This window comes from Triticum urartu, chromosome 2 (assembly GCF_003073215.2).
Source record: "Triticum urartu cultivar G1812 chromosome 2, Tu2.1, whole genome shotgun sequence".
Lineage (NCBI taxonomy): Eukaryota > Viridiplantae > Streptophyta > Magnoliopsida > Poales > Poaceae > Triticum > Triticum urartu.
This window is the reverse complement of record NC_053023.1, coordinates 21,777,324-21,908,002: the sequence shown is the minus strand read 5'-3', so window position 1 is coordinate 21,908,002 and position 130,679 is coordinate 21,777,324. Positions and strand designations below refer to the sequence as shown.

The 130,679-nt window shown below is 46.3% G+C and overlaps 2 protein-coding genes and 3 pseudogenes across 2 annotated transcripts; 2 read left to right on the top strand and 3 right to left on the bottom strand.

Annotated features, from left to right (window-relative positions):
• The window catches only part of LOC125534800, a 19,210-nt pseudogene extending 16,730 nt beyond the window's left edge, over positions 1–2,480 (bottom strand).
• Positions 2,481–25,181: 22,701 nt separating this feature from the next.
• LOC125540755 lies at positions 25,182–26,571 on the top strand (annotated as a pseudogene).
• Positions 26,572–37,928: 11,357 nt separating this feature from the next.
• LOC125540754 lies at positions 37,929–38,979 on the bottom strand. Its single transcript, XM_048704324.1, has 4 exons — positions 38,597–38,979; positions 38,308–38,473; positions 38,109–38,195; positions 37,929–38,000 (listed from the first exon to the last, which is right to left on the bottom strand). Exons 1-4 carry the CDS (start codon positions 38,977–38,979, stop codon positions 37,929–37,931), a joined length of 708 nt encoding a protein of 235 aa, XP_048560281.1.
• A 12,782-nt stretch (positions 38,980–51,761) lies between these two features.
• On the bottom strand, positions 51,762–94,526 carry LOC125534799 (annotated as a pseudogene).
• A 9,822-nt stretch (positions 94,527–104,348) lies between these two features.
• On the top strand, positions 104,349–105,599 carry LOC125540753 (mucin-2-like). The gene has a single exon (XM_048704323.1). It carries the CDS (start codon positions 104,433–104,435, stop codon positions 105,063–105,065), a length of 633 nt encoding a protein of 210 aa, XP_048560280.1. The 5' UTR covers positions 104,349–104,432; the 3' UTR covers positions 105,066–105,599.
• The last annotated feature ends 25,080 nt before the right edge of the window (positions 105,600–130,679 follow it).

Here is a 130,679-nt window from a genome sequence, read left to right as displayed (position 1 = left end):
AGCCACCTAGGTAGGCGATGTGCGACCCCACCTCCCGTTTTAGGCGACTTTGTTTTGGGTGGTCGAGGGTTTTTAGGCGACTTGGTTCAACCGGTGAGGCGATCCTAGCCACCTAGGTAGGCGATGTGCGGCCCCACCTCCCGTGTTTGGCGACTTTGTTTTGGGTGCTCAATGGTTTTTAGGCGACTTGGTTCGACCGGTGAGGCGATGTTAGCCACCTAGGTAGGCGATGTGCGGCCCCACCTCCCGTGTTAGGCGACTTTGTTTTGGGTGCTCAATGGTTTTTAGGCGACTTGGTTCGACCGGTGAGGTGATCCTAGCCACCTAGGTAGGCGATGTGCGGCCCCACCTCCCGTGTTAGGCGACTTTGATTTGGGTGGTCGAGGGTTTTTAGGCGACTTGGTTCGACTGGTGAGGCGATCCTAGCCACCTAGGTAGGTGATGTGCGGCCCCACCTCCCGTGTTAGGCGGTTTTGTTTGGGTGGTCGAGGGTTTTTAGGCGACTTGGTTCGACCGGTGAGGCGACGCTAGGCCGCCGAGGTAGGCAATGTGCACCCTACCTCTCATGTTAGGCGACTTGTGTGGGTGGTCGAGGGTGTTTAGGCAACTTGGTTTAACCGGTGAGGCGACGCTAGGCCTCCTAGGTAGGCGATGTGCGCCCAGCTCCCGTGTTGGGCAACCTTGTGTGGGTGGCTCGAGGGTTTTTAGGCGACTTGGTTCGACCCTTTAGGCGACGCTAGCCACCTAGGTAGGCGATGCGCGCCCCACCTCCCATGTTAGGCGACTTTGTGTGGGTGGTCGAGGGTGTTTAGGCAACTTGGTCTGACCGGTGAGGCGACGTTAGGCCTCCGAGGTAAGCGATGTGTGCCCCAGCTCCCATGTTAGGCGACTTTGTGTGGGTGGTCGAGGGTTTTTAGGCGACTTGGTTCGACCCGTGAGGCGATGCTAGCCACCTAGGTAGGCGATGTGCGCCCCACCTCCCGTGTTTGGCGACTTTGGGAGGGTGGTTGAGGGTTTTTTAGACTACTTGGTTTGACTGGTGAGGCGGCACTAGGCCGTCTAGGTAGGCAATTTTTGGTTGGGTGGTCGATTTGTATTAGGCTCGGATAAGAAAAAAATGATAAAACGAAAAAGAAAAAATGCGGAAAAAACAAAATAAAAATACGGGATAGGGGGGCCCTTGCCTGTTATCCTGCTTTGGGCACTTGATTTCATGGAGTTTCCAATCTGCAATCTGCACACTTGACTTGCTGTAGTGCCTCTCCCAGTTTATTTTGATGCCCTTCATGATTTTGTTCGCAGTTTCTACTAATGCCTTGTCCTTGAACGTCCTTGCCGAGTCCAGTACCTCAAATCGCATGTCCCTGATGTTCAGCACCATTAGCCAATAATGCCCTGTCTCCTTTGGATTCTCCTTGTCCAGAATCTCGAGTGTAGGACATGATACCTGCTTGATGAGAGAGTGGGTTGAGATGGGACAAAAAAACGATAGAGGGAAGCATGAAGAAAACTGCATTGTCATTTTTTTTCTTACTGATTCACATCTGCTTAGCCTCCTGGTTTTGTTGTCAAAATGTTTGTCTATGTCGTTCCTTGCGAAACTATTGTTCGGGAAGAATGTCTAGCAACGGATGGTGATGTAAAAAAAGAGAAGTGGTAACATATTAGTTGTTGTGCTTCTATGATAAAAAACTAAAAGAAGATAAAAAAGGGATAAAGGGGGGAATTCTTACAGCTACTCGTAGTGGCATTAATCTCTTCTTTGGCCTCAACCCTGCTTCCCTCAATGCAATGATTTCCATCTCGGCCAGCATGCTGTCCATCTTCTGTCCAGGTGCCATTGATTGTGCAAGTTCATTGCAGCTGATGTAGAGCGCGTCATAGTTTATGATAGGCTTGCTGTTTTGAAATTTGGCACATAGAAATAGAAACAGAAAAAAGATGTTAGTCTCATGTATTGAAACGAAGCAATTAATAAAGAAAGCCCAAAAACCAGACCTAAGAAATATTTGATTTCCTTACCTATTGTCGGCTTGCCTTGTGTGGGTCACACTATACTGTCACACAGCATCGTAGATGTCGCGAACTTGCTTTGAGCAGTAGAATGGATCCGTGTTCTCCAGGCGTATGTATGGCGACCTGAGTTGTGTTGGTGCCCTTACAACTCTCCGCTTGTGCCCAACCGCTGCTGGAGTCCTTGACGAGCTAGCGACATTTTCTACGGTTGTGGTTGCTATGACTGGTGCTTTTGAATTTTGATCGTTGATTTGCCTTCCATTTCTTAGCCTCTCCTCCATCTCTAGCCTCTCCTTTTCTTTCTTCAATGCAAATGCCTTTTCAGCCTCATAGCACACTTTTTGTAGCTCCTCCGGGTCCAATCCCCATTCATCTCTGCTTTCTGACATACATGCATCTAGGTTGCGTGGCTTCAGTTCTATGGATTGGCCTCTGTTGGTGCCCTCATCTTCATGAAAACTCATGTTAAGGTCGAAAGATGGACAACCTTGTGTTGCTCCGACTGGGTGGTTGGTCTAGCTTGATGGTGTGAAGCCAGGGTTTGATGAGCCAACTTGTGCCTGTTGCATTGCTTGCTGTTGCGCAAGTGGCCCCAATCGTAGCTTCTCCCTGATTGTAGCCATTGCCAACTGTGTTGCATGAGCTTCCCTGATTTGCGCTGATGTGGGTGTTCCCCCTTTCTTTTGGCTGCTAGGGGCTAGGCACGACTTCCTTGTTGTAGGAGTGCTGGAGCTGACCATATATGGAACACCAGTGGATGGACTTGGTGTGTGTACAGATGCTTTATGATGCACAAAACGGTTGAGAGGTGGGGCTGATGATATTGGGGTGACATCAAGTATTGTGATTTTTTCACTGCCCAGAGGTGTGTTGCCTTTGTGCCCATTTTCTACTGGTCCATCTGTATTTGCTGTTGTGTGAGTTTGCATTCCAAACCCATTGGTTGTTGTGTGACCCCGCTGGTTTACATTGCTTGCAAGATTTGCATGGCTGCACTCTAGGGACTTGCCTGCTTTTGCACCCTCCCTAGCCGGCTCCATCTCGGGTTCTGACTTCTGTTTCATAGTCGCATTTCCACTGTTCCTTGATGGCAAAATTTTGGATCTGAGTTCGTTTTGCTTTGAAGCTGCGGTCCATGGGGAGACAAAATCATCAGAGTTGTTTCCACTGCACCTTGCTTGTCCATCTTCCCCTGACTCTGAGCCTGGCATAAACTTCGTGTTGTCCTCCGGGATGCCCCCATGATGCTCGGACTCTTTGATTCTTATGCCTGGAATGCGTGCTGCCCTACGACGCTTTGTCCTGTGTGAATTTCTCTTAGAGTCCCTGCCATCCTCCCTATCCAGATTGCTGATCTCTTCAATGAAAATACCCATTCTATCCGACTATTCTGAGCACAATGAGCTAACCGTTGCAACGATCTTCCTCTTCTTCTGCATTAAGATGCATTTTCATAGGAAAAAACACACGAAAAAAATTGTTAGGGAAAAAATGAATCAAAAAAATAAAAGTCGGGTGGTTTTAAAATTGAAGAAGTATTATATAGGAAAAAGTACTAAAAGAAAATCTGAGACTTCACTGTAAAAAACAACTGAAAAGAAAAAATGGAAAGCTAGTGAAATTGTAAAATAAGAAGCTGGAGAACATACACTTATTTTGAATGTGGGTGGCAACTTTGAGAAAACAAACTTCTCGGTCTCCTCATACCCAACAAAAATACTATTCATACGCCCGTTGCTTGTGTATCTTGGCTTCATCTGGTGGGGTGAGTGAAAAAAAAGCACATTAGGCTAGTGTTGTTAAGCAGAAAAAAAACTGCAGCAATTAGGCTAGTGTGTTGCACCTGCCTGAACTAGTTGGGTAACATTGTAAACAGGACAAAAGAAACACAACAAACCTGCTTTTAAAAAGGATGGATGAAAAACAAACTCACCCTAAGCTTGCCGTATCCTCCTTGGGGGTTTTTGTCTGCCTTTGTGACTAGCCATATACGTTTGTTGTCCCATGCCTCTACACGGACTGGGAAATCTGGTACTGCAATGTCTACTACCAGAGAATTTACATATAACACCTGTTTTGCAGACACAAAACAAAAGAAAACACCGGTAAAAAATAAGTTGGGAATTAGTATGGGACAGCCTTTCTCTTTTTTGGTATACTATACAACCAAGCATAAGTAGGAAAAAAAGAAAAAGAAAGAAAAAATAACGAAAAAGAGCCTAGCAGGTGGTACGTACGACCATATGGTGCACGCAACAGTTTACAGACTTCTTCTTGTTGCTACCCCCTAATGAAGCTTTTATCTGATTCACTATAAATGCACAGAAGTTGAGCCTCTTTACTTTCTCTAGGTCGGCGACTATTGGGTAGCATCGAGCGCTGACATGTAAGCTTGTTGTAGGGCACATGAAAGTACAACTACCACAATCAGCCAGGCCCTCATGAAGTCATCGTCTGCTCTCCCATTCATCTCTTTAATCATGGTGCAGACGGTTGTTATCTCGGGGGCGCACCCATTCTGAAAACCAAACCTGCTGTTTATGAAAGATATTGCCTCTGCATCCCACCCGTAGAACACTTCCTCCCCTGAATTGCGAAGACCCAAGGTGTGGTGGACACTTTCGGCTGTTACGGGGATCTCGCCCCTGCCTGGGACAACGATGCACTCGCTATCTGGGTCGTAGGTCTGCATTACCCACCTGCTGAGGTCTGCGGGCATTGTTGTTGCTTCGATCTTCAATATGCCTCCCAGATGGTAAGTTTCTATCAGATCCTTCTGCCGTTGGTCCAAGCTCTTGTTTAACTTTACTAGCCTTGTTGGCGATGCTCTGTTTCTACCTTCCTGAACTTGCTTCTTCCTAGGACGCCTATGGCCTTGTATTACTCTTGCTGCACCCTGTTAGAAGCGGACATGAAAACACAAAATAAAAAGGGTGATTCTCTCTGACCCAATGCCGAAAGTCATTTTGAAAAAAATGTTCGGTGGGGAGTGGGCAAGTACCTCGCCAGTCTGTTCATCTGTGGAGCCCTCCATTTTTTTGCTTGCATTTGAAAAACATTGAGTTAGAAGAAACTGTTGTTGAAAAACCCTTGCAGACTACTGGAGGCAAAAACTTGCCTACACAAAAAACACTAAAAAAATAATAAATATTTGGGATGCATATGGGATCCGCTTCAGTTTTGGAAATCGCGCCCTACGACCGCACAGAATTTTTGTGCAAAACACAAAGTAGTGATTGGTTACTTACAAAAAAATATGTACCTGAGATTTATAAATATTAAAGAAGGGCTACCTGCAACTTCATCAGTTCATGTTTTCTCTCCAGGAGTACAACTTATTAGTTTCCCTTGGAGAAGTTCACTGTATAATCATATTGTTGCTTCTAGATGTACAGTCACACTGATGTGTACAATGAAATTACTGATATACTTCCATGATTTCGTTTCAGTATGAACGGCGAAGTGCTTGCCTGAGAAAAATGTAGGCATCATTTTGCCTTACAGAAAAAAATAAGATGTGTTGCAGCTATCTGGTAAACCTAACAGTTCATCTGTTCTTGCTAATTGCCGTAATAAGTATTAGTATAAAAAGATAACCAGATAACAGACCAAAATGTCATCATAATGCACTGAGAACACTCCTATTCAACACTCATATGTACAAGTTTCTTCAGTTTCAAAAACGTAATGCAGTTGCCAACGAAAATCATGCAAGGCGATGAGCAAAAAATCAAAAAAAGTGAACGTTTGCTGGCTGCAACGGAGATGGACATTACTGGCGAAACAAGCACATTAATACACTTCCATGTTCCTGCAAAGTGTGTTTCAGGCGATCAAACGAGACCTACGGCGAACCCGGCGTGAATGGCTAGCTGTTCAAAACAATGTTGAAAAAAAAACCTGGGCGCATCTCAGCCTTTCCTTGCCTGATTCTCCGCCTCGCTCGAGTGGGCAGGCGGTGGCACGAAACCCAAATATTGTCTCACCTAGCCTAATTCTGGAGGAAACAAAATGCTAAAAATGCCCTCTCTTCATGTGAAAGCAAACTTGCCTACTCAAAAATGCTTTCCTATATACAAATTTGCCTACTGCTTCTACCCTAGGACTAAAGCAAATACTACAGTATTGCCTACTGAAACACAAATGTATTGCCTACTGAACCACGCACCGGCTGCCAAAAATTGCCTACTGAAAAAATTGTTCAGGTTCAGCGCCTCTCCTTCCTCATCTCACCTGCGTCGCCCCCTACCCCTCGTCGCTTGTGCCTCGTCGCCCGGCCCTCGCGCGCACTCCGGCGGGCCCCCCACCCCCCACCCCCGGCTGCTCCCACCTCCAGCAGGATCCCCTCGCGCAAGCCCTCGCCTCTTCAAAATTCCTCCCCTCTCTCCCTCCTCTCCGGGAGCCTCTTCTTTTTGATCTACCCTTGATTCCTCTTCCGGTCGTTGATAACGACAAGGCCATCGGCGACGAACCCCCAAACAGCCATGAGATGTGTGAGCGAGGGGGGAAACATGGGATGAACTCACCTAGGTCGCTCGAAGCAAGCGAATCTCACTCTTCGGGTGCTCGTCGCCGCCTCGCGCTGGACCACCAGCTCCACCCCCTCCCCGTCGCCGCTGCCTTCTCCTCCTTGTACGGCACACGCGCGCCGCCCTCGCCTTGTCGAACTGCTACGGGATCCTTCGCCGGCGGGCCGTCGCCGCGCACGTTGAACTAGACTCCCCGCCGGCTCTCTCGTCGCCTGCGCTCGCGGCGAAGCTAGGGATTTCGTGCCGGATTTGGCTGGTCGCCGGGAAAAGGGTGTGAGGTGGGGAACGGGGAAACGGCAGGATAGATGAAGCAGCGCATCTCCCAAAATTTTGAAGCGACTCGACAAAAAGCAATGACCCACCTGGTCGGTCCACCAGCCACGTGTCCGTGCGGGGGTAGCGCGAGATGGACGGTCGTGGTGCGGCCGCTGCATCGCGTCTGATAGCGCGCGCACCGGACAGCGATTGGGTTTAATGATTGTAATATTTTTTCTAAATAATTTTGAGAAATTGCATCGATATTGGATACAATGTCTGGTTGTTTATTCTTCTAAAAATGATACATATATTGATCATCAACATGACAGGCAGGCCGCACGCGTGATCAGGTGCTACACCCGCAACGCAGGATCCGGGTGGCGGAGCGAACCAGACACGACGCAAGCCCCCACGTGCAAGCTGACATATGGGCACTAGGTACGCCCTGCCTGTCGCAACTAGACCAGCCTGGCATGAGGCGAGGACGCCGACAGGCGCGTTCGGGCATGCTTTCGCGTGTGGGGAAACGTGCTACAAGGCGCTCACGGGCGTGCCCACCGCCGCCCAATGACAGTGACAATGGATGTGCCCCCATACCACCCAATCAGGTCACACGGACACGTGCCATCCATTTAGATCAGATGGCATGCAGAGCCCTCGAGAAACCACCATGTCACGCTAGCCGGAAACAAACGACGCGGAGGCTTTGTTTGCCCTCGAAGCGCCCATAGGGAGGCGGGTACGCCAGGATCCTTTAAAGGAGTAATATGTGAAACAGTGTTCTTGAAAGTTCAATGGAAAATGTTTCTTAACACAAATTCGTTCAATCTAAGTGATTATTGCTTTGGGTCGGGGTGCATGGATACTTTTTTACTCTCTCCAAGTAGGCACTTTTGACCGATTTGATGTCACTCATCCTCAGTTGGCCTATATGTTGATTCGTAAATTATTCAGGAGAAATGATTCCCTTCAACCCGCTGATTTCTTGGATCTCATCCGTCGCCTTGCTCGTACAACATGTGTCCCACGTGACATGGAGCTGACTCCTGGTGATTTTTTGGCCACTTCCGCAACATCATCAATGTTGAAGAAGTTTCTTCCGTAATATTAGCTATATTGCAAAAAGATGAAGAAGAAAAGAGAAATTATGCAACAAAGCCTGCTACTACAAAAAAATCCACAACAAAAACTGACTTGCAAAAAAATTGCAAAAAGATGAAGACAATTTTTTTCTGCAACAAAGTCTCTGTTGCAAAAAAGAAACTGCAACAAAACCTTAGTTGCAAAAAAAATGCAACAAGACTTTGTTGCAGAAATTTTCTGCAACAATACTTATGTTGCAATGATGGAGGGCGCTGATGCACCAGATCAGATGGCCCACGAGTCGGTCGATCTTTTGATCAGCTGGCGGACACGTAGCAATCCCAATGATTGGGATCATCTGACAGTAGCGATTCGTTCGTCTGTCGCCTCCGTGGATGTTGGATCTGATTTTAATCAACGCATTATTACCTAGACCAGGTTTCAAAACTGAGCCGTTGTTGCAATTTCCCCCACCTGAACAACTGGTGTGTTCCGGGATCTGGATCCCCACAACAGCAGCGGCCACTCGTGCACCTCCCGAGCTCCCCGTCAAGGTGGGGGCGGAGTCCTTCCCCCGACAGGTGGACGTTGGTCAGATCGGTCGATGGTTTTCCTTGGCAGTTTGGGTAGCGGGGTCCGTTGGACGACGGTCGTGGCATGAGATGGTTCCCCGTGGATCTCTTGTCAGATCTGAAAGCGGACCATCCTAGTGCGTTGTTCTCCCCATCGGCTGTCTAGATCTCCGGCATCCGTGCTCAAAGGTATTGATGGCTGGCCTAGTGGGTGCTGGGGTGATACCTTGTCCAAGGGAGACCTTTGGCCGACGGCGGTAGCCACATAGTCGATGGTGCTTCAGGCGTCATTCCTCTCCTTGGGGTGATGGCGAGGTCAACTCCCCTACTCCCTCCGTCCTCTATGCCCGGGTGAAATCCCTAGTACCTCATGAATGGGCAGCGGTGCCGCCATGGCGTCGTCACCTCCTTGGAGGCCCCATCTTGGGCATTGAGATGGAGGGTCTGCACAGCGGGCGTGGATGGTTCTTTGTGCCAGAGGTGGTGCGGTGTGGAATTGAAAGTGCAACTATTCCGGGGTGGTTTTGGTAATTCCTAACAGCATATAGCTCATTGAGTTAATACTATTTCAAGATAAATATTTCAGGAAAGCTCAATGATTGGCATGACATGGATTAGAAATGTGGACCCCTCAAAATGTTAAGCACAAAAGATTAGCTCAAACTCTAAAGATCAAGACTCTATATTTTACCTTTTAGTGATCCAAGATCACATTGAGTCCATAGGAAAAGTCAATACTATTAAAAGGGGATGAGGTGTTGCTTAATGGGTTACTTGCTCAAAATGCTTAGTGATATGCTCCAAAACCCTCAACCACTTTCTCATATCCATATTTGTCCCAAACCAAAAGTCAAACTCGGCCCAACTGAAACTTTCCATCCGGCGCCACCGAGTTCAGTTGACATAGCCACTGCCACAAAACCCTAGTCACTTCGGTCTCACCGACCGGGATTTCCGTCTCACCGAGATGGGATTGCAAACTCTCTGTTTCCCTTCGTAACGTTTCGGTCTAACCGAGATGAGCGATCGTTCCCACCGAGTTCGCAATGCAAACTCTCTGTTTCCCCTTCGTAACATTTCGGTCCAACCGAGATGGGCGAATCGGTCCCACCAAGTTTGCCTGACCAACTCTCTGGTTAGCTTATCACCAAAATCGGCCCCACCGAGTTTGTGTAATCGGCCTCACCGAGATTACGTTATGCCCTAACCCTAATGAAGTCGGTCCCACCGAGTTGACGTGTCGGTCCCACCAAAAATTCTAACGTTCACATTTTGAACTGAATCGGTCTGATCGAGTTTCAGGATTCGGTCTCACCGAGTTTGGTAATTTGTGTGTAACGGTTAGATTTTGTGTGGAGTCTATATATACCCCTCCATCCACTCTTCATTCATGGAGAGAGCCATCAGAACATGCGTACACTTCCAACATACATTTTCTAAGAGAGAACCACCTACACTTGTGTTGAGATTAAGATATTCCAGTCCAACCACATAAATCTTGATCTCTAGCCATCTCCAAGTTGCTTTCCACTCAAATCATCTTTCCACCAAATCCAAATCAATGAGAGAGAGTTGAGTGTTGGGAGACTATCATTTGAAGCACCAGAGCAAGGAGTTAATCATCAAGACACCATCTATTACCTTTTGGAGAGTGGTGTCTCCTAGATTGGTTAGGTGTCACTTGGGAGCCTCCGTCAAGATTGTGGAGTTGAACCAAGGAGTTTGTACGGGCAAGGAGATCGCCTACTTCGTGAAGATCTACCCTAGTGAGGCAAGTTCTTCATGGGAGATGGCCATGGTGGGATAGACAAGGTTACTTCTTCTTGGACCCTTCGTGGGTGGAGCCCTCCGTGGACTCGCGCAAACGTGGATGTACGATAGCACCACCTATCAGAACCACGCCAAAAATCTCCGTGTCTACATTGAGTTTGCTCTCTCCAAACTCCTCCCTTTACCTTCATGTGCAATGCTTTACATTCCGCTGCTATACTCTTAGACTTGCATGTGTAGGTTGTTTAATTGACTAGTGCTAAGTTGCTAAAATCTGCCAAGACTTAAAATTGGAAAAGGCTAGATTTTTATTTGGTCAAGTAGTCTAATCACCCCCCTCTGGACATACTTTTGATCCTACAAGTGGTATCAGAGCTTTGGTCTCCATTTGCCTTGATTTCCATAGCTTTTGGTGATCATAGCCTTGGTTTGACAACCTTGGAGAGTATGGCGTCTAGCGAGGGAAATTATCACCGTAGAGGTCCTTACTTTGATGGTACAAATTTTGCTAGTTGGAAGCATAAGATGAAAATGCATATTCTTAACCCTGCCGTTTGGGCTATTGTGTGTATTGGCTTGCAAGGTGAATTCTTTGATGGAAGAGAACCGAACCGTGAATACATGCTCCATCGGAACGGGATCGAACGTGGGAGACATTATTCCTACCGACGGGCATCACCACCGCCACACAACTTCCCACCAAGACACGGAACCTAACAAAAACGAGATCGGGGTCCCTCCATGGAGGTGCTGTGGTGACACATTGTCCGGGGGAGACCTTTGGCCGACGGCAGCGGCCACATCGTCGATGGTGCTTCGGGCGCCATTCCCCACCTTGGGGTGACGGCAAGGTCATCTCCCCCTACTCCCTCCGTCCTCTGTACCCGGATGAAAACCCTAGTTCCTCGTGAATGGGCGGCGGTGCTGCCATGGCGTCATCACCTCCTTGGAGGCCCCGTCTTGGGCATTGAGATGGAGGGTGTGCGCGGCGAGTGTGGATGGTTCTTGGTGCCGGACGTCGTGCGCTGTGGCATCTACCACGGCAGGGACATCGAGTCTCAGCGGCGTGACGCAATGAGGTCTCGGCAATGGACGTGTTTTGATGGGCGTGCAAGGTGGTGGCATTATCTGGCATCATGGTGGCATCGACGACTGTTGGGCTTGGCAAGTTCAATGTGTGGATCTCTCATGAAGTTGGGATGACGGAAGATGACAGTGGCGGATCTGGAGCGTACATCATCATGCGTGTTGGTGTGTGTCAAGTGCACATCATCATGCTAGTAGGCGTAGCGACTTAGAGCGCCTGAAAGGTAGCTTTGGGCGGGTCCATCTATTTGTTTTTGTTGCGTCATATAATAAATATGCCTATGTGCATCGCTCTATGCAGAGATCAGGGGTTACCCGCCTTTCCAGAAAAAAACAAGAGCTAGCTCCAGGCTGGAATTGGGCTGGGGCCAGGCTGAGTAATGCTACACATACATAGATTTACGGGTGTTTTACAGGCAGGTGGATTCTCATTAGAGATTAAGGGGGAGGAGGGGCCCACCCCATGAAAATCAGGGGGTAGAGGTTAGTTAGAAAGAAAACAAATCCTAGTCAGCGTGTAATTGCGTGTAACTCTTTGTACGTTTAGCATTATTATACCGGATCTATGACCAGGAAGCTTGGCGCTCCGATAATCTCACCGCAGAGCAACCCCTCGTGGCCCTGCTGCACCCTAAAGATCTGCTTGGTTGCTTCCTATTCTGCTTCCAGCCTCACTCTACCAAACGATTGGATAGGTAATTTCTAATCAGTATCATCTATCTTTTCCCCTATGTGAACTCAATTATTTTGGCGACTTTGACATATATAACTTGAGTCAATTTCATTCTGTTAGCAACATGAAATTTGAAATCCAATATGGAAAGGACTTGGATTTTTTTATTAAACTTTGTCCAAACAATTGGCTTAATCTATGTCCAGTGTCATAATTTTAGTTTTCAATTTTATGTTTACAAATATAGGTCCTTCTACTATTGTTGCTGAAAAAATGAAGGCATCAAATGAAGCTTGTCTTCATTTAATTTGGTGCATTTTGGTAAACTCTTTTTATCGATTATACCCATGATAATAATGAATTCCCATTTCGTTTTTATGTGAATTTGTGATGTATTACTGGCATGGATTGGTATGTGTGGTATTTGACGTTATCTATAGCAGCTTAGTTTTAGCCCTAGGCTTTGAGAAATCCTAGCTCCATTTCTCGCTAGCTCTACCGGCCATAGCCCATAGGGCTTTGATGTTTCTCCAGCGTATCTATAATTTGTTATTGTTTCATGCTACTGTTTTACCAATATTTTATGCTTTATATGTCATTTATATCATTTTTATGGAATAACCTATTAACTTAGGGCCTAGTGTCGGTTTCTGTTTTTTTTTCTATTTCTCCGTTTCACAGAAAATCCATACCAAATGAAGTCCAAACACGATGAAATTCTACAGTGATTTTTTTCTAGACCAAAAGAGACCCTTGAAGCTTCGGAGATGCTCCAGACGATGATCGAGGTAGTCACAAGCTCAGGTGGCACGTCGTGTGAGCTTGTGGGTCCCATGTGGCTCCGTTTGCCCTAATTCTTGGCATATAGATTCCCTAAAATTCAGAAACCACCAGAGCGAGACCCGAAACAATTTTATCGCCATCGCAAGCCTATGTTCTTCTGCAGTCCCATCTGGAGACCTTATCCGGTACTCTGCCAGAGGGAAAAAACCATTGGGGAGGCAATCCTCATCAACCTTGCCGCCTCCATGATGATGTGTGAGTACTTCCCACAGGACCTACGAGTACATAGCAGTAGCTAGATGACTTTCTCTCTCTTTCTTTTTTGTCTTCAATACAATGATCTCTTCGGAGATCTATTCAATTTAATTCTCGCGGTGCGTTTGTTGGGATCAGATGAATTATGGGTTTATGATCAAATTATTCATTGAATGTATTTGATTCTTTTATGAGATTTATATATGTCTGATTTTATAGCCTTATATTTCTCTCCGATCTATTTGTCTTCTTTGGCAAGCTAGATTGATTTACCTTCGATGGGAGTAGTGCTTGGTAGTAGGATCAATCTTGCGGTGTCCTTACTCTGTGACAGGAGGAGTCAAAAGGCACGCATTGTATTGTTGCTACTAAGGATAAAACAACCGGGTTCGAACATATTGATTGGTATTACATTGTCTATATTATGTCATCATGCTCCAAGAATAACTCTGTTTGTTATTAACTTAATAACTTAAGATGCATGTTTGATAGTGGTCGAGGCATGGAGTAATAGTAGTGGATGCAGATGGGTTTCAGTCTACTTATCTCGGACTGTATTGATCATGCCATGAAGAATCATCATAACTATGTCATATCCTATCAATTGCTGAACATTAATTTGTTTACCCACCGTTACCATGCTCATGAGAAAGATGCCTCTAGTGAACCTATGCCCCCAGGGTCCATTCACTTTATATTTACAAAAACCCTCAAAATTCTTTGTTGTTTCATTTTATTTTATTTTATATATCTACCACTGCCGGTGTCAACACCAACGGATCTCGGGTAGGGGGTCCCGAACTGTGCGTCTAGGCCGGATGGTAACAGGAGGCAAGGGACACGAAGTTTTACCCAGGTTCGGGCCCTCTTGATGGAGGTAAAACTCTACGTCCTGCTTGATTAATATTGATGATATGGGTAGTACAAGAGTAGATCTACCACGAGATCGGAGAGGCTAAACCCTAGAAGCTTGCCTATGTTATGATTGTTTTTCTGTATGTTGTCCTACGGACTAAAACCCTCCGGTTTATATAGACACCGGAGAGGGTTAGGGTTACGCAAAGTCGGTTACAATGGTAGGAGATCTACATATCCGTATCGCCAAGCTTGCCTTCCACGCCAAGGAAAGTCCCTTCCGGACACGGGACGAAGTCTTCAATCTCGTATTTTCATAGTCTAGGAGTCTGGCTGAAGGTATAGTCCGGCCATCCGGACACCCCCTAATCCAGGACTCCCTCAGTAGCCCCTGAACCAGGCTTCAATGACGACGAGTCTGGCGCGCAGATTGTCTTCGGCATTGCAAGGCGGGTTCCTCCTCCAAGTTTTTCATAGAAGATTTTGAACACAAAGATAGTGTCCCGCTCTGCAAAATAAGTTTCCACATATTGCCATAGAGAGAATATTATTTACACAAATCTAGTCTGCTGACGTATTCCGTAGTGTGACATCGCACCACGGCCAAGCCTTTATTCGAATCGTTTTATTGTCCCACCTCAGCGTGTCATGCAAGGCGGTTTCCTTGGCACGTCTTGTTAAAGCAGAGATCGTGTCCCCTTATTCCGGGATTCTCATCAATACGGGCGTGGGTAACCCAACCGTTTTTAGGACTCCTAGACTATAGGCAAGTCCAAATGGCCACGGAGAGGACGCCTGATATGCACCCTCTTTATAAAGGGACAAGGCTTTTATTTTTCCCTCCCGTGCTCAATCGAATCCTTCCCCCACCTCAAGCTCAAACGCCCAAAGTCCAGGTCAGGTGCTCCAAACCTTCAATCATGTCCGGATCAAGTCTTCAAGGCCGATGGATGTGACGGAGGAAGACATCAAAAAGTTGAGGGAGGCCAGATATCTGACCGCCGAGGTTTTGCATCGGCTGCCTCCCCGAGGGCAGGCCGTCCCCTCCCCCGAACCCAACGAGAACGTCGTGTTCGTCTCGCACTTCCTCCGAGGTCTAGGCCTTGCTCTGGATCCTTTCGTCAGGGGTTTGATGTTTTATTACGGGCTTGATTTGCATGATCTAGCTTCGGACTCCTTTCTTCATATCACGACATTTATTGTCGTGTGTGAGGCCTTCCTCCAGGTTACCCCTCACTTTGGCATGTGGCTCAAGACCTTTGAAGTAAAGCCCAAGATGATCGAGGGGCAACATGCAGCGTGCGGAGGTGCCTCAATACGCAAGATGACGGGAGCTCCATGGCCCAAAGGTTCCATTCCAGAGGTGTCTGAATCGTGGCAACAGGAGTGGTTCTACATCACGGCTCCTAGAAGTGCGAAGTGGGCGGCCGCCCCTGTTTTCCGCTCGGGCCCTCCACCACAACTGATGTCATGGATCAGCAGAGGTCTGAGCTGGGGTCCAGCCAAGGACGTGCCTATACCACAAAGCCGCATTCGGTATCTCTTAAATGGAGATTTTAGTTTGGTTGCGGTAATACAAGTTATGCTGGTTCGTCAAGTCCAGCCTTGCGAACGCCGGCCCCTTCGCTTGTGGGAGTTCAATCCCGAGGGACCGCGTGTCATTGAAATTTCCTCGGCCTGACGCATGAGGAGATGTACAAGTCATTCTTCAGACCTCAAGTAGAGTGTCCGGAAATCACTGAGGACGTGGGCCTGAGCAGTAACCGCGCCACCGAACAGGTAAGGAATCTTCCGGCCGAACATACTTTCTCTCATTTGTTACGAAGTTATTTCTGAGAGTTCGCTTTTTGACCAGGACTGGATAACAAAGGCGAAGTTGATTCGGTGTTTGGCCCCCCTCCCTGAGGGTTTGGAAAATCCGGTATTGGAAAAGATGCTCCAGGTCGCACCTTGCCCGGAGCCCTTGAAGGAAGATATTGGGGAGGATAATACGGGCGGACGCGGGCCCCCAACGCTGCCCACTCTAACCGAGGGAGCGGGTGTCTCCATGAAGGAAGACGACCGGAGGATGAAAAGGACTGCGCCCGGGGATTCGAAAGACGAAGCTTCCAAACGGGAGAAGAAGTCTCCCACAGAGGGTCCTACCTTGGGGGGTGCTTTTGCCGCACAAAGTCCGCGGGGGGGATCAATTCTCCAGCGAGTCGTGAGTGACCCGAAATACCTTAATAGTACAGGTATGCCCTCTTTTTCTTTTGAGAAAATAACCACCGCATTTATTTTTGCAGTTCGGGCCTTAGCCCCTCTCAAATGAGCTCGTCTTCGGGGGATCTTCTTCCAGAGATGATGGAGAGCGAAACGCCTCCTCCGGACTCCTCCGCTCCGGAAGCGGGTGACGCCGAAGTGTCGTCACGGAGGGCCTCTCCGAGTCCGGTGAGGCCAGAAGACAATCCCATTGACCCCCGAAGCTCCCAGTGTCCGGCTCCCAAAGAGAGCAGACAAAAGGGTCCGACACCATCTGGTGTGCGATCGGATGTTCTGAGGGGGTTGGTGGGGCGAGCGGCCATCTCAGATGAACACCGTATGCTGATGAATACTGTGATGGAGAGAATCTCGTCCGCCGAAAGCGGATTGCATGAAGCTTTTATGAGTCTACTGACAGACTTTGAGGTATGTAAAATAATGTATGATAGTCCTGCACATGCTAGGTGTGCCCTGTGTAGATAGTAGCCCCTGAGACTCTGGTTGTCATCGGAAACGACGACAAACAGAGGATCATATTCCCAGGTAATAACCATACTGCCTCTATGTGCAGGTGATGGAAGCTCCGGTGGCTAGCCGGACTAGTGAGTTTGCCCATTTAAAACGGCAGTTGGATGCGGCAGACGCCGACATCGAGCTTGTTAACAAAAGGCTTGACGAGGCACAGGGTAAGTGTCATTATCTGGTAAACGCCACATAGTAAGAGCAGCATGATGCCAGTATCTTTAATATGTTGTGACTGCAGATGGTAGCACACAAAGTGTTCCTCCGGTAAACGGGAGTTGCATAATCTCATAGTCATAGGAACATGTATAAGTTATGAAGAAAGCAATAGCAACAAACGAAACGATCAAGTGCTAAGCTAACGAAATTGGTCAAGTCAATCACATCATTCTCCTAATGATGTCATCCCGTTAATCAAATGACAACTCATGTCTATGGCTAGGAAACATAACCATCTTTGATCAACGAGCTAGTCAAGTAGAGGCATACTAGTGACACTCTATTTGTCTATGTATTCACACATGTATTATGTTTCCGGTTAATACAATTCTAGCATGAATAATAAACATTTATCATGATATAAGGAAATAAATAATTACTTTATTATTGCCTCTAGGGCATATTTCCTTCACATTTGGGTAAGGCTACGATGATTTTTCATGTGAGAGACTCTGAGGGAGATAGAGGTCTATTTTCCTCCATGAGATCTAGGGCAGCGATGGCAGCGTGGCAGCATGCCTCGCGTAGGGGAATTGGGATGCGCGAGCGCGCCCATTTCTTGAGGCGGGAGCGTGTTTTTTTGAGTGCGGAAACAACGGAAGTGGTAGTGTTGGGGGGTGGCGAGGGCGGAGAGGCCCAAATTTGGTTGATGATTTCGCCACAGGGCCGTGAGGAGGCCTAGCCTGGTTCAAATTTGAAAAAAAATGGAGCGCGGGATGGTGGTGGTGACATGGATGAGTAATGGGACGTGATCGGACGTGAAGCGTGTGCGAGAAGACAGGGAGGTGTTGGGGAAGGCATCTGCCCATGCGAGATTGAAGAAGACCCGATCTAGGCGTTCTAAAGAGGGAGTAGACCGATTATTCGACCAGGTGAACCTGCGGTCGAGTAGGGGCAGTTCAACGAGGGCAAGATCATCCAAGGTCTGATTAAAAGCAGTGGCTTCAGCGTGGTGAAACACCAGGTTGTTTTTCTTAGACGGGAAGCGGATGAGGTTAAAGTCCCCAGCGATAATCCAGGGTGTGTCGTCTGGTTCGAGATGGACGAGAGCTCGTTTAAGAATGCTTGTTTGAGTGATCGTGCTGATGGAGCGTAGATGTTTGTGATAGCAATGGGTTGTGCGCAGGCAGCTGTGCGCAGGAGTAGGGTAGAAAAGTAGGTTAGGTGTGAGAATGAGATGACTTGGAAGAGGGTGGAATTGAGGGCAGAGATGGTGCCACCAGCGAATCCGACGGCTGGCAGTGACAAGGCTTGATTGACCGTGCTAGGCAGAAAAGATTTTAGTTTAGGTGAAGGGAGGTTATCAAGTTTTGATTCTTGCAAGAAGGTTACGTGTGGTTTTGTCGTCATAAGTTCGGAAAGGACGTCAGTGCATTTGCTAGCATCGCCAAGGCCACGTACGTTCCAGGAGCAAATTAGAAAGGTGTCATTACTCATAGGATTTGCTAAAGCACCAGATAGCAATGGTGGGGTACATCAAGCGTACAGTTACAAAAGCCACGTGCGGGGTCCGAAGTGGCAGTGGTACATGCAACAGGGAAATCATAATCCTAAAGTACAAGCAAACGGCAGCGGCGATCGGTGAAGCTAGCGGTGGTGGAGACAGGCAGGACCGCGCCACCGGTCCAGAGATGCAGGAGGTGCAGTTCATGGAGCCTCATCGTCATCAGAGGCAGAGGCCTCGGATCCAAGGACGGCGTCCACCTGGGCATCGTCGGCACCGCAGAGCAGTGCAATGGCAGCGAGATCTTCGGCGGATGCAGGAGGGGCGTCAGACTGGTGGAGCCGGGCTTCCTGGATAGCACGGTCGATGGCCGTGCCAACATCTGAGGTGGAGAGGCGCGCCGCCTTGGCCTTGACGGCATTGGCAAGCATGGGTGAGTACTTGGCCTCCTTGCCGGCCAGCCGCGCGCTCCGCCGCAGCTTATCCTTGGAGGCGGACTGGTCGCAAGCAGATTTGTGGCGCTCCTTGCGAATGATACACTCGTGAGTGTCCAGATCCTGCAGGGGGAGAGCTGCAGCCATGGCGGTCTCAGTCAGTGGCAGAGAAGCAGGGGGCAAAGGGTTGTGTTGATTGAGCGGGGGAGGGGGTAGGTGGATTACCAGCATTACATGAAGATTCGCCTGCCGAGAATGTGAAGGCGGTGGGGCCCGTGTTGGCACCTACAGGTGGTATGACTGCGGCAAATGCGGACGAGCTGGACATCATCAGTGGGCCCACAAGGACCGCAGCGCAGCCGACCCAACACAAGGGCTGGGAGGTGCGACAGAACCCACCTGAGGTGCTGGGCGGGTGACAAGTGGGGCAGGGTCAGCAAGGGAGGGTGCATGCACTAGGTCCAACGAATCGGAGGAAACGGCATGCAAGAGAAGGGCGTGCATGTCCTCCGAGGCAGTAGAGCCGTCATCAAAAATGATGAGAGGCTGCCGCATGTTGCCAGGGGGAGGGAAAGGTGAGGCCAGAGCTGACCCCCCCCCCCCCCCCCCCCCCCCCGCGAACCGCAGAGACGACGGGGGCGAGGGGAGCAGGGGAGGGAGGACGTGGTGAGGCGCGCTGGGAGAGTGGTGCAGAATCTCCGTTAGAGGAGCCACATCCAAAGGGAGTGTCTCCATCTCCGTGGTGCCAGTGAGAAACCTCGACAACTTTGGTGATTTTGATTTCATTGATGGGTGGGAGTTGGATGATGATGCCAGGGGGAGCAGGTTTGCCAGATTGGAGGAGCACAAGGGCGCGGACTGAGGTGTAGTCTATGCCATGGGGACAAAAGTCATCGATGGCACATACTGTTGGAAATATGCCCTAGAGGCAATAATAAAATGGTTATTATTATATTTCTTTGTTCATGATAATTTTCTATTGTTCATGCTATAATTGTGTTATCCGGAAATCGTAATACATATGTGAATACATAGACCACAACACGTCCCTAGTGAGCCTCTAGTTGACTAGCTCCTTGATCAAAAGATAGTCATGGTTTCCTAACTATGGACATTGGATGTCATTTATAACAGGATCATATCATTAGGAGAATGATGTGATGGACAAGACCCAATCCGAAGATTAGCTCAAAGATTGCGTAGTTCATTTGCTGTAGCTTTTCTGAATGTCAAGTATCATTTCCTTAGACCATGAGATTGTGCAACTCCCGGATACCGTAGGAGTGCCTTGGGTGTGCCAAACGTCACAACCTAACTGGGTGACTATAAAGGTACATTACAGGTATCTCCGAAAGTGTCTGTTGGGTTGGCACGAATCGAGACTGGGATTTGTCACTCCGTATGACGGAGAGGTATCTCTAGGCCCACTCGGTAATACATCATCATAATGAGCTCAATGTGATCAAGTGGTTGATCACGGGATCATGCATTACGGTACGAGTAAATTGACTTGCCGGTAACGAGACTGAACAAGGTATTAGGATACCAACGATCGAGTCTCGGGAAAGTAACGTACCGATTGACAAAGGGAATTGTATACGGATTGATTGAATCCTCCACATCGTGGTTCATCCGATGAGATCATCGTGGAGCTTGTGGGAGGCAACATGGGCATCCAGATCCCGCTGTTGGTTATTGACCGGAGAGGCTTCTCGGTCATGTCTGCATGTCTCCCGAACCCGTAGGGTCTACACACTTAAGGTTCGGTGACGCTAGGGTTGTAGAGATATTAGCACACGGTAACCCGAAAGTTGTTTGGAGTCCCGGATGAGATCCCGGACGTCACGAGGAGTTCCGGAATGGTCCGGAGGTAAAGATTCATATATAGGAAGTCCATTTTCGGCCATCGGGAAGGTTTCGGGGGTCACCGGTATTGTACCGGGACCACCGGAAGGGTCCCAGGGGTCCACCGGGTGGGGCCACCTATCCCGGAGGGCCCCATGGGCTGAAGTGGGAGGGGAACCAGCCCCTAGTGGGCTGGTGCGCCCCCCTTGGGCCTCCCCCTGCGCCTAGGGCGGGAAACCCTAGGGGTGGGGGGCGCCACCCTTGCCTTGGGGGGCAAGGCACCCCTTTTGGCCGCCGCCCCCCCTAGGAGATTGGATCTCCTAGGGCCGGCACCCCCCCCCTAGGCACCCTATATATAGTGGGGGGAAGGGAGGGCTGCGCACCCAAGCCCCTGGCCTCTCCCTCTCCCTCCCGTGACACTCCTCCGTCTCCCTGCGCTTGGCGAAGCCCTGCCGAGATCACCGTTGCTTCCACCACCACACCGTCGTGCTGCTGGATCTTCATCAACCTATCCCTCCCCCTTGCTGGATCAAGGAGGAGGAGACGTCTCCCAACCGTACGTGTGTTGAACGCGGAGGTGCTGTCCGTTCGGCACTTGGTCATCGGTGATTTGGATCACGTCGAGTACGACTCCATCAACCCCGTTCTCTTGAATGCTTCCGCGCGCGCGTTCTACAAGGGTATGTAGATGCACTCCTTTCTCCCTCGTTGCTAGATGACTCCATAGATTGATCTTGGTGATGCGTAGAAAATTTTAAAATTCTGCTACGTTCCCCAACACATACATCTTCCATAAAGGCAAGGGCGAAGCGTATGCCGTCCTCGTGCTAGAGTTCATGAGGGAATTCAGAAACCTCGACCACAGCGAGGTCAGTGAAGATGGCGATAGAACGGTCGACGTGCTCGACCGGCTCAATGGTGACTACGTTGTCCTCGAACTCAATAGGACTATGGCTGACCACGTCATTTCGTGCGGCGGGAGTGTGGAAGGTGAGGCAGGCAATCCCCCGCCATGAGCCGCCCATGATAAAGGAGGGGTTGCCGCAGGTGTGTTGAATGGATCTGCGGATGAGAGGGGTGGGATTGGGGTCAGGGTTTTGGAGGTGTGGGAAGACGAAGTGGCGAGGGCAGTGGACTAGGCAGGGAGGGGCAGCGACTAGAGGCATGTCCCTGAAGGGCGGCAGCATGCCAGCCTCATGGAATGGCCGTGGCGGCTCATCCTCGGTGTCGGTGTTGGAAACATGAGAGGGAGACCTAGTGTATTGGGAGGCGAGGAAGACGTCGGAGAGACGCGCTTGTAGTTCATGGGTGTCAAATGGCGACGTGTGCGTGTGAAAGTTGGTTGATGAGGGTGATGTGGGAGTGGGCGGAGGTGCAGAGGCGCGAGGCGGCGAGGGAGGAAGGGGGGCCCGTTGGCATCGACCGGAGTGCCTTTGAGGATGAAGGGCGAGGGGACGCAGAGCGCGGTGAATGGCTCTGAGAGGATGATGGGGACGTCTCCGATCATGAGCGTGTGCGAGGCGCGGGTCGCCGTCGAGGAAGAGCCGGCGGAGTCCATGCTGCGAGTACAGAACGCGGGATTAGGATGAGATGCGAAGGAATCGGGAAGAGGTGGGAAGAAGGGCCAGGTTCGTCTATACCTGAAGTCTCGATTGCGGTGGCCGCACCACCAGCAGCGAGCAAAGCGGATGGGGTCGCGGCAGGTCTCAACGCAATGGTCTAGGGCGAGGCACCGGAAGCAGCGACACTTATTGTGTTTGGGAGAAGGAGAGCGAGAGTCTGGATGAGGGGGGAAGAGGCGGTGAGGGGTTAAATAGGTGAGGTGCGAGGGAGGATGACTGGGGTCGAGAGGGGAGGAGAGGAGAGCATATTTGTAGGATGTCGTCGTGTTGCTGTTGGAGCGCGTGGGTGACAAGGCCGACGCCAGGGCGGCAGGGGCCATTGCGTGTGTCAGAGGGAGAGGGGGCGACGTGCTGGGGCGTGGTGACTGATCAGCCGGAGTAGGCTGGAGAGAGGGATTATGCGTGATGATGAGGCCTAGATGCTGATCAGAGGCGTCGTGGACGAGCTGTGTTGACGAGCAGGCGCGTGCTCTCTCCAGATCGACGGTTCCCAATGCAAGATTCTCCGTTGCCATAGATGATGGGGCTGCGCGTGGGGGGCAGAGGGCGGCGCAGCGGGGTCCGGATTAGACGCGGGGCGGGCAAGCGGTTCGTCCAGAAATGGCACAGACAGAGAGAGCGAGTGAGGTTCCTGGGGGCGCGCAAGAACTACGGTCGCGTGCAGCGACTCCGGCACCGCGTACGGATCTTTTGCAAGATTTGGTGTGTCAGAGAGCGCCGCACAGTCATCATTATGCATGAGGTGGGACCCAGGCGCGTGCAGGGCAGGACGGACATGCGGCGAGCGTGCGACCGCAGGGGCTGCTGTGGCACGTGAGCCTGCGCAAGCTGGTGAGCAAAAGGGCCAAGAATGGACTCCGTTCGAGGGGGCGGAGTAGAGTAAACGAATTTTGTGTAAACATGCAGGAAGCGACTGCAGTGGGCAACGGCCGTTTCGAGTTGGTCAAATAAGAAGAGACGAAACCCTTCAAAATCAAGGGACCATGCATGAGAATTTGAATTTTGGTTGAGCAAGAGAAGATGCCAGTTTTGTAGATATGCTCATGAACTTTGACTGCTAGGAAATCTTGTTTGACCGAAAAACAGTGGTTTAGGTCTGACTCAACTAACAGTTCATTAGGTCTAACGGAGATCGGCAGGAAAGTAACCCAGAACGGGTGTGTATGTTGGGTGTAATGCATGTGTGGCGTAAGCTGGAAGAAGTGATTAACATTAAGCATACGATAAAAGAAGCTAATACCAGGCCGTTGTCGACACTCCTTGGGTAGATCAAGAGTTGTGGACACAGCTGGCCGCAGTGCAGAAACGGCCGCCGGCGGTGAGGAGGATGCGGTTCCAACAGACGATGGCAGTGGCAAGCCGGGAGGCAAGCAGCAGGTGGCACCTCGAGGCAGAGGCCATGGGAAACGGATCAACATGCCCAGCTTCCTGAAGTCGCCCATGGAAGCGATGAACGAGGCAACGTCAGGCGACGCCACAGTGAAGGAGAAGCAAGAGTCTCCATCATCCGTGACGTTGAAGAGATGGTGGATGCCGCCAAAGAGGCAGGCAAGGATGAGGCTCATCAAGAAGGCATCAAGGTCGAAAGGGAATTGGATGACACGCGCGTGCATGCGGCATCCATGCAGCTGTGAGTGTGAGAGGATGGAGACCGATGAGCGGCATTGTGCCCAGGCGACCCGTTCGTAGTGATCACTCAGGTCATCTGGGATTTGGAGAAGCTGAGCAAGCGTCATGCATGTTGCCATAGAGCAAGGAGGGGGTGGGAGCGGTGGCAAGGTCCTAGCGAAGGAGAAGGAGTATTTATGACAGCGGAGCGGTGCTTAGGCAAGGATGAGTTCCGCTACGCGCGCAGAAGCAACATGGAAGTGGAAGATCAGGGGGGAGCATTGCGCAACGTAGAAAACAAACTTTGTATCTGCACCATCATCGGTTTTCTCAGACAATGTCGGCATGTTCTATTATAAGTTTAGAAGAGTTACCATATGTGACTCTATGGTCTAGTAGCACTGTTAGCATACTTAGTAGCTTTCGGGAGTTGTATGCGAATAGGCATAGGCTAATAGCGATGTAGCCAGTGATTAGGAAAGGTTGTTTGGCAACTTGTCATCAGGAGTTAGTGTCCGTGTTATGGTAGGATTAGTTTGAGTCGGTTTGATAGCTTGTTTCGGTCGCGCCGTGTGTCTGTGTGTGTATGAGCACGAGTGCGTCAATAGTAACCGAGGGCGTTGAAAAGAAAATAGAAGTAACGATACGGATACGGGTCCTTGGCTATAAGATTTTTGTGTGTGTGTTTGTTGTTTTTGATGTTATCGAAACTGAGAGCGAAATCCCAACAGTATAATAGTAGAATGGAAACAGTCTAGCGTCTGCCATGCATGTTACATGTTAAGGTGACATGTCTACTAAAATAACATATTTATCATGTCGAGCAAAATAGTTTATGCCAGGTATACAAATGATCTGTCGTATGAAGTGTTCTTTGCCACCTTGTCAAAGGCACGAGCTCCGGCCATGGCTGGCATGTGGACGTGCTAGCGAAAAAGGCAAAAGCGATCTCATGCATTGCCTTAACTGGTTGGAGAGGAACGAAAACAATCTATATCAGTATGCCTTCTAATCTTTGAGGGAATATTCTGCTCCAAATTAAGAAACATCAGTGCATGTGTGTGGCTTTTGAAAGCCCACCTAACATGAGTAGCTGGTGTACGATTACATACTCAAGACTGCTCAATAGCACAAAACCAATAATTGCTTTTGCTTTTTTTGGTATGCTACGTTGGAGGAGCTACCCAACCGACGAATCAATTTGTAAACAAGACTGGTCACTTGGAGTACAAGGGAGATTATCATGTAAGCTAAATTAAGTTACTAAACTCATACTTTCTACCTGCATGCCCCACAGTTCAATGCATGCACATCTATAAATAGCATGCACAAGTCAAGCTCTTAACACGCAACAACAAGAGCTGCATCCTCACTTAGCAGTGCTCTACTACATCACAGCTAGTCGATAGATCCTTCGCAGCTTAGGCTCAGTAATCAGTAGCATCAACAAGAGCTGCATCCTCACTTAGCAGTGCTCTACTACATCACAGCTAGTCGATAGATCCTTCGCAGCTTAGGCTCAGTAATCAGTAGCATCAACAAGAGCTGCATCCTCACTTAGCAGTGCTCTACTACATCACAGCTAGTCGATAGATCCTTCGCAGCTTAGGCTCAGTAATCAGTAGCATCAACAAGAGCTGCATCCTCACTTAGCAGTGCTCTACTACATCACAGCTAGTCGATAGATCCTTCGCAGCTTAGGCTCAGTAATCAGTAGCGTTGTCAACAATGCAAGGCCTCGCAGCAACTTCCAAGCTGTCACTGGCCGTTGTGGTCGCGGTGTTTCTGCTGGGCTCGTCGGCAGCCGCCGCCCACGGCCTGAGGAGGGTCGTCTCCAGCAGCTCCGACGAGCCGTGCAACGAGATGAAATTGACACTAATGTTGCACCAGACATGTGGTGCGCCATTACTATATACTAATGACGCACCATGTGTTGGTGCGTTATTAGTGTTCAAATACTAATGACGCACCACATCCACGGTGCGCCATTATTAAAAAACCTTTTTTTAATTTTTTTTCAAAACTACTAATAGCGCACTGTGGGAGTTGTGCGCCATTACTAGACGCTCTACTACCACGACATCCTCTACAACGGCGTCAACAACACGAAGAACGCGACGTCGCCGGCCACCAAGCCCACGGCGCTCAGCACGACCCACTGGAAGAACAGCACCTACTTCGGCGCGCTCGTGGTGTTCGAACGACCCCATGACGGTGGGGAAGCGCTACCCATGGCGGGGGAGGAGCCGCGGCGCGCGCCCAGGGCTTCTACTTCTACGACAAGCAGGAGTCTTACACCTCCTGGTTTGGCTTCTCCATCGTGTTCAACTCCACGGCGCACAAGGGCACCATCAACCTCGTCGGCGGACCTCATGGACGACAAGACCCGGGACCTCTCCGTCGTCGGCGGCACCGGCGACTTCTTCATGGCGCGCGGCATCGCCACGCTCCGACTCGATGCCTCCGAGGGAACCGTCTACTTCTGTCTGCAGATGGACATCAAGCTCTACGAGTGCTACGTCTGACGATTTATATTAAGGTGACACATCCATTATGGTGTCTGTCAATAAGGATGCTGCTGTTTTCTATGCTCTTCGATTTGTCTTGGTGTGTGAGGGCAGGTTTGTGTGTTATTGTCGCATACGTTGACAAGTATGCGAAATGCACTGCATTTTTATTCGTCTTTACTGTTTTTTTGTAAGTGCTAGTTCAGGGGAGGTAGCTCTTCTATATATATTATCTAAAAGAAGATTTCTAAGTGCTGGTATTCTCCTATTTTTTTTAACACAGTATGGACGCAAACGCTCATACAAACACGCATAAACTCACCCCTATGAGCACCTTCGAGAGACTGTGCCAGCATATCATCCTGAGATTTACGAAGTCACCGTAGGAGCCTCGTCGTCGACTGAAATGTCTCCTCCCACTGAAAGATCGCCGAAAATCCTGAAAATATCCAAGAATACTGCGAGCACCAGAACTTGAAACTGGTGGGCTGGGGATACCACTGTCTCTCTAACCATCCAACCACAAGTTGGTTTGCTCCTATTTTGTTTCTGGAATGCGAGGAAAAGCCCTCCAAAGGCCATCTAACTGTTGAGGAAATACAATAAACGAAAGTACTGCAAACACGACAGGTGTGATGAACGACGTCAGGACGATTGTTTTGCCTTGGACTTGGATGGTGGGATATGTCATATCATGTGCATTTCATCTGGACAGTGTTATGCATGTTGCACTCATCTACAATAAAATTGATGATCTTGTTAGTAAATAAATTAGCACAGCCACCGGCCCAATTGCGCGGGCAATGTATTTAATGATGGACGATGCTACACAGCGTCCGCGCGCTAGGCGGGCGGATCTGGCGGCCGGTAATTAAGGAAAGTGCCTCCCTGTCGGGTCCCCACCATGTGGCAAAAAAGGAAAGTTTCATCCCGCTCCCGTGCCCACGTCTCCCTGCGAGAAGAAAAACGATAAAAGAAACACCCCCCCCCCTCCACCAGGTGATCTCCACACCTACCCACCACAGGGGAAACCCTAAGCCCCAGATTTCAGTAGCGGCAATCTCCTTTCCCCCAGCCGCCGCCCACCATGTCATAGCAGTGGCGAGCTTCTCCCTCCCGCAGCAAAAAAACAGAGTAAAAACAGAGTAAAAAAAGGTTGCGGAAGATCAAAATCACCGTGAAAGAACACAAGCTTGCCTGCAACTCTTCTTGTGTGATCAGGCAACAACCTGAACAAAACATGGGCAAAAGAATTGCCAAGATTGGGCAAATTTCCCCAAGTGAACTACAGCAAAGGTAACAAGGCTGTTCCAATTTTTTTGACCATGAGATCCTTTTTAGTTCTACTAGAACTAGTAGTACTCCCCAGATGTTCCTCCTGTACTCCAGTGTCGCAGCTTTGCCTTCTATACATCAGTGTTTGAATTATGGCCCCAATCTATCCCTTCTTCTTGAATATTTTCTTGCCTGTAGTTATGCACCTTGCTTCTGCAAAAAAAAAAGACAGACTAAGTAATTGCAGAATCTTGCCTGTTTATATTGTAGAAAAAGTTGTTAACAATCAGGGTATGACAAACTATTGTAGTTGCTTACAAAAGGTCCAGTATCTTACGAAACAGGGGTAAAAACTGGGCAAAAAATAATCAGTAAGGGGAGAAGTATAGTTGCTTACAAAAAACAAAAAAGAAAAAGGCAAAAGAAAAAGCCTGATATGCGAACCTAGCAATGATTCAGTGAAAAAATGCTCCATGCTCATTTAGTATATGTATTAATTCCTTCCCCTATTTTGTCTTCTGAAATGTGCAGATGGCCGGCCTTGATCTCAATGAGCTTCCTGACGACTTTGTTGACTGTGATGGTGGTCCCCTGTTCTGTACACAAGCCCCACCTGAAAAAATCCCCATTTCAATCGAGGGGGTGGGCGAGTCGCCAGATTTGTGTTCTGCTCCTGTCCAAGATGTCGTAGGTGTGGGGTTTCGTGTTGTGGCTACTACTGGTGTGTCTGATGCAACGGCAACTGCCGAAACTATCGCGCCCGCACCTGCCATGTTCAGCCCGGCTGCAACTGTGCCTACCAATGGTGGGCAAGGTCGTGCAAGTAGCACTGGCTTGTTAGGTTTTGATGAGAATGAGGTGCGATCTAGCCCACAGGAACCTTATGTTGGCATGGAGTTTGACACAGTTGAAGGTGCTAAGGAGCACTACAAAGCTTACTCTCGCAGAATTGGGTTCTCGATGAAAGCCAACACTTCCAGGAGGTCTTCGTACACTAATGTGCTTGAGAAGCAGACTTTTTGTTGCAACAAGTCGGGGAAGCCTAAAATCAATGATGATGCCCACACACCCGTGTTTGAGAAACTAACCTCAGATTCTGATGACCGTGGCGATGGACAAGATGTTGGGAGTAAGGGCATCTCCAGCCGTTCGGCCCCCCAGGACGCCTAAATAGAGCGGCCTGGGGGCGTGCCGGCGCTAGTTCGGCCCCTGGGGGCGACCTAGCGCCCAGTCACGCCCCCCACGCGCCGGCCCCAGGATGCAGGAAATTTAAACTTGGTCGTTCCTGCTCACAAAAGACGCCGCAAATCCGGCGATCGGACGTAGTCTGGCGTTACAAAAAACAGAGTTCGCGTGCGCAATGATTCACTCGGCGGGGTCGGCTCCAGGCATTGGCGGAGTCGGCGTGCGCGGGCTCGGCGGTGTCGGAGCTACTTCGATGCTGGGCTGTGTCGGCGCGGCTTCGGCACTGCTGGGCGGCGACGTAGAGGCGTCGTTTGGGATTGGCGTCCGGGTGGTCGTGGGCGTCGTCGGCGTCGTCGGCGTTGCCGTCGGCAGCTCGTTTAGGATGAGGCCGCGCTGGAGAGATGCGAGGGAAAAGCGTCAACCGATGAGGAAGACGCCGCCAAGCGCGCCGCGTTGTCGCGGGCCTTCTTGGCGATGGCCCTGTTCCGCCTGTCGGCGGTGACTGCTTCGCGCCGCTGAACTTCCACCCTCCACTCGGCGTTCGACAGGCCCGGCGGCTTCGATGGCGGCGCCTTCGGCTTCCTCTGCTTCGGCTGGACCACGGCGCCAGCCGCGTTTGCCGCCGCGCGCGGCATGGTGTACTTCTTCGGCGGCATGGCGGCGACTGGAAGGCGAGCGGGAGGGGGTTTGGCGGGAGAAAGGGGGAGAATGGTGGGAGGAAGGAGAGCGAGCGGGAGAGATGCGAGGGAAAAGCGTCAACAAACGGCGGGAAAAGGCCCTCGGGTCGCCTCCAGGGCGGGCCCACGCGCCTTTTTCTCTTGCGGCGGCTCCCCAAGCGCCTCCCAGGGCGCCGGGTTCGGCCTGGGTCCGCCGGCACCAGTTTTGGCCCGAGCCGGCGAAAAAGGGCCTTCTGGGGGCGCGACTGGGGCCTTTTTTGTTGGCGCCGGCGCGGCAAAATCGCCTGGGGAGGCCCTGTTGGGGGCGCGGCTGGAGATGCCCTAAGCAAGCAGGGTGTAGCTCTTATAAATCTCCAGGGGGGCTTGTTAAGAAGAGGAGAAGAGAATTTATCAAACGGACGGGCTGTCGAGCAAAAAGAACAGTCAAGCTGACTAATAACAAGTGGGTGGTCACAGGTGTTGTTGCAGACCACAATCATAGACTAATTGACAAGCCATCTCTCACTAAATACCTCCGCTCTCACCAAGGCATCCCGCCGGAAGAGGTTGAGTTCCTGGAAATATTGCATAGGTGCAACATGGAAACAGGTCGCATGATGGCTGTTATGTCTGAATTCTATGGCCAAGCTGCAATTGTGCCGTACACAACGAAAACGATAAGCAACATGAGAACTAACCTTCGCAGTGCTGAGGCAAATGAAGGCGATTTGGCTGAGACAGTTGCCTACTTCGAGCAAAAGCAGGAAGAAGACCCAGGCTTCTTCTTCAAAATCAAAAAGGATGGAATAGGAAGAGCTGAGAATTTGTTTTGGGTTGATGGGAGGGCTCAAGAGGCCTATGTAAAAGCTTACAATGGTTGCATCTCTTTTGACACGACCTACTTGACGAATATCATGCCCTTTGCTCCATTTTATTGGGATGAGCAGGCATGGGCAGTCTTTCATGTTGGGGTGTGGCTTCTTGCGGCAAGAGCTTGAGACTAGCTTTGATTGGTTGTTTGGGGCCTTTCTTGAAGCGATGCATGGCATTGCACCGCTCAACATCATAACTGGCCAAGATCAGGCAATGAAAAACTCTATAGCAAACATTTTCCCATTCGCAGTTCACCGTAGTTGCCGCTGGCATATCATTAAGAAAGCCCAAGAGAAGTTGGGTGCTTACTTGGCTAGGCATCTTGAGCTAGCTAAAGAATTAAATGAGGTGATAGACTTGAGCATGACTCCTGAGGAGTTTGAGGCAAGGTGGGCTGCTATGGTTGAGAAGCATGGTATTGCTGGCGATAAACGCTTTGATGATCTCTATGCGATCAAGCATCTTTGGGTCCCTTGCTACTTTAGGAATTGTTTCTTCTCATTCCTCCAGTCGACTCAACGGAGTGAAGGCTTCAATGCTGTCCTAAAAAGGTACGTGAACCCACAAAATTCTGTGCTCAACTTTGTGAAGCAATATGAGAAGATAAATGACAAGATCTTGGTGAAAGAAGGGGGTAATGATTACCGAACAGATGAGCTTGAGCCAAGGCTTTGGTCCCTGTTCCCAATTGAGAAGCAAGCCTTGTGAGTTTACACAAGGGATATATACTACAGGTTTCAACATGAGTTTTCTTTGATTGGCATGTATAATGTTAGGCCTCAAGGCGGCAACATGTACCTGCTTGAGCCTAACAGAATTTATGCAAGGATTTATGGGCGTAGACTGTACATGGTAACAGCACAGGTTGATCCAGCAAGAGTACGGTTGTGAGCGTTGCAAGTTTTACAGGGATGGGCTACTTTGTGTCCACATCTTGAAAGTGTTCACCCACCTTGGTGTTGATGAGATCCCTGACCGTTACATACTGCCTAGATGGACCCAGAACGCATTTCTTACTGATTTGCCCCCTGACACACAAGTCCCTGATGCCATGCCTCAAGAGTCTCTGCAGCAAATAAGGCACGTTTCCCTGAATACTATGTTTGGCAAAATCTCTAAATTGGGCAGTACGTCCGATGCAGGAGCAGCTTTGTGCAAGTCCTATGGGCGCGCGTTGGAGACTGAACTGAACCAACTTTATAAATCAAGGAGGAAGAAGAAGAAAAGTGCGCCAGCTAAGTCACCAGCCCAATCTGCCCCCACGGAAGCTTCTATTGGAGAGCCTAAAGCAAATCCTTTACGTAACCCCCCAAAATCTTCTACCAAGGGACGCAAGAGAGACAAGAGGTACTATGCGGGCATTGAGTTGCATCCGAAGAAGAAGACAAAATGTGCGTACTGCAAAGAGTTAGGGCACAATTGTGCCACTTGCACGCCTGGTCTAAACCGAAGTGCTTGATGGATCCAGCAGCGAAAAAAAAGAAAAGGGGGGAATTTGTGTGTGGCCAAACATTGAGTGAAAATGAAAAAAGTTGTTCTGGAATATGTTTCATTTGTGTGGAAAAAGACCATGTAATTTATGTTCTGTGCTACTGAAACAAAAAGTGGTTGGTGGTATGCCATTGAAACGGATAACTAAGATTTTTGTACCTTCTTGATGTTGAGCATCTTTGCCCAATTGACATCATTGTGGTCACTCTCCACCATTTTTGCTGTTAGTATCATCATCATGTTGGCTATGTCTTTTGGCCCATACTCCAGGACATGGGTGCCATCCCAGTTGTCAGTGTTGTATAGCATATATATGCTGCAATCATACCTGTTTTTTGGGGGAGAAAGGAAAACATGGTGGATTTCGTTAGTGTGTTCCGGAAAAATACGAAATGATATTGCTATTTACTAAGGAAAAAATGCAGTACATACACAAATGTTGCAGCAATTTCACCTAGTTAAAATGATCACATGAAGCATGATCACAGATAAAAAAAATCAAAAAAAAAGAAAAACCTATCACAAATGATGATGCGAACCAAAAATTCAATAAAACAAAAATATGGAGGTAGGTGACTTTGTTTTGGGTGCTCAATGGTTTTTAGGCGACTTGGTTCGACCGGTCAGGCGATTCTAGCCACCTAGGTTGGCGATGTGCGGCCCCACCTCCCGTGTTAGGCGACTTTGTTTTGGGTGCTCAAGGATTTTTAGGCGACTTGGTTCGACCGGTGAGGCGATGCTAGCCACCTAGGTAGGCGATGTGCGGCCCCACCTCCCTTGTTAGGCAACTTTGTTTTGGGTGGTCGAGGGTTTTTAGGCGACTTGGTTCGACCGGTGAGGCGATGCTAGCCACCTAGGTAGGCGATGAGCGGCCCCACCTCCCGCGTTAGGCGACTTTGTTTTGGTGGTCGAGGGGTTTTAGGCGACTTGGTTCGACCGGTGAGGTGATCCTAGCCACCTAGGTAGGCGATGTGCAGCCCCACCTCCCGTGTTAGGCGACTTTGTTTTGGGTGGTCGAGGGTTTTTAGGCGACTTGGTTCGACCGGTGAGGCGATTCTAGCCACCTAGGTAGGCGATGTGCGGCCCCACCTCCCGGGTTAGGTGACTTTGTTTTGGGTGCTCAATGGTTTTTAGGCGACTTGGTTCGACCGGTGAGGCGATGCTAGCCACCTAGGTAGGCGATGTGTAGCCCCACCTCCCGTGTTAGGCGACTTTGTTTTGGGTGGTCAATGGTTTTTAGGCGACTTGGTTCGACCGGTGAGGCGATGCTAGCCACCTATGTAGGCGATGTGCAGCCCCACCTCCCGTGTTAGGCGACTTTGTTTTGGGTGGTCGAGGGTTTTTAGGCGACTTGGTTCGACCGGTCAGGCGATTCTAGCCACCTAGGTAGGCGATGTGCGGCCCCACCTCCCGTGTTAGGCGACTTTGTTTTGGATGCTCAATGGTTTTTAGGCGACTTGGTTCGACCGGTGAGGTGATTCTAGCCACCTAGGTAGGCGATGTGCGGCCCCACCTCCCGTGTTAGGCGACTTTGTTTTGGGTGCTTAAGGATTTTTAGGCGACTTGGTTCGACCGGTGAGGCGAAGCTAGCCACCTAGGTAGGCGATGTGCGGCCCCACCTCCCGTGTTAGGCGACTTTGTTTTGGATGGTCGAGGGTTTTTAGGCGACTTGGTTCCACCGGTGAGGCGATGCTAGCCACCTAGGTAGGTGATGTGCGGCCCCATTGTTTGACGAGATTTTGTCGCGCGGAAGTATCTATGAGCATGGAAAATGTGATAGTGTTTTGCATGTGCACGTATGAGAGAAACCTTCTCCATGCCTACGTGTATCTAGCAAGGCTTACAAGACGGCCATTCCTGATGCACTATCTATCTAGTGTGGACTAAAGAGCCAGAACCGGATGCATGCATTGCATGCTCGTTAGCATGCTTAATCATGGATATATTAATTAAATATTCTGGCCAACTCTAACCTGACACGATGTTTAAGAGCATTGGCACGTTAAAACCCCTGAGGCCGCATGCACGCACGCATCTGCTTGGGTCCGGGAGCAGCCACGACAAGTTATGAACTAACCGAGTACGGGTTGATGGTAGTTGGATAAGCATACATCTTAAGCTCACGGTTTGGTTGGATTAGCATCAGGTCCGCGTATGTCGCGAGCGACACATTCGTCCCTATATAAAGCCATTGATCTCCTTCACGCCGGGGAGGCACACGAGGCCGTCAGGCCGCTCACACACGCCCAGAGGGCTGGCCGCAAGGCCGCTCTGCAGTACACACACATGCCGCGACCGCCGCAGGGCTGCGCACATAGGGGGACGCACGTGGTTGCCGCCGCCAGGCTGCGTAAGTAATGGTGAGATCAAGAGAAGTCTTCTGTCTCTTCCCCCTTTTCTTGTTGCCTCGGATGAATGATTGGCCGTCCAATCTAATTGTTACCTCGGATTATATGTGATCGATTTATCGGTCTCGATATTGTTACCTCGGATAAAGATTGGGTCATCCAATCATGTTGCCTCGGAAAATAAATTGGTTCATCAAATTATGTTGCCCCAGATATTAGATTGGTTCATCCAATCATGTTGCCTAAAAAAATAGATTGGTTCATCCAATCATGTTGCCTTGGATTATAGGTTGATTTATTCAATCACATGTTGCCTCAGATCAATTTTTTGCCTTCGAAAAAATATAGATTGGTTTGTCAATCTAAAAGCAGGTACAGGTGGCGAACAGATTCCATTAAAAAAAGGTGAACAGGTCCCCTGAAAATTGCATAAGGCAAACATGGCTCACATAAAAAAAAGGGCACACAGGCAATGAGAAATGTTGCCACGGGAAGCTTGCAATGAGTTTCAGGCTAAAACATTTTACAGGTACAGGTTATCAGAAAATAGGTCTTGCTGATCTAGTGTACGGCAAAAAACATGGGTGTTCCGCCAACCCAAATATGGGCACGTGGTCGAGGCGCTTCATAAAATTTGATCGGTTTACACCGATCTAAATACAGGTGCATATGGTCTTTGATCCAAAGAGGGGTTAGTACCGTGATAAATTTTTGCTCCTTTGATTCATGGGAAGTACATGGTTCAGAGGGAGCCGGCCGTGAGGATGCTTGCCTCCATATACAATTTTCACCCACAAGCCACACGCAAAGAGATACACGCAGTCGTTCCACCGCCAGGCTTCACACAGAGAGGGTATACAAACAGGCTGCTAGGATCCCCGAGGCCAACTCGAGCATGGCCGCAAGGCCGTCAACAAGATGTTGTACATGGCCGACTGCCAGGGTGCTCATGCTCACAGTATCAATCAGGGGCAAGACGTTCGTCAGCAGCAACCACACCATACGGCCGCTCGTCCGATGGAACAGAATATAGATAACAAGCATGCAGATGCTATACACTAGGTGATGTAGTCTGAGTAGGACTGAGCTTGCCCTAGAAAAGATGATAGCGGCACACAGTTGACATGCATGGCAGACCTGGTGCAAAGCTTGATGTAAATGTCAGAGATTAACAAGACAGTGAAATAGTACGTTATAGTACTAGGCGGAGATTACATCCTAAACAACACTTTGTGATTTCTCATGGCCAAACCATTGATAGTTTCGGCCTGAAAAATTAAACTATACAAATGGCAGCCCGTCTGGTGTAACAGAAAGCCTCTAATTGCTTGCACAACTCGAGTCAGCATGACGGGCTAATTAGTATAGCCCGCCCTGGAGATAAAATATTCAGATATGGATATCTTTTCATGATTTGTGAACAACGTGGTTACTTCATATCTCATTCGAGACCCTCACGGCTAGGTGTCCATCACAAAGTCTCATGACACGGTCCCTTCCATCGAAGACCGGCAAGGATAGACATACTTCTCCTTGGCTGACGAGGCTAAGAGAACATTTCCCTTTTCCGTGACCGACGGGGCCGGAAATTATTTGTCCTGACCGACGAGGCTGGACGCACTTTCTCCTTGGCCGACGAGGCCAAGAGATCATTTCCCTTTTCCGTGACAGACGAGGCCGGAAATCATTTGTCCTGACCGACGAGGCTGGACGCAGTATCTCCTTGACTGGCGAGGCTTGGAGGCATTACTCCTTTCCGTGACCGACAGGCCGGAAATATTCATAAGTCCTGACCAACGAGGTTGGACGCACTATCTCCTTGACCGACGAGGCTTGGAGGCATTACCCCTTTCCGCGACCGACGAGGCCGGAAATATTCATAAGTCCTGACCGACGAGGCTGGACGCACTATCTCCTTGACCGACGAGGCTTGGAGGCATTACCGATTTCCGCGACCGACGAGGCCGGAAATATTCATATGTCCTGACCGACGAGGTTGGACGCACTATCTCCTTGACCGACGAGGCATGGAGTCATTACCCCTTTCCGTGACCGACGAGGCCGGACTCACTTTGTTCGTGACCGACGAGGCCGAACACTTTTTTGGGACTTCACTATGAACCCGGTGCCGACAAGGCCGGATGTCTCATACCAAATGCCGACAAGGCTTTGGGATATCATTACATGCCACTTTTACTTCTCAACATATCATGAGAATATTTCAGGTTACAAGACGACGAGCATCATCACAGCTTAATCGGAGGTGTTCCGTGGATTGCCCCGCGGATGTAATTAACCGGATCGTCTTACGAGGCTCCGGGACCAGAACCTCCACAATCGCTGGATATTAATCAGATGTACTTATCTATGGCGCAATATATGTAATCATGTGGGAAACCGCACTTTGTAATTCTCGAGAGAATAATAAAGCAGTATTTCCCTATGTGTTTCTCTTTATTTTGTATACAAAAGTATACTGGCATGTCTGCATTTTATTTTATCGCTGTTACGCATTAGGAATTACCCCTGCCCGGGGGATGTTTCTTTTTCGCGAAACACCCACCTCCCGCGTTAGGCGACTTTGTTTGGGTGGTCGAGGGTTTTTAGGCGACTTTGTTCGACCGGTGAGGTGATCCTAGCCACCTAGGTAGGACATGTGCGGCCCCACCTCCCGTGTTAGGCGACTTTGTTTTGGGTGGTCGAGGGTTTTTATGCGACTTCGTTCGACCGGTGAGGCGATTCTAGCCACCTAGGTAGGCGATGTGCGGCCCCACCTCCCATGTTAGGCGACTTTGTTTTGGGTGCTCAATGGTTTTTAGGCGACTTGGTTCGACCGGTGAGGCGATGTTAGCCACCTAGGGAGGCGATGTGCGGCCCCACCTCCCGTGTTAGGCGACTTTGTTTGGGTGGTCGAGGGTTTTTAGGCGACTTGGTTCGACCGGTGAGGCGACGCTAGGCCACCGAGGTAGGCAATGTGCGCCCTACCTCTCATGTTAGGCGACTTGTGTGGGTGGTCGAGGGTGTTTAGGCAACTTGGTTTAACCGGTGAGGTGATGCTAGGCCTCCTAGGTAGGCGATGTGCGCCCAGCTCCCGTGTTGGGCAACTTTGTGTGGGTGGCTCGAGGGTTTTTAGGCGACTTGGTTCGACCCTTTAAGCGACGCTAGCCACCTAGGTAGGCGATGCGCGCCCCACCTCCCATGTTAGGCGACTTTGTGTGGGTGGTCGAGGGTGTTTAGGCGACTTGGTTCGACCCGTGAGGCGATGCTAGCCAGCTAGGTAGGCGATGCGCGCCCCACCTCTCATGTTAGGCGACTTTGTGGGGGTGGTCGAGGGTTTTTAGGCGACTTGGTTCGACCCGTGAGGCGATGCTAGCCAGCTAGGTAGGCGATGCGCACCCCACCTCCCGTGTTTGGCGACTTTGGGAGGGTGGTTGAGGGTTTTTTAGACTACTTGGTTTGACCGGTGAGGCGGCACTAGGCCGTATAGGTAGGCGATTTTTGGTTGGGTGGTCGATTTGTATTAGGCTCGGATAAGAAAAAAATGATAAAACAAAAAAGAAAAAATGCGGAAAAAAGAAAATAAAAATACGGGATAGGGGGGCCCTTGCCTGTTATCCTGCTTTGGGCACTTGATTTCATGGAGTTTCCAATCTGCAATCTGCACACTTGACTTGCTGTAGTGCCTCTCCCAGTTTATTTTGATGCCCTTCATGATTTTGTTCGCAGTTTCTACTAATGCCTTGTCCTTGAACGTCCTTGCCGAGTCCAGTACCTCAAATCACTTGTCCCTGATGTTCAGCACCATTAGCCAATAATGCCCTGTCTCCTTTGGATTCTCCTTGTCCAGAATCTCGAGTGTAGGACATGATACGTGCTTGATGAGAGAGTGGGTTGAGATGGGACAAAAAAACGATAGAGGGAAGCATGAAGAAAACTGCATTGTCATTTTTTTTCTTACTGATTCACATCTGCTTAGCCTCCTGGTTTTGTTGTCAAAATGTTTGTCTATGTCGTTCCTTGTGAAACTATTGTTCGGGAAGAATGTCTAGCAACGGATGGTGATGTAAAAAAAGAGAAGTGGTAACATATTAGTTGTTGTGCTTCTATGATAAAAAACTAAAAGAAGATAAAAAAGGGATAAAGGGGGGAATTCTTACAGCTACTCGTAGTGGCATTAATCTCTTCTTTGGCCTCAACCCTGCTTCCCTCAATGCAATGATTGCCATCTCGGCCAGCATGCTGTCCATCTTCTGTCCAGGTGCCATTGATTGTGCAAGTTCATTGCAGCTGATGTAGAGCGTGTCATAGTTTTTGATAGGCTTGCTGTTTTGAAATTTGGCACATAGAAATAGAAACAGAAAAAAGATGTTAGTCTCATGTATTGAAACGAAGCAATTAAAAAAGAAACCCCAAAAACCAGACCTAAGAAATATTTGATTTCCTTACCTATTGTCGGCTTGCCTTGTGTGGGTCACACTATACTGGCACACAGCATTGTAGATGTCGCGAACTTGCTTTGAGCAGTAAAATGGATCCGTGTTCTCCAGGCATATGTATGGTGACCTGAGTTGTGCTGGTGCCCTTACAACTCTCCGCTCGTGCCCAACCGCTGCTGGAGTCCTTGATGAGCTAGCGACATTTTCTACGGTTGTGGTTGCTGTGACTGGTGTTTTTGAATTTTGATCGTTGATTTGCCTTCCATTTCTTAGCCTCTCCTCCATCTCTAGCCTCTCATTTTCTTTCTTCAATGCAAATGCCTTTTCAGCCTCATAGCACACTTTTTGTAGCTCCTCCAGGTCCAATCCCCATTCATCTCCGCTTTCTGACATACATGCATCTAGGTTGCGTGGCTTCAGTTCTATGGATTGGCCTCTGTTGGTGCCCTCATCTTCATGAAAACTCATGTTAAGGTCGAAAGATGGACAACCTTGTGTTGCTCCGACTGGGTGGTTGGTCTAGCTTGATGGTGTGAAGACAGGGTTTGATGAGCCAACTTGTGCCTGTTGCATTGCTTGCTGTTGCGCAAGTGGCCCCAATCGTAGCTTCTCCCTGATCGTAGCCGTTGCCAACTGTGTTGCATGGGCTTCCCTGAATTGTGCTGATGTGGGTGTTCCCCCTTTCTTTTGGCTGCTAGGGCCTAGGCACGACTTCCTTGTTGTAGGAGTGCTGGAGCTGACCATGTATGGAACACCAGTGGATGGACTTGGTGTGTGTACAGATGCTTTATGATGCACAAAACGGTTGAGAGGTGGGGCTGATGATATTGGGGTGACATCAAGTATTGTGATTTTTTCACTGCCGAGAGGTGTGTTGCCCTTGTGCCCATTTTCTTCTGGTCCATCTGTATTTGCTGTTGTGTGAGTTTGCATTCCAAACCCATTGGTTGCTGTGTGACCCCGCTGGTTTACATTGCTTGCAAGATTTGCATGGCTGCACTCTAGGGACTTGCCTGCTTTTGCACCCTCCCTAGCCGGCTCCATCTCGGGTTCTGACTTCTGTTTCATAGTCACATTTCCACTATTCCTTGAGGGCAAAATTTTGGATCTGAGTTCGTTTTGCTTTGAAGCTGCGGTCCTTGGGGAGATAAAATCATCAGAGATGTTTCCACTACACCTTGCTTGTCCATCTTCCCCTGACTCCGAGCTTGGCATAAACTTCGTTTTCTCCTCCGGGATGCCCCCATGATGCTCGGACTCTTTGATTCTTATGCCTGGAATGCGTGCTGCCCTACGACGCTTTGTCCTGTGTGAATTGCTCCTAGAGTCCCTGTCATCCTCCCTATCCAGATTGCTGATCTCTTCAATGAAAATACCCATTCTATCCGACCATTCTGAGCACAATGAGCTAACCGTTGCAACGATCTTCCTCTTCTTCTGCATTAAGATGCATTTTCATAGGAAAAAACACATGAAAAAAATTGTTAGGGAAAAAATGAATCAAAAAAAATAAAAGCCGGGTGGTTTTAAAATTGAAGAAGTATTATATAGGAAAAAGTACTGAAAGAAAATCTGAACCTTCACTGTAAAAAACAACTGAAAAGAAAAAATGGAAAGCTAGTGAAATTGTAAAATAAGAAGCTGGAGAACATACACTTATTTTGAATGTGGGTGGCAACTTTGAGAAAACAAACTTCTCGGTCTCCTCATACCCAACAAAAAGACTATTCATACGCCCGTTGCTTGTGTATCTTGGCTTCATCTGGTGGGGTGAGTGAAAAAAAAGCACATTAGGCTAGTGTTGTTAAGCAGGAAAAAAACTGCAGCAATTAGGCTAGTGTGTTGCACCTGCCTGAACTAGTTGGGTAACATTGTAAACAGGACAAAAGAAACACAAAAAACCTACTTTTAAAAAGGATGGATGAAAAACAAACTCACCCTAAGCTTGCCGTATCCTCCTTGGGGGTTTTTGTCTGCCTTTGCGACTAGCCATATATGTTTGTTGTCCCATGCCTCTACACGGACTCGGAAATCTGGTACTGCGATGTCTACTACCAGAGAATTTACATATAACACCTGTTTTGCAGACACAAAACAAAAGAAAATGCCGGTAAAAAATAAGTTGGGAATCAGTATGGGACAGCCTTTCTCTTTTCTGGTATAGTATACAACCAAGCATAAGTAGGGAAAAAATAAAAAGAAAGAAAAAATAACGAAAAAGAGCCTAGCAGGTGGTACTTACGACCATATGGTGCACGCAACAGTTTACAGCCTTCTTCCTGTTGCTACCCCCTAATGAAGCTTTTATCTGATTCACTATAAATGCACAGAAGTTGAGCCTCTTTACTTTCTCTAGGTCGGCGACTATTGGGTAGCATCGAGCGCTGACATGTAAGCTTGTTGTAGGGCACATGAAGGTACAAACTACCACAATCAGCCAGGCCCTCATGAAGCCATCGTCTGCTCTCCCATTCATCTCTTTAAACATGGTGCAGACGATTGTTATCTCGGGGGCGCACCCATTCTGAAAACCAAACCTGCTGTTTATGAAAGATATTGCCTCTGCATCCCACTCGTAGAACACTTCCTCCCCTGAATTGCGAAGACCCAAGGTGTGGTGGACACTTTCGGCTGTTACGGGGATCTCGCCCCTGCCTGGGACAACGATGCACTCGCTATCTGGGTCGTGGATCTGCATTACCCACCTGCTGAGGTCTGCGGGCATTGTTGTTGCTTCGATCTTCAATATGCCTCCCAGATGGTAAGTTTCTATCAGATCCTTTTGCCGTTGGTCCAAGCTCTTGTTTAACTTTACTAGCCTTGATGGCGATGCTCTGTTTCTACCTTCCTGAACTTGCTTCTTCCTAGGACGCCTATGGCCTTGTATTACTCTTGCTGCACCCTGTTAGAAGCGGACATGAAAACACTAAAGAAAAAGGGTGATTCTCTCTGATCCTATGTTGAAAGTCATTTTGAAAAAAATGTTCGGTGGGAAGTGGGCAAGTACCTCGCCAGTCTGTTCATCTGTGGAGCCCTCCATTTTTTTGCTTGCAGTTGAAAAACATTGAGTTAGAAGAAACTGTTGTTGAAAAACCCTTGCAGACTACTGGAGGCAAAAACTTGCCTACACAAAAAACACTAAAAAATAATAAATATTTGGGATGCATATGGGATCCGCTTCAGTTTTGGAAATCGCGCCCTACGACCGCACAGAATTTTTGTGCAAAAGACAAAGTAGTGATTGGTTACTTACAAAAAAATATGTACCTGAGATTTATAAATATTAAAGAAGGGCTACCTGCAACTTCATCAGTTCATGTTTTCTCTCCTGGAGTACAACATATTAGTTTCCCTTGGAGAAGTTCACTGTATAATCATATTGTTGCTTCTAGATGTACAGTCACACTGATGTGTACAATCAAATTACTGATATACTTCCATGATTTCGTTTCAGTATGAACGGTGAAGTGCTTGCTTGAGAAAAATGTAGGCATCATTTTGCCTTACAGAAAAAAATAAGATGTGTTGCAGCTATCTGGTAAACCTAACAGTTCATTCTTGCTAATTGCCGTAATAAGTATTAGTATAAAAAGATAACCAGATAACAGACCAAAATGTCATCATAATGCATTGAGAACACTCCTATTCAACACTCATATGTACAAGTTTCTTCAGTTTCAAAAACGTAATGCAGTTGCCAACGAAAATCATGCAAGGCAATGAGCAAAAAATCAAAAAAAAGTGAACGTTTGCTGGCTGCAACGGAGATGGACATTACTGGCGAAACAAGCACATTAATACACTTCCATGTTCCTGAAAAGTGTGTTTCAGGCGATCAAACGAGACCTACAGCGAGCCCGGCGTGAATGGTGGAAAAAAACCTGGGCGCATCTGAGCCTTTCCTCGCCTGATTCTCCGCCTCGCTCGAGTGGGCAGGAGGCGGCACGAAACCCAAATATTGTCTCACCTAGCCTAATTCTGGAGGAAACAAAATGCGAAAAATGCCCTCTCTTCATGTGAAAGCAAACTTGCCTACTCAAAAATGCTTTCCTATATACAAATTTTCCTACTGCTTGTACCCCAGGACTAAAGCAAATACTACAGTGTTGCCTACTGAAACACAAATGTATTGCCTACTGAACCACGCACCGGCTGCCAAAAATTGCCTACTGAAAAAATTGTTCAGGTTGAGCGCCTCTCCTTCCTCATCTCACCCGTGTCGCCCCCTCCCCCTCGTCGCTTGTGCCTCGTCGCCCGGCCCTCGCGCGCTCTCCGGCGAGCCCCCCACCCCCCACCCCCGGCTGCTCCCACCTCCAGCAGGATCCCCTCGCCCAAGCCCTCGCCTCCTCAAAATCCCTCCCCTCTCTCCCTCCTCTCCGGGAGCCTCTTCTTTTTGATTTACCCTTGATTCCTCTTGCAGTCGTTGATAACAACAAGGCCGTCGGCGACGAACCCCCAAACAGCCATGAGATGTGTGAGCCAGGGGGGAAACATGGGATGAACTCACCTAGGTCACTCGAAGCAAGCGAATCTCACTCTCCGGGTGCTCGTCGCCGCCTCGCGCTGGACCACCAGCTCCACCCCCTCCCCGTCGCCGCTGCCTTCTCCTCCTTGTACGGCACGCGCGCGCTGCCCTCGCCTCGTCGAACTGCTACGGGATCCTTCGTCGGGGGGCCGTCGCCGCGCTCGTTGAATTAGACTCCCCGCCGGCACTCTCGTCGCCCGCGCTCGCGGTGAAGCTAGGGATTTCAAGCCGGATTTCGTTTGTCGCCGGGAAAAGGGTGTGAGGTGGGGAACGGGGAAACGGCAGGATAGATGAAGCAGCGCATCTCCCAAAATTTTGAAGCGACCCGACAAAAAACAACGACCCACCTGGTCGGTCCACCAGCCACGTGTCCGTGCGGGGGTAGCACGAGATGGACGGTCGTGGTGCGGCCGCTGCATCGCGTCTGATAGCGCGTGCGCACCGGACAGCGATTGGGTTTAATGATATTAATATTTTTTCTAAATAATTTTGAGAAATTGCATCGATATTGGATACAATGTCTGGTTGTTTATTCTTCTAAAAATGATACATATATTGATCATCAACATGACAGGCAGGCCGCACGCGTGATCAGGTGCTGCACCCGCAACGCAGGATCCGGCTGGCGGAGCGAACCAGACACGACGCAAGCCCCCACGTGCAAGCTGATATATGGGCACTAGGTACGCCCTGCCTGTCGCAACTAGACCAGCCTGGCATGAGGCGAGGACGCCGACAGGCGCGTTCGGGCATGCTTTCGCATGTGGGGAAACGTGCTACAAGGTGCTCACGGGCGTGCCCGCCGCCGCCCAATGACAATGACAATGGATGTGCCCCCATACCACCCAATCAGGTCACACGGACACGTGCCATCCATTCAGATCAGATGGCATGCAGAGCCCTCGAGAAACCACCCTGTCACGCTAGCCGGAAACAAACGACGCGGAGGCTTTGTTTGCCCTCGAAGCGCCCATAGGGAGGCGGGTACGCCAGGAACCTTTAAAGGAGTAATATGTGAAACAGTGTTCTTGAAAGTTTAATGGAAAATGTTTTTAACACAAATTCGTTCAATCTAAGTGATTATTGCTTTGGGTCGGGGTGCATGGATACTTTTTTACTCTCTCCAAGTAGGCACTTTTGACCGATTTGATGTCACTCATCCTCAGTTGGCCTATATGTTGATTCGTAAATTATTCAAGAGAAATGATTCCCTTCAACCCGCTGATTTCTTGGATCTCATCCGTCGCCTTGCTCGCACAACATGTGTCCCATGTGACATGGAGCTGACTCCTGGTGATTTTTTGGCCACTTCTGCAACATCATCAATGTTGAAGAAGTTTCTTCCATAATATTAGCTATATTGCAAAAAGATGAAGAAGAAAAGAGAAATTATGCAACAAAGCCTGCTACTACAAAAAAATCCGCAATAAAAACTGACTTGCAAAAAAATTTGCAAAAAGATGAAGACAATTTTTTTTCTGCAACAAAGTCTCTGTTGCAAAAAAGAAACTGCAACAAAACCTTAGTTGCAAAAAGAATGCAACAAGACTTTGTTGCAGAAATTTTCTGCAACAATACTTATGTTGCAATGATGGAGGGCGCTGATGCACCAGATCAGATGACCCACGAGTCGGCCGATCTTTTGATCAGCTGGGGGACACGTAGCAATCCCAATGATTGGGATCATCCGACAGTAGCGATGCGTTCGTCCATCGCCTCCGTGGACGTTGGATCTGATTTTAATCAACGCATTATTACCTAGACCAGGTTTCAAAACCGAGCCGTTCTTGCAATTTCCCCCACCTGAACAACTGGTGTGTTCCGGGATCTGGATCTAGATCCCACAAGAGCAGTGGCCACTCGTGCACCTCCCGAGCTCCCCGTTAAGGCGACGCCTCCTCGTGCTGCTTCGACCGCTGCCCCCAATGCCTCCTTGTGTCGCTTCGACCGCTGCCACTGACAGTCAGTGCTAGCATAGGCGCCGCCGCTGCCTCCCTCATCCACCATGAACGTCGGCCATTGCGGTGTGCACGAACTCAAGCTGCATCCGCCGTCCTGGGGAAGAATTGGCGTCCGCGTCTACCGCGAGGTGCTGCGTCCATTGTTTCCCTGCCATCCTGAGGGAGTTGGCCTTTCTTTTGGCTGGCGTGGTCGTTGTGTGCTGCTCGCTACAGCGAAGTTCTCCAACAAGGTCTCTGTTGCAAAACAACAAAGTAACAAGACATTTGTTTGCGAAAAAAGGCAGCTCGGTGCATGTAGCTCCCACTTGTGCATGGTCCGGGGGGGTCCGACCACTTTGGGTCTATAGCACACAGCCTTTCCTACATTTCTGTAAGTGGTTGTTTTCAGGACTTGAACCCGTGACCTATGGTAACAAGACCTCTGTTGCAAAACAAATTCAATTGCAACAAGACCTCTGTTGCAAAAAAACACTAGAACAAGACATCTATCGCAAAAATAATCTGCAACTTGACCTATATTGCAAAAATTTCCAGAACATAACACATGTTGCGGAAATTTTCTGCAACACATGTGTGGTAGATGGCCCTGTTAGATGGTGACCCTCGACCGCTCAATCCGTCAGATGCAACAGCTCACGATCCACCGGCCGACGCGTAGCAGTGCGCATCTAGTATTGGTTTAACGTCAAACAAAATCACGTTGTAGGAACTTACATCTCTTCTTCTCTTCCACTTCTTTGTTCTAAATTCCAGTACAACTCTCAATCCTTTGTTGGAAAGGAACGCTTGTTTACCTGCCACGCTATCAAAAAAAGAAAAAAAAAAGTGTCTTGACGTTTTCTAAAAGTAAATAACATAGGATAAGTTACAGCGATGAAAAGAAAAGAAACCTAATTAATACTTCCCATAACGTTTTCGCTCCTAAAACTAGGACTCGCCTCCATCCATTGAATCTTGTTCATATAAAGCTACTTGTGCTGTTCCTCTCGGCCTCACTAAACCGAGGAACCACACCAAAACCCAATGCTCGTCGGAGTGCCTCCTTCACTGAGGTGAGAAGCTTCATGCATGACCGCGACGTCTGGTATGTTTTCTCTATCTCGTCGATCCAACTATTCATTTCGCTAATATCACCCTCTCTCCCTTTCCTTACCCCAGTTTCTTTCCAGATACAATGGAAAATAGTCATGGCACTAGCGGGATGCTACCATAGTTATCTATCTATGCCATCTTCCTCCTCCATATATGTACCATGGTAAATTATCTCGCCTATAAGTGTCCTTTTCCCACCTTTTTACTTGTTTCCTAACAAGTTCATTAACAACGCTGGTGCAGCATAGGTTTTTCAATCCGCCGCTTTGGGAAACACTTCTCAAGTTTTCATATCTTGGTTGGGCCAAATGGGCTAAATTTTACTTATTGTTCATTCATATCTGACCAAAGTTTGAAGAGATTTCAAACTTTTTCAGCTTTACTGAATTAGTTCAGAATACATGTGCCCCTGTAATATTTTCATCAAAGTATAAATATTTTGGTATGTAGTGTAATTTACACAAAAAACATTCTATTCAAAAGAAGAACCCCATTTAGCTACCAAATATTTACTAACCTTTATCGCTTTTTAGTCACAACACTAACAATCAAACACCTTGCAGAACATCTGTAGCATGACCGTCCTCGACGACTTGGCCGAGTCGATCATCATCCAAGAGATACTCGTTAGGTTGCCGGTAGAGGACATCCTCCGGTGTCGTGCTGTCTGCAAGTCATGGCGTCATGCCACCACCACCAAGGACTTCCTCCTGGCGCACCACCACCACCAGCCGTCACTCCCAGTCATTCACCTTATCAAGAGTAATGGCCATGTCTTTGACCACCATCTCTCTGTATTTTGTCACACTAGTCCTGGTGCCGCAAGTCGCAAGCTCAATCATCGGACCGTACTCCGGTATCCCAACACCCGGCCCCACGAAGACAACCTGGTGATCCATGCAGTATGTGATGGCCTCCTTATAATCTCCTTCCATGACCGGGAGGGACATTTTGAAGTTTGCAATCCAAGTACTCGCCAACGTGCTCCTCTACCGCTGCTACATGAACAAGACCTACTAGGTAGAAGGGTTCGCATTGCCGGATTATACCAACATCGTCCATCTGGAGGATACCAGGTGCTTTACTCAATCTGGACAAGGAACGAGGATCTTTTCACTTTCACGGTTGAGTTCTACATCATTGCAGTGGGAGCCAATGAACCGAGGCCTATCAAACAACCGCCATTGCAACAAGTAGTAATGGGTGGACTCACATGTTCTCACAATACAACAGTCATCTACCGCGACAACCTTCATTGGTTATTACGACGGCAATATATTAGCAATGGACCTAGCAACATAATGATATTCAACACCGAGGATGACACATTTCGGTGGTTGTCCCATCCTCCCCGACAGTACCCCTGGATGTCACTGTTGGAGTTGGACGGAGTACTTTCTATTTGCAGTAGTCATGATGGCATCATTATAGATATCTATGTTATGCATGACTACGAAGATGAGGTATGGGCCCTCATTTACAGTATTAACATGATGGCATTGGAGGGATTGCCGCCGCTCAATTTAAGGGCGAGAACTGTATTGAAGATTGTTACACTTAATGAGTGTGAGATGGTGATCGAGTTTCCAGGATGTGTTCTGCATTGTGATATTGGTGGTAAGTTTCTTGGAAAGATGGAGTGGAATGAAGACGAAGACAACCATATGCATATTACTCCATTTCGCTTTCAGGAGAACATTTGTCAACTTCCTTTCTTTGCAACGCGAGATTATGGTGCCTGAGCGATGCTACAAGGAGATGATGAGAGGAATTATTCCATATGGCCATAGACACTGCTTCTTTTCTTTATCATGAGCTGAAGTTCTACTTTGATGTGCCTCGAAGTGTTTGGTGTCTAGTCGTTCTTATTTAGAGTAATGCCGCTGGGGACCGGGTGTGCCTAGTTTGTCTGAGCTTTTTATATGAACTCGATATTTTGGTTCAAGAATTCAATGCATCAGTCATATATGCTATAGTATGTTGCAAACTATGAATAACTTCTACAGAATTATTGCACATTTCATCATTGGCTTTCATCCTAGTATATTTTGCCTTTGCAAGAAGTACATAGTACTTGCATGCAACCTAAAATTTCCATTACGCTCTGGAGTACATGTTCATTTCCATGGTTGAACTAGCACCGGCGATGAGCTAATGCAAATACTTATGTATCTGGTTATTTTAGTTTGCATCACCCAAAAATATAAGGACCGAATTCAACCGGCATGCAAAGAAATGTATTACCTCCGTTGTGAATTATAAGATGTTTTGGATATCTCAATATGGACTACATACAGACTAAAATGAGTGAACAAACACAATAAAATGTGTCTATATATCCGATTTAGAAAAAAGTTAGAACATCTTATAATTAGAAACGGAGGGAGTAGATCCGTTATGAGATTCACATGAGCTGATTTCGAAACGCAACATAATATACGAACTGAAATGCAAGAGATATGAACTACAATAGAGTAATGGATCCATCCAAACTGCCATTCGGACAGTAAATTTGTTGATACACTTCCTTGCGGGGGTGGTAGAACTTAAGGATAGAACAACGAAAATTGTAGCAACAAACCTAAAGAGTTGTAGAGACAAACAGAAATTGCCCCCAAAAACAGAACACAAATTTTATCTGCTACTCAGCACAGCTAAAGTTATCTTCACACATCAGGAATGACATAGGCAAATTAGTAACAGGTTTGAATATTTTAATGAAAAGATGATATAGTTGTGTTTGGAACAAATTAGCCGACGTTCTCCCAGAAAAAAGAAACGTGCGTACTCCATGTGAAAAAAATCGGAATGTATCCACAACAAACTGTAATGGTGGGTTTGAAGTTCCAATGAACACAAATGAGTGTCATGTTGGAATTATGTGTCCTGCAACTATATTCAAATTTCTTGGAATTGTTAATATTCGGAATACCTCATTATGGAATTGTACATGTATTTATACACGGAATTGATTTACATGTTTAGCATGAAATTGTTACTTGCTGGAATGTACTTAAGTAATATATGCTTAAGGAAGCTGGTCGATTATCAGTGGAATACAATATACTATTTATATTGGAAAGACTACCCGGGTACACTGATGATTGGAAGGAGCTAGATCATATAGTTAGATTACTGCCCTAATGTTGGTCTACATAATTAGAGGAATTTACACTCTATTATGGCCCGTTCCTCACAAGCGCGTGCTCCGTTAACAGACAAATATGATCGTGGTTGGTAATTTGATCTGGACTCTATCCTGAAAACTAGTGGAGAAGACTAGAAATCTTATATCTGTATAAGAGGTGGACTTTTTGGAAAGACAGTATAAGAAGGCCCTACCCACTAGCCTCATATATGCGATTTGTAAGCGGCATCACGGATAAGCGCAGAGGAATAGGGAGTAGACCACAAACCCTAAATTTCTAACAGGTCACACTGGGGATATGACTCAACAAGTATGATACAGGCCAGAGGGAAAAAATGAACAAAAAAGAAACATCGTAGAACTCCACGTGCAATATCTTGGGACTAACTCCCTCATATGTTCGATGATATTACAAGGTACTTGTATATGTTTCGTCTAACAAAGTGTCCAACTAAATTATTTTTGTTAGCCACCAGAGAAATAAAATCAGAGCACACCCACCACTGTTATGACATTCGAATCAAGACGAATCAGGGTAACACTAGGGATATGACTCGGTGAGTACGATGTATAAAGATCAAAGGAAACAATTAAACAAAAGAACTGAATCCAGCTTGTGCTCTGAAAGAAAATTATCACTATTACATAACATCATGAGGAACTACAATACCAGATGTACCCAGTTTAAGAGCATGCCATACTATTTTAGCATCATAAAAAATAAATTTATGTTTGTCATGTCCTGTCACTTGTATGAATCAATTGATAAGGTGCACCTGAAAACTTCAAACCACTAGTTAATGTCTACGTGCAATGCACGTTAATTTGGAAGTATATTAAGTGCATGCGGATATTATGTATGATATTATTTGCGTGTTACTATGTGATTAGCACTATATTTGCTATGAAATTAACTGCATGCTAAACGTGTTGAGCGCTCGACATTGAAGCAGACTAGGTCGTTCGATTGCCAGGGTTTTCCCAGTCACGACGTTGTAAAACGACGGCCAGTGAATTGTAATACGACTCACTATAGGGCGAATTCGAGCTCGGTACCCGGGGATCCTCTAGAGTCGACCTGCAGGCATGCAAGCTTAGGAGCAAACTTATTGTCCTATGGAGCTCACCATACTCAGCGAACAGCAACAATCCATTAAGCAGTACACATTGGAGCTGGACGAGCTCCTGTTGAGAGAGGAACTAATGTTGAAAATATGAGCAAATTACTACAAGATTTAACCTGAATAAAGAGAAAATAAATCATGACAGCAATAGTAGAGATTAAACTAATCATGCGAACTAGCATAGTAGATGAACAGATCACATCTAGGGCACATACTAGAAGCATGAATTCTACCAGGATCTCGAACAAGAAGGATAGAATCACATACGGTGCAGCGGGAGCAGCACCGCCGGCGTTGACGTTGTCGCCCATGTCGTCAAGGATGAGGTTGCCGAGGTCGGGGAAGAAGTCGTCGTTGGCGAAGTCGTCGCTGTCAGCAGTCGCGCGAGTGCGCTCCCCAAAAACCTGATCTCCCCTCACCCATACAGGATCACGAGAGGCGGGGTTTCGGAGGCCTACTGTGCCTTCTCGCGGTGCACGCTGAAAGGAGGGATGGAGAAGACTTGCTTGGCGGCGCAATTATCTGGAACAGTGGTGCGAAACCATACGATACAGCGGCAGCTAGGGTAGACGTCTGCCTGACTATATAGTGCGGGCCGGGTAGGTTGTGAGAGTAAACCCCACGTCCGAGTCACGATCCAAAAGAATCGGAAACGGTTCAGAATGCGTCCGACTCATTAATTTTTCCCGAGTAGCAAAAATATAGACAACTTCCATAGCTCTGTCCTCGGCTCGACTCAATCCCGCAACCCGGCGCGGCGCGACGAGGAGGAGCGCACGTGTAGGTCTCCTCTTCTCATGCTCACAAGTGGTAGAAGAGCTCACCTTATAAAGAGGTGCAACTCTCACTCAACTTACGTGGTGGGACTAAACTTTAGTCTCACTCACTCCATTCACATGTGTACATGAATGGGCCAAGAGAATTTCAGAATTTTAGTTGGGATTTGGGTCAAAGGCCTACTAGCAAAATTCCAACAACTAGTGTGGAGACAAAGGTTGAGAGCCACTTATTTGAGAGAGAGAGACTGGAATACAATCCATTAAACTTGATCAAACTGGTATTGCAGTTCCTGGTGTAGTGGAGAAAGAGATAATTTTCTTCTTAAAACACGATCTGTCATTTGTTTCCTCTCCTGATCCTTATTGTACTGGCTGAGTCATATCTCCAATATTGCCTGATCCATGTTGATAGGAACACATACACATTGGGTGCGGTCTGTTGTGGCCTTGTGGATGCATATCAATTTTTTAGGAACTACCTTCCCAAGACCCAGGTTACGACGGGCCATGACTCAAACCTTTACTCACCATGTATCAAATATTGCCTAACATTTGTACACATGCAAATGCAGTTCATTTGAAATTTTGTCAAATCTTGAATTTGTTCTCAGTCTCCATGAATTACATAGGTGTTTTTTTACAGAGGTGTGTTAATTAAGAGGTCACACTTTTGTAGATGCATGAGATAGCTTGCATGCACCTTTTCTACCTAATTACATACAGAATGTGGTAGTAATGTCTGCAATCTTCATTTCCAGCTTGCCCTGCATCCGTCCATCCATGCATTTTTTATAGTTGCTACCGGCCTTCGAGGTTCGTGATGGTCATTTCATTGCTGGATGTGTCCTCCACGTTGAGAAGGTCCGCCCGAGTTCTCACCGGCATACAAACCACTGGCCGAAGTGGCTGCCCTGGCATTTGTTGGCGTGACAACATGGGGATTACGGCGGTGGGGCCGCCGCGCACGGCTGGGTCAAGGAACTCAAGGCTCCTGTTTCCTTCAAACAGATTCCATGCCTGCAAAAATTTATTCTGTTTTGTCAAGGTCATCATGGAATTCAATGTGGCTCCATCAGAATGTGTTTCTTGGTTCAAGCGAACGGGGTTGATATTTGGGCCATGTAGGCACGGAATTTCAAAAAATTATGAATTTTATGAAACCACGCAAATCTCATTTTGATTATTTTGCTTTCTGTTGCAGGAAAGGTAATTGATTGCTTACATGAGCTATGAGATTGAAACTTCGTTGGTTCCTCCTGCCACTGACGATCTCCAGCAACAGCACACCGAAGCTGTACACGTCCTGCATGAATGATACCATGCCGTCCATGGCGTACTCCGGTGACATGTAACCACCGCCATGATGACACAATACAAAAAAACATCAAAAGATCCGGCTATCGAAATAAAAAGTCGAGGCAAATTATAGTACTTGACCATTGGTGTGTTATGCAAAGTTGCAAATCTTACTATGTCCCAACAATCCTTTCCGTGACGGTGGAGTCCTGACTGTTGTCGCCGCTGCTGCTGAACAGCTTCGCGACTCCGAAATCTGATATCTTGGCGACCATATCCTTATTAAGGAGAACGTTGGCCGCCTTGAGATCTCGATGGATCATCGTGTGCCTCGAGTCCCGGTGAAGGTAGAGAAGCCCTCTGGCAACCCCGAGGATAATGTCCATCCTGGTCTTCCAGGTCAAAGTGGCGCGCCTCCTCGGATCTGTTGGTGAATTCGCAGAGTTGAGTGCGGCAATTTCTCGAGAAGAAATGGCAATAGTTTTTGCTACAGTGAGTGAGACGTCATGCTTACCGAAAATAAAGGTGTCCAAGCTCTTGTTGCTCATGTACTCGTACATGAGTATCCTGTCAGAGCAGTGGATGCAGCAGCCGAGCAAGCGTACGAGGTTGCGGTGTTGCAGCTTGGCGATCAGGTCCACCTCATTCTTGAACTCTTTCAGGCATTGCACTCTGTTCTCCGCCGACAGCTTCTTCACTGCAACTTCCTGGCCGTCTGGCATTTGACCCTGAGAAATTCAGTTCAGTTAGTCAGACCCTAATTTTCCATACAAGTACTACAAGACCAGTCGACCACAGTTCTGATTGACATGGTACACGGGTTGTACTATTGCTATGTGCAAAGCATTACTGTATCACCTTGTACACAATGCCGAGGCCACCGCGCCCGATCTCGTTCTCGGGACGGAACCCGTCAGTGGCAGCTCTAATGGTTTCGAGGTGGTACGTTGGACATTCGCCCCTCATGATGTCATCAAACATGGCGACTGGAAATATGGACAAGGAAGCCACATGACATGAGCAATAGGTAGTCTCAGATTATCTTCCTGAAACACATACACGAAGGACCCTCTCTCTGACCTTCCTTGCTCCGCCGCCGGATCTTTCTCTAGATCAGGAAGCCAAGTGACAGCAGAAGCAATGCGAACCCTGTTATCACTGCTGCGATGACGGTGAGAAACTTCTTGCTCTTGGCTGTCTCTGAATTAAGATGCAGGTGCAGTGTCAGCATCGTCCAAAAATTGTGGGATTTACATATGTAGCTAGTAACCCACTATTACTAGGTGCGTCATAATGTGTGATCTTGACATGTTTGTCTTGGTAGGCGATTGACAAGGACACACTGATTGAAAATACTCCGTCCGTCCCAAAATAAGTGACCCAACTTTGTACTAATTTTCCCTCCGTTCCCAAATAAGTGACCAACTTTGTACTAACTGTCACTTATTTTGTCTCTCAAAAAAAAACTGTCACTTATTTTGATACTGGGGGAGTAAAATTCTGTGCATGGACAGAAAGTCTGACTTCGGACGGGGTGTCAAGCTTGGTGAATGAACTATTATGTCTAGTGGGTGGTTGAAGTCAAGCTTGCTGAGGTGGAATAAGAGGACAGGTTTGTTTTATGCGTGCAAGTGGGTGATTTGAATAAGAGAGAAATGCATATGCATAAGAATTTTTTAGATGTGCATTCTTATGTTTATTTCTCCAATTCCACTATTGCAATTGATTGGCAGGGAGAAGAGGCAAAGTCAAACAATGAGCATCGAAGAGTAGGAGTATTTACATGAGCTTAGGACCATGGAGGCGGAGTGGATCTCGCCCCTTGCCGGTGGGAGGGCTCCGTTTTTAGATCTTTTTTCGATTTTTGTTAGGGTTTGCGTCCTATTCAGGAAGGCGAGACGGCGGCGGCTCCCTGAAAATGGAATAAAGGTCTCCCCGCCTAGCCCCCGTTCCGGTGATGTGTTCAGCATCATCGGTGGGCGTGTGGAATTGTGTCTCCGGCTGATCTGTGCTTGGTGGATTTGCTTGGATCTGTTTGTCGTTCGTCTTCGTTCGTGTGTCTTCAGGTTGGATCCTTTTAATCTACACTCTTCATCTGCGGCGGTTGCTGTTCTGGTGCGTTGGTTCTATGGGGCCTTAGAACGACGACTTCCCGACTGCCTACTACAACAAGGTTTGCCCGGCTCCGATGAGGGAGGGGCGATGGCAGCGGCGTGCCTTCGACTCGCTTTAGTGCTTGTAGTCGTCGCTAGGTGTTCTACGGATCTGGATGTAATTTTTATTATTTCTAGTATTCGTTGTACTACCATAATTGAAGATGAATAGATTGAAAGTTTTCCCCGCAAAAAAAAAGAAGAGTAGGAGTATTTTAGAACGTGCGTTGATTTGACATTGTAATCTAGACAGAGAAAATCACGGGTAGTTTGAGTTTGTGACACTAACTCAATTGGAGGCGACTATTGCAAAAGACAAAAAATGTTTTGAATTCAGTTAAATCAGTCACAACCGTTTGATCAACATCAGACGGCTGAGAGCCTTTCTTCTTTCCGAACCCCCTCGGTCGTTGGCCAAACCGCCGGCCACCGCCATCTATGACCGGGAGTGGCGGAGCTAAGACAAGAATTTCTCGAAGGGCCAAAGCAAAAATCTAATAACGGCATAATTATTTATTTTCAGAATTTTGCCTAAGGCCGCGGGGAGGGGAGGGGAGCATGACCCTTACAGACTTGTACTAAGCTCCGTCATTGATGGCCGGTGGCGCTACTGCCCGGACCTCGCTGCCCGTGAACCATACCGCCAACCATACCCAAATTTGTAAAATGTCCAAAATATTTAGGCGCCCGGCAAATACGCAAACATGGATTTACTTGGGACAAATCTTACTTTGGTCAAGCTGTTAGGTTCTATGGCGCGAGGAAATTCAATTCCTATCGAGCATGATTCGAACTTAACTCTCGAACTGAAAAAGCATTGACCCATGCAAAGTAGTACTACCTCCATTCTAAAATAAATGTCTTAATTTTGTATTAATTTTAGTATAAAGTTATACTAAACTTGAGACACTTATTTTAGAATCGAGGGAGTAGCTTTTTCTAAAGTATTTACCTAGGTCAGACATTGCCAGCCTGATGAAGAGATCCTGCCCGCCGTCGACGAACCGCGTGTCCACCAGCTCATCGAACCACTGTATGCACCCGCTCCCGCCACCGCCACCACGGATGTCTGATGCGGCGTACGCAGTGCAGGAGCAATTGGCCAGGCACCTCCGGCCGCACCCCTCAAGCGAGGCGCCGGCGTCCACTGTACTGCCGTGCGTCTCCGGCAGCTTCACACCGCGCAGGACATATAACCCGGCCTCCCCGCCGCCCTCGCACTGCAGCGGCGTGCCGCGTGCGCACCCGCCGGACGCGTCCCGCATGCGCCACTCCGCCGGCGAGCTGGGCCGGAACCCCCGGACGCAGCCGCACACCACGGCGTCCACCACGTTGCAGACGCCGAAGGCGCCGCACAGGCCGTAGCGGTCGCACTGGTCGCGCGGCCCGGACGAGAAAACGTTCCACGTACCCGCCCCTTGGTCCCAGACCATGCGCTGCACCACGCCGGTCTCGTTCAGGACGACGCGGGACACCGGCAAGCCGGCGCGGTCGCGGTACACGTAGGAGACCTCGGCGGCGGTGTGGGTGAACCGGAACTCGAACATGTCCTCGAAGGTCGTCATCTCCGGGATGCCGCTGAACCGTGCCCCGTTCCAGGGTCCCGTCCGGTATGTCTTGCGCCCCTTGCTCCAGACGTGCAGCTCCGGCGAGCCGCTGCTGGTGTCCATCACGTACCGAAAGTCGCCGGGGGACGGGTCGTCGGCGCCGCGCCACGACGAGAGGGCCCACAGCGCGCCGGTCCTCAGGTCCTTCCCGCTCAGGGGGTGTGTTTTGATTTTCGGTTTGAGCTTTTTTTCGCCCTAGGCCGAGATGGCCGAATTTCGGCCATTTTCAAAAAATTCGGCTGAAATTTGACCAAATTTTGACTGTAATTGGACTTAAATTTGACCAATATTTGCCAAATTTGAGCAATTTCGACCTAAATATACTTTTCGCCTCAGGCCGAGATGGCCGAAATTCGGCCAAAATCCACTTTTTACAGCCGAAAATCAAAGCACAGGGTTGGATACGGTCCGGGCCAGTCCGATCCCTGGCCGAGCCACCGTTTGGACCGGCCGGCGGCGGTCCGGACTAGACCGGACCGACCAGCCTCGCGGTCCTGGTTTCAAGGACCGGACCGGCGGCACCGAAGCCCGGGCCGGACCGAGCGGACCGGCCAACCACTACCAGCGACGACGTGCACGGGTGCGCTGGCAAGGTGGGCGACGTGCGCACGACTGTGGCGAGGTGGGCGACATGCGGTAGCGTGGGCGTCGAAGGGCGACTTGCTATGGAAAGTGCTCTAGGTGGCGCGGCTGTTAGGCATTATTTTCTCTGTACCGTGATGTTTCTTCCTTTAGCAGTTTTTCTACTGCATGCAAGCAATATAGCGCCTGCATGAGCCCGTGATTTTCTCTGTCAAGGCCTCACCGTGATTAGAGGATCAAATTGAACGTGGAGTATATAGACGTGTTGGTCGGGTGCATTATTGTAAGATGTTCTAGCATTTTTTCCCCCAATAGGATGTATATAGACGTGTTTATGTATTTATACTTTAGAGAAATATATAGACATGTTTTACTTTTTTTGGGAGAAATTTCTAATATACTCATAATCAATCATGGCAGTATGTACCAAGAATAGTAGAGTAGTAAAATTTACAACTAGGACCATCGACCGCCTAGTGACGCGAGTAGAAGCACTGGTCCGAGTCGAAGACGCGCCGCTTTCATCGCCCCTCCCTCACCCTAGCCGAACAAACCTTGCCGTAGTAGAGAGTGGGTGTTAAGACCCAAAGGACCAGCGCATCAAAGCATGAACTATCGCCGATGAAGTGAGTCGTAGATCGGAAAGATGAAACCTATAACCACATAAACGAAGACAAACGAAAACTAGATCCACATAAATCCAACAAAGACCAACACTGACCGAATCCCACGAGATCCAACAAAGACACACCTTCACATGCCCTCCAACCATGATACACGTGCCATCGAAACGGAATCGAACGTGGGAGACACTATTCCTACCGAGCGGCATCACCACCGCAACACAACTCCCCAACCAAGACACTGAACCAAACAAAAACGAGATCTGGGTCCCTCCCACTGGCGGAGGGCCGAGATTTTCCACACCTCCATGGCCCAAAGGCCATCAAAAGCGGGGTGGACTGGCCTCATTTAAATCCGTATGTAGTCGTTCTTAAAGTATCAAAGAAATCTTATAATAGTGAAAGGAGAGAGTGATTGTCAATTTGTCAGTTTCAGCGTGTGGCTTGATTTGAACTGATCGTTGTATTGACTTTTAGACTTTCATGCTTATGATTATTTTTTTAGAAGCAGGGCATTTCTCATGGCTTACAAATTAAAACCATACTAATAAATAGTAGGTTTCCAAAATTATCGTGTTCCGATATCTACTCGGATGGATCAAACATATATATTTTGTTTTCACCAACTCTCTTGACAATTTCAAATATGTTGATAACAACTATACAGTACCATGATGCTTTTGCCTCCAAAAGGTTGCAGGGAGAGCTCACGGTTATTACAGCACCTGCGCGGTGACCCATGGCCAGGCGTGATCTAAGGCGGAGGCCTTGATTGGTGGGGGCGGCGTCCTTCCCCCGACAGGTGGACGTTCGTCAGATCGGTCGACGGTTTTCCTTGGCAGTTTGGGTAGCGGGGTCCGGTGGACGACGATCGTGGCATGACATGGTTCCCCATGCATCTCTTGTCAGATCTGAAAGCGGACCATCCTAGTGCGTTGTTCTCCCCATCGGCTGTCTAGATCTCCGGCATCCGTGCTCAAAGGTATTGATAGCTGGCCTGGTGGGTGCTGGGGTGATACCTTGTCCAAGGGAGACCTTTGGCCGACGGCGGTAGCCACATAGTCGATGGTGCTTCACGCGTCATTCCTCTCCTTGGGGTGATGGCGAGGTCAACTCCCCTACTCCCTCCGTCCTCTATGCCCGGGTGAAATCCCTAGTACCTCATGAATGGGCAGCGGTGCCGCCATGGCGTCGTCACCTCCTTGGAGGCCCCGTCTTGGGCATTGAGATGGAGGGTCTGCACAGCGGGCGTGGATGGTTCTTTGTGCCGGAGGTGGTGCGGTGTGGAATTAAAAGTGCAACTATTCCGGGGTGGTTTTGGTAATTCCTAACAACATATAGCTCATTGAGCTAATACTATTTCAAGATAAATATTTTAGGAAAGCTCAATGATTGGCATGACATGGATTAGAAATGTGGACCCCTCAAAATGTTAAGGACAAAAGATTGGCTCAAACTCTAAAGATCAAGACTCTATATTTTACCTTTTAGTGATCCAAGATCACATTGAGCCCATAGGAAAAGTCAATACTATTAAAAGGGGATGAGGTGTTGCTTAATGGGTTACTTGCTCAAAATGCTTAGTGATATGCTTCAAAACCCTCAACCACTTTCTCATATCCACATTTGTCCCAAAGCAAAAGTCAAACTCGGCCCAACCGAAACTTTCCATCCGGCGCCACCGAGTTCAGTTGACATAGCCACTGCCACAAAACCCTAGTCACTTCGGTCTCACCGACAGGGATTTCCGTCTCACCGAGATGGGATTGCAAACTCTCTGTTTCCCTTCGTAACGTTTCGGTCTAACCGAGATGAGTGATCATTCCCACCGAGTTCGCAATGCAAACTCTCTGTTTCCCCTTCGTAACATTTCGGTCCAACCGAGATGGGTGAATCGGTCCCACCAAGTTTGCCTGACCAACTCTCTGGTTAGCTTATTACCAAAATCGGCCCCACCGAGTTTGTGTAATCGGCCTCACCGAGATTACGTTATGCCCTAACCCTAATGAATCGGTCCCACCGAGTTGACGTGTCGGTCCCACCGAAAATTCTAACGTTCACATTTTGAACTGAATCGGTCCGATCGAGTTTCAGGATTCGGTCTCACCGAGTTTGGTAATTTGTGTGTAACGGTGAGATTTTGTGTGGAGTCTATATATACCCCTCCATCCACTCTTCATTCATGGAGAGAGCCATCAGAACATGCGTACACTTCCAACATACATTTTCTAAGAGAGAACCACCTACACTTGTGTTGAGATCAAGATATTCCAGTACAACCACATAAATCTTGATCTCTATCCATCTCCAAGTTGCTTTCCACTCAAATCATCTTTTCACCAAATCCAAATCAGTGAGAGAGAGTTGAGTGTTGGGAGACTATCATTTGAAGCACCAGAGCAAGGAGTTCATCATCAAGACACCATCTATTACCTTTTGGAGAGTGGTGTCTCCTAGATTGGTTAGGTGTCACTTGGGAGCCTCCGTCAAGATTGTGGAGTTGAACCAAGGAGTTTGTACTGGCAAGGAGATCGCCTACTTCGTGAAGATCTACCCTAGTGAGGCAAGTTCTTCATGGGAGATGGCCATGGTGGGATAGACAAGGTTACTTCTTCATGGACCCTTCGTGGGTGGAGCCCTCCGTGGACTCGCGCAAACATGGATGTACGATAGCACCACCTATCGGAACCATGCCAAAAATCTCCGTGTCTACATTGCGTTTGCTCTCTCCAAACTCCTCCCTTTACCTTCATGTGCAATGCTTTACATTCCGCTGCTATACTCTTAGACTTGCATGTGTAGGTTGTTTAATTGACTAGTGCTAAGTTGCTAAAATCTGCCAAGACTTAAAATTGGAAAAGGCTAGATTTTTATTTGGTCAAGTAGTCTAATCACCCCCCTCTGGACATACTTTTGATCCTACAAGTGGTATCAGAGCTTTGATCTCCATTTGCCTTGATTTCCATAGCTTTTGGTGATCATAGCCTTGGTTTGACAACCTTGGAGAGTATGGCATCTAGCGAGGGAAATTATCATCATAGAGGTCCTTACTTTGATGGTACAATTTTTGCTAGTTGGAAGCATAAGATGAAAATGCATATTCTTAACCCTGCCGTTTGGGCTATTGTGTGTATTGGCTTGCAAGGTGAATTCTTTGATGGAAGAGAACCGAACCGTGAATACATGCGCCATCGAAACGGGATCGAACGTGGGAGACATTATTCCTACCGACGGGCATCACCACCGCCACATAACTTCCCACCAAGACACTGAACCTAACAAAAACGAGATCGGGGTCCCTCCATGGAGGTGCTGCGGTGATACATTGTCCGGGGGAGACCTTTGGCCGACGGCAGTGGCCACATCGTCGATGGTGCTTCGGGCGCCATTCCCCACCTTGGGGTGACGGCAAGGTCAACTCCCCCTACTCCCTCCGTCCTCTGTACCCGGGTGAAAACACTAGTTCCTCGTGAATGGGCGGCGGTGCTGCCATGGCGTCATCATCTCCTTGGAGGCCCCGTCTTGGGCATTGAGATGGAGGGTGTGCGCGGCGAGTGCGGATGGTTCTTGGTGCCGGACCTCGTGCGATATGGCATCTACCACGGCAGGGACATCGAGGCTCAGCGGCATGACGCAATGAGGTCTCGGCAATGGACGTGTTTTGATGGGCGTGCAAGGTGGTGGCACTATCTGGCATCATGGTAGCATCGACGACTGTTGGGCTTGGCAAGTTCAATGTGTGGGTCTCTCATGAAGTTGGGATGACAGAAGATGACGGTGGCGGATCTGGAGCGTACATCATCATGCGTGTTGGTGTGTGTCAAGTGCACATCATCATGCTAGTAGGCGTAGCGACTTAGAGCGCCTGAAAGGTAGCTTTGGGCGGGTCCATCTATTTGTTTTTGTTGTGTCATATAATAAATATGCCTATGTGCATCGCTCGATGCAGAGATCAGGGGTTACCCGCCTTTCCAGAAAAAAAACAAGAGCTAGCTCCAGGGATGGAATTGGGCTGGGGCCAGGCTGAGTAATGCTACACATACATAGATTTACGGGTGTTTTACAGGCAGGTGGATTCTGATTAGAGATTAAGGGGGAGGAGGGGCCCACCCCATGAAAATCAGGGGGTAGAGGTTAGTTAGAAAGAAAACAAATCCTAGTCAGCGTGTAATTGCGTGTAACTCTTTGTACGTTTAGCATTATTATACCGGATCTATGACCAGGATGCTTGGCACTCCGAGAGCAACCCCTCGTGGCCCTGCTACACCCTAAAGATCTGCTTGGTTGCTTCCTATTCTGCTTCCAGCCTCACTCTACCAAACGATTGGATAGGTAATTTCTAATCAGTATCATCTATCTTTTCCCCTATGTGAACTCAATTATTTTGGCGACTTTGGCATATATAACTTCAGTCAATTTCATTCTGTTAGCAACATGAAATTTGAAGTCCAATATGGAAAGGACTTGGATTTTTTTATTAAATTTTGTCCAAACAATTGGCTTAATCTATGTCCAGTGTCATAATTTTAATTTTCAATTTTATGTTTACAAATATAGGTCCTTCTACTATTGTTGCTGAAGAAGTGAAGGCATCAAATGAAGCTAGTCTTCATTTAATTTGGTGCATTTTGGTAAACTCTTTTTTATCGATTATACCCATGATAATAATGAATTCCTATTTCGTTTTTATGTGAATTTGTGATGTATTACTGGCATGGATTGGTATGTGTGGTATTTGACGTTATCTATAGCAGCTTAGTTTTAGCCCTAGGCTTTGAGAAATCCTAGCTCCATTTCTCGCTAGCTCTACCAGCCATAGCCCATAAGGCTTTGATGTTTCTCCAACGTATCTATAATTTGTTATTGTTTCATGCTACTTTATTACCAATATTTTATGCTTTATATGTCATTTATATCATTTTTATGGAATAACCTATTAACTTAGTGCCTAGTGTCGGTTTCTGTTTTTTTTTCTATTTCTCCGTTTCACAGAAAATCCATACCAAATGAAGTCCAAACACGATGAAATTCTACAGTGATTTTTTTCTAGACCAGAAGAGACCCTAGAAGCTTCGGGGATGCTCCAGACGATGATCGAGGTAGTCAAAAGCTCAGGTGGCACGTCGTGTGAGCTTGTGGGTCCCATGTGGCTCCGTTTGCCCTAATTCTTGGCATATAGATTCCCTAAAATTCAGAAACCACCAAAGCGAGACCCGAAACAATTTTATCGCCATCGCAAGCCTATGTTCTTCTGCAGTCCCATCTGGAGACCTTATCCGGTACTCTGCCAGAGGGAAAAAACCATTGGGGAGGCAATCCTCATCAACCTTGCCGCCTCCATGATGATGTGTGAGTACTTCCCACAGGACCTACGAGTCCATAGCAGTAGCTAGATGACTTTCTCTCTTTCTTTTTGGTCTTCAATACAATGATCTCTTCGGAGATCTATTCAATTTAATTCTCGCGGTGTGTTTGTTGGGATCAAATGAATTATGAGTTTATGATCAGATTATTCATTGAATATATTTGATTCTTTTATGAGATTTATATATGTCTGATTATATAGCCTTATATTTCTCTCCGATCTATTTGTCTTCTTTGGCAAGCTAGATTGATTTACCTTCGATGGGAGTAGTGCTTGGTAGTAGGATCAATCTTGCGGTGTCCTTACTCTGTGACAGGAGGAGTCAAATGGAACGCATTGTATTGTTGCTACTAAGGATAAAACAACCGGGTTCGAACATATTAATTGGTATTACATTGTCTATATCATGTCATCATGCTCCAAGAATAACTCTATTTGTTATTAACTTAATAACTTAAGATGCATGTTTGATAGTGGTCGAGGCATGGAGTAATAGTAGTGGATGCAGATGGGTTTCAGTCTACTTATCTCGGACTGTACTGGTCATGCCATGAAGAATCATCATAACTATGTCATATCCTATCAATTGCTGAACATTAATTTGTTTACCCACCGTTACCATGCTCATGAGAAAGATGCCTCTAGTGAACCTATGCCCCCTGGGTCCATTCACTTTATATTTACTAAAACCCTCAAAATTCTTTGTTGTTTCATTTTATTTTATTTTATATATCTACCACTGTCGGTGTCAAAACTGGCGGATCTCGGGTAGGGGGTCCCGAACTGTGCGTCTAGGCCGGATGGTAACAGGAGGCAAGGGACACGAAGTTTTTACCCAGGTTCGGGCCCTCTTGATGGAGGTAAAACCCTACGTCCTGCTTGATTAATATTGATGATATGGGTAGTACAAGAGTAGATCTACCACGAGATCGGAGAGGCTAAACCCTAGAAGCTTGCCTATGTTATGATTGTTGTTCTGTATGTTGTCCTACGGACTAAAACCCTCCGGTTTATATAGACACCGGAGAGGGTTAGGGTTACACAAAGTCGGTTACAATGGTAGGAGATCTACATATCCGTATCGCCAAGCTTGCCTTGCACGCCAAGGAAAGTCCCTTCCGGACACGGGACGAAGTCTTCAATCTTGTATCTTCATAGTCCAGGAGTCCGGCTGAAGGTATAGTCCGGCCATCCGGACACCCCCTAATCCAGGACTCCCTCAGTAGCCCCTGAACCAGGCTTCAATGACGATGAGTCTGGCGCGCAGATTGTCTTCGGCATTGCAAGGCGGGTTCCTCCTCCAAGTACTTCATAGAAGATTTTGAACACAAAGATAGTGTCCGGTTCTGCAAAATAAGTTTCCACATATTGCCATAGAGAGAATAATATTTACACAAATCTAATCTGCTGACATATTCCGTAGTGTGACATCGCACCATGGCCAAGCCTTTATTTGAATCGTTTTATTGTCCCTCCTCAGCGTGTCATGCGAGGCGGTTTCCTTGGCATGTCTTATTAAAGCAGAGATCATGTCCCCTTATTCCGGGATTCTCATCAATACGGGCGTGGGTAACCCAACCGCTTCTAGGACTCCTAGACTATAGGCAAGTCCAAACGGCCACGGAGAGGACGCCTGATATGCACCCTCTTTATAAAGGGACAAGGCTTTTATTTTTTCCCTCCCATGCTCAATCGAATCCTTCCCCCACCTCAAGCTCAAACGCCCAAAGTTCAGGTCAGGTGCTCCAAACCTTCAATCATGTCCGGATCTAGCCTTCAAGGCCGATGGATGCCTTCCTCCGTCACGGAGGAAGACATCAAAAAGTTGAGGGAGGCCAGATATCTGACCGCCGAGGTTTTGCATCGGCTGCCTGCCCGAGGGCAGGCCGTCCCCTCCCCCGAACCCAACGAGAACGTCGTGTTCGTCTCCCACTTCCTCCGAGGTCTAGGCCTTGCTCTGGATCCTTTCGTCAGGGGTTTGATGTTTTATTACGGGCTAGATTTCCATGATCTAGCTCCGGACTCCTTTCTTCATATCACGACATTTATTGTCGTGTGTGAGGCCTTCCTCCGGGTTACCCCTCACTTTGGCCTGTGGCTCAAGACCTTTGAAGTAAAGCCGAAGATGATCGAGGGGCAACATGCAGCGTGCAGAGGTGCCTCAATACGCAAGATGACGGGAGCTCCATGGCCCAAAGGTTCCATTCCAGAGGTGTCTGAATCGTGGCAACAGGAGTGGTTCTACATCACGGCTCCTAGAAATGCCAAGTGGGCGGCCGCCCCTGTTTTCCGCTCGGGCCCTCCACCACAACTGATGTCATGGATTAGCAAAGGTCTGAGCTGGGGTCCAGCCAAGGACGTGCCTATACTGCAAAGCCGCATTCGAGATCTCTTCAATGGAGATTTTAGTTTGGTTGCGGTAATACAAGTTATGCTGGTTCGTCAAGTCCAGCCTTGCAAACGCCGGCCCCTTCGCTTGTGGGAGTTCAATCCCGAGGGACCGCGTGTCATTCAAAATTTCCTCGGCCTGACGCACGAGGAAATGTACAAGTAATTCTTCGGACCTCAGGTAGAGTGTCCGGAAATCACTGAGGACGTGGGCCTGAGCAGTAACTGCGCCGCCGAACAGGTAAGGAATCTTCCGGCCGAACATACTATCTCACATTTGTTACGAAGTTATTTCTGAGAGTTCGCTTTTTGACCAGGACTCGATAACAAAGGCAAAGTTGAATCGGTGTTCGGCCCCCCTCCTTGAGGGTTTGGACAATCCGGTATTGGAAAAGATGCTCCAGGTCGCACCTTGCCCGGAGCCCTTGAAGGAAGATACCGGGGAGGATAATACGGGCGGACGCGGGCCCCCAATGCTGCCCACTCTAACCGAGGGAGTGAGCGTCTCCATGAAGGAAGACGAACGGAGGAGGAAAAGGACTGCGCCCGGGGATTCGGAAGCCGAAGCTTCCAAACGGGAGAAGAAGTCTCCCATAGAGGGTCCTACCTTGGGGGTGCTTTTGCCGCACAATGTCCGCGGGGGGGATCAATTCTCCAGCGAGTCATAAGTGACCCGAAATACTTTAATAGTACAGGTATGCCCTCTTTTTCTTCTGAGAAAATAACCACCGCATTTATTTTTGCAGTTCGGGCCTTAGCCCCTCTCAAATGAGCTCATCTTCGGGGGATCTTCTTCCAGAGATGACGGAGAGCGAAACGCCTCCTCCGGACTCCTCCGCTCCGGAAGCGGGTGACGCCGAAGTGTCGTCGCGGAGGGCCTCTCCGAGTCCGGTGAGGCCAGAAGATAATCCCATTGACCCCCGAAGCTCCCAGTGTCCGGCTCCCGAAGAGAGCAGACAAAAGGGTCCGGCACCGTCTGGTGTGCGATCGGATGTTCTGAGGGGGTTGGTGGGGCGAGCGGCCATCTCAGATGAACACCGTATGTTGATGAATACGGTGATGGGGAGAATCTCGTCCGCCGAAAGCGGATTGCATGAAGCTTTTATGAGTCTACTAACATGCTTTGAGGTACGTAAAATAATGTATGATAGTCCTGCACATGCTAGGTGTGCCCTGTGTAGATAGTAGCCCCTGAGACTCTAGTTGTCGTCGGAAACGACGATGAACAGAGGATCATATTCCCAGGTAATAACCATACTGCCTCTATGTGCAGGTGATGGAAGCTCCGGTGGCTAGCCGGACTAGCGAGTTTGCCCATTTAAAACGGCAGTTGGATGCGGCAGACGCCGACATCGAGCTTGTTAACAAAAGGCTTGACGAGCCACAGGGTAAGTGTCATTATCTGGTAAACGCCACATAGTAAGAGCAGCATGATGCCAGTATCTTTAATATGTTGTGACTGCAGATGGAGCTGCCACTGTTGAAGCCTTGCGGGCAGAACTTGCCCGAGCCAAGGAACAAGCGAGGTTTAGTAATGCGGCTGCTTTGAAGGCGGCCGAAGAGTTGAAAGCCGAGAAGGCTGCGCATGGCGAGAGCCGAGATAAGATGGCCAAGATGGCCATAGAATTAAAAGCCGCCGCCGACCGTTGCCGGGTTCTTGAAAAGGAAAAGCTAGCGAAGGCATCGGACCTTGAGAAGGCTGCTGCGACGAGAAAAGACATCCGCTCTGCTATGAGGGCGAAGAAGGAGGAGCTGCGGGAAGCCGGGGATATTGTAGCTGGGAAATCCTTTATGTTGCGGAGGAAGTTCGGAGATCCACGGTATGCCTCTCTGGATCGGCTGTGGAGTTCGGAGGATGTGTATATGGATTTGGCGGCGAGCGCTGCCGATGCGGCCAAGTACTTCCAGGGTCAGACGGACCGTGAAGTGGACCAGCTGTTTTGGACACAATTCCATTCTCCCGAGCGTCCGCTTTCATTGACTGACCAACTGGCCGAATGGGCTGAACTGAATAGTTTGTCCGGACTCGCCATGAGGTCTGTTGTGGATCAGCTATGGCCGGAAAGGCCAAAACCGAACATCTATTTCAGCTTGGTGCAGCAGTTCCTTGACGTGGTGCCGCGCATTAATGCGATGAAGAGGTCGGCGTGCATAGAGGGCTCACGGATGGCCTTTGCCCATGTTAAAGCATACTGGGCGAAGATGGATGCTACCACTGTTGCAGCGCGGGATTCGGCCATAGGCCGAATGGCTGCTGAGCAGTACTTTGAAGAAGTTCTTGAGGGTGCTCGTTTGATAGAGACCCAGTGCTCAAAAAATATTATGTTTGAGTGATATGTAATCTCATTGTAAGCGAAATGCTTTTATAGATTTTTATAAGGCTATTTTTATACTTTTGCCTAAAAGTAATATGATGCCTCCAGGGCGGCCGTTTATGTATACATGTGTATAACCTGAAAGATTGCAGCCGTCGGCTTCAACCCCCACGCATATAATGCGGAGGTGCTCGCAAAAAACACGCGTTCACACTTAACCCAACGTCTTGGTCCTATTAAGGAGGTGATAGCGGAGCGAGCGAGGCAACCGGACTATAATGCTTTAGCACTTTCACTTAGCCATAGGAGTTTGACAATGGGGCTACTAGATAGCCCCTTGTGGCTCTGCACTCTCCCGATTCCGGGGTGCATACATGCCTGGCCGAAAAACGGCCCTTCGTTAAGGCGGAGGAATTATAACATTCCAACAGGTCATCGAGTGGTTGACCAGTCTCACGCTATATCATGACAGTCAGTTTTCGGCTTTCTCTACTGAGGTGCTCGTCCGGATGAACCAGGGCACAATCGCAGTAGTTCTCCTGGTGCTACCTTAGCCGATAAAGCGGAACGTAAGGCAGCAAAACACAGGAGCCGGGCAAACCCAACATTTGACCAAAGACAATGATTCGGAGCTGATGCATATAGGGCCAAACTCGCGATGCCGAACACTCCCTAAGGTATTAGGTCTTTGTGGTATAAACCGGGCCTAAATAATGGCCTTTGTAAGAAGCCCCTTGTGTCCAGGTACGTGCATTGTTCTGGCGTGGCCACATGCCAAGACGTCAGCATCCTTCTCAATGGTGGATATGTATCAACAAGAGACAGTAAAAAAGGTTTACGCATGGTCTTAATCTAAACAGAATCCTTGGAGCGGGTCCCGGCTGCACGTCTGCGCCTGTGTCTCCGTTGTGCCGTATCTTGGACGGGTGTAGCGCGATGATCGTCTGTAAAAGAGAGGAATTTAGGTGAAAAAGTTGTCGTGCAAAAAGATAGCTTTTAAAGAAACCATGTATAATTCAAGATGAGCAAAAATTGCCACTTGTCTGCGCGCGTTGAGCCCCTTGTATTAACAAATAGCGGTGTGACCATTTATTCGGTATAGATAGCGGCGCCGGACTTGATTAGTTGTGTCTGAGGTCTTGATGACCTATTGGATGCTTTTGCTGGTCCGGGCGCCTTTAGTGTGCGGCTGCCAAGGCAGCCGCACTCTCTTCGGCGCGCAGAGATCGCTTGATGTTTCCGTTCACTGAAATGATGCCACGTGTGTTAGGGAACGTAGTAATTTCAAAAAAATTCCTACGCGCACGCAAGATCATGGTGATGCATAGCAACGAGAGGGGAGAGTGTTGTCTACGTACCCTCGTAGACCAGAAGCGGAAGCGTTATGACAACGCGGTTGATGTAGTCGTACGTCTTCACGGCCCGACCGATCAAGCACCGAAACTACGGCACCTCCGAGTTTTAGCACACGTTCAGCTCGATGACGATCCCCGGACTCCGATCCAGCAAAGTGTCGGGGAAGAGTTCCGTCAGCACGACGGCATGGTGACGATCTTGATGTTCAACTGTCGCAGGGCTTCGCCTAAGCACCACTACAATATTATCGAGGTATATGGTGGAAGGGGGCACCACACGCGGCTAAGAAAACGATCACGAGGATCAACTTGTGTGTCTAGGGGTGCCCCCTGCCCCCGTATATAAAGGAGCAAGGGGAGGAGGCCGGCCGGCCCTATTGGCGCGCCAAGGAGGAGTCCTCGTCCTAGTAGGAGTAGGACTCCTACTAGGAGGGGGAAAGGAAGTGGGGAGCGAGAAGGAAAGCGGGGCGACGGCCCCCCTCTCCTAGTCCAATTCAGACCAGGGGGGAGGAGGCGCGCGGCCCACCCTGGCTGCCCTTCTCTCTCTCCACTAAGGCCCATATGGCCCATTACTTCTCCCGGGGGCGTTCCGGTAACCCTCCGGCACTCCGGTTTTCTCCGAAATCACCCGGAACACTTCCGGTGTCCGAATATAGCTGTCCAATATATCAATTTTTATGTCTCGACCATTTCGAGACTCCTCGTTATGTCCGTGATCACATCCGGGACTCCGAACTAACTTCGGTACATCAAAAACTCATAAACTCGTATAACTGTCATCAAAACTTTAAGCGTGCGGACCCTACGGGTTCGAGAACAATGTAGACATGACCGAGACATGTCTCCGGTCAATAACCAATAGCGGAACCTGGATGCTCATATTGGCTCCCACATATTCTATGAAGATCTTTATCGGTCAGACCGCATAACAACATACGTTGTTCCCTTTGTCATTGGTATGTTACTTGCCCGAGATTCGATCGTCGGTATCTCAATACCTAGTTCAATCTCGTTATCGGCAAGTCTCTTTACTTGTTGTGTAATACATCATCTCGCAACTAACTCATTAGTTACAATGCTTGCAAGGCTTGTGTGATGTGCATTACCGAGAGGGCCCAGAGATACCTCTCCGACAATCGGAGTGACAAATCCTAATCTCGAAATACGCCAACTCAACATTTACCTTTGGAGACACCTGTAGAGCTCCTTTATAATCACCCAGTTACGTTGTGACGTTTGGTAGCACACGAAGTGTTCCTCCGGCAAACGGGAGTTGCATAATCTCATAGTCATAGGAACATGTATAAGTCATGAAGAAAGCAATAGCAACATAGTAAACGATCGGGTGCTAAGCTAATGGAATGGGTCATGTCAATCACATCATTCTCCTAATAATGTGATCCCGTTAATCAAATGACAACACATCTCTATGGTTAGGAAACATAACCATCTTTGATTAACGAGCTAGTCAAGTAGAGGCATACTAGTGACGTTTAGTTTGTCTATGTATTCACACAAGTATTATGTTTCTGTATAATACAATTCTAGCATGAATAATAAACATTTATCATGATATAAGGAAATAAAATAATAACATTATTATTGCGTCTAGGGCATATTTCCTTCAGTCTCCCACTTGCACTAGAGTCAATAATCTAGATTACACGGTAATGATTCTAACACCCATGGAGCTTTGGTGCTGATCATGTTTTGCTCGTGGAAGAGGCTTAGTCAACGGGTCTGCAACATTCAGATCCGTATGTATCTTGCAAATCTCTATGTCTCCCACCTGGACTAGATCCCGGATGGAATTGAAGCGTCTCTCGATGTGCTTGGTTCTCTTGTGAAATCTGGATTCCTTTGCCAAGGCAATTGCACCAGTATTGTCACAAAAGATTTTCATTGGACCCGATGCACTAGGTATGACACCTAGATCGGATATGAACTCCTTCATCCAGACTCCTTCGTTTGCTGCTTCCGAAGCAGCTATGTACACCGCTTCACATGTAGATCCCACGACAACGCTTTGTTTAGAACTGCACCAACTGACAGCTCCACCGTTTAATGCAAACACGTATCCGGTTTGCGATTTAGAATCGTCCAGATCAGTGTCAAAGCTTGCATCAACGTAACCATTTACTATGAGCTCTTTGTCACCTCCATATATGAGAAACATATCCTTAGTCCTTTTCAGGTATTTCAGGATGTTCTTGACCGCTGTCCAGTGATCCACTCCTGGATTACTTTGGTACCTCCCTGCTAGACTTATAGCAAGACACACATCAGGTCTGGTACACAGCATTGCATACATGATAGAGCCTATGGCTGAAGCATAGGGAACATCTTTCATTTTTTCTCTATCTTCTGCATTGGTCGGGTATTGAGTCTTACTCAATTTCACACCTTGTAACACAGGCAAGAATCCTTTCTTTGCTTGATCCATTTTGAACTTTTTCAAAACTTTGTCAAGGTATGTGCTTTGTGAAAGTCCAATTAAGCATCTTGATCTGTCTCTATAGATCTTAATGCCCAATATGTAAGCAGCTTCACTGAGGTCTTTCATTGAAAAACTCTTATTCAAGTATCCCTTTATGCTATCCAGAAATTCTATATCATTTCCGATTAGTAATATGTCATCTACATATAATATCAAAAATGCTACAGAGCTCCCACTCACTTTCTTGTAAATACAGGCTTCTCCAAAAGTCTGTACAAAACCAAATGCTTTGATCACACTATCAAAGCGTTTATTCCAACTCCAAGAGGCTTGCACCAGTCCATAAATGGATCGCTGGAGCTTGCACACTTTGTTAGCTCCCTTTGGATCGACAAAACCTTCCGGCTGCATCATATACAACTCTTCTTCCAGAAATCCATTCAGGAATGAAGTTTTGACATCCATTTGCCAAATTTCATAATCATAAAATGCGGCAATTGCTAACATGATTCGGACAGACTTAAGCATCGCTACGGGTGAGAAGGTCTCATCGTAGTCAATTCCTTGAACTTGTCGAAAACCTTTTGCGACAAGTCGAACTTTGTAGACAGTAACAGTACCGTCAGCGTCAGTCTTCTTCTTGAAGATCCATTTATTCTCAATTGCTTGCCGATCATTGGGCAAGTCAACCAAAGTCCACACTTTGTTCTCATACATGGATCCCATCTCAGATTTCATGGCTTCAAGCCATTTTGCGGAATCTGGGCTCACCATCGCTTCTCCATAGTTCGTAGGTTCATCATGACCTAGTATCATGAATTCCAGAATAGGATTACCATACCACTCTGGTGCGGATCTTACTCTGGTTGATCTACGAGGTTCAGTAGTATCTTGTTCTAAAGTTTCATGATCATCATCATTAGCTTCCTCACTAATTGGTGTAGGTGTCACAGAAACTGGTTTCTGTGATGTACTACTTTCCAATAAGGGAGCAGGTACAGTTACCTCATCAAGTTCTACTTTCCTCCCACTCACTTCTTTCGAGAGAAACTCCTTCTCTAGAAAGTTTCCGAATTTAGCAACAAAAGTCTTGCCTTCGGATCTGTGATAGAAGGTGTATCCAATAGTTTCCTTTGGATATCCTATGAAGACACATTTCTCCGATTTGGGTTCGAGCTTATCAAGTTGAAGCTTTTTCACATAAGCATCGCAACCCCAAACTTTCAGAAACGACAACTTTGGTTTCTTGCCAAACCATAGTTCATAAGGCGTCGTCTCAACGGATTTTGATGGTGCCCTATTTAACGTGAATGCGGCCGTCTCTAGAGCATAACCCCAAAACGATAGCGGTAAATCAGTAAGAGACATCATAGATCACACCATATCAAGTAAAGTATGATTACGACGTTCGGACACACCATTACGCTGTGGTGTTCCGGGTGGCGTGAGTTGCGAAACTATTCCGCATTGTTTCAAATGTACACCAAACTCGTAACTCAAATATTCTCCTCCACGATCAGATCGTAGGAATTTTATTTTCTTGTTACGATGATTTTCAACTTCACTCTGAAATTCTTTGTACTTTTCAAACGTTTCATATTTATGTTTCATTAAATAGATATACCCATATCTGCTTAAGTCATCTGTGAAGGTGAGAAAATAACGATATCCGCCACGAGCCTCAATTTTCATCGGACCACATACATCTGTATGTATGATTTCCAACAAATCTGTTGCTCTCTCCATAGTACAGGAGAATGGTGTTTTTGTCATCTTACCCATAAGGCACGGTTCGCAAGTACCAAGCGATTCATAATCTAGTGGTTCCAAAAATCCATCAGTATGGAGTTTCTTCATGCACTTTACACCGATATGATCCAAACGGCAGTGCCACAAATAAGTTGCACTATCATTATCAACTATGCATCTTTTGGCTTCAACATTATGAATATGTGTGTCACTACTATCGAGATTTAATAAGAATAGACCACTCTTTAAGGGTGCATGACCATAAAAGATATTACTCATATAAATAGAACAACCATTATTCTCTGATTTAAATGAATAACCGTCTCGCATCAAACAAGATCTAGATATAATGTTCATGCTTAACGCTGGCACCAAATAACAATTATTTAGGTCTAATACTAATCCCGAAGGTAGATTTAGAGGTAGCTTGCCGACCGCGATCACATCGACTTTGGAACCATTTCCCACACGCATCGTCACCTTGTCTTTAGCCAATCTTTGCTTAATCCGTAGTCCCTGTTTCGAGTTGCAAATGTTAGCAACAGAACCAGTATCAAATACCCAGGTGCTACTGCGAGCATTAGTAAGGTACACATCAATAACATGTATATCACATATACCTTTGTTCACCTTGACATCCTTCTTATCCGCCAAATACTTGGGGCAGTTCCGCTTCCAGTGACCAGTCTGCTTGCAGTAGAAGCACTCAGTTTCAGGCTTAGGTCCAGGTTTGGGTTTCTTCTCTTGAGTAGCAACATGCTTGCTGTTCTTTTTGAAGTTCCCCTTCTTCTTCCCTTTGCCCTTTTTCTTGAAACTAGTGGTCTTGTTGACCATCAACACTTGATGCTCCTTCTTGATTTCTACCTCCGCAGCTTTCAGCATTGCGAAGAGCTCAGGAATAGTTTTATTCATCCCTTGCATATTATAGTTCATCACGAAGCTCTTGTAGCTAGGTGGCAGTGATTGGAGAATTCTGTCAATGACGCAATCATCTGGAAGATTAACTCCCAATTGAATCAAGTGATTATTATACCCAGACATTTTGAGTATAGCTCACTGACAGAACTGTTCTCTTCCATCTTGCAGCTATAGAACTTATTGGAGACTTCATATCTCTCAATCCGGGCATTTGCTTGAAATATTAACTTCAACTCCTGGAACATCTCATATGCTCCATGACGTTCAAAACGTCGTTGAAGTCCCGATTCTAAGCTGTAAAGCATGGCACAGTGAACTATCGAGTAGTCATCAGCTTTGCTCTGCTAGACGTTCATAACATCTGGTGTTGCTCCAGCAGCAGGCCTGGCACCCAGCGGTGCTTCCAGGACATAATTCTTCTGTGCAGCAATGAGGATAATCCTCAAGTTACGGACCCAGTCCGTGTAATTGCTACCATCATCTTTCAACTTTGCTTTCTCAAGGAACGCATTAAAATTCAACGGAACAACAGCACGGGCCATCTATCTACAATCAAACATAAACAAGCAAGATACTATCAGGTACTAAGTTCATGATAAATTTAGGTTCAATTAATCATATTACTAAAGAACTCCCACTTAGACAGACATCCCTCTAATCATCTAAGTGATTACGTGATCCAAATCAACTAAACCATGTCCGATCATCACGTGAGATGGAGTAGTTTCATTGGTGAACATCACTATGTTGATCATATCTACTATATGATTCACGCTCGACCTTTCGGTCTCCGTGTTCCGAGGCCATATTTGTATATGCTTGGCTCGTCAAGTATAACCTGAGTATTCCGCGTCTGCAACTGTTTTTGCCCCCGTTGTATTCGAACATAGAGCATATCACACCCGATCATCACGTGGTGTCTCAGCACGAAGAACTTTCGCAACGGTGCATACTCAGGGAGAACACTTCTTGATAATTAGTGAGAGATCATCTTAAAATGCTACCGTCAATCAAAGCAAGATAAGATGCATAAAAGATAAACATCACATGCAATCAATATAAGTGATATGATATGGCCATCATCATCTTGTGCTTGTGATCTCCATCTTCGAAGCACCGTCATGATCACCATCATCACCGGCGCGACACCTTGATCACCATCGTAGCATCATTGTCGTCTCGCCAATCTTATGCTTCCACGACTATCGCTACCGTTTAGTGATAAAGTAAAGTATTACAGCGCAATTGCATTGCATACAATAAAGCGACAACCATATGGCTCCTGCCAGTTGCCGATAACTTGGTTACAAAACATGATCATCTCATACAATAAAATTTAGCATCATGTCTTGACCATATCACATCACAACATGCCCTAAAAAAACAAGTTAGATGTCCTCTACTTTGTTGTTGCAAGTTTTACGTGGCTGCTACGGGCTTAAGCAAGAACCAATCTTACCTATGCATAAAAACCACAACGATAGTTTGTCAAGTTGGTGATGTTTTAACCTTCGCAAGGACCGGGCGTAGCCACACTCGGTTCAACTAAAGTTGGAGAAACTGACACCCGCTAGCGACCTTTGTGCAAAGCACGTCGGGAGAACCGGTCTCGTGTAAGCGTACGCGTAATGTCGGTCTGGGCCGCTTCGTCCAACAATACCGCCCAACCAAAGTATGACATGCTGGTAAGCAGTATGACTTATATCGCCCACAACTTACTTGTGTTCTACTCGTGCATATAACATCAACACATAAAACCTAGGCTCGGATGCCACTGTTAGGGAACATAGTAATTTCAAAAAATTTCCTACGGACACGCAAGATCATGGTGATGCATAGCAACAAGAGGGGAGAGTGTTGTCTACGTACCCTCGTAGACCGGAAGCGGAAGCGTTATGACAACGCGGTTGATGTAGTCGTACGTCTTCACGGCCCGACCGATCAAGCACCGAAACTACGGCACCTCCGAGTTTTAGCACACGTTCAGCTCGATGACGGTCCCCGGACTCCGATCCAGCAAAGTGTCGGGGAAGAGTTCCGTCAGCACGACGGCGTGGTGACGATCTTGATGTTCAACTGTCGCAGGGCTTCGCCTAAGCACCACTACAATATTATCGAGGTATATGGTGGAAGGGGGCACTGCACACGGCTAAGAAAACGATCACGAGGATCAACTTGTGTGTCTAGGGGTGCCCCCTGCCCCCGTATATAAAGGAGCAAGGGGAGGAGGCCGGCCGGCCCTATTGGCGCGCCAAGGAGGAGTCCTCCTCCTAGTAGGAGTAGGACTCCTACTAGGAGGGGAAAGGAAGTGGGGATGGAGAAGGAAAGAGGGGCGCCGGCCCCCCTCTCCTAGTCCAATTCGGACCAGGGGCGCGGCCCACCCTGGCTGCCCTTCTCTCTCTCCACTAAGGCCCATATGGCCCATTACTTCTCCCGGGGGGGTTCCGGTAACCCTCCGGCACTCCGGTTTTCTCCGAAATCACCCGGAACACTTCCGGTGTCCGAATTGAAGGAAATATGCCCTAGAGGCAATAATAAATTTATTATTTATTTCCTTATTTCATGATAAATGTTTATTATTCATGCTAGAATTGTATTAACCGGAAACATAATACATGTGTGAATACATAGACAAACAGAGTGTCACTAGTATGCCTCTACTTGACTAGCTCGTTAATCAAAGATGGTTATGTTTCCTAACCATAGACAAAGGAGTTGTTATTTGATTAACGGGATCACATCATTAGTTGAATGATCTGATTGACATGACCCATTCCATTAGCTTAGCACCCGATAGTTTAGTATGTTGCTATTGCTTTCGTCATGACTTATACATGTTCCTATGACTATGAGATTATGCAACTCCCGTTTGCCGGAGGAACACTTTCGGTGCTACCAAACGTCACAACGTAACTGGGTGATTATAAAGGAGCATTACAGGTGTCTCCAAAGGTAGATGTTGGGTTGGCGTATTTCGAGATTAGGATTTGTCACTCCGATTGTCGGAGAGGTATCTCTGGGCCCTCTCGGTAACGCACATCACATAAGCCTTGCAAGCATTGTAACTAATATGTTAGTTGCGAGATGATGTATTACGGAACGAGTAAAGAGACTTGCCCGTAACGAGATTGAACTAGGTATTGGATACCAACGATCGAATCTCGGGCAAGTAACATACCGATGATAAAGGGAACTACGTATGTTGTTATGCGGTCTGACCGATAAAGATCTTCGTAGAATATGTAGGAGACAATATGGGCATCCAGGTCCCGCTATTGGTTATTGACTGGAGACGTGTCTCGGTCATGTCTACATAGTTCTCGAACCCGTAGGGTCCGCACGCTTAACGGTCGTTGACGATATAGTACTATGTGAGTTATGTATGTTGGTGACTGAATGTTGTTCGGAGTCCGGGATGAGATCACGGACATGACGAGGAACTCCGGAATGGTCCGGAGATAAAGTTTGATATATGTGATAATAGTGTTTGGTCACCGGAAGGGTTCCGGAAATCACCGGAAGGGGTTCCGGATGTTTCCCGAAATGTTTGGGTACGAGAACACGTTATTTGGGCCAAAGGGGAAAGCCCACAAGGTTTTTGGAAAGCGCAAAAGGAAGTTTTGCGGACTCCAGGGGCCAGACGCCAGGGTCCCTGGTGTCTGGGTCCAGACGCCAGAAACCCTGGCGTCTGGCCCTGGAGTCCGAGAAGGACTCTTGCCTTTCGGGTGAAACCGACTTTGTGGAGGCTTTTACTCCAAGTTTCGACCCCAGGGCTCAACATATAAATAGAGGGGCAGGGCTAGCACAAAGGACACATCAAGAAACACCAAGCCGTGTGCCGGCAACCCCGTCTCCTCTAGTTTATCCTCTGTCATAGTTTTCGTAGTGCTTAGGCGAAGCCCTACGGAAATTGTTCTTCACCAACACCGTCACCACGTCGTTGTGCTGCCGGAACTCATCTACTACTTCGCCCCTCTTGCTGGATCGAGAAGGCGAGGACGTCACCGAGCCGAACGTGTGCAGAACTCGGAGGTGTCGTGCTTTCGGTACTTGGATCGGTCGGACGTCAAGACGTACGACTACATCAACCGCGTTGATATAACGCTTCCGCGTGCGATCTACAAGGGTACGTAGATCATACTCTCCCCTCTCGTTGCTATGCATCACCATGGTCTTGCGTGTGCGTAGGAAATTTTTTGAAATTACTACGTTCCCCAACACGAATATAGCCGTCCAATATATCAATCTTTATGTCTCGACAATTTCGGGACTCCTCGTTATGTCCGTGATCACATCCGGGACTCCGAACTAACTTCGGTACATCAAAAACTCATAAACTCATATAACTGTCATCGAAACTTTAAGCGTGCGGACCCTACGGGTTCGAGAACAATGTAGACATGACCGAGACATGTCTCCGGTCAATAACCAATAGCGGAACCTGGATGCTCATATTGGCTCCCACATATTCTACGAAGATCTTTATCGGTCAGACCGCATAACAACATACGTTGTTCCCTTTGTCATCGGTATGTTACTTGCCCGAGATTCGATCATCGGTATCTCAATACCTAGTTCAATCTCGTTACCGGCAAGTCTCTTTACTCGTTACGTAATACATCATCTCGCAACTAACTCATTAGTTGCAATGCTTGCAAGGCTTGTATGATGTGCATTACCGAGAGGGCCCAGAGATACCTCTCCGACAATCGGAGTGACAAATCCTAATCTCGAAATACGCCAACCCAACATTTACCTTTGGAGACACCTGTAGAGCTCCTTTATAATCACCCAGTTACGTTGTGACGTTTGGTAGCACACAAAGTGTTCCTCCGGCAAACGGGAGTTGCATAATCTCATAGTCATAGGAACATGTATAAGTCATGAAGAAAGCAATAGCAACATACTAAATGATCGGGTGCTAAGCTAATGGAATAAGTCATGTCAATCACATCATTCTCCTAATAATGTGATCCCGTTAATCAAATGACAACACATGTCTATGGTTAGGAAACATAACCATCTTTGATTAACGAGCTAGTCAAGTAGAGGCATACTAGCGACGTTTAGTTTGTCTATGTATTCACACAAGTATTATGTTTCCGGATAATACAATTCTAGCATGAATAATAAACATTTATCATGATATAAGGAAATAAAATAATAACATTATTATTGCCTCTAGGGAGGCGTAGTGTGGTATTGCGTTGAAGCGAGCGAAAGCTTCGCGTTCGAGCAGTGCTTGATAGCCACTTTGGAACGGAGCGATGTGAAAGGTTAAATGCTCGCGACGAAAGTTATCGGGGGAGCCGAATATAACTTGTAGTAGGAGGGAGCTCGTACAACGAGCCCCTGGGCCTGGCGTTACTCCTTTAAAGGTAGTATTGCTATGGCGAATGTTTGTTGGGTCTAACCCCATCCCGCGGATTGTATCCTGATATATTAGGTTTAGATTGCTGCCACTGCCCATCAAGATTCGTGTGAAGTGATATCCGCCAATTACTGGGTCTAATACCAGGGCAGCCCATCCTGCTTGTTGGATACTTGCTGAGTAATCGCGATGGTTGAAAGTGATCGGTTGAGACGACCAGTGGCAGGACTTTGCGGTGACAGGCACTTGGGTATATTTTCCTGGGAGTGCCACGTTGTTTTTTCCCTTGATCACGTGTAACACGTTTACTGTTTTGACTTCTGGTGGAAATTTCTTTTGTTCCCCAGTGTCTTGTTTGGGAGGCTCATCCTCGTCTTCACTTGGTGTATCATCCCCCTTGTGTACGGCGTTGAGCTTGCCGGACTGCTTGAAGACCCAACATTCTCTGTGGGTATGATTAGCAGGTTTACCAGGGGTACTATGGATCTGACATACTTGGTCCAGAATTTAGTTGAGGCTGGATAGTTCATCCCTGGTGCCTTTAGAGGGCGGCTTTTGCTGACCTGGCCGAGAGCTTTTGAATCCGGCGTTTACTGCCGTGCCCTTCGTGCTGTCTTCTTTATTCCGGTGTTTGTTATTGATGTTGCGCCGTAATATACCATTTCCATCTCTAACTTCAGATGTACTGGGGTCGCTAGTGCTGCATCTGGCTAGCCAGCTGTCCTCACCCGCGCAAAAGCGGGTCATGAGGTTTATTAATGCGGCCATCGTTCTCGGCTTATTTTGGCTGAGGTGTCTGGCGAGCCATTCGTCACGGACGCTATGCTTAAAAGCTGCCAAGGCTTCGCTGTCCGGACAGTCGACAATCTGGTTCTTTTTAGTAAGAAACATGTTCCAAAGCTTTCGGGCTGACTCTCCGGGCTGTTGAGTTATATGACTCAAATCGTCCGCATCCGGAGGTCGGACATAAGTCCCTTGAAAATTTGCCCGAAAGGCGTCTTCGAGCTCTTCCAAACTTCCAATGGAGCTTTCGGGGAGGCCTTTAAGCCAGTGACGAGCTGGCCCTTTGAGCTTGAGGGGTAAGTACTTGATGGCGTGGAGATCATCTCCTCGAGCCATATGGATATGAAGGATGTAGTCCTCAATCCAGACCCCAGGGTCTGTTGTTCCGTCGTATGCCTCTATGTTTACGGGTTTGAATCCCTCTGGAAATTCATGGTCCAGCACCTCATCGGTGAAACATAGGGGGTGTGCGGCACCCCTGTAGCTGGGTGTACCGCGTTGCTCGGATGTTTGTTGTGTTGCATTGTATGCTGGGGCGCGCTTGCGTGGTCCATAAATGGATCTTGTTGCACCGTCCTTTGGGTGCGAGCCCTCGCATGGGTAGCGTGTTGTTTTGTGAGTGGCGTTGTATGCCGCTCTGTGTTGGTAGAGGGGTCGTCTATCCGGCCAGGTGGATGATTTGATATTTGGTTGTGGGGGGTCTGAAGCCTCCTCATCGAATTCAGGTAGCAGCTTCCGCTTTGGGTAGCTCTTAGAGGGGCGATTGTCGCCGTACCTTGCTGCTGTGTTGAGTATTTTACTCCATCTGACTTGGAGTGTGTCTTGCGCAGCCTTGAGCCTTTGCTTCTGCTTTTTAAGACCCCCCGCGGTGGCAACAAGCCTTTTACGGGCATTCTGCTGCTCCGGGTGCCTGTCCGGCGTTATCTCGTCCGGACTATTATCCTTGATAGAATTTGTTTGTTCGGTTTGATTATCCGGATTGCCGTTGTCCGGCAGCGGTTCGCCCTGCTCCAGCGCTGGGTCTGTGTGATCGTTATTTCTGTCAAGGCGGGATTTGGGGCGGCGCTCACGTCGCCGCTTTGACTGCTTCTCGAGGGAACAAGCCTTCGGTGCGTCCTTCCGCTCCTCGTCATCATCTTTTGGTGCGTCCACCATGTATACGTCATATGATGAGGTGGGCGATGGTTCTTCTTCGCCTCCTGCATCGTCGTCCATACCGTCGATGTTTCAGAGTCGAAGTCAAGCATGTCAGTTAAATCGTCGACAGTGGCTACAAAGTGGGTGGTGGGTGGGCTTTGAATTTCTTCATCGTCCGTATGCCGACCTTGCTGACCGTAGTCCGGCCAGGGCTCTCCTGATAAAGAGAGAGACTTTAGTGTCTTCAAAATATCGCCGAAAGGCGAGCGCTGAAAGATGTCCGCGGCAGTAAACTCCATGATCCCAGTCGGATTCGATCGGCAGGGGCGCGGAGGGTTCGGAGTCCGGAGAGGAGTCCGGCTCCTTGGGGTCACGAGTCTCGCGGAGTGCGGGGCTGGTGTTCGGCTTGATCGCCATTGGGATCGCAGCCCTCAAGGCGGCGTCCAACCACCCATCCTCAATCGGCGCAGTTGGCTCCGAATTAAGGGTCGAAACCGATGCGGGTGCGGCCTCTAGGGCACTGTTTGGCGGCAGAGCTAGATCATGCTCGTCGTGACAGTGCGACGCGCTTGGCAGTGGCTCGAATCCGTCAAAGATCAAGTCCCCGCGGTTGTCAGCCGTGTAGTTTAAACTTCCAAATCTGACCTGACGGCCAGGGGCATAGCTTTCGATCTGCTCCAGATGGCCAAGTGAATTGGCCCGTAGTGCGAAGCCGCCGAAGACGAAGATCTGTCCGGGGAGGAAGGTCTCACCCTGGACTGCATCGCTATTGATGATTGTAGGAGCCATCAAGCCTCACGGCAACGACACATAGGAACTCTCAATGAAAGCACCAAAGTCGGTGTCAAAACCGGCAGATCTCGGGTAGGGGGTCCCGAACTGTGCGTCTAGGCCGGATGGTAACAGGAGGCAAGGGACACGAAGTTTTACCCAGGTTCAGGCCCTCTTGATGGAGGTAAAACCCTGCGTCCTGCTTGATTAATATTGATGATATGGGTAGTACAAGAGTAGATCTACCACGAGATCGGAGAGGCTAATCCCTAGAAGCTAGCCTATGGTATGATTATTGTTCTGTATGTTGTCCTATGGACTAAAACCCTCCGGTTTATATAGACACCGGAGAGGGTTAGGGCTACACAAAGTCGGTTACAATGGTAGGAGATCTACATATCCGTATCGCCAAGCTTGCCTTCCACGTCAAGGAAAGTCCCTTCCAGACACGGGACGAAGTCTTCAATATTGTATCTTCATAGTCCAGGAGTCCGGCTGAAGGTATAGTCCGGCCATCCGGACACCCCCTAATCCAGGACCCCCTCAACCACTATCAGATTTCATCCTTCCAATTGACGAGAACAGGGGGATTGACAACCCTCCTACTGTTGTTGGGTGCAAGCATTTGCTTTGTGTGTGTGTGTTTAGGTACCGCTTATCTTGTATGTGCGGTGCCTCATATTGGTTCGATAAACCCTGGTTCTTAACTGAGGAAAATAATTTTTGCTACTACACTATTTCGCCCTTCTTCTTTGGGGAATCCCAACGCCTATCACGTGTAGTAGGCTTCAAGCACCTCCATTGATGTTTTGTACACATATATGGTCTTTCTACTTTAATTCCCGCTTCTTCTTCTCTTTCAACAAATACTCAACTCAACTTGAGATAGTTGACCCCAGATGCTCTTTCTGACCACTAATTTAATTTGTACTATAATATGTATAAAGTCCTAATAAAATAAGTAATGTGAAGAACTGAGAATACTTTTTGAAACAAACATGTAAATGATTTTTTCTTATACAATATGAATATATAAAACAATACCAAAAGATCAAGTTCAGAAAAGAACATAAAACAGTCAAAGTTTGTTTTCAATGCTAAAAAAGTTCTAAGGTTAATTAGGGGTTTGTTGTATCCCATATTTACTCCGCATGTTAATAAAATCTACCATATGATATCGCTATGTCTAAAACAGGGTCAATCAACTATCAATCTATCATTTGATCACCAATTTATTAGATTTGGCAGGAAAGTACAAAATGGTGCATGGTGTTGAAAAAGTATTATGCAGATCTCAAAAAAGGCCCCACATTACGTAAATAATAAAAGAGGTATATCCCATCAGCAAATGTAACCATATAGATCCCAGGATTGCTAGGGTGAGTCCATGACAAAGCAACAACCGAAGGAGGCAAGGCCATATGTACTATGACCTCTATTGTTAGAGGTGTTCAGATACCACAACGTTAGCCTCAAAACGCAAAAACTAGCTTACGAGCAACTTGTTTACTTATGTTCTTCGGTGTTATGTGAGCTATCATGCTAGTTCATGAGATAGGAAAAGATCAATAGACTCAATTTAACTCGGGGTACAAGCAGAGCTATGGATTTAATATTTTCAGAAAGCTAGTAAACCAATTAATTGAAGATCCTTGGCCAATTTAAAATTTGATACATGTCCAAAGCCTATGCACTTTCTAATGTGTGGGAGCATTTGCATTTGAGTACATGTTGATGCTCCATCGTAGATCGTACCTCATGTGTTTCAGTTATATTAGCTTTGTTTGAGTATATGTTAGGTTGGTTACGTTGTAAACAAAATTAGAATATTTTCTGTTAGTACTATTGGTAGTGCAACCTCAGTGAAATTTCCTTCCACTGTTTGTATGTGAAATTAATGTTGACCCACTACAGATCATGAGCTTCCAATGGAAACAAATTGAGCTTTGAGCTTCAATGTATTTTTTGATAACTTGCTCACTCTAATCTATGTCTAGTATTTGCAGGGATTGGTAGAAACCTCAGTAACACTGGGTTGCACCACTAGAATTGGAAGGTTAATTTTTAGGTTCTTGACCTGCTGTGTTTATCAACTTCAATGGAAGGTTGTAGTTGAGGCTAGTAGTTGTGACACGAAGGTCAATGTTTGAGTTAGTTGTTTGCTACCGGTATGACATTGATGCATTAATCTCTAGTTACTATTGGTTTTGCTTTGGAACTGGCCCTAATTATGTTTGCATAATGATTTGGAATTAGTTCATGAGATACTCAGAATGATTCACTATATATATTCATAACGAAAGGATCCGTTCTTCGCTTTATATATGAGAAGAATTCAATTTCTTTTGATTAAAACTTAACTGGTTAAGGAGAAGCTCAAGTTCACCCCTGAAAACAAACATGTACGAGTGTGCAGTTAATACTCCAGGTTGCACCCAAGCACTTTGTGCTGCTTGCAAAGGGTAGCACCCGCGGCGTCAGTCACTGAATTATACTCATGGCAATAAGAGAGTAGAGTCAAATCAAATTGTAAAAAGTGCAATAATTCCATAAAATAAATTATCCATAGTTTGCAACATAGTGCATGAATGGTACAATGAATCTTGAGGCAAAACATCCAATTAACATAAAAAAACTCGGACCAGCTAAGAATGACAAATATCACTAGCTCCTCTGGTTCAAAAGCACTTATACTCTGAGGCTCATCAAACTAGAACCTCGTGATAATGCAAAGAAGAAATGCAATTTATGACCATATGTAATAACACTTCTCATCATCTCCTTCTTCTAGCAGCCACCAGGCACCATAATCTTCTTTCATTCCAAAGAAAGGAAGTTGACAAATGTTTTCCTGGAAGCGAAACGGAGTAATACACATGCGGTTATCTTCATCCTCATTGCACTCCATCTTTCCAAGAAACTTACCGCCAATGTCACAATGTAGAACACACCCTGGAAACTCAATCAACATCACATGCTCATTGAGTGTAGCAATCCTACGTAGAGTTCTCGCCCTTAAACTGAGCGACGGCGACGCCTCCAATGTCATCAGGTCAATACAGTACATTAAAGTCCACACCTCGGTTTTGTAGTCATGCATGCCATAAATATCTAAAACGATGCCATCATAACTATTGCAGATAGAAAACACTCCATCCAATTCCAACAGCGATATCCAAGGGTACTGCCTAGGAGGATGGCACATCCATCGAAATGTCTCAACCGTGGTGTCGAACACCATTATATTGCTGGAGCTATAGCTAATATAATGACGTCTTAATACCCAATGAAGGTTTCCATGGAAGGGGACTGGTGCATTGGAAGAAACTATCAGTTTATCCATCATCTCTTTGTTGGGAATTCACCACAGGATCGATCACATCAAATAACACGAGCGCACGTGCACAAAAAAACTGATAGCAAAGAGTGCGTCTCGCACCCTCTAATTCCTCTCTTTATTGCTTTTCTCCTTTTCTCTTTGGTACAAAACTCAAGCGCTGCTGCTTCTTATATAAGTGCACGACACTTGCCTCTGGCCAACAAGAGGAATTAGAGGGTGCGAGACGCACTCTTGGCTATCAGTTTTTTGTGCACGTGCGTTCGTGTTATTTGATGTGATCGATCCTGTGGTGAATTTCCAACAATTGGTATCTAGAGCAAGGTTCGAGTGAAGCTACGCTTGCCCCGGGGTGGCGACCCTGCTAGCGCCTCGGGACGGGGAATACAGTCGCCGGTGTAGCGACGAGGAGGAGCGGGCAATATAGTTGCTAGGTGGTGAAGTGACGTGGATGATCGAGCAATTGTCGTTCGAGCGGTGACAAGGAGGATCAGGCAGTTGTCGTTCGATGGAGCGGTGACAAGAAGGTGGCGAGGACGCTGTCGCAAGCGAGGCGACGAGTGATTCTCGTTCGACAAAACGACCTGGAAGAGGTTGACGGGAGTGGTAGTGCCGAGGTGCGGTGCTAGGAGATCTCGTCAAGATCGTCGCTCGGGGGGAGCGAGAAAGAGGCTACAAAGTTGCGAGCTGTCGTCAAGGTGTGCACATGAGTTCTTGTAAGGTGCGTCCAAGAGCTTAGGTGTGTGAAGCTTCTGCTGCAGTTGAGATGCATCACTGACAGAGGAGAATTGTGAACAAGAGCAGGCGGAAAAAGGAATTTGTGCCTTGCGTTTTCGTTCGTGGTGGTAGAGTTCCGGTGAGTTCATATACGGTGAAGATGAGTTGCGCGTATATGGTGAGTTGTGTTGCCGCTGGACATGAGGTGTCGTTTGATAAGATGTGGCATCGGCGACACTGAGAAGATGTAAAAATGTGACGGGTGAAGAGATGCATCTCCCCGTGTGCAAGCAACCCACAAGAAGATGAAGATCATCGTGAAGATGGACGCGGACCAGTTAAGTTGAGTTCCTGCATGAGACTATGCGTTTAGTCTACATGTAGCACGCTAAGATGTGGCAGCGTGGCTGGTAGTCTGGGTAATCGTTGTTCCTTGGTGTCCGGGTGATATCCTTGATGTCCATTGGAAGTTGGTAGACCAATTTTTTTTATTGGGCAAAGATTACTCCATATGGAGGAATGTCGACAACGGGAACACATGCTTGGAATCTTATCATCTACACCATCAATGACTTGGTCACATATCTTGGAACTGGATCAAGAGGCTTATTGATTCTGGAATTTTAAACTTTAGTGGGAGGACTAATGATACATGTGAAGCATATATGTGTTTTTTTAATACACCTTGTTTATTAAGGTGGAAGGAGATGAAAGGGCTTCACATCGTTTCCTTTTTATATACTTACGGTATTTCTTTGGACATCCCCACTAGAGGTCACATTGTTTATTTCATCTCACTCTTCCATGATTACACTTTTACATGGTTATGCTTATATTTTATTATACAAGTCGGAAGGTTTTATTGTGCTGGTCACATGTTATACTGAAGTGGAAAATCAGTTGATTAAATAATATCATAGTTTTAACAACCGATTGGTGGGGGAAGTACACTTCAGGAATATATCGTTTGTATGTAAAGAGCATGGAATTATTCACCATTGTTATATACCGTACACTCCACAATTGAACAGAGGAATTGACTGTCTTGTATACCCCCTTGTTTGTTTGGAAAGAAGCATTGTGTACTGTCATTTGTTGTATCTTTCTCCATCTAGTACAGTCACTTGGCTGGAAGGAAATATTCTATTTTGGCATGAAATTCACAGTTATTACAAAGCGCACACCAGGAATTTTTTCATGGTTCTTCTAGTGGATCAAAGGGTGTTTCCTTAGTTATCTGGAAAATGAATACTGGTGGAAAGTAGGAACACAATCATTTTTATCATCAAGGGTGGAATTATTGACAATCATACTGGAATATAATCTTGACCCCAAGGAAACTACAAGTGACACTCCCAACATGACATGCTTAGGATAAGTGGGAGGAATTAACTTGGAATGTAATCTCTGGATAATTGTTATGTGATTTTGGGGGGGAAGTCACTCTAAATACTAGAGGAAAACTCCTAAGAAGGATTAAATTTTTCATCAATGTCAACTATGAGTGGAAGAAATGCGGGAAGGAATAAACTCAATAAGGAAATATATAGTTTGGGAAGTTATTATCATACCAAACAACCGCAAGCCCATTGTTTGTAAGCTTTTTTTTGTAAGGAAATTTGGCTCATTGGAATATTATAATATCACTCTTGCTATTCAGTTCTTTACACAAAAGGAACATATACTTTATGGAAACTCTCTCTCCTGGAATATAGGGAAGAGGAACTAAAGACATGGTTTGCTAATTGAGTATATTAATGTATGGTCTTATAACAAGCTTCACATCAATGGAATAGCAGGTCATATGGTTTTTTGAATGAAGCAAGGCGGCCATCTACAAATGTAAGTGTAAAATAGTTTACATTATATTGTATACATTAACATTCTTTGGCTGTTTGTGCATTGATAACTCACATTGATGGAAGTGTAAGCTTGGTCATTTTCTAACTTTCATATGAAAGGAATTTCTGGAGCTTCCAATGTTTCGGGAGTGGAAATACATAGAAAATATTTTGAAGTGTTTCTCTATGGAAAATTGCAAATATGTTAAAAATACCTTTGATAAAGGAAATCATACTTGGTGAGGAATTATATTTGAACTCCTAAGGAAAAATGGAACAATAAATGGTACTGGAATTGATATGTATCTTCATTATATTATCATGCCTTAGCTACCGGAATTTATGTTGCATTCAAGCAATGGAAGGAAAGACGAGCAACTAAGGGAATCTCACACATCATATAAGATTGTGGAAAGTGCATCACAACCTGTCACTTGTTCTGAAATTTATATTAAAGGTAAACACATTGAGGAAGTTATCATTCTATCTACGAGATGAGAAATAAGTCCAGGTACGCATATTCAATTATTGTTTTAAGTACTAATATGGTGCAGGTTCACTGACCGAAGTCAGGAATTTCTTACAAAGCATGGTTATTGATGGAACTTCATTTAGTGATTGGATTTGATATGTATGTGGTTTTAAAATTTTATTCAACATGGTTATCTTATACTTGACTCGATGTGGAATTATTCATATTATTGATATATGTGGTTGGAAATAATTGATGTGGAAATTCACTTGAGGAAACAAAATACTCAAGGTGCCTATAAAGGTGGAATTACACTCGAGGAAATAATACTCGAGACGCCGAGGACAACTATGCTGGAATAATTAGGCGGAAATTTAAAGTCTCTCGTGTCACAGCAAGGAAACATATTGAAGGGAAGTATCACTATATTTATATATTTGTGGGTTTTCAACATTGTGTTAATATGATTGTTGATCCCTTGACTAAGCCTCTTAGTCAGGAGGTATTTGGCAAGCATGTTAAGGCTATGGTTTTACGAATATTTGAATGGTCGTTTGGGACAAGTGGGAGATGTTGGAATTATGTGTCCTGCAACTATATTCAAATTACTAGGAATTACTAATATTCGGAATACCTCATTATGGAATTGTACATGTATTTATACATGGAATTGATTTACATGTTTAGCATGGAATTGTTACTTGGTGGAATGTACTTAAGTGATATATGTTTAAGGAAGCTGGTCGATTATCAGTGGAATACAATATACTATTTATATTGGAAAGACTACCCGGGTACACTGATAATTAGAAGGAGCTAGATCGTATAGTTAGATTACAGCCCTAACATTGATCTACGTAATTAGAGAAATTTACACTCTATTATGGCGCGTTGCTCACAAGCGCGTGCTCCGGGGACATAACGGGTAGAATCCGTTAACAGACAAATATGATCGTGGTTGGTAATTTGATCTGGACTCTATCCCGGAAACTAGTGGAAGAAAAACTAGGAATCTTATATCTGTATAAGAGGTGGACTCTTTGGAAAGACAGTATAAGAAGGTCCCTACCCCCTAGACTCAGAGATGCGAATTGTGAGCGGCACCACAGATCAGCGCAGAGGAATTAGGGGTAGACCGCAAACCCTACAATTTCCAACATTGGCATCTGAGCTAGGTTCACCGCCGCCGATGCTGATCGGCCATGCTCTCATGGTCTCTGTGCGGTGCGTGATTAAATCCGCTGCGTACTCTGCGCCGATCGTCTTCCGCGGTTGTCCGTTTCAATCTCCTCCCCGTCACATCGATCTAACACAGGTCGAGAAAGAATATAATATCCGCTCCTAGTAGCTCGGTGATACGTGTTTATCAAACTCCCGTCGTCGTGCACACGATCGTGCAAGTACTGGCAGCGCCCTGACTACGCACTGAATTTTCTTCACGTGATGCTCTTTATGGTCACGGTCCATCAATCCAATAGCACAGGTCTCGTGGAAGATTGCTTTATTGCTTTCTGAAGTCGCACACTGATCGAGGTCATCTAGTCCTAATGCTTCTGCCTTTGCACTTGGAACGAGGAAATCAAGGGGCAAGCCTAGCTCACGTGGAAGATCAAGAAAGATTGGAAAGAAAAGGACATGCAATTTTTAATTCACATGGATCAAGGAAAGAATTAAGTCAAGCCTAGCTTTGCTACGTACGGGCTGTCTAGGAATCAATCAGGTTAGCTTTGTATGTGCATTGCTGCCGATGCCTTGCTTTCGAATCTAGCTGACGACGGAACCCGTCGAGGAATCCTGCACCCACGGAACCCGGCGCCTTTTCGTCCATATAATCGGCGTGTCTTCTACCCTGATGAGGTTGCCGCTGCTACAAATTTTTCACTCGACGATTGGCAATCCGCACGAGCAACTGCTCAGAAAGTGCATTAGTTGAAGGAAGGAGAAGGATTTTGTTGTTGTTGTTTATTGGGCCTACCATCTGGCCAACTGCACGGCCAACCGGACGGCTGGAAGATCCACTTGCACCTGTACAGGCGTGCTACAAGGGAAGGGACGCTAATTACAAATCCAACTAGTATCTATTAATTAATTTATTATATTATATTATATGTTGATTAACGGACTAACTTGTTTGATTCCTAATCTACTGCATGTACGTCATACAAGGAAAATAAGTCCACTCCTTGGAAGAACTTAAGGAGGACTCTGGGTTAAATGTGTGGATGCACTGCACGGAGCAAATGATTACATTGAAAATTTCTATGGTGGAAATATTGTCCGGAAAATTACACATAACTTGGAAAGGGATTTCGGAGAAGTGTCATTATTGAGCATCACTTATTCAAAGAGGAAGCTGGGGGTCACTCCAGGAAATTTGCTCTTCATTTATCGGTATGTCTGATGTTAATGTTTGCACTATATTTTTATTTGTGGCTATTTCTTTTAAAAATAGATGGAGTATGGTGTTTGTTTATATACATCATGTATATTGGAGTACAATAGCAATTTTATTGGCATGCAACAATTCCGAAGGGAAAACTAATGTACTTAGGAATTAATTGTGAATTTGATATACTTTGGATTGGAAATTATGCCATCAAACTCCTTTTGTGGAGGAAAACTATTATTGTTATAGGACAGGCTATTCAACTTCAGTGAGAAGGGATTTAATCTATTGCTCCATCTTGGAACCTATTGATTATGACATACTATTTGGAAAAGGGAGAGTGGAAATATTGCTCAATGGTTAAATTAGTGCATTATGATTTTCACACAATGGTCCATCTTTCTTGATGTCCATTGGAAGTTGGTAGACCAATTTTTTTTATTGGGCAAAGATTACTCCATATGGAGGAATGTCGACAACGGGAACACATGCTTGGAATCTTATCATCTACACCATCAATGACTTGGTCACATATCTTGGAACTGGATCAAGAGGCTTATTGATTCTGGAATTTTAAACTTTAGTGGGAGGACTAATGATACATGTGAAGCATATATGTGTTTTTTTAATACACCTTGTTTATTAAGGTGGAAGGAGATGAAAGGGCTTCACATCGTTTCCTTTTTATATACTTACGTTATTTCTTTGGACATCCCCACTAGAGGTCACATTGTTTATTTCATCTCACTCTTCCATGATTACACTTTTACATGGTTATGCTTATATTTTATTATACAAGTCGGAAGGTTTTATTGTGCTGGTCACATGTTATACTGAAGTGGAAAATCAGTTGATTAAATAATATCATAGTTTTAACAACCGATTGGTGGGGGAAGTACACTTCAGGAATATATCGTTTGTATGTAAAGAGCATGGAATTATTCACCATTGTTATATACCGTACACTCCACAATTGAACAGAGGAATTGACTGTCTTGTATACCCCCTTGTTTGTTTGGAAAGAAGCATTGTGTACTGTCATTTGTTGTATCTTTCTCCATCTAGTACAGTCACTTGGCTGGAAGGAAATATTCTATTTTGGCATGAAATTCACAGTTATTACAAAGCGCACACCAGGAATTTTTTCATGGTTCTTCTAGTGGATCAAAGGGTGTTTCCTTAGTTATCTGGAAAATGAATACTGGTGGAAAGTAGGAACACAATCATTTTTATCATCAAGGGTGGAATTATTGACAATCATACTGGAATATAATCTTGACCCCAAGGAAACTACAAGTGACACTCCCAACATGACATGCTTAGGATAAGTGGGAGGAATTAACTTGGAATGTAATCTCTGGATAATTGTTATGTGATTTTGGGGGGGAAGTCACTCTAAATACTAGAGGAAAACTCCTAAGAAGGATTAAATTTTTCATCAATGTCAACTATGAGTGGAAGAAATGCGGGAAGGAATAAACTCAATAAGGAAATATATAGTTTGGGAAGTTATTATCATACCAAACAACCGCAAGCCCATTGTTTGTAAGCTTTTTTTTGTAAGGAAATTTGGCTCATTGGAATATTATAATATCACTCTTGCTATTCAGTTCTTTACACAAAAGGAACATATACTTTATGGAAACTCTCTCTCCTGGAATATAGGGAAGAGGAACTAAAGACATGGTTTGCTAATTGAGTATATTAATGTATGGTCTTATAACAAGCTTCACATCAATGGAATAGCAGGTCATATGGTTTTTTGAATGAAGCAAGGCGGCCATCTACAAATGTAAGTGTAAAATAGTTTACATTATATTGTATACATTAACATTCTTTGGCTGTTTGTGCATTGATAACTCACATTGATGGAAGTGTAAGCTTGGTCATTTTCTAACTTTCATATGAAAGGAATTTCTGGAGCTTCCAATGTTTCGGGAGTGGAAATACATAGAAAATATTTTGAAGTGTTTCTCTATGGAAAATTGCAAATATGTTAAAAATACCTTTGATAAAGGAAATCATACTTGGTGAGGAATTATATTTGAACTCCTAAGGAAAAATGGAACAATAAATGGTACTGGAATTGATATGTATCTTCATTATATTATCATGCCTTAGCTACCGGAATTTATGTTGCATTCAAGCAATGGAAGGAAAGACGAGCAGCTAAGGGAATCTCACACATCATATAAGATTGTGGAAAGTGCATCACAACCTGTCACTTGTTCTGAAATTTATATTAAAGGTAAACACATTGAGGAAGTTATCATTCTATCTACGAGATGAGAAATAAGTCCAGGTACGCATATTCAATTATTGTTTTAAGTACTAATATGGTGCAGGTTCACTGACCGAAGTCAGGAATTTCTTACAAAGCATGGTTATTGATGGAACTTCATTTAGTGATTGGATTTGATATGTATGTGGTTTTAAAATTTTATTCAACATGGTTATCTTATACTTGACTCGATGTGGAATTATTCATATTATTGATATATGTGGTTGGAAATAATTGATGTGGAAATTCACTTGAGGAAACAAAATACTCAAGGTGCCTATAAAGGTGGAATTACACTCGAGGAAATAATACTCGAGACGCCGAGGACAACTATGCTGGAATAATTAGGCGGAAATTTAAAGTCTCTCGTGTCACAGCAAGGAAACATATTGAAGGGAAGTATCACTATATTTATATATTTGTGGGTTTTCAACATTGTGTTAATATGATTGTTGATCCCTTGACTAAGCCTACAATTCCCAACAATCAGTACGACAAGATGAACGTGTGGTCATCTGCGTGTCTCATCGAGTAAAGAATTGGATGTTTGGATTAGGGGGTGATTGTTGGAATAATCCAAACAATGCCTAAGTTAGTTTAAGACTGATCAACGTTGCCGGTTAATTAGTTTGGAAAGTGCACGTGTTAGTAGTAGAATAGGAAAGCTATCATGAGTTGTGGTTTGTAGTTTCCTAGTACTAGTACGTGTATGTGTGTCAGATCTCTAGTTGAATTAGGAATCTGTAGCAGAGTCCGTGTCCGTGTTGGTTTAATAGTAAACGTACGAGTAGGTCCTGTGCTGGGGTGGTGGCTGCACTTATATAAGCAGCAGCAGCCCTTGAGTTTTGTACCAAAGAGAAAAGGAGAAAAGCAATAAAGAGAGAAATTAGAGGGTGCGAGACGCACTTTTGGCTATCAGTTTTTTGTGTACGTGCGTTCGTGTTATTTGATATGATCGATCCTGTGGTGAATTTCCAACATTCTTGTCGCAATGGTGGTTGTTCAATTGGCCTCGATTCATTGGCTCCCACTGCAATGATGTAGAAATCAACTGCGAATGTGAAAAGATCTTCATTCAATTTCCATATCGAGTAAAGCACATGATATCCTCCGGATGGCTAATGTTGGTAGAAGCCGGCAATGTTAGTCCTTCTAATCCGCCAATCATGTTCACGAAGCAGCGGGAGAGGTGCCCGTTGTCGGGTAATTGGATTGCAGACTTCGAAAAGTCCCAGGTCATAGTATGAGATGAGGAGGAGGCCACCACAGGATGCACGGATCACCAGGTTGTCTTTATAGGGGTCGGGGCGGGAGTACCAGAGAATGGTCTTGCGGTACAACTCGCAGTTGGCACCACTAGGACTAGCATCACAAAATACAAAGAGATGGCTGTCATACCATTTCCCTTCACGCTTGATAAGCTCCATGACTGGGAGCGATGGCCGCTGTTGGTGGTGAGTTAGAAGGAAGTCGTTGGTCGACATGTCATGACACCATTACTTGCGGACAACGCGGCATCGGAGGACGTCCTTTGTCGGTAGCCGCACGAGTATCTCTTTAGTGATGACTGACTCGGGCAAGTCATCGAGGACGGTTTTGACGCTGTTGTTTTGCATGATGGCTGATTACTAGTGTTCTGTCTGAAAAGAGTTGAAGGTTAGTACTAATGTGGTAGCCAAGCACATGTTCACCTTTTGAATAGAATGTTGTAATTTAAGTATAATACATATCAAAATATTTATATTTTATTCGGTTAATGTTTTTAAAATTGGTGAAAATATTGCAGGGCACATTAGTTCAATCCAAATTTAGACACAATTGAAACAACTTGCATATTTCAACCTTTGGTTGGATTGTGCCAACGATAATGCATAAATCTATGCCAAGCTAAACTGAAAACAAAAACATTGAAAGCTAGGTAATGTACCCCGGAGCGGCAGATTCAAACAATCTATGGTGGACTACCATGGTAAACGAACTTTTTAGGCAAAGAAACATGGTGGGAAAAGGACAGATAGAGACGAGATAATTTACCATGGGACATATGGAGGAGGAAGATGTTGTAGATAGACGATTATGTCGTCATCCCGATGGGGACATGCCTGTTATCTGGAAATGAACGGGGGTAAGGGAAGAGGATGGGTGGGGGATATTAGGCAAAGAAAAGCTATATGGAGGAGAAAACTTCAAAGAAAACATACCGACAACATGGTCATAAAGCTGCTCACCTCGGTGAAGAAGGCACTCCAGCGAGCAATTTGGTTTGGCTTGGTTTGGTTCCCCGATTGATAGAGAAGGAAAGGAGCAACACGACGTTATAAGAACGAGATCCATTGCATGGAGGCTGGTGCTAGCTATAGTAGTGAAATTTATATAGGAAACTATTAACACTACAGGTCAACTTATGACCTTCTGTCAGTGACCCTCGAAGAATTGGTCATAAATTTATGACCATTTTAGACCAATTGGTCAAAAGCTGTTCAGGGGGCTCCAAACCCTAAACCATTGCGACCATTTTGGTCAGAAAGGTCGTAGTTTCCTTACACGAAATGGTCATAAAGCAAACAGTGCTAGTCCGCTGCCTTATTTCTTGTTGTTAATGACCAATATAGATGGTCATAGCCTTGTAGATTGTGGTGGGTTGTGATGACTAGGCGCCATCTCATCAGTTTTGCCTATGTGTCATGTCAATGTGGCAGTTTTTGCCCTAGGTTGTGAAGCAACCTATATTTCTATCATTCCCAAAATTCCCAAAAAAATCTCATAAATTCTTTGGGGCATATCTTCATCAAATATGTAAAAATCCTTCCTTGCCTAGTTCAAAACTAATTCAACAATATTCATTTTCCTATTCTGTTCACAACAACACTTTATGAAGGAAGTGCTATTTATATATTCTTGATTGCCCTCGGAATTTTTGGGCACTCTTTCCTATCCAAATCATTACCGCACGACAAAATTCAGCTCCATTTGCCTAGCAAATCTTCCTCGGCAAATTTCCAAAGTTTTTGTCCACCTAGAAGCATTGTGAAGGAAGTACCTTTTTTATATCTCTAAATGACATGAAATTTATACAGTTCCTTCATATGCCCAAATTATCACCCTCCTCCAGCAGCTCAGTCAAATCATCTATGTGAGCCCAGGTTCAATTTATATTTTATGGCCAAATTGGCACGTTGCAAAGCAAGTGTCATATAGACCCCTCCTATTACCCTCAAACTTTTCGGGCACTCTTCCATACCCAAATCATTGCCACATGATAATATTCAGCTCAATTTTCCTAGTAAATCTTTCTCGGGAAATTTCCAAAGTTTCTACCTCGAGAGAGGCTTTGTGAAGTAAGTACTAGCTAGGCTTACCCAAATGATCTGAAAATTTACCAGCGCATGACCATACCTAAATAACTTACCTACACCAATTTTGAGCTCATTTCATTTATCCAATCTCTCTCACTAGTTTTCCCAAGTTTTTGTCCATAGAAAAGCATTGTGAAGGAAGTACCACTTTGGCATGTCCAAATAGTATCCATTTTCTACAGTGCTTTCCTATGCCCAAATAACCATCCTCCACCAAATGCCAGCTCAATCCATTTATTATTTTGAGCCGAGCTTCAACATTTGTAGTCATGTCCAGTGTGGTAGTTCGCAAAGCAAGTACCACCTAGGCTCCTCCTTTTGAGCTGAAAATTTGTGAAGACGGTCTCCTTAGTAACTGATCATCCTCAGCCAAAACTCACGCCCATTAGCCATGTACATTTCTCGTACCGCTAATCAAACACTTGGCTGCTAATTCATGTTTGAGCATCGATCGGTCTCCTCGTGAGAATCTTATGTTGTAATTTTCTTCCTAGCACCTACCTGGGGAGTTCCCAGCCCACTAGACATGCCTAGGCCTCCCAGAACACATGGCAACACCACGGTCACGCGGTGACCACGTGGCGGGCATGCGAGTTTACGCGCTCTAGAGTTGGGGCCCTCGGCCACCACCCAAACCTCGACGTATCGCCACCAAACCATGTATTTATGATTAAATAGGTACTTATGTAACTAGAAATGATTTTTGAAAAAAATAAATAGCAAACTATGAGGCAGCTGCAGTTCAAATTTGACCCGCTTCCAACTAAATCGGCGAAAATTTGTCTTTTTCACGAGAGGTGGATAAAAACATTTTACACCCAATCATCTTGTCAATTGTACATTAAATATGTCCTAGTATTTTAGAAAAATGATTTGGTCAAATTTTGCAATAATTATTTGGTAGGTCCTTCACACAAAAAACCTCCTTTTGGGCACTCAAAAATGGAAAATGGTTTTTTCGTCCAAAGAAAATGAAAACTTACTTAGGCAACATTGTTTTCCATTCCAATATGCACCCTTGTGCACAATATGAGATCATTTGAACAAACTATGCCATGGATGTGGCCATAAGATGGATCATTTGGCTTGAAACCATTGATCTCCACATGTGATAGCTCGTTTCTGAGAACACTTTTTAAAAATAATTGCCGTATTACAAGTTTGTTATTTTTCCTAGGAACTTGGCCACATATAATGACACAATGCGAAGGTTTCCCAATTTTTTGATTTTTTTTAAATTTTTTATGCCCGTTTCAAAATGCGGTCAAAACGGCGGGAATGACCGTTCCTAGCTAGTGGTTGAATCTTGGAACTTTTTTGGTGTTTCTATGATTAAATAGATACTTATGTACCTAGAAATGATTTTTGAAAAAAATAAAGAGCAAACTACAACATAGCTACAGTTCAAATTTGACCCGCTTCCAGCTGAATCGGTGGAAATTTGTCTTTTTCATGAGAGGTGGATCAAAACTTTTTACACCCAACCATTTGGTCAATTGTGCATTAAATATGGACTAGTATTTTAGAAAAATGATTTGGTCCAATTTTGCAACAATTATTTGGTAGGTCCTTCACAAAAAAACCTCCTTTTGGGCACTCAAAAAAGGGAAAATGGTATTTTCGTCCAAAGAAAGTGACAACTAACTTAGGCAACATTGTTTGCCATTCCAATATGCACCCTTGTGCACAATATGAGATCATTTGAACAAACTATGACATGGATGTGGCCATAAGATTGATCATTTGGCTTGAAAGCCATTGATCTCCACACATGATAGCTCGTTTCTAAGAACACTTTTTTATAATAATTACCGTCTTACAAGTTTGTTATTTTTCGTAGGAACTTGGCCACATATGATGACACAATGCGAAGGTTTCCCAATTTTTTGAATTTTTTTTGAATTTTTTATGCCCATTTCAAAATACGGTCAAAACGGCGGGAATGACCGTTCCTAGCTAGTGGTTGAATCTTGAATTTTTTTTGGTGTCTCTCTAATTAAATAGATACTTATGTAACTAGAAATGATTTTTGGAAAAAATAAATAGCAAACTATGAGGCACCTGCAGTTCAAATTTGACCCGCTTCCAACTGAATCGAGGGAAATTTGTCTTTTTCACGAGAGGTGGATCAAAACTTTTTACACCCAACCATTTTTTCAATTGTGCATTAAATATGTCCTAGTATTTTAGAAAAATGATTTGGTCCAATTTTGCAACAATTATTTTCTAGGTCCTTCACAAAAAAACCTCCTTTTGGGCACTTGGAAAATGGAAAATTAATTTTCCGTGCAAAGAAAGTGAAAACTCCCTTAGGCAACATTGTTTGGAATTCCAATATGCACCCTTGTGCACAATATGAGATTATTTGAACAAACTATGCCATGAATGTGGCCATAAGATTGATCATTTGGCTTGAAAGCCATGAATCTTCACTCATGACAGCTCATTTCTGAGAACACTTTTCTAAAATAATTTCCGTATTACAAGTTTATTATTTTTCCTGGAAACTTGGTCACATATAATGACACAATGCGAAGGTTTTCCAATTTTTTGATTTTTTTTGATTTTTTTATGCATGTTTCAAAATGCGGTCAAAACGGCGGGCTTGACCGTTCCTAGCTAGTGGTTGAATCTTGGAATTTTTTTGGTGTTTCTCTTATTAAATAGATACTTATGTACCTAGAAATGATTTTTGGAAAAAATAAAGAGCAAACTATGAGGCAACTGTAGTTCAAATTTGACCCGCTTCCAGCTGAACCGGCGGGAATTTGTCTTTTTCAAGAGAGGTGGATCAAAACTTTTTACACCCAAACATTTGGTCAATTGTGCATTTAATATGGACTAATATTTTATACAATTGATTAGGTCCAATTTTGCAACAATTATTTGGTTGGTTCTTCACAAGAAAAACATTTTTGCCACTCAAAAAATGATTAAAAATAGCTAGAAATATGAAAAATGCATACAAATTGGTCCTAATCCATAAAATGTGGTCTAACTCTAGTGAAAGTTTGTGTGGTACCCTTTTGCAAAATATTTTGATAGCTACTTCATAAAATCCCTCTATTTTTAGTATTTTAAAACTATTTTACATCACTGATTTTCTGAACCAATCGTAACTCTGTCCACGGATTGATGACATGGCGTCCATCCATCCATATCTCCATCCCACATCCATCCATCAATCTATCTACAGAAAAAAGAAAAAAGAGAAGAAAAGAAAAGGAGATACCCCCACCCGCAGGCCATACCCTAGCTCAGATCCCCACGTCGCCCCCTTCCTCCCTCGTCCCCATCTCCTCGCCGCCGCCCCCTCCCCGATCTCGATCTGCCGCCGCCCCCACCGCCACCATCGATGACCCGCCGCCCCCACCGCCCCCCCTGCCCTCTACTCCACAGCCGGCGCCCCTACCCTCTCCTTCTCCCCTCTCCCTACATCCCAGATCCATTCGACCGCGGCGACCACCTCCTCCACGGCCACCTCCTCCCGCTGGCGACCGCATCCACTCCGCCGCTGGGGCCACCTCCCCTCCCCTCCCCTGCCTGGCTAGAGGTCCCCTCCCCTCCAAGGGCCCGCCGTCGATGAAGGCCGGCAAGGCCGGCTTCAAGGGCCCGCAGGAGGCGCAACACCGCATCCGCGTCACCCGCAGGAGGCGCAGCACCGCATCCGCATCACCCAAGCGTCAAGAACCTCGAGAAGGGTGATGATGATGGGTGGATCTCGTCGATCCGCACCTCCTCACCCACCACATCGCCGGATCCGCGACATGGGAAGGTGTCCACGAGCTCCGCAGCTCCCCTCTGCATCGACTACGGCCACCAGTTCAAGCTGGGCGCCCCCACATCGCTGGATCCAAGCTTCTTCCCCGTCGGCCGCCGCGGGCCTTCCCCCGTCGATCCACGTCGCCCTCACTGCTCCGACGTCTCCGGCCTCCCCGAGCTCGTCATCCGCACCGCGGTGAGCCCCTCGGCCGATCCCCCTGTTTGGCATATCAATCGATCAACATGTGGAATTTTGGGCTCTGATTATTCCGAGAGAGGGATGGTACCATCTCCAAAATACATTTGCTTTCCATTGATTTGAACACCTGTTATGTGTCGTGATCTCAGTGCGTATCCACCATTTTTTTCTTCAAATTTCTATTCTTCTACTTACAACTACTAAATCTGTGAAGTGACCTAAAATGTCTTGCATTTGATGACATAGGGAGTAGCAGACAAGTGGATATGCCAGTTTGATAATTAGTACTTGACCATAATATTTAGGTGGTTATATGCAGCTTTGTTTTCTGACTTGTTTCTCTTAGCAAGTAATCATTTGTAATGATGTACCAAGTTGGCTCATTCAATTTTTTTACATTTCATATTAACCCAGATGGACATGGATCAACAGAGATAATATTATTACAGCATGTTGAGGCAGAGAACTACATCTGTTATAGTTCTTCTCTTGGCTCTCTGGTTTAGAAACAGAGATGTAGTGTTTTATTTTGATGAATTTATGTAACTTATTTTATCCTTGTAAGATTCTTCGACTTATCTCAGGTTCATAATTGTTTTAGTAGTTACGCTTCAAGTGTTGCCGAAGATGGATGTTTGTATGCTGATCTAGATTGCTTCCAGTGCACTTGTTTAATCATTTCAAATGGTTTATGTTGGTGACCTATCTGCAGGTCATGGGGAAGCAAAAGCTCAGTGTCGAGACTGAGGAGGACTCCAATCCTCGTGACTAGATGGTGGCAATGGTGGATCTGCAACTGCTCACTGACTTTCCACATGATTAGATGGATCTGCAACTGCTCAACTGTTCAGTACTATGATATATCTTTTATTTCTAGTTCTTATAATCATTATAGGGCAGTAAATTGGCTGTATGGGCACTTCTTTGTTGTTAGCTATTAGCCAAGAGATCAACTGTCCTGGTTGAAGTCATAGCCCAGAGGATTTTAGCTGTTAGCTGTTAGCCAAGAGATCAACTGTCCCTCTTCCATGCTTCTGCTCTGCTATTCCAATTTTTGCCTTTTGTGTTCCCTCTTTTACTAGTACAATAGTTTATTAGTACATGTATATATGGTAGCCGAAGTCCACTCTTTGATACTGATGTACTGAGCAGTAGCAGTAGTAGTTCAATTTACATGTATATATGTTGGTCTGCTAGTCTGAAACAAACAGAAATTGAGTTGCATGTCCAACACAACCAACAGAAAGAAACACTAGCAGTACTACTGCCTATGCTTGATTTCTGCAGTAAACAGAGCTTAAAATTTGCGTGCTCTCTATTTTTTGTTCATTTTCTCATATGATCTGGTGCGTGCTCTCTTGCTTGGTGTGTGTGCAGTTTGGTACCATCCTGTGGGGAGGGCCAGGGACAAGCTGCTCCGGTCCGGCAAGGATGCGCACCATCTGTTGTTGCCAAGGCGATCTCTCTCTCTCTCTACATATCCTGTTATGCATTTAGAAGATACATTCTATAGTAAAGTATGGTTTTGTTGATTAAACTATTGTTGTGTTCACTTGAGAAAAAGTGTAGTTAATTCAGGTTGTGAACATTTCTTAGGAGTTATGTTAAGACACATACATCACAGCACTTTGTTGAAACCAATTGGAAAACAATGGAATAGCCTAACAGGTCATGTTGGCAGTTTTTTAACATATAATAATACTTAGGGATATATGTAACTGTTTTGATTCTGCTTGCAGCACCCACCCAAGTCCTTTATTTTTGGGGTACGGTCCATCACATATGGTTCTGGACTATCCTGTTTTGTGTACTATTCGTTGTCTTGATCATTGTTTCAGTTAAATTCAGTCCAAATTCAGTCCAGGAGTACTCCAAATTTAGTCCAAACACAGTCCAGATATTGTTTTGGTTTCCTTGTACTCCAAATTTGCTCCAAACACAGTCCAGGAGTATAAACAAGTTTACAGATTCAGTCCAATTTCACTTGTGCAGGAAATTCACCTGTGCGGCGGCGGCGGGGAAGGAGCAGCACCGGCGGCCCTGACAGAGGAAGCCATGTTGCCGTTTTGTTTGTTCCCAGCCTTCACTATGGTTTTCCAGCGAGTCCGGCATGTCGTCATTTTCTTGTAAAGCAGTATTGTATCACACTTGTAGAGCTCGTTACACATGTAGATCTTGTAAAGTACTGTATTACACATGGTCATATGTATTGGCAACGTGATCTGGTTGCTCTTATTTGAAGTATAATGTGTGCTTTTTTCTGCCAAGTTAAATACTAGTTGAAATATGAAGAATATGAGCCTGATAGATGGGACTCACTTACCAGACCCAAACCTGACAACTGGGACCCATCTGACTGATGGACCCATTTAATAAAAAAAGGAAATTAAAATTATTTAGACGAAAAGGCCAAGGCCCAATAATAAAAAAGGCTGCAATGTTGGGCCAGGCCCATGAAGTCGACCAAAAATTGACAGAAAAAATATAGAAATGCTGAATTAATGGGCTAGGCCCATGTAGAAAACTGAATTGGACCGGGCTGAATCTTGTGCCACATCAGCTTGCCACGCTGGATGCCTACGTGGACTGGGGAGGTTGCTAGTGACCAAAACAGAACAATAGGCTTATTTTTGTCATAAACGTTTGCGACCATTCCAGAAGAAAGGTCGCTATAGTCAGTTTACGACGGCCAGATTTTGACCTTATGTTTTTGGTCACAGAAAGGTCACGAATGGAAATTTGTGACCATTCAGTGACCAATAGTGGTGGTCACAAGTTGACATATTTCTTGTAGTGTAATTAGGTCCTTAACTTAGATAGTCATTACATACTTATCCTATGCTGGCACTATTTCATATTATTATTTGTTTCTAGAAAGTGGCTAATCTTGTTACGAGATATGTTTCCTTTTTGATGGGTGGCAGATAAGCAAGCGCAAACAACATTTTTCTTAATGCCAACTATACCTGACCATGGGATACCCGGCCCGACCAGCCCGACCAGGTCTTGCCCACGGCCAGGCCGGGGCCTAGATTTTGAGCCCGAAGATCAGGCCGGGTCGAGCCCGGTCCTGCCATAGTTACAATTTAGTGAAGAGGCCCGGCCTAAGGTCCGACGGGCTTTTTTGCTGATGGGTCGGGCTTGGGCATGGATTCTAGGCCCGATGGCCTGCCCAGGCCAGGCCTGGGCCTAGATTTTTTGCTTTGGGCTTGGTTAGGCCCACCCGAAGCCCGGCCCGGCCCGACGGATGGCTAGGTATAATGCCAACAGCAGACACTAGGTTTTTTTAGTAGGAACAGAAGACGCTAGTACACTGGGTCAAATAAGACCCTTCAAAGTACACGACTGACCGAAAAATGATTCCCACTAAAAGTGGCATGTTTGGGTCTTATTTGAGTTATGCAGGTATCACTTGGAATCAAACACCAACATAAAGAAACAAAGGCCGACGGCCCGGTTCGGTAAAAGAAAAAATTTATTCGCCTTTCTTCCTCTCCTGGGTACATAGACGAGCAGGCTGTGGTGCTCTATTTTTTTATATTTTTTTTGCGAGGGCTGTGGTGCTCTAATGACGACTGGGAAATGGGTGCTACCTGCTCCGTGTTCGTACATACACAGAGAGGGGTATAACTGCATTTCGTCAAACAATTCGTTGTACACTGACGGGTCCAACCTACCCACTGCACGTGCCTACTTTGAAGGGTCCCCTCAAAAAATAAACACGTGGAGGTTATTTTTTTAGGTTAACCACACATAAATCTATCATTCTTAAGAAGTTGCTCTCCACTTCTTCATATCCTCTCATCATTCACACTGTGCACGTAAGCAATGTGCCATATCAGTATTCAGTTTATAAAATCACTCCATCAGTCTTATTCCCCTACGATCAAGGGAATGAAAAAAAAATGCTTTTTCCCTCACCCGCGGCCGCTCATCCTGTATCCCCCACGGCCGCTGGCCCTCCCACAAGATCGAATCCCGCCCACCCTCAGCCCAATGGCGGTGCTCACTACGACATGGCCGCCCCGCGCCTCCACCGCTTCCTCCTCCGCCGGACCGCCTCCACCACCTCCTCCTCCACCGCATCCCGATCGCCGGCCCTCCTGCAGGATCGGATCCCACCCACCTCCAGCACAACTCCGACGCTCACCACGCCATGCCCGCCCCGCGCCTCCACCGCTTTCTCCTCCACCGTGTCGAATCCTGCTGTCACCTCCAAGCCAGCACCGGTGCTCACTGCGCCCTGGCCACCCCCCTCGCTTGCTCGCGCCACCCGTCCACCATCGTGCGCTGCCCCACTGTCCGCCATCTGTTTCAGCCGACCGGCAGCCGCCGGTACGACGTCTCCTGGGCGCTGGGACGCAGACTGGGCGCGGTTCAGTTACTACTGCCCCAGGTCGTCGAGGAACAACACTATCGGGTTGGGCGCACGCCCTTCCGCTGCTCCAAGCCTCCAAGTGCAGTTCGGACGCAGGCCATCCGCCCTTTGGCCACCGACGCCGTTGCTCTGCTCTGCCCTTTGGCCACCGGCGATGTTGCTCTGCTCCACTGCCATCATAGTTGGCCAGGAACCCGGTTTTATCCACGTCTTCCCCAGGTTAACAGAGCCGCATTTACTTCACTGTCTGACTAAGCTTCTCGATATGTAGGTGATTTAATCCCGTTATTCTTCAGTAGTTTTTAGCTTGCTGACACTAACCAAATGGCCCACGCGCTTATCTTATCAGTTAAACTGTTCAACTAAAAAGCACAGAAACCCTTCTGCTGCAAGTCATTGATGGACTCTTCACTTCCTCTCCCCACGATCTCCACAAGCGACCGATGTATTCCCATTTAAATTGGGTGCTCCACAAGGTTATTCTCACTCCCATCATCTGCTACATCCCAGTGAACTCCTGCGCCATTTTAGCCACTACTATCTGCTGGGACGAATAATCTTTCTACTCTCTCCGTTTTTAAATATAAGTCTTTTTAGACATTTCAAATGGATCACAACATACGGATATATGTAGATATATTTTAGAGAGGAGATTCACTCATTTTGCTCCGTATGTAGTCACTTGTTGGAATCTCTAGAAAAGGCTTATATCTGGGAATGGAGGGAGTACTTGTGTATTGGTCTACACGGTTTTCTTTCTTGATAAGCAGTTCGTCTCTCTCTCTCTCTCTCTCTCTCTCTCTCTCTCTCTCTCTCTCTCTCTCTCTCTGCAATCTGTAGTTTTGAAATCTCCTCACAATGATGAATATCAACCTTCAAATTGTCAATGGTCTGTAGGCTCCAGTGTATTAAAACATCTCCAACTTCTGTTCTATTAGCAATTTAGTTTAGTACTGAAAATGCAGACTTGGAGCAAGACAAGAAGATTATGAAAATGTTGATGTATATTTGTCATACATATTCAGGGTGCTTCTTGATTAAAATTTTATTTGAACATCCTTGTTGAATATCTATTAAAACTTCTCCTACTGATATTCTGTTAAAAAATTACAGTTTGTTGCAGAGTTACAAGCTAGAGCTTTGTCTCAATTTTTATTAGGGTGCTTGCATCTGAGATTGCAATGATAGACAATATATAATCTTAATTTCTAGGCTATTGGTTAGCATCGGGAGCCGAGGCATGGAGCATGACTCAATGATACCTTTTGAGCTTCCTTCCCGCCATTAATTGGCCGTCTCATCGTCTCCCCCGAAAACCCTCACGGCTCCCCATCCGTAGTAGTATTTGAAGTCGATTAGTATTGAAGCAGAGCACCACCACATCAAAGCGACCCATCTATTATTGGAATCTGCTTTCAACGTACTATGAATTTGGCGGCATGCTTTGTGTAACTTGCATGTCATATATTATTGCTCTAACATGTGGTTAAAGTTCGAAAAACATATTAGGCCCTATATAGTGGATAGCGTGAGTAAAAAAAAGTTCCGTTCGTTTTTGTCCCTAGGTGCAACACGTGAATTTGATGCTTATGTTTTTCTCAAAAAGGAAAATGATTGAGTATGCTCCCCGAAATAAAATGAACACGGTTGAAGTCCATGCAACGGCAATAACATAGCTTGGGGATTGCATGATCAGCATCGGGAGGAAGCCGAGGCGCTGAACATGAAACGATGCGTCCTTTTGAGCTTCCGGCGATTAATTGGCCGTCTGATCATCTCTCCCGGCCTCCCAACTCCCTCTTCCACACTAGTAGTATTTGAAGTCGATCAAGCATTCAAGCAGAGCACCACCTCAGCAGAGCAACCACCGCGGCGCCACCATGCCCGACCGCCGCGGCGCCACCGTCTTTGAAGATCTGCGTGAGGCGATCGTAGTTGAAGAGATACTCGTGCGCCTGCCATCAAAGGATGTCCTCCGCTGTCGCGCCGTCTGCAAGTCGTGGTGCCACGCCACCTCCACCCGCGACTTCATGCTCGCGCACCACCGCCGCCAGCCCTTGCTCCCCATCATCGACCACATCGGGTGTAGACACTTCTGTTGCGGTCACAGATGAAAATTATCTCTTCATCTTTTATTTCTACAAAATGAAATGAAATTGATATTAACAGTAACAACAACAACATTCACATTCGAATACAATTCAAGTGAAATTGAATGTTTGACAGCAGCAGTGAACCATAAGCAGTACTATAGTACAGTAGTAGCAAATCCAAACATTACAGCAGTCTAGCAGATAAAAAATGTTCAGAAAACAGCAAGTTATAGTCTTGGTGTGCCTAGCCACTTACCAATCCTAGGCAGAAGAGAGCAGTCATGCGTGTGGCGGAGAGCAGGAGCCAGCAGATCAGGCGATACGGCGAGTGGCGGAGCAGGGCAGCAGGGGACGGCCGGACGGCGGGATGGGCGACGGCACGAGCAGCGGAGCAGGCCAGGAGGATGAGCGGCGGAGGGCGCGGCCGAGCTGCAGAGTCACCGGCGGCCGTCACGAGCAGGGGAGGCCGGAGGGCGCATGCGAGCAGGGGACGAGGAGTCAGGACGTGACTAGGTCTGCGCGTCGGGGACGAGCTGGGCTGCGTCGTGCGCCCTGCGCACAAGTGTGAAGATTGAGAGCCTGGGCCCTGGCTGTGTTTTGAGCTAAGCCCCGGGCCCATTTAGAAAACATGGCTAGGTAATAACTAAAAGAAAAAGGCACGTCCCGGGCCTGGGCCCTGGTGGCCTGGGGCCCAGATCCGCCATACAGGTACCTGAAGAAAATTTGGTTCAAAATGAACAAAATCATGAAAATCGAGCGTTATTTCATGTGAATGGGGAAGAAGAGGCTGGCGCAGACAACGAGGATGATCTGGCGGCGCCTACTACACTCGTGAGCCTGACTGCCTCGGATCGCTCACGCGGATCCGCCTCGGATCGCTCGCCCAATAGAAGCAGCGGTCGGCCGAACAGGTGACAACAGCGACCTACTTCGCGGGCGGGAGTACGCTGGCCACGCGCGTGCAGCCCGGGACAGCGACAGGCTTGGCAGTGACCGAGGGCATGCAGCCAATGGGCGCCTCTACGCGCATGCATCCGACAGCAGTAGTAGGATCTTCTGCGGACAGAAATCTTGCAGCCCAGGATAGCTTCATCTCATGATCCACCACACCAATGACCACATGATCTTCTGCGTCTACCTAGTCTGCACAAGTGGAAGGATCGTCTGGATCTTCTGTGGTTAGTCAGATTGTGCCATTTTCTGTGCAACCACAACAACAACTTGCCACTACTTCAAGGGTTATGACCCTTTACAAAAAGGTATTAGAAATCCAGAAATAAGGAAGGATGGCACTATACCATATGGCATGTTGTGTATTTCAGGTGAACCAGCAAAATTGAGTGATGCACTTGGAGATCCTAAGTGAAAAAAGGTTATGGATGAAGAATATGGTGCTCTCATGAAGAATAAAACATGGCATTTGGTGCCAAGCCAAAGAGGTAAAAATATCATTGATTGCAAGTGGGTTTATAGAATTAAGAGAAAAGTAGATGGCTCTATTGATAGACACAAGGCACGTCTAGTTGCAAAATGATTTAAGCAACGTTATGGTATTGATTATGAGGATACTTTTAGTCCTATTGTGAAAGCTTCTACCATAAGACTTGTGCTAGCCATTGTTGTTTCCAGGGGATGGAGTCTTAGACAGCTAGATGTTTAGAACGCGTTTTTGCATGGTGTTCTGGAAGAGGAGGTCTATATGAGGCAACCATCAGGGCATGAAAATCAACAAGCACCACACTATGTTTGCAAACTTGACAAAGCTCTTTATGGTCTGAAACAGTCTCCTAGAGCATGGTTCTCAAGGCTGAGCTTACATTGAAGTATCTTGGTTTTTTTTGCATCTAAGGCTGACACGTCTCTCTTCATTTATAGAAAAGCAAATACTGTCATGTTTGTGCTAATTTATGTTGATGATATCATAGTTGCAAGCTCCTCACAAAATGCCACTAATGCTCTCTTGCATGATTTAAGTTCAGAATTTGCCTTGAAGGATCTTGGTGATTTACATTTCTTCCTAGGCATTGAAGTTAAGAAAGTTTAAGATGGCATAATGTTGAGTCAAGAAAAATATGCTACTGAACTTCTAACTCGTATGGGAATGAAGGATTGCAAGCCTTCACCCACACCATTGTCTTCTTCAGAACAACTTTCAGCACATGAAGGAGAACCACTTAAGGAAGAGGAAAGCACAAAATATAGAAGCACTGTTGGAGCTCTACAATACTTGACTTTGACAAGACCAGAAATATCATTTGCTGTAAACAAGGTTTGTCAATACCTGCATGCTCCTACTTCTACTCATTGGTCAGCTGTCAACAGGATTGTACGATATATTAAGCACACTGCGAGTTTGGGACTTCAGTTCAGACGTTCTAGTTCTTCACTTGTTAGTGCTTTCTCTGATGCTGACTGGGCAGGATGTATCGATGACAGAAAGTCAACTGGAGGATCTCTGGTATTCTTTGGTTCAAACCTTGTTTCCTGGAGTGCTATAAAACAAGCTACAGTGTCAAGGTCAAGTATAGAGGCTGAGTACAAATCATTAGCAAATGCTACTGCTGAAACCATTTGGGTGGAATCGTTGCTTGATGAATTGGGAATTAAGCAACGTCGTGTTCCATGTTTATGGTGTGATAATTTGGGCCACCTATCTCTCTGCTAATCCAATTTTTCATGGAAGGACTAAACATATTGAATTTGATTTTCATTTTGTGCGGGAAAGAGTGGCAGAGAAGAAGTTGGACATAAGGTTCATTCCATCCAAGGATCAAGTAGCAGATGGGTTCACTAAAGCCTTGCCGGTTAAGCTCTTTGAAGAGTTCAAGAGAAATCTTAACATGGGATAGTTTAGATTAAGGAAGGGTGTTAGAGTTTGAGTAGTACTTGTAATCTCAACTATCTCTTTCTTCCTCTCCCGGTTCTATTCCTACTTGTAATCAAATAGGATTCCTAATCTTTCTCTTGTACCTCACAGCAAGGTGTTTTGCCAACATATAAATAAACATCCGCAGCTCTCCTCCAAGAGAGTAGGAACGCTTTCGCTAATCTAATACTGTTTTGTTTCAAAATCTTAAGAGATCAAGAGAATATGTATATACATGTGCTGCTTACTGATTCTATCATATCCAGTTCAAGCATCAGGAATTAAATATCCACAAAGTAAATAAGAACTTATTTACATTTTACATGGCATAATGAGATCTCAAAGTGCCGATAGGAATCAGTCCTCCTCAATGTTTTGGAAAAATGTATGCTGAACAAGACTCTCTTTGAGCCTATGAGGAAGAACCACTGGCAGGTCATCATCATACTTGAAGTTAGCCACCAAATTGCCTCTTCTGTCACAATGCAACAGCTGGCCATAGCAGCTGACAAGCACATCTCCCTCTTCGGACATGTTCAATGGAATTTTTTTCTGACAAAGGGAATATATTAATATCACAAAGATACCAATTACACCTGGCTTTTGTACCAACAAGATGTCCAAAGACATCAGGGATACACACAGCCAAAAAAGAAAATAAAGAGAACTGAAGAAAAAAGACCCTGCCATAGTGATCAATCACTAGCAACAACAACACTCTAACCACCACCGAAAACAACACTCGGATTACAAAAGAAGTTCTTCAAAAGCAACGCCTTCAAGAAGGAAACAATGCACACGCGTTGCCGTTACCCGATCGAAGATCTTGAGTTTTCACCCTGTTGAAAGTCTGAATTCACACAAAAACAATGCCTTCAACAAAGTCATTGCCAGGACAACCAGTAAAGGCTAGACCTTGGGATTTCACCCTGGGAATCGAAACTCGGTACTCGAGGAGCACTACCAAATTTGCAATCCTCCAGTGTTGCCGCCCCCGCTTGCCGAGGCCGTTGTTGCAAGTCACCAAGCACCTAGCACACAATCTTCAACGCATCCAATAAACCTTCCGCCAATGCTTTAACACCTCCAATCACAGCCGCCATGACTTTCTTTGCCTTTATCATTGCCTTGGAAATCTTGACTTAGACATGTCCCATGACTAAATAATAAAGCGAAGTTTCGCGCCGCACCCCTTGAAGCCATGATGGCTGATAATGCGAGCTCGCGCGACCGAATCTTCCGATGTAGACATCCAGGGACGCCAATCCGTATAGATCTCCAATGAGGAAGACCGGAGAAATCGTGTCGCTTTGGCCTGCAGCCATCCTGTGGCGGCACCACGCCCGAGACCAATTTGTACGTCGATCGGGAGGCACCGAACCACAGGAGATGTTCAATGGAATATGTGTTACTTTATGAGCACGTACCATGTTTCTCCCGTAACCGTGATCCACCACCAGTTATGCAGCGTGGCAGCCTGCACTGGGTATACTGTCACGGCCGGATGAAGAACCTGACGGCAACGTCACGGAGATTGAAGACATAATAGCTTTCGAAACGAGTACACGATGGATGAGACATTCCGCTGGATGCGCCGTCCTGCCCAGCCAGGCCCATGGCTGTTTCTGTTCGAGGTCGACGGCGCCCTTGCCTTGTGCGGCACGTGTGATGGCACCAGCCGCACTGATAGAGAAGTTTGGGTGATGCAGGACTACGAGGCGGCGGTCTGGGCCTTGATGTACCGGATTCACTTATCACGGCGAGTGCACACCTCACCTCGCAGCATGACTCAAGCGAGAGCCGTTATGCCTGCAGGATGGTTGTACTCAACCAACGTGAGCTGCTCATCAGGTTTCCTCGCCACCGGCTGCTGCACTGCCACATTGACGGCCAATTGTTGAGAGACGTGGCAGTGATATGCGATCAGGAGGGCCGAATATATAGATCACTTGTTGTGTACACTTGTAGATTGGCTACATAAGAGGCTTACGAAACAGCAAGTGTACACAACAATAAACCAATCTACAAGAACACACTCTTGTATATTTTGTGCCTTACCATTTTTAGGACAAGTACGGGAGACCCTTCTATCTCCTCTACTCCTAAAGAGGGAGTCCACGGTTGTGATGGTGCGTCGTGTGAAATCGCTTTGTACATCGTCGTTCGTCTGCAGCCCCGCACGTAAGTTTCGCTCGACAGAGAATGTGTGAGCCATACGATCCTAATCAACCACTTGTGAAAGGAAGTTCCGAAATCATGGCCCCACAAGGCCTCAATGGAAGGACTTACCAGTTACCACCTCGCCCATGTTAATATCTCCAGCCTTGCCGTTGTAGCCCTCGCGGTACTCGAAACCTAATCCACGCTTCATCTTTGTGCCGTTTCTTTTCTTTTTTCTTTGCGAGGGTAAAATCTTGGTCTCGTTTCTTTGTCATGATCTATGGCGGCCGTTGCTCCCCTGGTCTGACTGTCCCTGGTTTTCTGTGCCGCCAACGGCTCAGTCTGAGCAATGCCGCCATCACCGGCCCCATTCTCCCCCCGTCGTGGTACAGTCAACTCCTCCCCCACCTCCATCTCGTCAATGAAAAATGTGGTTACGCGCAACGATTTGTCAAGGTCGGCAAGGAGGAGATTTTTTTTTGAAAAGGAGGAAGGCCCCCGGCCTCTGCATCTAGGCGATGCTTGCAACCACTTTATTAATTATTCACAAAAGACCTTACAAAGAAATACAACAGTAAGTCCGAAGCCACCGTCTAGGCAACATCTGTGGCTACTCATATCCAATTAATGACGGGATGCTGATAGTCCGGGGGAGGCGAAAGGGAGAGGGACCACCCCAAAGCCTCCAAGAAGGGGTTCGGCGCCAACGGCATCGACTTTACCGGGGGGGGGGGGCACCGTGCTGGCCAGGGGTTTCCCCCAGAACCTCAACCAAATGCCAGATTCGGCAAGCAATCACCAAGATATGGCGTGTGCAGCCGCCGGGGACCGACGCCGGCACAGAACATGGCAGTTCGGGTGCCACCGAAGCTTCTCCAAGGTGGTCCGATGGCCAGCGAGGCGCCGCCGCACCACCGGCGTCCGCAACCACCATGTTGCCCGCGCAGCCTTGAAGGCCGCCCACCAATACCCGTCGGCGCCGCCCGCCGCCCAGGCCAACGACGCGCGCCACCGGTCGGGGCCGCCGCCCCGGGAGCCGTGGCCCTCCACCCAAGGAGGAGCCAGATCCCCCGCTGCCACCTTCACCAGGGTCGCGCGCGAGCGTCGGGAGCCCTTCTGGCACCGGCGGAGGTGAGGGAGAGAGGGGAGAGAGCGCGATGGTGGCACTAGGGTTGCCCCCGAATCGCCTTAGAGGAGACGACGCGGTGGGGGGGGGGGGGGGGGGATTGGCTATCTCACCTTCGGATAGTAGCATACTTACCAACGCTAATAGATGGCACGGTCCTATTACGGTTTAAATGTGCACTCTACAATGCTTCATTACTGGAGTTAAATGCAGTGGCGGACCTAGCCTACTGGGCCAGGGTGGGCCAATAGTGCAGTTATACATATAATTTTATTGTTTTCTTTTATTTTTTAGCTTTCTTCCTATGGTAAAAAGGCCATTTTCCAATCTTAGGGTGGGCCGTGGCCCACCCTGTCTACCCTCTACCTCCGCTACTGGTTAAATGTAATGGTGGGTCGTTAGCTTACGATTAATGTGTACGCAGAGCCAATTTTAGTAAAATATCGTAGTTCCTACATGGTCCTCTGTTGTTCATGAAATCGTGGTGTATTCGTGGTACAAAATTGAATCGACCATGATGCGATAGGGCAGAATTTGGTGGCCCCAATCCTATGATTCAAAGGGCTTCCATAGGGGAAATTCTTACGGATTAGGTGGATCATCAAACAGGGCTGCTGTTAAAGAATCTCATCGTCTGTGTGATGTCATGAGATGAATGGTGCAGATACGGACATTTTTTTCTAGTTTTCCCATTGCGGACCTGATCGCTTTGGGGCTTTTTCATCGCCTACACATAGTTTTGGTCCTATATGACTTTGTTAATTGCCGGCATGTTTTTTGTGCGTGAGTTTGTGTTGGCTGTGTGCATCCTAGCTATGCAGAGGCCGAGTGTGTGCTTATCGTGTTTGTATCCTCTTGATGCTACATTTTGAGTTAATCCACCCTTTGTCGGAAAAAAAAGATCAAACAGGGCAGACTTCATTGTGTGACTTTGTGCTTGAATTTCAACTCCAATAAAAAACATGCTTGAGGGAACTTAAGGTTCCATTGACTTTAGTTTGATCAAAATTTATAATTTGTAGGCAGGTACTTGAGTTGCCGAGAAATGTTTGTCGTTTTACCATTAAGTTGACCATCAAGCTTTAATTTTTACTAGCAAAAGTGCCCGTGCGTTGCAACGGCGAGAAAGTAACACACACTCTTAACCCAATAACCATGACTCAAGACCCTAATAGGTCCACGTCCTTTATTTTCACATGGCAGGACGTTTGTGTTGGCGACGGTGGCCTCAGTGCTCACACACGAAAGCACGTTTGAATATGGTCAGTACTAAAGCGTCTCTCTTCCCCCCTCGTGCGCGCGCGCACTCGCTTGGAATAAAATGAGAAATATGTTATTTTTTCCGTGAGGTGTTTTGGACGTGTGCGTGCGTGATTATCGATGTTTTCTTCTCTCAAATTGGTTTTAGTGGGTGTTCATTTACAATCCGGATCGCCACCGGTACGAAAAAACGGACTACGCACTACAGATTAATTTTGCATCAAAAATATTTTTTTAGAAATATTAAATAGCTAAAAATAACATCATATTTAGATTCTACACATTTTTCTAAGCAAATTTTATATATAACATGTTAAAATCAAAGTTACTGTTTAAAAGATATGGATAATTTTATTTTAAATAAACTCCGGATTGATTAACCAAAAGCACAGGGTTTGTTTTGTTAAAATGAAAAAACGGTTCGGCTGACTTAAATATGGACGGCGGGGTTATTACCTAAAACATCAGGGAGTTTTCTGCGAAAATGCCAAAAAAGGGTTCAGCCCGACTTAAATATGGACGGCGGGTTTATTACCTAAAACATCAGGGGGTTTTCTGCGAAAATGCCAAAAAAGGGTTCAGCCCGACTAAAAGATGGACGGCGGGTTGATTTTAACAAACTGCAGGTACTTTTCTGCAAAAGTGCCGACGACGTACGGGCAGCAGCACTATTTGCTTTATTATTAGGGGAGATTGCAATTCACATCTTCATAAGGTAATTCTCTCTTTTATATGAACTCACTAAGGACAAACTAACGCCGGCGGCTTCTGAGGGCCACCTTGTTGATGTGAATAAATTGCGAGACATCACTCGAAAGACCTGCCTGAAATAGCTCGTCGTTTTAATTGTAGCTCACCTCTACAGGGATACAAACTAGAACATGTCAAGGATTGCTCAGGTTTCCTATCCCTTTCTATTTTACCAATTGCGCAGCCGTTAACTTTGTCATCTTTAAAGTTTATGGTGTTTGCCAGCGAAAAAAAGGCTTATGGTGTTCCCCTATGTAGACTTTTTGTTGAGGAAAAATGTTGCGCAGGCTTGTAAGTGTATGAACAAATTCTTGTGGATTAAAAAGTTATGCTTGCTCTTTTTTGAACGATTTTTAAAATAAAGTGTGATCAATGTGCATAGACAACTTAGCACAACATAGGAACCCCCAATATGCCTAGACAACTTAGCACAACAGAACGCTCATGAGGCCGCAATCATGGGCCCCAACCACTAGTGTACAATAATTCAATAGGATCATAATTCAGAAGTACAGCACACGTACGATAATAAACACCAAAGTATGGCACACGATAATCACAATGCATCGGAAGGTACTAACTACATCCCGAGGAAGAATGGACGGGGCTCATCACTCGCACCATGTCCTTTCTGCTCCTCAAACAAAGCAAGCGGCACAATGCTCTCTTTGAGCGAATACGTAGTGATATGTATGCGGTGGCCGTCTTCGTCCACCACTCCTAGAACCTTACCACCAATGTCACAGTGCAGCAGACGCCCGGGAAGCTCGATGAGAAACTCACGCTCGTTGACCACACCCATTGTCAAGTCGAATTGCGGCAATGCTGTCATGGCAGCCGACAAGTTAATCCGGTGTCGTAAAACCCAGACCTCCTCCTTGTAGTCCTGCATCACAAAGACATCCATGATGACACCGTCACTGGCACTAAACAAAGCAAGTGCGCCCTTCATCTCCGACAACGATGTCCAGAGTCCCAGTGGGGCCTCGGCGGGGCGGCGCATCCACCGAAACGTCTCGACCGTGGTGTCAAACACCATTATATCGTGCTTGTCGGTGTACTTCCGGTGGTACCGCCCGAGGTCCCAATGCAGGCTGCCATGGTGGAAGGTTGGTGCGCTCAAGTTGGAACAAGGCAGCCCCTTGAGCAACGCGTGTCCGATCGAAGGTGGAGACGATGGAGGCGGCTGTCCTATGAATCTTCTTGGCTCGTCTGACCCTACTGTCATGATGTAGAAATCAGCCGCCACGGAATCAATCCAGTTTGCTGGGAGGACACGGCAGAAGTATAGGACCCGGTACTCGTGGGATGGCTGGTGCAGGTAGAGGCCAGATATGCTAGTGGTGAAACCTTGCCGTCCAGGTTCGAATAGTTGCGGAAGAGGAGCAAACTGGCGAGTGGTAGGGTTGCAGACGTAGAAGATCCTGTCGCTGGCGTGGCCAATCGTGTTGGAGAAGACGAGAAGGCCATCTCGCGAAGCATGGACCTGGAGCCCTGTGAACTCCCTACAAGGCGTAGCATAACGGAGGACGGGCCAAAGCTTCCGATTGCCGGCGCCTTCATCGCGGAAGACGACGTGGTGAGGGTCATCAAATAATGCAGGGACGTTCAAGCGATGGGTGTCACCCATTGCGGCGAACTCCAAGAGACGAGGGTCATCAAGTAATGCAGCAACGTCTCGCGAGTGTTTGATGACGGGGAGCGACGGCTGGTGGAGGTGGTGGGCGAGAAGGAAGTCGCGTGTAGAGGTTGCACGGCGCCACGACTTGCGGACAGCGCGGCAGCGGAGCGTGTCCTTGGGGGGCAGCCGGACAAGGATCTCCCAGATGATGATGGACTCCGGCAGGTCGTCGAGGACGGTCGCGCCACTGCTGTCCAGCATATGGTCTGAGGGAGTGATGGATTGCCAGATGCTCGATCGGTAAGGCAGCTGAAAAGACGACAAAGCAAACCATTGAAGAAGAACACTAGTATGTAAGTAGTACTATTGGGCTATCTATATATCGGGCATAAGATATAGAAGAAGAAAAGAAAACTCACCTTCTACAGGAAGGCAGAATACGGAGGTGCTGTGCAATGTTGAGCTAGGAGAAAGTGAGCAAGAGTTTATATGCTACTAGATCGGCAGGGTGTCAGTTTTTTGGGGAGATAAAACGGATGGGTGGAAGCCTAAGAGTTTACAGGCGTTAATACGGCTTTAATTTGCATGCTTAGTTCAAGGAGGACACTTATACCGGAGCAGCTCTACCATTTGACTGAAAGCCGGTGTGACCCTTGGCCGGAGCTGTTCGAGGTGGACTGCGTGATGGCCCTGTGCGGTACCCGCGATGGCACCTGCTCCACCGACATAGAAGTTTTGGTGATGCGGGAGCGGGACTACGAGTACGGGGCCTGGGCCACGATGTATCAGATTCCTGCCTGGACGATGTTCCACACATCGCCTTCTCGGTTCAACTCGATGTGGAGCTATTTTGCCTGTAGGCTGGTTGTATTCAACGAGCGTGAGTTGCTCATCGGGTTTCCTCGCTATGGGCTGTTGCACCGTAACATGGACGGGGAGTCATTGAGAGATGCGATAGTGATGAGGAGGCCGAAGATCGAGTCTGCACTCTGCAGCATGGAGATCACTCTGTGTTCTCTCCAAGAGAGCATTTTTCCATTTCCGTTCTTCCAGATGCAAGAAGAAGATGGTGTCAACAAGGAACATCCGTTCATCCTAGGGATGTAGGAGTAGGACTATTTGGTTTCCTGCACATGTTCTTTGCTTCTTGGCGGTTCTGAACATTTTCTGATTTTTGCAGTGGCATTTCTCCTATATCAACATATAATTCTTAGTGGTAACTAGTTTTATGTCGTCAACTATTGAGTGTGAACAATCTTTATCAATTTGCTCTCTTTCTATCACAAGAAATGCAACAAACTGGTAATGCTGCATGTCTTGCCTTATCACCAAGCACGAAAGCAAGGATTGAACCGAGCTCTTATGGTTTCATCGGAGTGCATAAATCCACCAAATTAGCACGGACACGATGCAGGTATGTGTCGACATAGCTTGATCAAAGATATTGTGTTTCCACCGGACAGCATAAAGTCTTTGAAACCGCATGTACAACCATCCTTATCCGGGTACTGACGCCTCGATAACCAGATACCTCAGACAGACGTCCCAAACCACATGCCTCCACTAGTAGAAAAAGGGCCATTTGTCCTAGACCTTTAGTCTCGGTTCTTACACGAACCAGGACAGATGGGCCTTCACGTGGCCGGTGAGGCGAGCCCAGGCAGGAGGCCCTTTGGTCCCGGTTGGTGGCACCAACTGGGACCAATAGGCATCCACGCGTCAGCAGCTCGCGGGAGCTGAGGTTTTTATTTTTTTAAAGGGGTGGGTTTTGGGGGGTTAATTTAGGTGTTTCATATATTATGTTAGTTAGCTAATTAATAGAGAGAAGTGTCCTCTCTTATTTCCGTGCTTGATCGACGCTACGAACTATACGTATAGAGAGGACTCGACACGCTAGCTAGTAAGCAAAAATGAAGGAAACAGAAGATCGTCATGAACATATGCATAGAGAGAGAAGTGATATCGACCTCTCCTTCTCCGAGAGATTGGTCGAACAACAAGTTTTCGTATATCTATCTGACGCTACTGGCTACATATATACAATATAAGATCTCTTACAATATAATCCCCTAATTATATATGAACTCAGGGTCCACATGGTATTCTCCGTCTTTATCGATCACGTGGTCAAGAAAGAATGACGCCAATTCCTCTTGAATTGCTCGCATGCGATCTGGTGCTAGGAGTTCATCCCGCATCTGAAACATCTAATTTGAGGAAGGGGGTCAATACATATATATGAATGAATGAAACTCAACACAAATGATGGTAATAAAATAAAATTCTAAATATTATTGCTTACGCACTCATATTGTTTTCTAGTGTAGCCCCGCTCACAGGTCGTGTGGCGGATGGACTCGCAAACGTAGTATCCATAGTAATTATTCCCGGCTTCCTGCCACGACCACTTTACAAGAAATAGAGGTCAATCAAACTGATAAGCAAGCATGCTAAATGGTATTGATGAAACTAGCGCTTGAATGACTAGGAGATGCCTGGAACATGCTAGTAGTACTTACTTTCGGGTGTTTAAATTGCAGCTTCTTCGGCAGTCCCGGAGCTTTTGAGGTGATTTTTTTCCAAACCCTGCCAGACAAAGAAAACAATTACTCCCTCCGTCCCCAAATGTAAGACGTTTTTGACACTATTTTAGTGTCAAGAAACATCTTATATTTTGGGACGGAGGGAGTACTTGATATCAGGAAGTGAACAAAGTTGCCGATATGGTGCGATAATGATCAATTTAACTTACTTCTCGAGCATTTGAGTCATGTCCGCGTACTCCTAGGCATCTTTTCGTCTCGGGTCTAAGACGGTTACTAATCCCTGCTCAAGCTTAATCTCTAGGAGAACTAGAAGAACGCCCGTGCGATGCAACGGGGCCACATTAACTTTAAGAGTTTAATATTAATATTCTCATACATATCAAATGACATTGGCGACCTTTTTTACCATCAAATCCTCACACACACACTCTCTCCCTCCCTCTTCCTCAATCTCTCTCCCCCTTTCCCTCTCTCTCTCTAACGCACACACATATCCATCTTATTGGGTACAGGATCATAATCCATCTATTTCACACACACACACACGCTAGTGCATAACAATATGGAGTATGTGTATTATATTTGCCATCATAACTGAGGGAATTAATTTCATGTAAATCGGCCAGCCACAGCTCCAAGAATACGCGGAGGAGGTGGCCCGGGTCGGCGTCGGCGCCATCCGGCACGGCCGCATGACCGCTTCCAAGTGCGTCTTAGCGCCGGCCACCCACGCCGGTTCCTTCAAGTGCCGCTTCCAATACACCAACTCCTAGGGCCACGGCCACGACCACGGCCAGGGAAGCCGCCCTTCTTCGCCCCCTTCACCGGCCGCGACCAACGCAGTGCCGCGGCACCTGGCCTCGCTGTCCTCGTCCTCCAGCACCGTCGCGACTCAGTGACGCAGCCCGAGCATCAGCCTCAAGAATCAAGAACGCTCAACAACGGAGAGGGAAGGGAAGATCATATACATGTCATAAGAAAGGGCGTTTATTTACTGCTCCCTCGATGTATTGTTTCCTTTGTTTGGAGATTGATTTACCATCCGTGAGTTAAGGTAAGGTTAATGTGATTGAGCAATTTTTCTAAAAATCAAATATTTGTTTTCTAATTAATGTGATTGAGTGATTTAAGGTAAGGTTAATTAATTTATATTTGATCTTTAGAGATTGTTCATGATTGATTCTACATTACTAAATAACTTGCGCAAGTATGGAAAGTTCTGATCTGTTCAGATTTCTTTCGTTGTGTGAGTGGGTGACATGAAAATAAACTGATGAAGTAGGGGAAGGGAACGAAAAAAACCAGCGAAGGTGGGAGGAGGTACCAAAAAAACCATGGAAGATGGGACGAAAAAAAACCTGGAAGCGAGACTACCAACTGCTCCATTAGAAGTAGAGATATAGTGGAACCTGCGCACACATGCATAACTCATCAATTACATTACTATAACCTCGACTAATAAGGGAAACCGAATATGCACAAGAAAGTAACACTCACTTGAAGTTGTAAGGAAAGAATATTATAACTTTGTTTTGATTTAATACCAACGATTGTAGCAAGTTGGCCTCGGTATCTTTTTCCTGAAATTCAACCGAATATGCATCTATGATATTTGTATTAATGAACCCAATATCACCGATTTGTCTTTTCTTCAATTCGGCGATCTTCAATCTGCATAATATAGCGAGGATAATTATAAATACATGCAATGAAAGAGCTGACCTATATATAGAGACTTAATGACAGAAGTAATACTTATAGACAGTAGCAAGTGACCGTTAATTTATCGAGGGCCTTCTGATAGAAAAACTAGAAGAACTTCTCAAATGGAACATTCAACAGATCAGTTCCAACGAGGTCATGCTCCTCTTTAACTCTCAGCGTCAAAATATCCTCCCCCCAGACTCTCTGCAGGTTTTCATGTACCAATCATGGAATCTTCGCATCATCGTTGTTAGAGATCTTTCATCTTTGACGAGAGGCTTCCTGTACTCGTATTTGTGTTTGTCCACCTCCAACTATTCATAATGTACATCGCCGGGCAGGTAATCTCCAAGATTGGTATAACCGGGCACCATCCTCGAATCATTAGCGACGATATCGCTAGACACCTTGAGAGGGTGCTACCTCTTGAGCACTGCATTGATTTTCCCTTGAAGAGGAAAGGGTGATGCAGCAAAGTAGCTTAAGTATTTTCCTCAATTTTTGAGAACCAACGCATCAATCCAGTAGGAGGCCACGCACGAGTCCCTCGCACCTACACAAACAAATAAACTCCTCGCAACCAACGCAATAAAGGGGTTGTCAATCCCTTCACGGTCACTTACGAGAGTGAGATTTGATAGATATGATAAGATAATATTTTTGGTATTTTTATGATAAAGATGCAAAGTAAAGAAAGCAAAATAAACGGAAAAGGAAATAGCTTGTAGACGGAAGATTAATATGATGGAAAATAGACCCGGGGCCATAGGTTTCAGTAGTGGCTTCTCTCGAGAGCATAAGTATTACGGTGGGTAAACAAATTACTGTCGAGCAATTGACAGAATTGAGCATAGTTATGAGAATATCTAGGTATGATCATGTATATAGGCATCACGTCCGAGACAAGTAGACCGACTCCTGCCTGCATCTACTACTATTACTCCACACATCGACCGCTATCCAACATGCATCTAAAGTATGAAGTTCAAGAGAACAGAGTAACACTTTAAGCAAGATGCCATGATGTAGAGGGATAAACTCATGCAATATGAAATAAACCCCAGCTTGTTATCCTCGATGGCGACAATACAATACGTGCCTTGCTGCCCCTACTGTCACTGGGAAAGGACACCGCAAGATTGAACCCAAAGCTAAGCACTTCTCCCATTGCAAGAAAGATCAATCTAGTAGGCCAAACCAAACTGATAATTCAAAGAGACTTGCAAAGATAACCAATCATACATAAAAGAATTCAGAGACGATTCAAATATAGTTCATAGATAAACTTGATCATAAACCCATAATTCATCGATCTCAACAAACACACCGCAAAAGAATATTACATCGAATAGATCTCCACAAGAGAGGGGGAGAACTTTGTATTGAAATCCAAAAAGAGAGAAGAAGCCATCTTGCTAATAACTATGGACCCGAAGGTCTGAAGTAAAATACTCACACTTCATCAGAGAGGCTATGGTGTTGATGTAGAAGCCCTCAGTGATCGATGCCCCCTCCGGCGGAGCTCCAGAAAAGGCCCCAAGATGGGATCTCACCGATACAGAAAGTTACGGCAGTGGAATTAGGGTTTTGGCTCCCTATCTGGTAGCTTGGGGTACGTAGGTATATATAGGAGGAAGGAGTACGTGGGTGGAGCAACATGGGCACCACGAGGGTGGAGGGCGCGCCTAGGGGGGGTAGGCGCCCCCCCTACCTCGTGCCTTCCTGGTAGCTTTCTTGACGTAGGGTCCAAGTCCTGTGGATCATGTTCGTTCCGAAAATCACGTTCCCGAAGGTTTCATTCCGTTTGGACTCCGTTTGATATTCTTTTTCTGCGAAACTCTGAATAGGCAGAAACAACAATTCTGGGCTGGGCCTCTGGTTAATAGGCTAGTCCCCAAAATAATATAAAAGTGTATAATAAAGCCAAATAATGTCCAAAACAGAATATAATATAGCGTGGAACAATCAAAAATTGTAGATACGTTGGAGACGTATCAAGCATCCCCAAGCTTAATTCCTGCTCGTCCTCGAGTAGGTAAATGATAAAAACAAAATTTTTAATGTGGAAAGCTACTTGGCATAATTTCAATGTAATTCTCTTAATTGTGGTATGAATATTCAGATCCAAAATATTCAAGAAAAAAGTTTAATATTGACATAAAAATAATAATACTTCATGTTGGAAATATTCCCTAGAGGCAATAATAAAATGGTTATTATTATATTTCCTTGTTCATGATAATTGTCTATTGTTCATGCTATAATTGTATTATCCGGAAATCGTGATACATGTGTGAATACATAGACCACAACATGTCCCTAGTGAGCCTCTAGTTGACTAGCTCGTTGATCAACAGATGGTCGTGGTTTCCTGACTATGGACATTGGATGTCATTGATAACGGGATCACATCATTAAGGGAAAGATGTGATGGACAAGACCCAATCATAAGCATAGCACAAGAGCGTGTAGTTCGTCTGCTAGAGCTTTTCTAATGTCAAGTATCTTTTCCTTGGACCATGAGATTGTGCAACTCCCGGATACTGTAGGAATACTTTGGGTGTGCCAAGCGTCACAATGTAACTGGGTGGCTATAAAGGTGCACTACGGGTATCTCCGAAAGTGTCTGTTGGGTTGACACGAATCGAGACTGGGATTTGTCACTCCGTATGACGGAGATGTATCTCTGGGCCCACTCGGTAAGACATCATCATAATGAGCTCAATGTGACTAAAGGGTTGGTCACGGGATGATGTGTTATGGAACGAGTAAAGTGACTTGCCGGTAACGAGATTGAACGAGGTATTGGGATACCGACGATCGAATCTCGGGCAAGTAACATACCGATTGACAAAGGGAATTGTATACGGGATTGCTTGAATCCTCGACATCGTGGTTCATCCGATGAGATCATCGTGGAACATGTGGGAGCCAACATGGCTATCCAGATCCCGCTGTTGGTTATTGGTCGGAGAGTTGTCTCGGTCATGTCTGCATGGTTCCCGAACCCGTAGGGTCTACACACTTAAGGTTCGATGACGCTAGGGTTATTAGGAAGATTTGTATGTGATTACTGAATGTTGTTCGGAGTCTCGGATGAGATCCCGGATGTCACGAGGAGTTCCGGAATAGTCCGGAGGTGAAGATTTATATATGGGAAGTCATCATACGGTCACCGGAAATATTCGGGGGTATGCCGGTATTGTACCGGGACCACCGGGAGGTTCCACCTTCCCCGGAGGGCCTTATGGGCTGTAGGTGGAAGGGGACCAGCCCCTAGTGTGGGCTGGGCACCATCCCACCCTAGGGCCCATGCGCCTAGGGTTTGGGGGAACCCTAATGGGGGGCGCCACCCTTGCTTGGGGGGCAAGCCCCCTCCCCCTTGGCCGCCGCCCCCCCTCTAGATCTCATCTAGAGGGGCCGTCACCCTTCCCCCTTGTCCCTATAAATAGAGGGGTGAGGGGAGGGCTGTAGCACGACATCCAAGGCGCAGCCCCTCCCCTCCCCAACACCTCTCCTCCTCCGCGTGAGCTTGGCGAAGCCCTGCCGGAGAACTACCACTCCATCACCACCATGCCGTCGTGCTGCTGTTGGAGCCTTCTTCCTCAACCTCTCCTTCCTCCTTGCTGGATCAAGGTGTGGGAGACGTCACCGAGTTGCACGTGTGTTGAACGCGAAGGCGCCGTTGTTCGGTGCTTAGATCGGATTCGACCACGATCTGAATTGCTACGTGCACGACTCCTCCAACCGCGTTCTTGCAACGCTTCCGACTCACGATCTTCAAGGGTATGAAGATGCACTCCCTTCTCTCTCGTTGCTACTTACTCCATAGATTGATCTTGGTGATGCGTAGAAATTTTTTAATTTCTGCAACGATCCCCAACAGTGGTATCAGAGCTAGGTCTATGCGTAGTTTCTATGCACAAGTAGAACACAAGTTGTTGTGGGCGTCGATTTTGTCAATTTACTTGCCGTTACTAGTCTTATCTTGATTCGGCGGCATCGTGGGATGAAGCGGCCCGGACCGACCTTACACGTACGCTTACGTGAGACTGGTTCCACCGACTGACATGCACTAGTTGCATAAGGTGGCTAGCGGGTGTCAGTCTCTCCCACTTTAGTCGGATCGGATTTGATGAAAAGGGTCCTTATGAAGGGTAAATAGAAATTGGCATATCACGTTGTGGTTTTGGCGTAGGTAAGATACGTTCTTGCTAGAAACCTATAGCAGCCATGTAAAAACTTGCAACAACAATTAGAGGACCTCTAACTTGTTCTTGCAGGATATGACGTGTGATGTGATATGGCCAAAAGGATGTGATGAATGATATATGTGATGTATGAGATTGATCATGTTCTTGTAATAGGAATCACGACTTGCATGTCGATGAGTATGACAACCGGCAGGAGCCATAGGAGTTGTCTTAATTTATTTATGACCTGTGTGTCAACATAAACGTCATGTAATTACTTTACTTTATCGCTAACCGTTAGCCATAGTAGTAGAAGTAATAGTTGACAAGACAACTTCATGAAGACACAATGATGGAGATCATGATGATGGAGGTCATGGTGTCATGCCGATTGGCCATATCATGTCACTATTTGATTGCATGTGATGTTTATCATGTTTTACATCTTATTTGCTTAGAACGACGGTAGCTTAAATAAGATGATCCCTCGCAATAATTTCAAGAAAATGTTCCCCCTAACTGTGCACCGTTGCTAAGGCCCGTTGTTCCGAAGCACCACGTGATGATCAGGTGTGATAGGTTCTAATGTTCGCATACAACGGGTGTAAGCCAGATTTACACACACAATACACTTAGGTTGACTTGACGAGCCTAGCATGTACAGACATGGCCTCGGAACACGGAAGACCGAAAGGTCGAACATGAGTCGTATATAAGGTACGATCAACATGAAGATGTTCACCGATGATGACTAGTCCATCTCACGTGATGATCGGACACGGCCTAGTTGACTCAGATCATGTATCACTTAGATGACTAGAGGGATGTCTATCTGAGTGGGAGTTCATTAAATAATTTGATTAGATGAACTTAATTATCATGAACATAGTCTAAAATTCTTTGCAACATGTCTTGTAGATCAAATGGCCCACGCTAATGTTGCTCTCAACTTCAACGCGTTCCTAGAGAAAACCAAGCTGAAAGACGATGGCAGCAACTACACGGACTGGGTCCGTAACCTGAGGATTATCCTCATAGCTGCCAGGAAAGCATGTCCTTGATGCACCGCTAGGTGAAGCACCTGTTTTCCAAGCAGAACAAGATGTTATGAACGCCTGGCAGACGCGCAGTGATGATTACTTCCTAGTTCAGTGCGGCATGCTTTAAAGCTTAGAACTGGGGCTCCAAAAGTGTTTTGAGCAACACGGAGCATATGAGATGTTCCAAGAGCCAAAAATGGTTTTCCAAGCTCATGCCCGGGTCAAGAGATATGAAGTCTCCGACAAGTTCTACAGTTGTAAGATGGAGGAGAATATTTCCGTCAGCGAGCACATACGCAAAATGTCTGGGTTGCACAACCGCTTGTCTCGGCTGGGAGTTAACCTCCCAGATGATGCGGTTGTTGACAGAATCCTTCAGTCGCTCCCACCTAGCTACAAGAGCTTTGTGATGAACTTCAATATGCAGGGGATGGAAAAGACCATTCCTGAGGTATATTCAATGCTGAAATCAGCGGAGGTGGAAATCAAAAAGGAACATCAAGTGTTGATGGTGAATAAAACCACTCAGTTCAAGAAAGGCAAGGGTAAAAAGAACTTCAAGAAGGACGGCAAGGGAGTTGCCGTGCCCGGTAAGCAAGCTGTCGGGAAGAAGACAAAGAATGGATGCAAGCCTGAGACTGAGTGCTTTTATTGCAAGGGAAACAGTCACTGGAAGTGGAACTGCCCCATGTACTTAGCGGATAAGAAGGCCGACAATGTCAAAGGTATATGTGATAAACATGTTATTGATGTGTACCTAACCAGCGCTCGTAGTACCTCCTGGGTATTTGATACCGGTGCGGTTGCTCATATTTGTAACTCAAAATAGGAGCTGCGGATTAAACGGAGACTGGCGAAGGACGAGGTGACGATGCGCGTCGGGAATGGTTCCAAGGTCGATGTGATCATCGTCGGCACACTACCTCTACATTTACCTACGGCATTAGTTTTAAACCTCAATAATTGTTATTTAGTACCAGCTTTGAGCATGAACATTGTATCTGGATCTCGTTTAATGCGAGATGCCTACTCATTTAAATCTGAGAATCATGGTTGTTCTATTTATATGAGAGACATGTTTTATGGTCATGCCCCGCTGGTCAATGGTTTATTCTTATTTAATCTCGAACATGATGTTACACATATTCATAGTGTGAATGCCAAAAGATGTAAGGTTGATAATTATAGTCCCACATACTTGTGGCACTGCCGCCTTGGTCACATTGGTGTCAAATGCATGAAGAAACTCCATGCAGATGGACTTTTGGAGTCTCTTGATTATGAATCATTTGACACGTGCGAACCATGCCTCGTGGGCAAAATGACCAAGACTCTGTTCTCTGGAACAATGGAGCGAGAAACCAACTTATTGGAAATCATACATACTGATGTGTGCGGTCCAATGAGTGTTGAGGCTCATGGAGGCTATCGTTATGTTCTCACCCTCACTGACGACTTGAGTAGATATGGGTATGTCTACATAATGAAACACAAGTCTGAGACCTTTGAAAAGTTCAAGGAATTTCAGAGTGAGGTTGAGAATCAACGTGACAGGAAAATCAAGTTCTTACAACCAGATCGTGGGGGAGAATATTTGAGTCACAAATTTGGCACGCACTTAAGGAAATGTGGAATTGTTTCACAACTCACGCCGCCTGGAACACCTCAACGTAATGGTGTGTCCGAACGTCGTAATCGCACTCTATTGGATATGGTACGATCTATGATGTCTCTTACCGATCTACCACTGTCATTTTGGGGTTATGCTATAGAGACTGCTGCATTCACTTTAAATAGGGCTCCGTCGAAATCCATTGAGACGACACCATATGAATTGTGGTTTGGTAAGAAACCTAAGCTGTCGTTTCTAAAAGTTCGGGGATGCGATGCTTATGTCAAGAAACTTCAACCTGAAAAGCTCAAAGCCAAATCGGAAAAATGCGTCTTCATAGGATACCCTAAGGAAACTATTGGGTATACCTTCTACCTTAGATCCGAAGGCAAGATCTTTGTTGCCAAGAATGGATCCTTTCTAGAGAAAGAGTTTCTCTCGAAAGAAGTAAGTGGGAGGAAACTAGAACATGATGAAGTATTGCCTCTTAAACCGGAGAGTGGCACAGCTCAAGTAAATGTTTCTAAGGTGCCTGCACCGACTAGAGAGGAAGTTAATGACGATGATCATGAAACTTCAGATCAAGTTCCTACTGAACTTCGTAGGTCCACAAGGACACGTTCTGCACCAGAGTGGTACGGCAACCCTGTCCTGGAAATTATGTTGTTAGACAATGGTGAACCTTCGAACTATGAAGAAGCAATGGCGGGCCCAGATTCTGACAAATGGCTGGAAGCCATGAAATCCGAGATAGGATCCATGTATGAAAATGAAGTATGGACTTCGACTGACTTGCCCGATGATTGGCGAGCCATAGAAAATAAATGGGTCTTTAAGAAGAAGACGGACGCGGATGGTAATGTGACCATCTATAAGGCTCGGCTTGTCACTAAAGGTTATCGACAAGTTCAAGGGGTTGACTACGATGAGACTTTCTCACCCGTAGCGAAGCTGAAGTCCATCCGAATCATGTTAGCAATTGCCGCATTCTATGATTATGAGATATGGCAAATGGACGTTAAAACGGCATTCCATAATGGTTTCCTTAAGGAAGAATTGTATATGATGCAGCCAGAAGGTTTTGTCGATCCTAAGAATGCTGACAAGGTGTGCAATCTCCAAGCTCAATCTATGGGATGGTGCAAGCATCTCGGAGTTGGAACATTCGATTTGATGAGATGATCAAAGCGTTTGGGTTTACGCAGACTTATGGAGAAGCCTGTGTTTACAAGAAAGTGAGTGGGAGCTCTGTAGCATTTCTCATATTATATGTGGATGACATACTATTGATGGGAAATGATATAGAATTCTTGGAAAGCATAAAGGCCTACTTGAACAAGTGTTTTTCAATGAAGGATCTTGGAGAAGCTGCTTATATATTAGGCATCAAGATCTATAGAGATAGATTGAGATGCCTCATTGGTCTTTCACAAAGTAAGTACTTTGACAAGATATTGAAGAAGTTCAATATGGATCAGTCCAAGAAGGGGTTCTTGCCTGTATTGCAAGGTATGAGATTGAGCACGGCTCAATGCCCAACCACGGCAGAAGATAGAGAAAAGATGAGCGTCATCCCCTATGCCTCGGGCATAGGGTCTATTATGTATGCCATGTTGTGTACCAGACCTGATGTAAACCTTGCCGTAAGTTTGGTAGGAAGGTACCAAAGTAATCCTAGCTGGAACACTGGACAACGGCCAAGAATATCCTAAAGTACCTGAAAAGGACTAAGGATATGTTTCTTGTTTATGGAGGTGACGATGAGCTCGTCGTAAAGGGTTACGTCGATGCTAGCTTCGACACATATCTGGATGACTCCAAGTCACAAACCGGATAGGTGCATATTTTGAATGGTGGGGCAGTCAGCTGGTGTAGTTGCAAGCAAAGCGTCGTCGCGGGATCTACATGTGAAGTGGAGTACATGGCAGCCTCGGAGGCAGCACAAGAAGCAATCTGGATGAATGAGTTCATTACCGACCTAGGAGTTATTCCCAATGCCTCGGGCCCAATGACTCTCTTCTGTGACAACACTGGAGCTATTGCCCTTGCCAAGGAGCCCAGATTTCACAGGAAGACCAGGCATATCAAGCGTCGCTTCAACTCCATTCATGAAAATGTTCAAAATGGAGACATAGATATTTGTAAAGTGCATACGGACCTGAATGTCGCAGATCCGTTGACTAAACCTCTTCCTTGAGCAAAACATGATCAACACCAGAACTCTATGGGTGTTCGATTCATCACAATGTAACTAGATTATTGACTCTAGTGCAAGTGGGAGACTATTGGAAATATGCCCCAGAGGCAATAATAAAATGGTTATTATTATATTACCTTGTTCATGATAATTGTCTATTGTTCATGCTATAATTATATTATCCGGAAATCATGATACATGCGTGAATACATAGACCACAACATGTCCCTAGTGAGCCTCTAGTTGACTAGCTTGTTGATCAACAGATGGTCATGGTTTCCTGACTATGGACATTGGATGTCATTGATAACGGGATCACATCATTAAGGGAAAGATGTGATGGACAAGACCCAATCCTAAGCATAGCACAAGATCATGTAGTTCGTCTGCTAGAGCTTTTCTAATGTCAAGTATCTTTTCCTTAGACCATGAGATTGCGCAACTCCCGGATACTGTAGGAATACTTTGGGTGTGCCAAACGTCACAACGTAACTGGGTGGCTATAAAGCTGCACTACGGGTATCTCCGAAAGTGTCTGTTGGGTTGGCACGAATCGGGACTGGGATTTGTCACTCCATATGATGGAGAGGTATCTCTGGGCCCACTCGATAAGACATCATCGTAATGAGCTCAATGTGACTAAAGGGTTGGTCATGGGATGATGTGTTACGGAACAAGTAAATTGACTTGCCGGTAACGAGATTGAATGAGGTATTG

Excerpts from the sequence above, each read along its gene's own strand:
- LOC125540753 (XM_048704323.1), top strand. The coding sequence starts at position 104,433 with ATGGCCGCCCCGCGCCTCCACCGCTTCCTCCTCCGCCGGACCGCCTCC.
- LOC125540754 (XM_048704324.1), bottom strand. The coding sequence starts at position 38,979 with ATGTCAGAAAGCGGAGATGAATGGGGATTGGACCTGGAGGAGCTACAA. Across the intron at positions 38,474-38,596 it reads ACAAGGCAAGCCGACAATAG|CAAGCCTATCAAAAACTATG; the intron begins GTAAGGAAATCA and ends ATTTCAAAACAG. Across the intron at positions 38,196-38,307 it reads TAATGCCACTACGAGTAGCT|ACATTCTTCCCGAACAATAG; the intron begins GTAAGAATTCCC and ends ATCCGTTGCTAG.